This window comes from Chlorocebus sabaeus, chromosome 16 (assembly GCF_047675955.1).
Source record: "Chlorocebus sabaeus isolate Y175 chromosome 16, mChlSab1.0.hap1, whole genome shotgun sequence".
In the NCBI taxonomy this organism is placed as follows: Eukaryota; Metazoa; Chordata; class Mammalia; order Primates; family Cercopithecidae; genus Chlorocebus; species Chlorocebus sabaeus.
Genome location: NC_132919.1, coordinates 47,726,842 through 47,830,555, shown reverse-complemented (window position 1 = coordinate 47,830,555; position 103,714 = coordinate 47,726,842). Strand labels below are relative to the sequence as shown.

General features: G+C 49.1%; 3 protein-coding genes across 11 annotated transcripts in view; 2 read left to right on the top strand and 1 right to left on the bottom strand.

The window, feature by feature from the left end:
* The first annotated feature begins 6,745 nt into the window (after window positions 1–6,745).
* ABCC3 (ATP binding cassette subfamily C member 3) lies at window positions 6,746–63,865 on the top strand. Of its 3 annotated transcripts, XM_008011502.3 has the most exons (31): window positions 6,746–7,106; window positions 28,075–28,251; window positions 28,947–29,072; window positions 29,291–29,428; window positions 30,323–30,448; window positions 30,681–30,742; window positions 31,482–31,613; window positions 33,486–33,677; window positions 36,234–36,411; window positions 36,504–36,665; window positions 37,709–37,801; window positions 40,097–40,300; window positions 40,406–40,552; window positions 40,973–41,060; window positions 41,401–41,467; window positions 41,688–41,814; window positions 41,900–42,076; window positions 45,560–45,727; window positions 46,054–46,240; window positions 47,803–47,917; window positions 48,072–48,216; window positions 48,324–48,531; window positions 48,719–49,029; window positions 50,324–50,523; window positions 50,673–50,799; window positions 52,306–52,407; window positions 56,155–56,301; window positions 56,494–56,652; window positions 57,246–57,412; window positions 60,093–60,287; window positions 63,263–63,865. In XM_008011502.3, exons 1-31 carry the CDS (start codon window positions 7,062–7,064, stop codon window positions 63,369–63,371), a joined length of 4,581 nt encoding a protein of 1,526 aa, XP_008009693.3. In that variant the 5' UTR covers window positions 6,746–7,061; the 3' UTR covers window positions 63,372–63,865. The 3 variants fall into 3 exon arrangements, 2 of the variants coding, with proteins under 2 accessions (XP_008009693.3, XP_008009692.3); XM_008011501.3 differs by lacking the exon at window positions 28,075–28,251 and having other exon boundaries at window positions 6,954–7,106; XR_005238739.2 differs by lacking the exons at window positions 56,494–56,652; window positions 57,246–57,412; window positions 60,093–60,287; window positions 63,263–63,865 and adding an exon at window positions 54,553–54,759 and having other exon boundaries at window positions 6,954–7,106; window positions 56,155–56,259.
* Window positions 63,866–65,359: 1,494 nt separating this feature from the next.
* On the bottom strand, window positions 65,360–80,422 carry ANKRD40 (ankyrin repeat domain 40). The gene is made up of 5 exons (XM_008011474.3): window positions 80,029–80,422; window positions 72,714–72,862; window positions 71,539–72,024; window positions 69,102–69,283; window positions 65,360–68,283 (listed from the first exon to the last, which is right to left on the bottom strand). Exons 1-5 carry the CDS (start codon window positions 80,160–80,162, stop codon window positions 68,137–68,139), a joined length of 1,098 nt encoding a protein of 365 aa, XP_008009665.1. The 5' UTR covers window positions 80,163–80,422; the 3' UTR covers window positions 65,360–68,136.
* A 10,636-nt stretch (window positions 80,423–91,058) lies between these two features.
* Window positions 91,059–103,714, top strand: part of LUC7L3 (LUC7 like 3 pre-mRNA splicing factor) — a 30,881-nt gene continuing 18,225 nt past the window's right edge. For all 7 annotated transcript variants that reach the window (XM_008011466.3, XM_073004943.1, XM_008011470.3 and 4 more), the window contains exon 1: window positions 91,059–91,315. In XM_008011466.3, the coding sequence (XP_008009657.1) occupies window positions 91,217–91,315 (99 nt within the window). In that variant the 5' untranslated portion in view covers window positions 91,059–91,216. The remainder of the gene's footprint in view (window positions 91,316–103,714) is intronic.

Genomic DNA, 103,714 nt, shown 5'->3' with positions numbered 1-103,714 from the left:
CATTGAAAGCTGGAAATTGGCATAATGAAGCTGTTTTGGTTTAATGGGGCCGACTGAGGCTGGGGGAGGTTGCCTCAGAGGCTGCAGATCTGGATCTGTGGGTTGGTGGGGGAGGGGGGAAGTGTTTCTGGGTTTTCCTTCCTGAAGCTTCAGCACAGATTTGCCACACTTCTGGCTGGATGCGTGACCTGAGCTTTCTGGACTTCAGCCTCCTGCCCTTGGGGGTGGGCTTAGCTGACTGGCATTACAGGCACTGCCCGATGGGGACCTCGTCCACCTGCCCGCGATGGAATTAAGCTATATAAACGGACTGGGCTGCCCTTCCTGAGGATGAGGGTCCAGGGCTGGGCGTCCAGAGGCAACCTCCTGGTGGAGGTGGTAGGGTCGGAGGCCAGGCTGCAGGCTGCTGAGTGGGGAGCTGGCCCCCTGGGCGGTGATGAGGGAGTGCTCAAGATGTTTACATGTGCTGCTGCTGCTGCCTGCCCAGGGGGAGCCAGTGGAGAAGGGAGGTTTGAAGGTGGTCAGGGACAGACAGGCAGGAAGAGGGGGAGTGGCGTGGCCCAGGCCACCTGTCTGGTGCTACTGCAGACAATATTCTCTTGTCTGAAATCTTGGTGCCAAGAGGTGGCGACCATGGGTCCAGGCAGCCTGTCACCTAGCCACTCCCAAACATCTGTCCCAACCCCACTCCCTTGAACAGCCCTATCCCCTTGCCCCCAAGGCCTTCAAACCCCAGGAGTGGATTGGGTTCTTGAAACCTCACTGGCAATGCTCGTTCACGCACTGTCTGACCTGGTCAGCTGGGAACTGGGAGCACCAGGCTGCCGGGCGAGCGGACCTGGAGGCGTTGTCCAGCCTTGTGTTTTCTAAGCTGGGTGAGAGCTTTCCTCATTGCTCTTTTGGACAGAACTGATACCAGTCCTTGAAGCCAATGCCTGGTTTTATCCTTTTAGGGTGTGCAATAATGTCAGACTTTTTCCTCTGGCCTCTTTGGGTGGGGAGAGGGAGCGCTTGTAGGAGCTGCCATTTAAGATTTAAAAAAAAAAAGCAAAGCTATACAAAATTCCTAGAGTTCTGTCACCTGGATCTGCAGACTAAGCTTTTATATTTTTGTAGAATTCTGTAGCTGTCTATTCCCTAATGAGGTTGGAGGATATGGGCAGGGGGTTCTGGGATCTTTTATTCTTCTAGTGGTTAGAGGATTCTGGGTCAAGGTGAAGCCAGAGAGCTGGACTCCTACCCACCCCCACCCTTCCAGCACCCCCCACCCACCACCACCACCACTTGCACACCCCAGCAGCACTGGAGTACTGGAGAGTTGCTTAGGTTGAGTCTTAGCATGCCTGTTTCTTTCTGGGTTCCCCCTTCCCTGGCTTCCTCTTCCCAGCAGGGACCGAGGAATTTGGGGTGAACTTACTATGCTTTTGGGTTGCTTTGTAGAGATCTGCAGGGACCAGCCTGGTGAAAACAAAAAGACTCACCTACTCCCTCGCCAGCAGCCCTCTCTGTGGCCTGGAGGGTTTCTCTGGAAGAGGGCAGTGCCTGGAGGGGGGCCTCTGGATAGCGATGTGGAAATATTAATAGCAGAGTCAAATTGGGTATTTTGGGGGAGTCGGGGAGAGAACTGTGACCTCTCCCCCCAACGATGTAAAATCTTTATCAATGATGGAAACTGTTGTGTCTCATTAAAAGGGTTTTGAGGTGGAAAAGCAGCTGCCGCTGGATCTTAATAATAATATCAAGACTGCTAACCTCATGCTGCTTGTCTGGGTGGTTATTTGATGCTGCTCTGGGATACGTAGCGGGTAGGGGTAGAAGGTAGAGAAACTGAAGGAGGCTGGGGTGGGGAGTGGCTGGTGGGGGCAGCAGGCCTTGGATGAGGACTCCAGGGGCAGAATGGAACTGGTTAGGGGCTTCAGGCTTTTAGAAGTAGGAACATCTACCCTGGCGCCTTTGTCCTCAGCCTTCCCCTTTGGGGTTCAGAAGAAATTGTGTCAGCGGCTGTAGGCCCCCACCTCAAGCTTGGCTGCTTCTGCTTCCTCCACCCCCAAGACTCCAGGAAAAGGTCTGTGTGGGGGTGGGGACTGGGAAGAGGAGTGAGCTGAGCTGGGGGTAAAAACAAATCTGAGGCTCATATGCAGTCTCTCACTCCTCAAAACACCCTAGCACGGAAGTTTGATTGCTATTTCTCCATGAGGCAGCGGGGTTCAGAGAGGTTAAGTGAATTGCCCATGGTCACACAGCCAGGAAATGGCAGAGCTGGGATTTGACCCTAGGTCTGGCCAACCTCCAGCCCACACTACTCCTGTCTCTACTCAGTGTAGAGGAAATGGGGCACAATGGGAAGAATCCTGCTCAAAAATGACTTGCTGGGGGGCGCTTTTCCAAAGTAGTCACAATTCATATTCATACAAATAGGCACACGTGTTCCCCGCATGGCAAACTCAGAGGCTTAGAGAGGCCCCCAGCCTCCCACCTGGTGGGCCACCAGCCTTTGGCCATAGGGAATGGTGGCGAGAGGGGTTCAGTCACTGGAGAAGGCATCCCTCAGCTCCAGACGCTTGTCCAAGAGCCGGCCAAGGGTAGCTCTGCAATCACTCTGGGTTCCCAGGCACCACCCTTCCACGTCATAACGCTGCCCTTGAACCCCATGGTACCTGTTCTCTTCCCCATCCCGCCCTCTTCTCTATTCCTCTCCTCTAGCCCTGCCCTACCTACCTAAACCTCGCCCACTTTCCAAACAGCTTTCACTCCTATCTCCACCCTAGTCCCCACCTGCCACAGCCTGGTGCGCCTTGGCCTATTTTCTCTTTTCTTGGGCCAGTTGAGCAGCCTGTGGAGCGGGACTGGCAACAGCAGTGCAATGAGGGCGTCAGACACCAGGTGGCGGCACAGGGCACCCTCACCTGGTGCACCTGGTGCCCCTCCTACAGAGGGACCAAGCCAGGGAGAGGGCACCAACACTGATGGACACCTTCTAGGGACAGGTGTTCTGTATAACCTCAGAAGAAGGAAGCAGGCTTGCAGGGTCCATTGAAGGACTTTGTGTATGGAGAAGCCCAAACAGGAATCCCCGCCACCTGAGTGCTGAGCCCACGGTGTTCAATGACTCCTGCCTAAATCTAGGAGACCCAGGGCTAATCCAGGACCATGGTTGCCAGGAAGGAAAGGAACTCTCAAAGCAAGTTGAGTTGTGGCCTGGAGTCCCACTCCAGGGCACAGCAAGGCAGGTCAAGGAGGCAGCTGCTCCAGCTAAGCCCCAAGAGGGGATTCTGCTAAGAACTTTAAAACTGCGTGTCTTAGCCTTGGTTCCAGGTGTGGGATCTGCTGACTGTGGCCCACAGAGCTAATTAATTCTTCTTGCTTTGAAAACTCCAGAATCGGGCACAGCAGCCAGCACTCTCCCCTGCATGCCAAATCAGATCAAGTGCAGGTTGGTGGCAGAGGGGCAGCCTCACTGAGGGCCGTGGGTGGGGCCAGTGGGGTCACCACCAGGCTGGGGTCTGGAGGAAGCAGACCCCACTTCAGGGGAGAGGACAAGGGGCAGGCTGGGGCGTGGGAGCTACAGCCTGGTTTGGGGGTGCTCCAGGCCTCCAAGGAGCCACAAGGGGCTAAAAGGAATCAGGCAGTGCTTGGAGGGGAAGCTTTGCTATTCCACACCCTGCCCCTCTGTCTTGTGAGTTCCAACCTCCCTCTTCCCCCTTCGAAGCATTTCCTGTGCCTGGGTCTCCCCGTCCCCCACTGTTCTGCTTTCTTCTCTCTGCTGTCATGCCTGCTCTGAGCTGTACCTTGCAATTATTTTATCTTTCCATCTCCTTGCCAGGAAATCCCTGATGCCGGGTTCCCCTGGGACACTCACTGCGGGGGAGGCACCGCACACGCTCCATCCGTCCTGCCTGGAGCAGCAGTCGGCTGGGGAGGGAGGATGGGGCTTGGGCCATGAAGGCTGGGAGAGGTTTAGTCCATTTCTCTGCTGCAGCCCAACCCACAAGGCCATTATTGCTTCTCTCGGGAGCCCTTCCAGCAAGAACCATCTTGGTTCTGAACACTCGAAAGCAAAGTGGGCAGCGCCTACTGCTGGGACTGTACCTAATGTCGCAGTGGCCTTGTTGCCTATGACTCCTTCTTAGGAAATGAGGTGTTTGCTTAATCGGTCAACAACACTTCCTGAGGACCAGCTTCTCCAGGCACTGTCCTGGGTGCTGAGGATACAGTTATAAACAAACCTCAGTCCCTATCCTCAAGGTGTCCACAGTCCTCCGGGCAAGCTAAGCAAGACAGTGATTACAAGCGGAGGAAGCCTCCTAGCCCAGGACTAGGTTGGGGAGGTCCAAGGAAGGCTTTGAAGGGGTGGGGGACTTGAATGAACTCTTGAAGAAGTTTGCCGCTAGCAGAAAGGGAGGTAGGGTGTAGGTAGGAGAGTGCACCAAGCAGCCTTGAAGACAGATACAGGAAGTGCATCCCGCTCAAGGAGACTGCGCAGAAACAGCCTCCTCGGCAGGCAGACGTGGGGCACCTCCTGCCTGTGCCGGGATAAGCTCTGTGGCCCTGGGCAGGCTGTAGGGTGTCTCAGGGCCTCAGATTTCTTGCTCTGGTGAGAACAACCAAAACAATAACATCCTAGAAATATTGTGGTTATTATTCAAGGAGTCTGTGAAAGGGGACACACTTCCTGAGTGGCCCGGAGGGGTGAAGCCCCAATGCCTCAAAAGAGATGGGGGAAGGTGAGGGTCACCAAGGGCCCCCACCCCACCCTCAGAGTCCCCAACCCAGTGCTGTAGCCTTGGGAAGGCAATAGCAATAGAAAAGCCAGGGGCTACAAGGGATGGTGCCTCAGCTCTGATGCTGAAGCCAGAACCCAAGGGTCCTGGCCCAAAACTAGAGCTCTAGCCAGTGGACTGCCTGGCCATCTGCAGGGCTGGAAAGTCCCGGATGGAAGCTCAGGCTAGTTCTGGGCTCTCCATCTCAGAAAGGGGGTCTGCCTGGGGAGCTCACCTCCCAGAGGGCCCTAAAGGAAAGTCCCCAGGTCTCCTCAAGCCCAGAGCGATCTGGTGCCTATGACCCCACAAGCCCTAGAAAAGGAATGAGAGAGGAGGGAGAGTTGGAGGAAGCCGGTGGGTAGACAAGGTCAAAACACAGGGGTGGTGGGTGCTGATGAAGCCACCTGATGAAGGGTGCTGATGAAGGGTCATGGAAGGGGTAGGGGAAGATTCCCAGCTGCCTAGGCCGTAGAAGCCTGGCCCACCAGGGCTGGAAGAGAGCTTAGATATCACCTTGTCCACGTTTCTCAAGAAATGAAGTCCCAGAGACATCAAGGAGTTTATTGAGATCACACAGTGTATAAAAGGTACAGAGGGGGATTGGAGGGGACTGAGTTAGTCCCTGCCCTTGGGGACCTCTCAGACTAGCAGGGAAGACAGACTCTTCATAACTAAATATAACCCAAGGCACACTGTAACAAGGTGTAAAGCTCTGTAAAGTCTTTTGCCCAGAGAGGAAGGTCGGAGGACAGGAGAGGGAGGATGTGTGTGGATGAGTGGAAGGGAAGAGGGCAGACAAAGAAGGGGTGGAAAGAACTTGCCCAGTGGAGGGGTAGGAGTCCCCGGTCTCACTGCCTGGGAAGGGGGAGTCTTCCCCACTCCCACGCTTATCCCATGCCCAGCCAGATCTTGGTTCTGATAGCCTATAGCCAAGGAGACTTCCCTTCTAGTGACCTCCTGCCTGCCCAGAGAGATAGGAAGTGGTTTGTCGCTTCTGCACTCTTACTGGCTCCCACCCACACCTGCCGCTGAGCAGCCAAGGAAGGAAACACCTTCTCTTGAGAACAAGGATCAGAAAAGGGGTCACCAGGGTGAAACTGGACAGACCTGTGTGCAAAGGCAGGGAAGAGAAGGGCCAGGGAAAGATCTGCCCAGGAGAATTCCTTCTGAGTCCCAACAAGGGATGCTGAGTTGGCTTCTGGGATTGTGTTAAGGAAGACAGGGCAACAGCGGGATTGAGAGATGGAGGCATCCCCACATCTGAGGGGATACGGGGAGAAGGAGAGCTGAGGCAAGCAGGGGAAGGAGAGCACTGACAAGCCCATTTTACAGATTGGGAATGTAGAGTTTCAGCCTTAGGAGGGGGACAAGGACACTCACGTGGGGCTCCTCCTGGGGCTTCGCCTGTCCTTCCCCCCACCCTGATCAGGCTGAAGCAGAGGGAATTCACACATGTTGGGTGCCCCACTAAGTGTGCCAGGCGATACACTTTGCATACCTTTTCCATTCAATCCTCAGAGAACCCTGGGAGGAAGATTCTTCTATGATTGTCTCTATTTTACAGATGTGAAAGTAGAGGCCCAGAGAGGTGCTGAAGTGATGTGGCAAGGTCAGGGGGCCACAGAGCCTAAAAGGGCAGCAGTTTAAGAGGACATAGGAGGCCCCCTGGAGGATGCTGCGGCCCCCACCCCCGCCTCACGGGTACACACCCGCGCAGTACACCCCGGTTCCCAGAGCGTGGCGCCTGCCAGTGGTCTCTGGAACCTGACGAGGAAGAGGTCAGCTTCCGGATTGAGCACAGAAGCCCTTCCCATTCTACAGATGAGGAAACCGCCCTCCGGAGAGGAACCTGACCTTCTCAAAAATTCCTTTTTTCCTAGGAAGGATTGTTAAATCCCTCTCCCAATGTCCCCTACTCAGTGACTCATCGGCCCCACGGAGTTGTTCGGGGGTGGGAGCGCCTGTGTATCCCAGTTCCCCCTTGGAAATAGACTCTACTCCAGGATTGTCAGCCTCGGTATTCAGAGGGACATCCCGCTGGCATGGCCCAGGGACCGCTCGCAGGAGCTGTCGCCGTGCCAAGGCCCCCCCACCTCTGCCCCAAAGTCCCTCCCAGGGAGGCGCTGTCGCAACCCGCGGGACGGGGGCAGGGAGACTGGACCCAGAGGCACTGGGGTAGGGCTCTGCTGGGCGGGCCCGGGCGGAGCGCGGGGTGCGGAGGGCGGAGGCGGCTCCGGCGCCCGCTCTGCCCGCCGCTGGGTCGGACCGCGCTCGCCTTCCTCGCTGCCGCGCCTTGGCCCCATGGACACCCTGTGCGGTTCCGGTGAGCTCGGCTCCAAGTTCTGGGTAAGGCGCGGGGCTCCGGGGTCACCGCGCGGGGGTCGGGGTTGGCCGGCTTCGCCCGGTCCTCGCCGCCTGCCTTCCCGCGAGGCCGGCAGGTATCCCGGGACGGAGCCCCTGAGACGCCCTGGGCGCCCGGGAGGGGGCGGTGGGCGCGGGAGGGAGGTTGGCGGCGCCGCCCGGAGCTGGGTCCCACGCAGGGTCCGGGACCTGCCCTGCTCTTCCCTTCCCGGCTGCAGCACTGAGGAGCCCGGGAAAGTGAGGCACAGTGAGTGGCTGGGTGAGTCGGCTCCACCCCAGCCCCTCTGTCGGGTGAGGAACGGGCGTTTCGCAATCAGCCGCGCGTTCGTGGTGGAGGGTCCTCCCTCAGCATCTGCCCCAGACTAGGACTCGGTTGCCCACCTGGATGCCCCAGGGCATCCAGAGCACCTGCTCAACCAGATGTTTTGGGAGGCTGGTTGTGCAGTGTCCCACCCTTCTTAGGAAAGTTTCCTGCCACTTTATTTTCTCTGGGTAAGGCTGAGGTCTGAGAGCAGGCCATCCTCACCACCCCGGACTCAGAAGGGAGAAGCAGACCCTGGTCTGGAGACAGGTACAGGGTGTCAGGATTCCTGTAGTCCAACTCCCTTCGTTTACAGATGGAGAAAGGGAGGTGCAGAGAGAGGAAGAGGCTTGCCCAAAGTTACCCAGTTCAATGAAGGCAGAGCTGGGATAGAAAAACCGGCTAGAGGCCAGGTGCAGTGGTTCACGCCTGTAATCCCACCCTTTGGGAGGCAGAGGTGGGAGGATCACTTGAGCCCAGGAGTTTTACATTACAGTGAGCTATGATCACACCACTGCACTGTGGCCTGGGCGAAAGAGCGAGACCCTGTCTGTAAAAAAATAAATAAATAAGAAAAGAAAAGAAAATCAGGCCTTTTGTGACTCTCCAAATCCCTTTCTAAGACAGGCTGCTTTTCAGCCTGCTGACTCCAGCCTCCAGCACAGTTCAGGTGAGCTAAGCCCAGGAGCTTTCTTACCAGCTTTCAAACCTACTTGCCTCTATGAGGCAAGTGATCATGTGGTCTCCATTTTACAGAGGGAGCTCAGATTAAAGGGGCTTCTCTGTGGTCATTCAAGGGGTGTCCAGGGCCTGTGAATCCCAATCTCTAAGTCTTTTTCCTATTTTAAGTATTTGTACATATGTGCCCTGTGTGTGTGTACGCACACACACAGGCACGTGGGGTGTTACCCAAGAGTTCGTGCTGTGCTCGTGTGTGCATAGGTGTATAAATCTGGACCCATGCTCTTGGGCTGTGTTTAGGATGGGCTGAAGGCGTTATATGGATTTTTTGAAACTTGGGGCAATGGAGGTTAAAAAAAATAACTGTAAAAAGGCGTTTTTGGGATTCTCTCTTTCTCTGTGGGTGACCCAAATGTTAATCTGAGATGGTGCAACTTCTCTGTCACTGCCCTTCTTTCCCAGTCCCACAGGAACTTCATCTATTATTCAGCATTGACAGGCCACTTGCCGCCAAGGTCCAGAGGTTGTGCCTTTGCCTCACGTGCACACTGCCTTTCACTGCCCATGGGGCCAGGCTGATATGGCCATGGCAGGTTTGTGGCGCCTGGAATGCCAAGCGGAAAATCAAGAGGGTAGTTGTGCCCAAACTTCAGGTGCAAGGGCTCATTGTTCCTGGGTCACCACCTGAACCCTGAGAGCTTAGGACTCCACAGAGACATGTCTCCTGGAACCCGGAGTTGGGAAATTCAGGACTCCCTTTTTGTCCCATGTTCAGACATCCTCTGGCTCTACCTTAACATGGGATTGTGGAATCCAAGAAAGTGGGAGCTTGTGAGTTTGAAGCAGTGAGTCCAATCCCTCAGGGTAGAGCTGGGGAAACTGAGGCCAAGGGAGTGAAGATCCCAGGACAATCAAAGACAGAGTGCAGGGCTGGGAAACAGGACCCCGGGGCTGTGGTTACAGCCCTGCCATTGCCTGGCTGTGCGCCTTTGAGCCTCTGGGCTCTCTGGCCCCTGCACTTCTCCTTGATGCTCGTGAGCTATACACACCTCCTCTGAGGATGCAGGCTCCGTGGGAGTCAGCTCATCTACATTGTGAAGCCCTCGTGAGATCTCTGCTTGGATACCTTAAATGGCAAACTGACCACCCCCCTTCCCACCCCAATCTCTAAACATCTTTCACATTCTCTTCTGGCTCCTGAAACCTGTTCTAGGCCATACACCCAGTATGGCTGGTGACTGGGGGAGGAGTGTGGAGAGAGAAGGGAGGCTCCCAGCTCTACCTCTGAGGGAATGACAGGGTTTGCACAGCTGAAAGGAGAGAGAGTCCACGCTGGAAGCTGGAACCTCTGCCACAGTCCAGTTTCAAAAAAGGCCTGGAGTTCGGGGCTGTTCATTTGTGATGTGCTGTGTTGCATCTCATTTGCATGGCACATTGTTCCGGCATAACTCCCTCTGAACCTTTACCTTAGGGGCCCGTAGGTGACCCACTTTGTAAGAAGTGATTCAGGGCAGCCCGGAAGTACTTGAACCAGCAGTGAAAATGCAAGGAGGGGGTGGGGTGTTCAGGCCCCTCTGGGCCACTCGTTTAATCTACCAGATGCTCAGTAGCTTATCCTTATAGCCTCAGCCTCTCCACCAGTGGAATGGGAATTAACCCACCCCTACCCACCTCACAAGACTTTTCTGATCAAATGAGATAGGGAATGTGGAATGATTTTAAGAACTAAGAAGCTTTCTATGGGTGGCAAGTCCTGACATTCCCCAGAAGAGGGAGGGAGGAGAAAGAAAAATGGGGTTAGAAAGGAGTGTCAGACATGGGAAGACCTGCAGGGAAAGAGCTGGCAGGGCTGTTGGGCCAGTGGCTCCCATTTCAGCTGTTTGCTGGGGAGCTGAGGGCTGTTCCTGGCCCAATCTGAGGGTAGGAGGCTGGAGAGGACCATGCCCTTGGGACATATGTATACACATCTGTGTACTCACACACCAGCTGCCAGGTGAATGATTTGTATGAATCCCTCTCTTTCTCACCTATATCGACTTTGAAGCAGGTTACCAACTTCCCTGAATGTGCCTTGGGAGTTTCTGTGGAAATAAATTCCAAAAGAGTGAACTGTGTAATTAAACTACCTCACTACTCAGGAGGCCAGAGGTGCCTCAGAACAAGGGAGGAGATGGGGTCCCTTTGCTGTGCTGTGCTGGCTTCTGCCTGCAGGATTCCTCTCTGTTCTGAATCACAGAGGTTGGGGAGCACCTGGGTGGTGAAGGGAGTATATGGAGGAAGGGCCTGGAGCTATTACCCCCCAGGTAAACAGGCAGAATTAGCCTTGATCTGACAGCCCCAGGAAGCTTAGAAAACTGAAGATCCTGACCATGAAAGTCATCCAAAGATGGCACGGACTGCCTGAGAAGTAGTGAGCTCCCCGTCACTGGGGAGTATGTAAGGACATGGTTAGCGACTACTTGGTGGGATGCTGGAGAGAGGATTCAAGCCAGGAAAGAAGGTGGGGTCCTGAGATTCTGTGGCTGGGAAGAGAGAAGATGTGGCCAGTGGGGATTCATTGGTTCCTCCTCTGAGATTTCTGGACTCCTCCTTCCCTAACTCTCTTCCTGCTCTCCATATGGAGTTTACTTAGAAGCAGCACTTGGTAGAGGCCTATGGGTCTCCCCTTGTTCAGGCCCACATGGGGAAGGTGACCTCATTGTTCCCTTAACTGTTTACCCATCCTAGGGAGGGGCAGATCCCTGGTCCCTTGGAGGCTCAGCTCCCTGTGTCTCCTGCTCTGTTTTAGCTAGTCCCAATTCTGCTATTCACCAGCTGTGTGACTTTGGGCAAATGACTCACCTTCTCTGGGCTCCAGCAGAACTGAGGTGGGCTCTGGGGCCTACTTCAGGTCTGGAGTTGCCCAATTTTGGAAGGATGAGCCTTGGGCTTGGGGGCCAAGGCCATGCATGATTAAGGCCCTTCAAAGTTTAGAGCTCCTGGGTATCAGGGTCTCCTCTGCCTTCTAGTAGGCAGCCACAAATGTATGAGTAATGGGCAAGGCTCCTATGCCAATGTATTTTGACTCTCAAATGAAGACAGTGACCTGCACATCCATGGGGAAGCTGAGTGGGAGGTAGATACTCCTCCACTGAGCAGACACCATAGCTCACCCTCCCCTCAGGAACCCAGTCCTCCCTGCAAGGCCAGGGCTCCCGGGCTGCTTTCCGCCATCTTAGCTGCTACAAGCGAACCCCATGCTGGGTGACTTCGACCTCCGAGCTCTTGGCTTCTGGCTACGGTGTTTCATTGCTTGTGACCCCAGGCCGGCTTCTCCTCAATCCTGCTGTTCCCCCACGTCACCTGGGCCTGGGTCTCTAAGGGCCAGAGATATGGGGAAGGAAGTGAGTCAGGGAAATGGCATTCAAGAGGGAGCTTTGCCAAGCCTGCCTGTGGCCCCCCAGACAGGGAAATGGTCCCGAAACACTGGGCAAGCTTCCAGGGAGGAAGGTCCTGGCAGGGACGACCAGCTGAGCCACCCTGGAGGTAGGGCCAGAGCACCCAGACTGTATTCAGTCCTCCACACTGGGGCAGGATCCCTGGGCAGTTGAGGGTGAAATGAGACCTAGTGTGCCATTGCTAGGGTGGCTGGGCCCCTCCCCTCCCTGATCTGAAGTTGTTTCTGTTTCTGGCACTGGGGTGCAGTGGGTGGGGCTGGCAGGGAGCAGGATGGGACAGCAAATGAGAGCCTAACTCTAGGCTTGGATTTCTCCTTTTTTTTTTAAGATGGAGTCTCGCTCTGTCGCCCAGGCTGGAGTGCAGTAGCACAATCAGCCTTGGTAGAGGCCTATGGGTCTCCCCTTGGTCAGGCCCACAATCAGTAGCACAATCAGATGGAGTGCAGTAGCAACCTCCACCTCCCGGGTTCAAGCAATTCTCCTGCCTCAGCCTCCCAAGTACCTGGGATTACAGGTGCACACCACCATGCCCGGCTAATTTTTCTATTTTTAGTAGAGACAGGGTTTCACCATGATGGCCAGGCTGGTTTCGAACTCCTAACCTCAAGTCATCTGCCCACCTCAACTTCCTAAATTGCTGGGATTACAGGCGTGAGCCACCGCGCCCAGACAGATTTCTCCTAACTGGATATTCTGGTTTCTAGCCAGGGTCTCCCAGAACCCCATCTAGGCCACTACCCACGTGTTAGCCACTCTGCCCCCTCAGCTCTGTGAGAAGAATTGCGCAAAGCAGGTGATAGGAGAATGGGCTGCGTGACTGAAAGGTGATCTGGGTGCAAGTGTTCTATCCCCAGGGTGGGATACCATGCTGGAATCCTACCAGGCGTACAGGAAAGACTGTAATCCCGTGTGAAGGAGCTGGGACCTGGAACGAGACTTCCTGGGTCTAATCCCAGCATCAGCCCTGGATGTCAGCTGCCATGAGCGTGAAATGATCATCCTGGCCCACAGCAGGAGCTCAGTGAAACAAAGCCCCTTCCAGAAGCAGATTGGCCAGTTGAGCCTGTGAGCCATCCCTGCGTGGGGGCCAGCAGGCGCAGCACAACCAGTTTTTGTTTGTTTGTTTTGTTGTGTTTTGTTTTTGAAAAGGAGTCTTGCTCTGTCACCCTGGCTGGAGTACCGTGGCATGATCTCAGCTCACTGCAACATCCCCCTCCCAGGTTCAAGCAATTATCCTGCCTCAGTCTCCTGAGTAGCTGGAATTACAGGCATGGGCCACCACGCCCAGATAATCTTTTTATATTTTTACTAGAGACAGGGTTTCACCATGTTGGCCAGGCTGGCCTCAAACTCCTGACCTCAGGGGACCCATCCACTTCGGCCTCCCAAAGTGCTGGGATTACAGCACAGGCAGTTTTTGGCCCCTGCCCCCAGGCCTTCCAAAGGCTGAGTGAGAGTGAGTGGGGATCAGAGCGTGTCCTTGCTCTCTCCATGCCTTCATTGCTGCTGAGTCAATGGTCTTGTCCGTCCATCTGTTCCCTATCTGGGACTTCAGGAGCAGTCCTGCAGTGGTGGCTTCCCCCTCTACTACCACACAGGAACAAGGAAGTAATGACTCTTCTCATGACAGAGGCTGTCAACAGGCCTGGGGCCCCCAGGGTTTGGGAAGTCCCTGGCAAAGCTGGGGCAGAGGGCTCCAGTGTCCCCACCCCCACCTACCGCCTGTATGAGTCTGCAGTGATTTCAGTTTCAATGACCATGAAGTCTGCCATGAGGGAGGCCTCTGCCACGTGGTCCATTCTGGATGCCGGACCTTTCCCCTTATCAGCCCCATCCAGCTGTTTAATCGCATTATTAAGGAAGCTGTTGTTGCTGTGGAAACTGTGTGGGTGATGGCGGGGGAGGGGGCTGTGGGCTCAGCTCTCATTTCCCAGTAGTGCTCTTCAGAGTGGGAATGAGAGGAGAGCCTTCAGAAGGGATCATCCATCCTGCCCTGCAGGGATTCAGGGAGTGTGATGCGGTCCAGGGAATAACCTTCACTGGCCCTGTCCTCGCCTTCATTTTACACATAACTTTGAGTTGGAGACCCTCCTGGGTGCCAAAAACTGTGGCGCTGGTACCAGGGAGAGAACACGCTGTGTTCCTGGGCATGAAGCTGCAGAGGCTGGGGCTGGAGTTGGCTCCCTCCATTTATCTATTCATTTGTTTATTTATTCTTTTGTTCAATAGATGGTTATTGAGTACCCTCTCTGTGCCAGGCACTGCTCTAAACAGCAGGAAATACCATCAACTGCAGAGTACTGAGCTAAAGAATCTGTCTTCGTGGAGCATATACTCTAGTGGGAAGAGGCAGTAAAACAATAAATGTCATAAAGGCCAGGTGTGGTGGCTCATGCCTGTAATCCCAGCACTTTGGGAGGCCGAGGCAGGAGGATCACTTAACCCCAGGAGTCCCAGACCAACCTGGGCGACAGAGTGAGACCCCATCTCTACAAAACAAATTCAAAAATTATAAAATAAGTGACTCACATCTATAGTATGGTAGAAGGTGGCTAAGGGCTATGGGAAAATAGAACAGACTAAGAGGAATGGGGAGCAGGGACAGGTCGGGAGTTGGGTAGTAAGTTATAGTTTTGATTAGTAAAGTCAAGGTGGACCTCCAGGAGAAGGTGAGATCTGTGCAAAAACTCACAGGTGATGAGGGCATGAGGCATGTGGATATCCAGGGATAGGGCTGCTGCCCCTGGCAGGAGTAGGCCTGGAGGGTTTGAGAACCAGCCTGGCAGCCACTGGGGCTGGCGCAGCCAGAGAGGAGAGGTGGGGAGATGCGGTCGATTCTGGGTCTATCAGGGTGCACAAGGTGAAGGCCAAGTGCGGTGGCTTATGCCTATAATCCCAGCACTTTGGGAGGCCGAAGCAGGAGGATCACTTGAACCCAAAAGTTCGAGACCAGTCTGGGCAACATAGTGGGACCCCATCTCTACAAAAAATACAAAATTAGCTGTGCGTGGTGGCACATGCCTGTAGTCCCAGCTACTCAAGAGGCTAAGGCAGGAGGATCGCTTCAGCCAAAGAGGTCAAGGCTACAGTGGGGAAAAAAAAAAAAAAAAAAAAAAAAAAAACAGTTGAATGTGGCACTGTCATGTCATTCAACCTGTAATTAGAAGGTAGAGTGGACAGGGTTTGCTGAGAGGCTGGATGTGGGATGTGAGAGAAAGAGAAGAATCAGGGGCAACTGCAAGGATTCTGGCCTGGGAAGGGAGATGGGAGGAAGAAGCCGCCATCCCCGGGCCAGGCAAGCTAGAGAGGCGAGGATGGCCAAGAGTTCAGTTCTGGATGTGTTGTGTATGACATGTCCCATAGATGTCCTGGCTCGGGGTCTGGAGTGAACCAAATAGGGAATCCGGGGCGAGGGCCTTGTGGGCAGGTGCCTCCGCCTCCTGGGGAGGGCTCTGCCCAGCCGGGACATGCTTATCTCAAGGAAGGGAGCCCAGACTGGATGCTCTTGAGGGTCAAAGCAGCCAACCAGTTCTCACAGCCCCAAGATCCCCTGGTTGTTGCCACAGAGCAGGTGTCTGTGAAACTGAAACATGGGCCAGACGGCTGGAGGCTCCATCCCCCGCTTCCCTGAGTGTTGTCTCGTTGCTATCGAGGTGCTTTGCTGTTCATTCTCCCCACCTTCTCCCCACTGTGGGGAGGTGACCGGATGCTGTCATTACTCCCATTACTCACGGGTGGAGACTGAGGTTCAAGGACACGAAGGCGCTCACCAACTGTTGCACGGCTCAAAAGTGACAGAAGTCATCCTGGATCCTCCGCGTCGGGGTTGGGTTCTTCCTGTGGCCACTCCCCACCTGCCTTACAGAGCCATGCCACCGGCCTGCAAGCACACACAGTGATTCCCACCATGTCCCCACGCCTGGGCTCCTGTCCTCAACATGCACACTCCCTTGTGAGTCAATGGCCCTGTGTGGCATCACAAAGCCTGGGTGCCTGTCCCAGCCACACACTGTCGGGTATCCTTGAACTTTGTCACCAAAGTGGGTGTAGTTTCTCTTTTGTACACTGGGCCTAACAGTGCCCCTCCTATATGCCTGTGGAAGTTATTCTGAGACAATATCCAGATAACAACTAGGTAAGTGCAGTAATAAAATGCCAGAGAAACATTAAGGGTCTTTATTTTCCTCACTTAACTGGCTGTCAGGGAAAAGCAAGCAAAGGTCAGAGGCTGGGGTGCCCCAGAGAGGCCCTGTGTAGGTGAGGCTCCGGCTGGGCCCAGAGAAATGGGATGTACACTCCAGGCCCAGAGACCTGAAGATCTGGGTTCAGGGCAGCTTTGGGACAGGCTATCTGGATGGCAACTAACTGGGGTACCTGACCAGGCCTAGAGGTGTATCCTGTGACCCAGATTCCAGCCCTGGGCCAGCATGTCAGAGACTCAGCAAGAGTAGGTGGGTCCTTGGCTCACACTGTTTGAGCAACCACTGAATACTAAATAGGACTCTAGAATACAAGATGTACGTGGTACACCTTCTGCCCACCTGGGCCTTCAGTGAAATGCCCCCAGGCAGCATGTCCCTGACTACATGCTCCACAGAGCTGGAATAGGTCTGCCCAATGTGCCACTGTATCCACAGAACCCAGCCCACTGCCTGACTCACCAAGGCCCTCAGCAAGCATCGGCAAGAGTGATGCTCCAGGGAAGGGGATCTCTCTAGAAGGAAGGGTGCTCAAGATGAAGAAGGTGGGTTTTTAGCCAGGCCCGCCACCCCTCCCTGGAGTGGTTAGGTTAGAATTTTGACAAGTGGTAAAAAGAGGGACTAGGTTGAGCAAAGGGGTAGGAGCAAGAATCTCAGAGCAGATTTAGGATGAAGTGAGTTGGCTGTGGGGGAAGGGAGCAATGGGAAAGGAGGTGGGAGGAGATGCCATGAGGGGGTCTTGAGGGCCAGGTTGGGTGCTAGGATGTGACTTCATGAGCAGCAGGAGTCATTGCAGGTTTGTGGGCATGAGGCAAGGGGCACAAAGCAGTATTTTGGGAAGAGCCATCTCACAGGTGGGCAGGGGCACTGGAGGGCAGAGGTCTGCCCCAGATGGGATTAAGAAGGGAAGGTGGGCCAGGCACAGTGGCTCACGCCTGTAATCCCAGCAGTTTGGGAGTCTGAGGTAGGCAGATCACAAGGTCAGGAGTTCGAGACTAGCCTGACCAACATGGTTAAACCCCGTCTCACTAAAAATACAAAAATTAGCCAGACGTGGTGATGCACGCCTGTAATCCCAGCTACTCAGCAGGCTGAGGCAGGAGAATCACTTGAACCCAGGAGGCGGAGGTTGCAGTGAGCTGAAATGGCACCACTGAACTCCAGCCTAGGCAACAGAGCGAGACTCTGTTTCCAAAAAAAAAAAAAAAAAAAGGGGGAAGGCAGGTTGGGAAAGGAAGCAGGGTGTGCAGATCACTACCCTTCCATGAGTTGTTTTCTTAAGATGCTAGAACTTGGCCAGGCATGGTGGCTCACCCCTGTAATCCTAGCACTTTGGGAGGCTGAGGCTGGTGGATCACTTGAGGTCAGGAGTTCCAGACCAGCTTGGCCAACATGGTGAAACCCTGTCTCTACTAATAATATAAAATTTAGCTGGGTGTGGTAGCGTGCACCTGTGGTCCCAGCTACCTGGAAGGCTGAGGCAGGAGAATTGCTTGAACCCCAGAGGTGGAGGTTGCAGAGAGCCGAGATCATGCCACTACACTCCAGCCGGGGTGACGGAGTGAGACTCCATCTCAAAAACAAAACTAAACAAAAACAAAAACAAAAAATTAGCCTGGCGTAGTGGCGCGTGCCTGTAATTCCAGCTACCCAGGAGGCTGAGGTGGGAGAATCACTTGAACCCTGGAGGCGAGGTTGCAGTGAGCCAAGGTTGCACCACTGCACTCCAGCCTGGGTGACAGAGTGAGACTCGGCCTCAAAACAAAAACAAAAACAAAAACAAAAGTTAACCAGGCGTGGTGGTACATGCCTGTAATCCCAGCTACTCAGGAGGCTGAGGCACAAGAATCACTTGAACATGGGAGGCGGAGGTTGCAGTGAGCTGAGATTGTGCCACTGCACTCCAGCCTGGGCAACAGAGCAAGACTCCATCAAAAAAAAAAAAAAAAAATTGATGGGGGAACTCAGAACTCAAGGATACAGATGATTCAACAGTTCGCATAGCCAGATATTTCAAGGCCAGCTGTGGACTTTGAATGCCGTAGTAAAATGTTTGAACTTTGCCTTCTAGGCAGTAAGCAGCTACTGAAAATTTAGAGGGATGTAATAATACTATTATTCTTTCTTTCATTCATTTATTCAATAAACGTGTGTGTGTGTGTATATATATACATATATATATATTTTTTTTTTTAAGAGTCCAGGTCTTGCTCTGTTGCTCAGGCTGGAGTACAGTGGCATAATCATGGCTCACTGCAGCCTCAAACTCCTGGGCTCAAGAAATCCTCCCGCCTCAGCCTCCTCGTAACTGGGACTACCGGTGCCTGTCACCAGACCAGGCTAATTTTTTAAATTGTTGTAGAGATGGGGTCTTGCTATGTTGCCCAGGCTGGTCTCAAACTCCTGGCCTCAAGTGATGCTCCTGCTTTGGCCTCTCAAAGCACTGGGCAATATACCTGGTCTAGGATACATAGATAAATAAAATAAAGGTTCTTCCCTTCAAAGAGCTTACATGTCAGCAAATAAAGGAAAAGATGAGAGAAAATATAATAAATTAGTAAATTATATATCATGTCAAAAGGTGATAGGTGCTATAGAGAAAAGAAAAAGCGGAGAAGGGTGGGAGAATTGGGAATACAGGGGTGGGACACAGGTGGCAGTATTAAACAGGATGGTCAGGGTAGGCTTCGTTGAGAAAGAAAGACCTAAGGATGTCTGGGGGAGGAGTGTTCCAGGGAGAGAGAAAAGCAAGTGCAGAGGCCCTGAGACAGGAGCAGCAAGTGCGTTCAGAAACAGCAAGGAGGCCAGTGGCTGGAGTGAAGCAGGAAAGGCAGGGAGAGGATCATGGGTTGGGGGAAGGGACACTGTGCAGGTCCTTGCAGGCTATTGTAGGGTGTATGGAGTGAAGATGTCAAGTCAGCAGTTAGATATGGAGCTGGAGATTTGGGGAGCAATGAACTGGATAGACTTGAAAGTCATTGGCATATAGATGGTATATCATATGAGACTGCGTGGGATTGCCAAGAGGGTGAGTGCAGATAAGAAGGAGGCAGAGAAGAGGAAAGGACTGAGTTCCAGGACCCTCTCACACCAGGCAGGGGAATCAGCAAAGAGACTGTGATGGCATGGCCAGAAAGGAAGGGGAAGACCGCATAGGATCTAGGCCCCCAGGGAATCTGAAGGGAAGAGATCAGAAGTCCATGGCAATTGCTCATGAAGAGGTGAGGATCTGGCCAAGGGGCCAGGTGGGAGGAACCAAGTAAGAGATATTATCATCCCGATGTTACCCTTAAAGAAACCAAGGCCCAGAGAGGCGAGAGGTTAAGTACCTTGACCAAGATCACATAGCTTAGGTGTGACTTCTTCTTTTTTTTTTTTTTTTTTTGAGACGAGTCTCCCTCTGTCACCAGGCTGGAGTGCAGTGGCACGATCTTGGTTCACTGCAACCTCCGCCTCCTGGGTTCAAACGATTCTCCTGCCTCAGCCTCCCGAGTAGCTGGGATTACAGGTGCCTGCCACCATGCCCAGCTAATTCTTGTGTTTTTAGTAGAGATAGAGTTTCACCATATTGGCCAGGCTGGTCTCGAACTCCTGACCTCGTGATCTGCCCACCTCAGCCTCCCAAAGTGCTGGGATTACAGATGTGAGCCACTGCGCCCAGCCAAGCGTAAGTTCTTTTAAGCTATGTGACCTTGGTCAAGGTGCTTAACCTTTCCCTGCCAAGTCTCAAACACCTCTTTGTCCAGCTACTATGCTTCCATCAAGAATCAAGAGGACCTAGGTCCCCACAGGTGTCAGGGTAGCTGGGAGAATGGTGATGCCCTTGGCAGAGGCAGGCAAGGCCAAAGGAAGGGCTGGTCCTGGCAGGGAGTGAAGGATCTTAGTTTGAGAGGTATCGAATATGAGGTGGCTGCAGACAGACGGTGATGCCATCTGAGAGGCAGCAGGAAGTAGGGGCCGAGGCTCAGAAGGTGATTTGAGCTGTTGATCTGGATTTGTGACTCCTCAGGATAGTCTGTGAACAATGATGAGAGAGAGCACCGAGGACCAAGGTCAGAACTTGGGGACTAGGGCCCATGTCCGCAGGGTGAACTAGAAGGAAGATAAGGAGACAGCAAGGAATGCTTGCCAACAAACCAGGAGACCGGGAAAGAGTAGTTTCCAAGAGATGGGGGAAGCCCACACTGTTGCAGGGAGGTCCTGCATAAAGTCTGAAACGGGTCTATTTAATTCGCCCTTGAAGGCTGGGCACGGTGTCTCACGCCTGTAATCCTAGCACTTTGGGAGGCCAAGGCGGGTGGATCACCTGAGGTCAAGAGTTTGAGAACTAGCCTGGCCAACATGGCAAAACCCCGTCTCTACTAAAAATACAAAAATTGGCCGGGCGTGGTGGCGGGAGCCTGTAATCCCAGCTACTTGGGAGGTTGAGGCAGGAAAATCACCTGAACCCCAGAGGCGGAGGTTGCAGTGAGGCGAGATCACACCACTGCACTCCAACCTGGGAGACAGAGCAAGACTCTGCCTAAAAGAAAAAAAAAAATTGTAGTTGGAGGGAGTTCTGGTTCTATAGGGTGGATTGAACACAAGATTTTATCTCCAGTCCTTCCTGATTTTCCCTCAAAATGACAGTAAGGAATTAAAAATGTAAACCTACAAGGACAAAGAGAAGAGGAGACAACAGGAGGCAAGATATTAACACCTTTTTGGAAAGTGAGAAACAGGTCAAGGAGTGATCACTGACACAGCAGAGAACAACTGAAACCAAAGGCCATTTGGAGTCTGTAAAAGCTCGGGGATTGGAGGGCTGAAGGAGGCAAGGGGAAGAGCAGGGCTGAAAGCAGGGGCTGCTAGGAGAATGCGTAAGGAGAGATGAAACACCTGAGTTACTTACCCATCCCCTCTTAAAGCCAGGCAAATTCCAGCCACCTCACAGAAGACCAGCAGTTTATTCTGTGGAATTAAGTAAAAGTCTGCATACTGAAGGATAGAACCCCCAGCCCTCATTCCTAAATTGGCCCCGGAGAAAAGACCTCCAGATTCTTCCAGTTGTTGGGGGAGTCTTCCCTAAAGGACCAGGTTCCTACTTGATCACTCTGCAGTGAAGCCCCGCAGCCAGTAAGCTTGGTCCTCGGTACTCTGTCTTCAGTAGCGCTTTCTTGGTCCTTGGTTCTTGGTACTCTCACTCATCATTGTTCACAGATCATCCTGAGGAGTCACAGATCCAGTCCCAAATCCACCTGCCCCCAACAAACAGAGCAGCCAACTCTTTAGTGTCTTACTCCAAAGTATTGAGACAGCCAAGCTGCAAGTCACCACAGGCCAGGCGTAGTGACTCACGCCTGTAATCCCAGCACTTTGGGAGGCCGAGGCAGGTGGATCACTTGAGGTCAGGAGTTCGAGACCAGCCTGGCCAACATGGCAAAACCCCATCTCTACTAAAAATACAAAAATTAGCTGGGCATCGTGGCACATGCCTGTAATCCCAGCTACTCAGGAGGCTGAGGCAGGAGAATTGCTTGAGCCTTGGAGGCAGAGGTTGCAGTGAGCTGAGATCGCACCACCGCACCCCAGCCTGGGCAACAGAGTGAGACTCCATCTCAAAAAAAAAAAAAAAAGTCACCACACATTTGAGGAAAATTTGTTAAAATTTAAAAACTTTAGACAAATTAAATTTAGCAGAGTTTATTTGAGCAAAGAGCAATTCATGATTCAGCCAGCATCCTGAACCAGTAGAGGTTCATAGAGTTTTACCACCCAGCAATATGGGCAGGCCGTATTAGTAGACAGAAAAAGGAATTGATGTATAGAAACAGCGTGATTGGTTACAGATCATACTTTGCCTTATTTGGGCATGGTGCAGTGAGGGATTTGCCTTATGTGGACATGTTCTGATCAACTGGCAGCTTGTGATTGGCTGAAAATTCTGCTATATTTGACTGAGGCTTGGTTGCTTATTGTAAGAATATACTCTCAAGTTACGTTGCAGTTTATTTACATATTGAATTAGGCTACAGTCCACTATGTATGGAGTCAGGTTTATGCCTGGGTGACAGAGTGAGACTTTGTCAAAAAAAGAAAGGAGAGGAGAGGAGAAAGATGAGGGGAAGGGAGGGGAGTGGAGGGGAGGGAAGGAAAGGAGAAAGAAAGGAGGAAGGAAGGGAGGGAGGGAGGGAGGGAAGGAAGGAAGGAAGGAAGGAAGGAAGGAAGGAAGGAAGGAAGGAAGGAGGGAGGGAGGGAAGGACGGACACACAGCACATAAAATAAATTTTTTTAACAGGATTACAGGTCACTGTGAACAATAACCATTCATTAAAAGACTTTGGAGGCATCCACAAAAAGTTACGTAGTTGTAGAAAAAGCTTAGCTCTTTTAATAGTGAGTTCTCAGTTTTCTTAAGTGATCAAAAACCTAACAAAGACAGCATGAAGCACAGGAAATTATCTGGGTAGAACACAGAATCTTTGTTTTCTAGGCCAATTACCTAAAGAGAAAGAAAACCCTTTTATAATTTCCTATTTTGATGAGACCGATAATCTAAGAACACCGTGTTGTTTTAATGGAGAGAACCAAATTCTAGTTTTGCATCACTGTAATTTTGATATTAATACTAGCTCTTATCGCCCAGTCTGGAGAGCAATGGTGCGATCTCCACTCACTGCAACCTCCACCTCCAGGGTTCAAGCGATTCTCCTGTCTCAGCCTCTCAAGTAGCTGGGATTACAGGCACACACACCACGCCCAGCTTATTTTTTGTATTTTTAGTAGAGATGGGGTTTCACCATGTTGACCAGGCTGGTCTCGAACTCCTGACCTCAAGTGATCCACCCGCCTCCGCCTCTCAAAGTGCTGGGATTACAGGCGTGAGCCACTGCACCCGGTTGCTAACTTTTATTCTTAAACAACTTATAAATAATTACCTCCTAATCTTAGCCAGCTTGGTCACACATAAAATTTCTTTCACAAGAGTCATCTGCCACAAACCTCCTACAACTCTCGTATCCATTCACTTTTTGTTCTATACTTTTCCTCTTCTCATTTTCGAAAAATCAGTCATTTCACTTTAGGATAAAATTTATTCTCTTTTTCCCTTATCAGAACAAAACATCCTCACATCTTATAGCCTTTCCTTAGCTTCCTTTGTATATTTCTTTTCTATATATTTCTTTTTCTTAGCTTCCTTGTATATTTTCATATCGAGTTTCCCCCTTATTGTTTCTAGTAATTGTAGGTACATATATTAGATGTAGTAAGTACATATATTATGTAATATACATACATATATTAGAATTCTTAAACCTGGCCAGGCGCAGTGGCTCACGCCTGTAATCCCAGCACTTTGGGAGTCCGAAGTAGACAGATCACTTGAGGGCAGAAGTTTGAGACGAGCCTGGCTGACATGGTGAAACCCTGTCTCTACTAAAAATACAAAAATCAGCTGGGTGTGGTGGCAGGCACCTGTAATCCCAGCTACTGGGGAGGCTGAGGCAGGAGAATCGCCTGAACCCAGGAGGTGGAGATTGCAGTGAGTTGAGATTGCGCCACTGCACTCCAGCCTGGGTGACAGTGCGAGACTCCGTCTCAAAAAAAAAAAAAAGAATTCTTAACCCTTAGTGACCTTAATTTCCATGGAAATTAGAAAGTAAGCCTTTGTGAATTGTGTGTCACACCAGCAATCTGTAGATTGGTAAATCTATGAACCATAATTTCTGGAAGCATGAGCTTTCTCATAGTACAATTTGTCAGTGTAGAATATGTTTATCAATGATCCAAAATGTCTTTAGTCGCCCTGTAATAATAAACTGTAAAGGAGGCAAAATATCATTTATATCCCTTTAGGTTTTTTGTTTTGCGAGGCCTGAAAACTAAATTGTTGTTTGTACAGATTTCCCTCCTCCTCAACTTTCTATTCTTGATGCTAAGAGTGTTAAAACTGTCTGGTGACTGAGTATGGTACCTCATGCCTGTAATCCTAGCACTTTGGGAGGCTGAGGCAGGTGGAACACTTGACCTCAGGATTTCAAGACCACCCTGGGCAACATGGTGAAACCCCTCTCTACAAAAAGTACAAAAATTTGCTGGGTGTGATAGCTTGCGCCTGTAGTCCCAGATACTTGGCGGGGCTGAGGCAGGAGGATTGCTTGAGCCCAGGAGGCAGAGGTTGCAATGAGCCGAGATCTTGCCACTTGCACTCCAGAGTAGGCGATAGAGACCCTGTTTAAAAAAGTAATAATAAAATCTTCTGGTATAGGAAGGACATCTTTTACCTGGGAATTTTATCTTACTTACTTTCATTTAATTCACTTATTTTCAACACTTATGCTTGGATTGCCTATAAAGATGAGATAATTAACAACTAGTCATCATTTTGTTTTTCTTGCTGACAAATTTTATAATAAAAAGACAACATAAGCTTGTTTTACCAGTAAACCTAGATAGGAAATCATGCATCTGTACAATATTTAATCCCAAAAACTATGAAAACATGTCTGTTTTAATCAAACCAACAATATTCTTATTTGCCAAAGATTACCCAAGTCAGGTGAGCTGCAAAAGTATTTGAGGTAGTTCTTAATTTTCCGAAAGAATACTTCATTTGTATAAGCACTTATTTTTCTTAAAGTCAACAAAATAGAGCTCTTTTATAATTTAATTTTGAAGCATTACAAGGAGATAGAAACTAAGATACCTATATCATACATACAGACATATATAAATGTAAACAGCAACGGATCTTATAGCTTTCATTTAGATTTCTTAGCCATGTTCCGGGTACAATAATATAAAACTCCTGAATTTATTAAAGAATATCTGGATCCAGGCCGGGCGCCGTGGCTCACGCCTGTAATCCCAGCACTTTGGGAGGCCGAGGCGGGCGGATCACAAGGTCAGGAGATCGAGACCATGGTGAAACCCCGTCTCTACTAAAAAATAGAAAAAAATTAGCCGGGCGCAGTGGCGGGCGCCTGTAGTCCCAGCTACTCGGGAGGCTGAGGCAGGAGAATGGCGTGAACCCGGGAGGCGGAGCTTGCAGTGAGCCGAGATTGCGCCACTGCACTCCAGCCTGGGCGACAGAGCGAGACTCCGTCTCAAAAAAAAAAAAAAAAGAATATCTGGATCCAAATTGTTCTTCTGGCCAATGGAACAAGATTTCTTGCCCAGATGGCTAAAGCTTTTGAATAAGATTTGTAAAGGGACTTTTAAGATTTTTTTTCATTTGATTTCTGTAAGGAACCTTATAAAGAGGCAATTTTTTATTCATTTAATCTTTTAGATGCCTCTGTGTACCAATTAAAGAATGCATCCCATTGCTTTTGTGGCATTTTTGAACCTTTCTTTTCTAATGCACCTTGCAAGTGAACAGTTTTATCTAGGTCAAAATTTTCCCTCTGTGGCCACTGTAACTCTTAAGTTGTCCTCAGCAAAGTTAACCCATTTTTCCAAAAATACACATGTTCCTCATAATTATTGCTCATAAAGTTAGCCACTGTCCCAGAAAGTGGTGTCTCAGACTCCTGGAGTCCCAGACTCCTTAGATTTGGAGGAGCTCACTTTCAAAAGGCACCTACCTGAGGCTTTTAACTGGATCCATCTCAGTTAATTATCAGATCTGATTTGCTCCTGGACCCTGTCCTGTCTAAGAATTGTTCAAATAAACTTGGAGAACTCAAAACACAAATTCCTGAAGCTTGGAATCTGAGATAGAACTCACCCATGACCTCCAATTGCTACAAGAGAAAAACTGGCACAGTGAGCCCTGTCAGGTACCCTTACTTGGTCACTCAATGCTCCTGACGGTCACCGGATTTCTACTTCAGATCCCACTTCTGACACCAATCTGTTAAAAGGAAAGCTTTAGGCCAGGTGTGGTGGCTCACGCCTGTAATTCCAGCACTTTGGGAGGCCAAGGTGGATGAATCACCTGAGGTCAGGAGTTCAAGACCAGCCTGGCCAACATGGTGAAACCCCGTCTCTACTAAGAATACAAAAATTAGCCAGGCATGGTGGCAGGCACCTGTGGTCCCAGCTACTCAGGAGGCTGAGGCAGGAGAATTGCTTGAAGCTGGGAGGTGGTGGTTGCAGTGAGCCGAGATCTCACCATTGCACTCCGGCCTGGGGGCCAAGGGCGAGATTCCATCTCAAAAAAAAGAAAAAGAAAAAAGAAAAGCTTTAGACAAATTTAGCAGAGTTCATTTGAAAAAATAAGCAAATCATGAATTGAGCAGCATCCTAAACTAGTAAAGACTCGGCTGGGCATTGTGGCTCACACCTGTAATCCCAGCACTTTGGGAGGCTGAGGCAGGCAGATCACCTGAGGTCAGGAGTTCAAGACCAGCCTGGCTAACATGGTGAAACTCCATTTCTACTAAAAATATAAAATATTAGCTGGGCATGGTGGCACACACCTGTAATCCCAGCTACTCAGGAGGCTAAGGCAGGAGAATGGCTTGAACCCGGGAGGCGGAGGTTGCAGTGGGCCAAGATTACACCATTGCATTCCATCTTGGGCAACAAGAGTGAAACTCCATCTCAAAAAAAAAAAAAAAAAAAAAAAAAAAAAAACCTAAACCAGTAAAGGCTCGAAGAACTCCACCTGACTATGTGGTCAAATAGTACTTACAGACAGAAAAAAAGTAACATATAGAAATAGCCTATTCACAACTTGAAATTTGCCTCATCTGGACAGGTCTAAGCAGTCTGTAGTCTGCGATTGGCTGAAAGCTCAGTTGCAGTGATTGGCTGAGACTCAGCTACTTGTTACAAGAAATTCTCATGTCAGGTTTGTTTACATATTAAGCTGGGTGTGAGTTCACTATGTATGGAGGCAGCTTTAAGCCAAATTTAATCTAATTTAACACCTCCAGCTTGAAAGACAAAACTAAACCAAATCAACAAAGAAACAGAAAAAAGAAAATTCAATGATTTATGTGCATGCATAACTTTGATAAAAATAAAAATGATAATTATTTAAATTGGCAATTAGAAAATAGATAGCTATATCCTCAGGTAACAGATGTCTCTAGGTGGATGAGATTGTGGGTGGTTTTTCTTGTTGTTGATATTTTCTGTGCATCTCTAAAAAACATCTAATGCTTTGCAAAGAGCATAAGAAACAGATTAGTACATTGGTGGCCTTGGAGGAAACAATCTCAATAAAACATGTGTTTATTAATGAATGTATTCCCCCATCCCTTTCCAAAAAAGTTCATAGGTGTAGTTATAGTAAAAAGTAACAGGCAGTCTTGTCAGAGCCAGTAAAGTAACCCACCATCCTGGTTTGCCCAACACCAGGCAGTTTCCCAAGACGCTGGACTTTCAGTGCTAAAACCAGAGACGTCCCATCCATACTGGAAAAGTTGATCACTCTAGTCTGTGTAATTTGCAAAGACTCTCCATATCCCTTGGTTCCTATGAATCTCAAATCCACCCGGTGAGGTCCAGGTGGGTCAGTGGATGGTCACCTCCATTTCAGAAGAGAGGCAGCTAAGGCTCAGGGAAGCTCCCTATCCCTGACCCAGAAAAAGCCTTAAGAGAAAGTGATCTTTTAAACTATGTGCATATATCACTTTGATAAAATTAAAAATTAGTTTTAAAAAAGAGTGAGGGCTGGGCGCGGTGGCTCACCCCTATAATCCCAGCACTTTGGGAGGCCAAGGCCGGCAGATCATGAGATCAAGAGATCGAGACCATGCTGGCCAACATGGTGAAACCCCGTCTCTGCTAAAAATACAAAAAGTAGCTGGGCGTGGTGGTGCGCGCCTGTAGTCCCAGCTACTAGGGAGGCTGAGGCAGGAGAATCGCTTGAACCTGGGAGGTGAAAGTTGCAGTGAGCCAAGATGATACCACTGCACTCCAGCCTGGGCAACAGAGTGAAACTCTATCTCAAAAAAAAAAAAAAAAAAAAAAAAAAAGAGTGGGAATCCAGAATAATAGAAAGAAAATCAGCCTGGGAGGGATGAACTGCAAATCATCCTGGGAGGGATGAACTCCAAAGGACCATGAGGTAACATGGGAGCAGTTTTGCAGGTGTATACAACTGCCAAAACTCACTGATTGTACACTTTAAATGGGCGCAAGTTTTTGTTGCTCTTAAATTATGCCTCAATTAGAGAGAGAGAGAGAGAATATAAGGAAATGGGAGCAGTCATGGCATCCTTGGAGAACTCACACCTGGGATGACAACTTCTCATTTGTGTGTTTGGTCTCTCACCTCCTCACCTGTCTTCCACTCCACCCGTGTCTCTGATGGAACGTCTCTCTAGCTAAGCCATCTTCCTCAAGAGACCCCAATTCTCTGTGGGGCTGCCACAGCACTAAACTGTTCTCTCTGTCCCCAGGACTCCAACCTGTCTGTGCACACAGACAACCCGGACCTCACTCCCTGCTTCCAGAACTCCCTGCTGGCCTGGGTGCCCTGCATCTACCTGTGGGTCGCCCTGCCCTGCTACCTGCTCTACCTGCGGTACCATGGTCGTGGCTACATCATCCTCTCCCACCTGTCCAGGCTCAAGACGGTCAGTGGCCCAGGGATCTCCTACCAATGGGGCTGGGCCCCGGAGATTCTGTTTTTATTTTTTAATTAAATTTAATTAATTAATTAATTAATTAATTTAGAGACAGTCTCACTCTGTAGCCCAGGCTGGAGTGCAGTGGCATGATCTTGGCTCACTACAACCTCTGCCTCCTGGGTTCAAGCGATTCTCCTTCCTCAGCCTCCTGAGTAGCTGGGATTACAGGCATGTGCCACCACACCCAGCTAATTTTTGTATTTTTAGTAGAGATGGGGTTTTGCTGTGTTGGCCAGGCTGGTCTCCAACTCCTGACCTCAGGTGATCTGCCTCCCAAAGTGCTGGGATTGCAGATGTGAGCCACCGTGCCCAGCCAGGGTTCTGCTTTTAATGAGGCCCTTTCCCACCTCCTTGGCTGGACTAGGTTACCCAGTCTCACCTGACCTGCTTGGGGCCATGGGAATGTGACAACTGAGAATATATACAGCCGCTGACATATTCCTCACTTGGGAAAGTTTAAGCAAGTTCAGCAACGCTCTCCCCACCCCAAACAAGCTTCTGGCCAGCTCCATTCCCGGACCTCAGTGCCAGTCCCAGGCAGGTCTGGTAGATTCTGGCAGCTTCAAGTACAAAGACCCCTTCCCAGTGAGGACTGTCCTTGCCTCTGGGGATGAAGATTCCAATCTGTGCTCTCTTCACAGGTCCTGGGCGTCCTGCTGTGGTGCGTCTCCTGGGCGGACCTTTTTTACTCCTTCCATGGCCTGGTCCACGGCCGGGCCCCTGCCCCTGTTTTCTTCATCACCCCCCTGGTGGTGGGGATCACCATGGTCAGTGTGGGGCCCTGGGAAAGTGGATAGGGGAGGTCTCCAGTGGGTTGTGGACTGTGATAAGGAAACTGTGGGCTCTGAAGAGAGGGCTGGACATGTTGGGAGTGGGAAGAAGAAGGGGGTGGCCCCAGAAACTTCTGGTCATGTGGGATGGGGAGAAATGGAGGCAGGTCCAGATGTGTGTGTTCTGCCCGGGCCTCCCTGCCCTCCCTGCACAGCTGCTGGCCACCCTGCTGATACAGTATGAGCGGCTGCAGGGCGTACAGTCTTCAGGGGTCCTCATTATCTTCTGGTTCCTGTGTGTGGTCTGTGACATCATCCCCTTCCGCTCCAAGATCCTTTCAGCCAAGGCAGAGGTAAGGTCGGGGAGAGGGGAACCTGCCAGGTTTAGCCCTGATAGGAGGGTGACCTCAGCGTTCAAAGTCACTGCTGGATCCCAGGTCCCTCCCTGAGGCTTCAAGTACAAACACAATTGTGTTGTTCTCCACTTGCCGCATTTCTACCTGGAAGCAGGCTGAGGAGGGGCATCAGTGTAACACAGGAATGAGCAAAGATGCCACCACTGTTGGACCGTCATGTGAGGGTAGGGGGCTGTTCCACAGCACCCACCCAGCAAGTGCAATGTCTGACGTGGGTGTCAGTCAGTGTCCCTGTAATGAACACATGTGTGCAGACATGTGTGAAGAGTTCTGGTTTACCTAGAGGTCCCATTAGCACGTTCCCTTCCTTTCTTCCTGCCTCCTTCAGTTCCTGGCCTTCCTCTTGATCTTCAGTGGCTGTGATGTTGGGCTGGTGGGATGGAACACTGCAGGCCAACTAGTGCCTCCCATTTCTCCATCTCAGCGGGAAGCAGGCAAGGAGAGTAGCTAAGAACATAGGCCCTGAACAACCCAATTGCTCCCCGTGTGGACTCGGGCGGGTCGCTGAAACCTTTGGAGCCTCATTTCCTTAACTGCAGAAAGGGCATCATGGGCTGTCCTGCCTATAGGCTGGTGTCCCAGTTAGACAAGGTCATGTAGGTAAGGTGCTGGCACCACACCTGGCACAGGTGACACACCTGGTCCTCGCTGAACCAGAGCCCCCTTGTGATCCTTCCCCATCTCTCAGAGTCCTCTGAGTGGGGACCTGGAGGCCCCCAGGTACCGCCTTCTGCCCCAGAGGAGCCTGATGCCCCAAGGGACTCTGCAGGGCAGGGGCTGCAGGCCCAGGCTTTTCCAATGCTTCTGACACCGCTCCACTCTCCCACCCAGGGCGAGATCTCAGACCCCTTCCGCTTCACCACTTTCTACATCCACTTTGCCCTGGTACTGTGTGCCCTCATCTTGGCCTGCTTCAGGGAGAAACCTCCATTTTTCTCCACAAAGAATGTCGACCCTGTGAGTTTGCCATGGAGGGTGCGGGGGCTCCACAGCTCAGTCTTCAGCCCAGCTCTGACCAGCAGCCCCAAACCCCTCTAAGCTCCTTTCAAAGTGGGAGAGAGGTCATCTCCACCATCTGTAAACTGGGGCTTGGAGCAGGAAGGAACAAGGGTCCCCTCCATTTCCCTACTCTGCTTTGAGAGGGCGGTGGGCACTCCTGATTCCCCCATCCTATTCTCTCGCCTTCTAGAACCCCTACCCCGAGACCAGCGCTGGCTTTCTCTCCCGCCTGTTTTTCTGGTGGTTCACAAAGTGAGTTGGCTCTTCCACCAGCCTGGGCCAGAGGGAGGGGAGGGATGGAAGGTGAGATGGAAGAAGGGAGCAGGCCAGCAGTTTAGGGACCTGGCTGGCCACCTACCCCACCCCCCACTGCAGTGGGCACAGGTCACATGAGGTTGGGGAAGTGGTCTGGGAGGGCGGCCGAATGCAGAGGCCTGGCCTGGCCCAGCACCACCCCCAGGCTACAGGCCAGCTCTGCATCTGGCAGGCTGCGGGGACAGGCCCAGGAGGCTAGAAGAAGACTATCATTAGTTCTGAGCTCTTCTGTTTGTGATAAACTTGCAGCCTGTCATCTCCTTGGCTGCCCCTCAGAGCGGCTTGAGCAGGATAATTGTGTCTGTGACCTGGGTGACTGCTCATTAACCCCACAGCACTGAGGAAGCACCCGAGGCTGGGGCCGAATCTCCCAGGCCTTGTCCTCACCCAGGGCCCCAGCCAGAGTGGATTCCATCACCAGGGCCTGCGGTGGAGAAGAGATTGGGCACCTGGGGAGGAGGAGGAGAAGGGGGTAGTGGTAGGAACTTAGGAGGGACAGCCAGTGACCTCCAGCCTGTTCACTGAGGAAATGAAGGAGACACCTTTCATGGTCACAGTGCCCGAGGGGGACCCTCCTTTCTGGAGACCCTGGGGCCCTGGAGACACTGACCCTTGGCTCCAGGCTGCTAAACCCTGACCCTCTGCGGGGCTGCCTGCGGGCTTCACCTCTCCGCAGAATGGCCATCTATGGCTACCGGCATCCCCTGGAGGAGAAGGACCTCTGGTCCCTGAAGGAGGAGGACAGATCCCAGATGGTGGTGCAGCAGCTGCTGGAGGCATGGAGGAAGCAGGAAAAGCAGACGGCACGGTGAGGCCCTCCCCCTGCCCGCAGCCCCACCACCCAGCCCCTTCGCTTACCCCAGGTCTCCTGCAGATGACGCTGGTAGACCTGGGAGGGTGGCATTCCTGGGGTGGGGAGCAGAGCAGGACCAGGTGATTTCTTGACAGCCTCAGGACCATTCTATGGGAAGCTTAGGCCTGGAAGGGGCTAGTTCTCCCAGCTCTGGTGGGGGCAGGAGAATGGCTGGCAGTTTGGAGCACCTACTCCATCCCAGATCCCATCCTAAGCATATAAATGAACTCACTTAATTTTTCTTTTTTTTTTTTTTTTTTTTTTTTGAGACGGAGTCTTGCTCTGTCGCCCAGGCTGGAGTGCAGTGGCCGGATCTCAGCTCACTGCAAGCTCCGCCTCCCAAGTTCATGCCATTTTCCTGCCTCAGCCTCCCGAGTAGCTGGGACTACAGGCGCCCGCCACCTCGCCCGGCTAGTTTTTTGTATTTTTTAGTAGAGACGGGGTTTCACCGTGTTAGCCAGGATGGTCTCGATCTTCTGACCTCGTGATCCGCCCGTCTCGGCCTCCCAAAGTGCTGGGATTACAGGCTTGAGCCACCGCGCCCGGCCTTTAATTTTTCAACAGCCCTAAAAGGTAGGTTCTAGTGTCGCTGTGTTACAGATGGGGGCAATGGGGCTGGGCATGATGGCCCACACCTGTAATCCCAACACTTTGGGATGCCAAGGCAGGAGGATTGCTTGAGTCCAGGAGTTCAAGATGAGCCTGGGCAATATAGTGAGACCTGGTCTCTACAAAAAGTAAACAAAATGAGCCGGGCATGGTGGCATGCACCTGTAATCCCAGCGACTTGAGAGGCTGAGGTGGGAGGATCATTTGAGCCTGAGAGGTCAAGGCTGCAGTGAGCTGAGATTGTGCCACTGTACTCCAGTCTGGGCAATAGAGTGAGACCTTATCTCAACAACAACAGAAACAGATGGAGACACCGAAGCACAGAAATGTAACAGAGGACCTCCCAGGGTCCCCAAGTTGGTGGTGACAGAACTGGAATCCACATGGACCTGGTTGGCCCCAGAGGTCCTCCTCATGTCACTGCACTACCTTGACTGACTGAAAGGGCTGATTCCAGGGTCAGGAGCCAGCATACCCCTGCTGAATTCTGCCTCCTGCTGTCTGGAGGCAGGGGCTGAATGAGATGATCTTCCCCTGAGGGGTCTTCCCACCGGCAGCCTCCCATCAAGGACCACAAACCTGTCTCTGGCCAACTGCCTCGTCAAGAGAGCTGGGGCTCAGCATCATCCTTCCCCACCCAATTCTGACCCCAGGATTGAACCCTCCCTCCTCCCATCCACAATCCAGGCCTAGGAGTTCAATGTTTGCTCAGCCTGGAGCTTCTGGTTGTCACCAGCTGTTGGAGGAAACTGGGCCTGGGCGTGGTTAGCAGTATCCTGACTTTCATAGCCTGGAGCCTCCAGGAAGACCTACGGGCCCCCAGGCTGCCTGCTGCACCCCCTCTCAGTCCCTCCATGCCACTCCACCCACTTCCTGTTCAGCTGCCCAGTGGCTGTGCCACCAGCCATCCTCGATCTTATCTCCCCTTCCCTCTTGGCATTCTCCCTGGAGCCAGCACTGGGGAGGCAGGGAGAGGGCCAGACGCAGGAGGATAGCTGGGTTTTAGAGCCTTGTGGTAGCCACCCCTTCAGATGCCCTCTGGCAGCTGAGGACAGAGTCACTTGTGCAATTCTTATGCTGTCTCTCCCCCTCCCAGCTCTGAGAGCCAAGAAAACAGCTCCCTCCTCCTCCTCACTCCTAGCCAACCCAGCCTAGCCCTTGGCTTCCTGGAGCCCCCGTCCCCATTCCTAACCCACTGCTTCTTCCTCCCCGGACCAGACACAAGGCTGCAGCAGCACCTGGGAAAAACGCCTCCAGCGAGGACGAGGTGCTGCTGGGTGCCCGGCCCAGGCCCCGGAAACCCTCTTTCCTGCGGGCCCTGCTGGCCACCTTCGGCTCCAGCTTCCTCATCAGCGCCTGCTTCAAGCTGATCCAGGACCTCCTGTCCTTCATTAATCCGCAGCTGCTCAGGTCTGTCCACCCTCCGGCTCACTACAGCCCTACCCTGGGCAGCAGGGCTGGCTGGCTGGCCCAGAGGAAGGAACAACGTACAGTGAAAAGAACCCCAGACCAGGAACCAGGGAGGCTAGCTCCACTTTCCATATGACCCTTGGCAAGAGGCATTGCCTGACTTGTTTCCTCACTCACATTCAACTTAGAATTGCTGTGCATATCCTATGTGCCAGGCACCCTGGTGCGTACGTTAACAAGCATTGGGTCTTTAAACCTTCCCAACAATCCTATGCGAAATTGCCCCATTCCCATGTCACAAATGAGAAAGCAGGAACTCAGAAAGGTGAACTGACTTGGCCAAGGGCACACAGCAAAGAAGGAATCGGGTCTGAGTCTAGGACTCTGAGCTCCGACTGCGGTGCTCTGTCCTCACCATTAGGCTTTAACATCTGTCTCCGGAGTGGCTTGGACTAGAATGAGCTCTCGAATGAGAGGGTGGGAAGGATAGCTGCAGGGAGCTGAGTCCCCACCTCCTTGCCCCTCTGTGCATGCATTAATTTGTTCGGCAAACACTTATTGAACCTCCAGGGTACCAGAATGGTGCTTGATGCTAGGGATCTGAGGTCAGTAAGACAGGGTCCTGAGGTCTTATGGGAGAAACCAGCGGGTAAATCAATTAGAATTCAGTGGGGGACGGAAGTGTTCTCAGGTGTCTGGAAAACCCCCGGAGGGGCAAAGAAGCCAGCCTGGGATGGAGCAGGGAGCGCCCACTGGCTCGGGAGATCAAAAAAATTTGGAGAGACAAGTAGGTGAAGAAATAGGAGAAAGTTCAGCCTCAGCTTAGTCACAAAGCCCTGAAACAGCATGACTCAGGTGTTTCTGAGTGGCAGAGGAAATGGCAACGAGAGGGAGGGGCAGGAAAACAGAGAGAGGGAGAGCTAAGGATATCCTTGAAAGATCTGAGCCAGGGAGGGGCATCTGGCTTCAAGGATCTCCTGCCAGGAGTGTGGGGGATGTAGGGCAGGGTGGCTGGATGGAAGCGGGCCAACCCGGTCAGATGGAGTCCAGGCCAGGAATGAGACAAGCATCCAGGAGCTATTCGGGAGATGGGCGTGTGTGCCAGAGAGACAGAGGAGTGCCAGGCAACCTGGGTGCTGGCCGGGGTAACTGGAGGATGATGGATCTTCTGCTGAGATGATGGGCTCAGTGAGAGGAGGAAGCTGGGCGTGGGGCAAGGTGGTGGATGGAGTCTGGTCACGTTGGGCCAGCTAGCTGGAAGTCAGACTCTTGAGTCCAAGAGTTTGAGACCGGCCTGAGCAACATAGCAAGACCCTGTCTTTACAAAAAACAAAAAGTTAAAATATTAGCCAGGCCTGGTGGCATACGCCTAGAGTCAGTTCTAGCTACTCAAGAGGCTGAGGTGGGAAGACTGCTTGAGCCTGAGAGGTTGAGGCTGCCATGAGCTGTGATGGCGCCACTGTACTCGAGTCTAGGTGACAGAGAGAGACCCTGTCTTAAAAAAAAAAAAGAGAGAGAGAGAGAGAGAAAGAGAGACACCAGTCACTGGGCACTGGTCTGGGGCCACGGGGGCCCACCCTACTCCAATATGACCTCCTCACCAAATGAGGCCACCTTCACAGATACCAGGGGTTGGGAGCTGAACATATCTTTTTGGAAGACACAACTCAAGCTATCACAGAAGGGGAGGCCTGGCTATAATTATGGCTGGAGGGCTCCATGGGGTCGACAGAAGAGTGTCCCAACGATGAAGAGACTCGGTCATGTCAATAGGTGAAGGTGTAGAGCTTCCAGCAGAGGTGGCCAAGATGAAGCTCAGTGGCAGAGGGGGCAACAGCACAGCAAGTTCCTGAGGAGGCAGAGGAAGGCCAGGGCTCGAGGGCAGGGACATCCTCCGACAGCCTGAGCACCAGAAAAAGGAGAACAAGCCACAGGAGGGCAGTTCGTGGGTGGCAAGGAGTTTGTGAGTGGCAGGGAGTCCTCAATGGATGGCTAAGCAAGAAGGCAGGTAGCTGCTGAGAGGGGTGGGAGGCTGGGACAGGCCTGAAGGGAAAAGAAGAGAGGTGAAGAAGGCCCCAAGATCGGGGGCAGATTAGGGACCCAGAGAAGGTCCCTAGGCAGTGCTGGGGGCCACTGAGGTTGGAAAGGTGGATTTGTGCGGTGAGAGTCTTTGTGGTCATATGGCAGAATCTAGAGCCCCCAGCAGCCTAGGAGAAGGAGCAGGGAAGTCCAATCAAGGGAAACGTGGCATTTCTTCCCGCCATATGTCAGGAGGTAAGAAGGCAGGCAGGTGAGGCTGGTGGTGAGAGCGTGATAGGTAGGGTGTGCAGCAGAGTCCGTGGTGCATAGAGAAGGAGGCGAAGGCAGAGTGGAGCTAGGACGTCATGGTCTTGAGGCAGTACTGGGTTGGCCCTCCCTGGCCCAAGGGGTTGGAGGGGGTGGAGGTTTCAGAGGCCGGGGGTGCAGTGGAGACTGTGGGTAAGAGCAAAGGGCAGCAGAGGAGGGAGCAGCCATGGGGAGAGCACTGCTCACCTCACCCCTCTCTCCTCCCCACAGCGTCCTGATCAGGTTTATCTCCAACCCCACGGCCCCCTCCTGGTGGGGCTTCCTGGTGGCTGGGCTGATGTTCCTGTGTTCCATGATGCAGTCGCTGATCTTACAACAGTATTACCACTGCATCTTCGTGACTGGGCTGAAGTTTCGTACTGGGATCATAGGTGTCATCTATAGGAAGGTCAGCTGGAGCAGGACCCAGGGGAGAGGCTGGCCCTGGGCAGCTTGCAAGAGGCTCGCAACCAAGTCTACCCATCTACTGTCTACCTGCAGGCTCTGGTTATCACCAATTCAGTCAAACGTGCGTCCACTGTGGGGGAAATTGTCAACCTCATGTCAGTGGATGCCCAGCGCTTCATGGACCTTGCCCCCTTCCTCAACCTGCTGTGGTCAGCACCCCTGCAGATCATCCTGGCGATCTACTTCCTCTGGCAGGTAACTCTCCAACCCTGACCTCTGCCCCCTCCTCTGACCTTGCTGCAGAAGTGGCAAGAGAGGATTATTCTGGAACTGGGCACGTGGCACATGCTTGTAGGCCCAGCTACTCAGACGGCTGAGGCAGGAGGATCACTTGAGCCCAAGAGTTCTGGCTGCAGTGCGCCACGATTGTGCCTGCGAATAGCCACCGCACTCCAGCCTAGGCAACACAGCAAGACCTTGTATCTAAAAAGAAAGAAAAAAAACGGAAAAAAAAAACAAAAAAAGAAAGAAAGAGGGTTATTCTGGGTTAGCAGAGGGGATATAGAATTGACACAAGAGCTGGCCAGGCACGGTGGCTCATGCCTGTAATCCCAGCATTTTGGGAGGCCAAGACAGGTGGATCACAAGGTCAGGAGTTTAAGACCAGCCTGGCCAGGATGGTGAAACCCTGTCTCTACTAAAAATACAAAAATTAGCCAGATGCGGTGGTGGGTGCCTGTAGTCACAGCTACTCAGGAGGCTGAGGCAGGATAGTCGCTTGAACCCGGGAGGCAGAGGTTGCAGTGAGCTGAGATCGTGCCACTGCACTCTAGCCTGGGTGACAGAGCAAGACTCTGTCTCAAAAAAAAAAAAAAAAAGAATTGACACAAGAGCTTCCCTAGGCATTGGTGGGGATGGAAGAATAGGATTTCGAGGATGCTGATGTCTGCAACGGGATCTTCCCAACATCTGTTACTATCCTTCCCGCAGAAGCCAGGGAGGAAAGAAAGACTTGGAGGGAGGTGGGTGTAACTCTGGCTGTCATCGTCTATATTTGCCTTCTGTATGTCTGGACACCCTTCTATGTCTACTGTCTATCCCTGTCGTCGTTCTCTAATGGCTGGCTGCTTCTACAAATGTTGTGGTCATTCTGAATTTCTGTTTGGCCAACCGCCATCTTTTGCTTCCTGCCCATCTACACATTTCAAGTCAACAGGCCTCTGTGTGTCTGTTGGGTTCTCTCTGTAGACTTTGGTAATCTGTCCCTATGTGTCATCTATCCACCGGTGTCTCCTCAGAACCTAGGTCCCTCTGTCCTGGCTGGAGTTGCTCTCATGGTCTTACTGATTCCACTCAACGGAGCTGTGGCTGTGAAGATGCGTGCCTTCCAGGTAGGTGCTGTCCGGGGTGCATCCTCCTGCCTGGGGCACCTGGCTGGCTGCCTGGGGGAAGGTGTCCACTAACCTTGGGGCCTCCCAGCTACCTTGCTTCCTGAGTATGGATGGCTACTAGCCACTTGCAGAAACCATAGCTTGCTCTTCCCTCACAACTCTCAGAGGGTTTTACTGACATTCTCATTTTGTAGCAGAAGAACCAATGCTTAGAGAAATAATGGCAGTCCAGAATCAGGCAGGGCTGGGACTTGAACCTGAGTATCCTGGTCTAATGATGAGTTTTCCCACTGCACTGTGCTAAACATGAATAGCCAGTCACTCAGTCCACTATTTGCAAACATTTATTAAAGTATATTTTGTCTTTTTTTTTGAGACAGAGTCTCTCTTGGTCACCCAGGCTGGAATGCAGTGGCATGATCTTGGCTCACTGCAACCTCTGCCTCCTGGGTTCAAGTGATCCTCCCGCCTCAGCCTCCCTAGTAGCTGGGACTACAGGCACATGCCACCCGGCTCATTTTTTTTTTTTTCAGTAGAGATGGGGTTTCACCATGTTGGCCAGGCTGCTCTCAAACTCCTGACCTCAGGTGATCCATTAATCTTAACCTCCCAAAGTGCTGGGATTACAGGTATGAGCCATCATACCTGGCCTATTGAAGTCTAGTAGCTTCCCACTGCCCATAGGAAAAATGACAAACTCCCTAAGAATACTCAGCAGGCTTCTGCTTAACCTTGCAAGTCCTCACCCCCTGGGGAATGGCCAAGTTCCAGCCTGTCTGGCCTTCTTTCTTTTCTCCATAGCACCAAGCTCAGGGTACCTCTAGGGGCCACCACGTATACTGTTCCCTCTGCCTGGAATGCTTGTCATCCCCCTCCTTGCCTGCCTAACTCCTTTCCTTCCCTTACCTTTCGTCATTAAAGTCACTTCCTCGGCTGGGCACGGTGACTCATGCCTGTAATCCCAGAGCTTTGGGAGGCCGAGGCAGGTGGATCACCTGAGGTTGGCAGATTGAGACCAGCCAGACCAACATGGAGAAATCCTGTTTCTACTAAAAATACAAAATTAGCCGGGTGTGGTGGCACATGCCTGTAATCCCAGCTACTCTGGAGTCTGAGGCAGGAGAATCCCTTGAACCCGGGAGGCGGAGGTTGCAGTGAGCCTAGATTGTGCCATTGCACTCCAGCCTGGGCAACGAGAGCGAACCTCCATCTCAAAAAAAAAAAAAAAAAAAGTAGCTTCCTCCAGAGGCCCACCCTGACTGCCCAGTCTCAGTCTAAGGTAGTTTCCCTGCCACCACCTCATTACTTTCTTACAGGATCCTGTGATTTCCCATCAGAACACACATAATGATCAATAATTAAGCATTTATTCAGACCATTGCTTATTGTATGCCTCCCCCATCAGACCATCAGCTGTATGATGGCAGGGACCTTGTCTGAATTCACTGTGACAAATTCCACATGTAGCCCATAGCCTGGCACATAGTAGGCACTCCATAAATGGGGGTTGAATGAATACATTAATCTGGTGTGCCACACCTTGGGCTAAGGTCTCGGAGAACAAAGAGAAATAAACAGCCCATCCCCTCAGGAAGTTCACAGTCTGATTAGAGAAACATATGTAAAGGAATGGTTATGGAACAAAAGGAAAGTGCAATGTGCTTTAGAAACCCAGGGAAGGGGACCAGGTGTGGTGGCTCACACCTGTAATCCCAGCACTTGGGGAGGCCAAGGTGGGAGGATCACATGAGGCCAGAAGTTTGAAACCAGCATGGACAACATAGTGAGACCTTGTCTCTACAAAAAAATTTAAAAATTAGCTGGGCATGGTGGTTCATGCCTGTAGTTCCAGCTACTCAGGAAGCTGAGACAGGAGGATCAAAGGAGCCCAGGAGTTTGAGGCTGCAGTGAGCTATGATAGTACCGCTGCAGTCCAGCCTGGGCAACACAGTGAGACGCCATCTCTAAAATAAACAGTTATAGCAATAAGAAGAAGAAGAAAAAGAAGAAGTAGGAGAAGAAACCCAGGGCAGGGGACAGAGGATGCTGCCTGGGGAGGCCAGTGCAGTGGCACTGAGGGTGGAGCTGGATCTCGTCAGGCAGAGGACACGGGGAGGCAGTGGCCATGCATTCCAGGCCAAGGCACAGCACAGGCCCAGCAAGGAGGTGTGAGAAGGAATAGTGGGCAGCGTGGAATGGCTGCAATGAATAAGATTGGACGGAAGGTAGGACCCTGTGGGCAGGAGGTCAGGGGAGGGAGCAGGTGTGCCACTGCCACTCTTTCTGCCCGCACAGGTAAAGCAAATGAAATTGAAGGACTCACGCATCAAGCTGATGAGTGAGATCCTGAATGGCATCAAGGTGCTGAAGCTGTACGCCTGGGAACCCAGCTTCCTGAAGCAGGTGGAGGGCATCAGGCAGGGTGAGCTCCAGCTACTGCGCACTGCGGCCTACCTCCACGCCATATCCACCTTCACCTGGATGTGCACCCCCTTCCTGGTGAGGCTCGGCACTGGGCTGGGCCCCTGCCTCCAGGGTTCTAGGTGCCCAGGCATGGCCGGGGCTCACTGGACTCCACCCTGACACCACCCCCGTGCTGCTCAGGTGACCCTAATCACCCTCTGGGTGTATGTGTATGTGGACCCAAACAATGTGCTGGACGCCGAGAAGGCCTTCGTGTCTGTGTCCTTGTTTGATATCTTAAGACTTCCCCTCAACATGCTGCCCCAGTTAATCAGCAACCTGACTCAGGTAACCCTGGGGAGGGCTGGGGGCTCTTCTGGAGTTGGAACAGGTTGTTGGGGTCAGGGAAGGGTCATTTAGGGCAAGGGATAATCACGGGGAGTTACTGGATTCAGGGAAGGTCGTTAGCATTATGAAGAGCTTTTCAAGGTTGAATGAGGTCATTAAGGTCAGGGGTCAATTGGAGTCACAGGTGGTCAGGTCAGGTCTCTAGAAACCCGAGTTCTGTAGATAGCCTCCTGTTACCAGCCTGGACTTTCTCTTTGGGCAGTGGGAACCATGGAAGACTCAGTTGTGGGAGGGACACCAGTGCTAGCGTCTGGGCCCTCAGGGGGTCCTGCCTAGCCCAGGACGCTGGGGACAGGGTGCGGGTAGGGGTTGGGGGTTGCGAAAGTACAATCTCTAGGGCTGACTCACATCCTCCTGCAGGCCAGTGTGTCTCTGAAACGGATCCAGCAATTCCTGACTCAAGATGAACTGGACCCCCAGTGTGTGGAAAGAAAGACCATCTCCCCAGGTCTAGAGAGCCCCTGCCTGGGCTGCCTGCCTCAGTCCTAACCCCAGAAAAACCTCTGTTTCAAGCTTTTCCATTGTTCTCTCCTGACCCCTTTTCTTCTTCCTCTCTTCACATCTGCTTTGACTCTGTGACCTCCTTCTCCCTTTTCTGGGTTCTCTGCTCTCCTCTGCCCTTCCCCACAGGGCTCCCCACATCCCTTTCTTCCTCCCTTCTCCCGAGGATCCCTTCCCCATGGCCCAGGCTCATCCCCTGTCCTCCTTTCCCCTGCCCCCCAGCCTCCCTGCCGGCTACCCCATCCCTTGGGCTCCCTCCCTGATCCTGCCCACTTTGGTCCTCTCAGGCTATGCCATCACCATACACAGTGGCACCTTCACCTGGGCCCAGGACTTGCCCCCCACCCTGCACAGGTACCAGCTTCTCCCACTACCTTCCCAGCTGCCCACAGTGGGCCGGAAGTTCAGATCAATAGCAGCACCCTGCAAAGCCTTTGACCAAGAATGCAGGAAGAGCTTCAGCTTGCCAGGGTGGTGTCTGGAAGGGAGGAGGGCTTGGTTCTCCAGGTGGAGGGTTGGAGACCAAAATCCTGATCCCTGTCTCTAACTGGCCTCCTGGGGTCCTTGCCCCCAGCCTAGACATCCAGGTCCCGAAAGGGGCACTGGTGGCCGTGGTGGGGCCTGTGGGCTGTGGGAAGTCCTCCCTGGTGTCTGCCCTGCTGGGAGAGATGGAGAAGCTAGAAGGCAAAGTGCACATGAAGGTGAGAGAGGCAGGGGCTCCTGGGCAGGGTGTGAGGCTCAGCCAGGCCTTGGGCAAGCCCCGAGGTAAATTTCTTCTGTGGCCAGGGCTCTGTGGCCTACGTGCCCCAGCAGGCATGGATCCAGAACTGCACTCTTCAGGAAAACGTGCTTTTCGGCCAAGCCCTGAACCCCAAGCGCTACCAGCAGGCTCTGGAGGCCTGTGCCTTGCTAGCTGACCTGGAGATGCTGCCTGGTGGGGACCAGACAGAGATTGGAGAGAAGGTACGGAGTCTTCTTCTATCCCTAAGGGGCTAGTCCACAGAGCTGCCTGCCTCAACCTAGCCCAGGTCCATATATTCATCCCTTCGTTCACACACTGGTGTAACGTTATACCCAACTCTGTGCCAGGCACTGAGGAAACAGATCTATTAGCAAATCTGTTTAGTGAACAAGTAGGGGCTACTGAATATTCTAGGAGCCAGGCTGAAGGCCTGTGCAGGGTACAGGGAGGGCGCAGCAGGGAGCCTACATAAGGAAGAGCATCACCTTTTTTTTTCCTTTCTGAGATAAGGCCTCACTCTGTTACCTAGGATGGAGTGCTGTGGTGAGATCATGGCACGCTGCAGCTTGGAACTCCTGGGCTCCAGTGATCCTTTAGCCTCAGCCTCCCGAGTAGCTGGGACCACAGGCACATGCCACCATACTCAGCTAAACTTTAATTTTTTTTTTTTTTTAGAGATAGCATCTTGCCATGTCGCCCAGGCTGGCCTTGAACTCCTGGGCTCAGGAGATCCTTCCACCTTGTCCTGCCAGAGTACTGGGATTACAGGCATAAGCTGCTGCACCTGGCTGAGCATCACTTTTTTTTTTCTGGACAGAGCCTTGCTCTGTCACCCAGGCTGGAGTGCAGTGGTGTGATCATGGCTCACTGCAACCTCCACCTCCCGGGTTCAAGCAATTCTCATGTCTCAGCCACCCGAGTAGCTGGGATTACAGGTGTGCACCCCCACACTTGGCTAATTTTTGTATTTTTAGTAGAGACGGGGTTTTGCCATGGTGGCCAGTCTGGTCTTGAACTCCTGGCTTCAAGTGATTCCCCTGCCTCAGCCTCTCAAAGTACTGGAATTACAGGTATGAACACCACGCCCAGCCTTGAGCATCACTTTTGAGCTCAGTTTTAACAACTGAGGATGAGTTGCTTATCATTTATCTATTCATTCATTCACCATATATTTATTAAGCACCCACTCTATTCTGGGAAATAGTATACAGTAGTGAATACTAAAATACCAGGCTAAAATCTCTACCTTCATATAGCTCACATTCTTGTGGCAGGAAGAGATAATAAGAAAGATAAACAAGTACAATATATAATATGTTAGATAAATGCTCAGTGGGACAAATAAAGCAGGGAAGGAATACAGGAATGCCCGCAGGGTTAAATTATTGAGGTAGCTTGGGAAATCCTCACTGAGAATCAGAGAACTCAACAAAGAGACCAAGTGAGCCTCGTCAGGAGCCAGGAAGCTCTGTCTGGGGCCACGGAACCCTATGTGGGATCTTGGGAGTTCTCTGGCATGACTGGGGGTTGGGAAATGGAGGGAAAAGATAAGGAGAGGCAGAACCCTGATTACCTTGGTTAAGATTTTGGCCTTTACGCTAAAAAACGTGGAACATTGGGGAAAGTTTGGGGCTTTGCTTTTTAATTATTTTTAACTGTGGTAAAACACACATAACATAAACTATATCATCTTGCCAGGCATGGTGGCTCCCAGTACTCTGGGAGGCTGAGGCGGGTGTATCATTTGAGGTCAAGAGTTCAAGGCCAGCCTGGCTAACATGATAAAACCCTATCTCTACTAGAAATACAAAAAAATTAGCCAAGTGTGATGGCATGTGCCTGTAGTCCCAGCTACTCAGGAGGCTGAGGCAGGAGAATTGCGTAAGCCCAGGAGGCAGAGGTTGCAGTGAACTGAGATTGATTGTATCACTGCATTCCAGCCAGGGTGACAGAGAGAGACTCTGTCTCAAAAAAAAAAAAAAACTTAATCATTTTTCAGCGTACAGTTCAACAGTGTTAAGTACATTTACATTGCTGTGCAACCAATCTCCAGAACCCTTTCATCTTGCAAAACTAAAACTGCGCCTACTAAGCAACTCCTTATTCCCCACTGCCTCTAGCCCCAGTAACCACCATTCTATTTTCTGTTCCTAGGAATTTGACTACTTAGTATCTTAGTCCATTTTCTATTGCTTATAAGAGAATGCCTGAAACTAGGTAATTTATAAAGAAAAGAAATGTATTTTGTGCAGTTATGGAGACTGAGGAGTCCACAGTCCAGGGGCTGCCTCTGGAGACGGCCTCCTTGTTAGCGGGGAGTCTGCAGAGTCCCAAGGCCACACAGGGCATCCCATGGCAAGGGGACCAAGCATGCTAGCTCAGGTCTCTCTTCCTTTCTTTCTTTTTTTTTTTTTTTTTTGAGACAAGGCCTCACTCTGTTGCCCAGACTGTAGACTGGAGTGCAGCAGCGTGATCTTGGCTCACTGGACCCTCCGCCTCCCGGGTTCAAACGATTCTCCTGCGTCAGCCCCCCGAATAGCTGGGATTACAGGCGCGTGCAACTACAGCCCGATTCATTTTTGTATTTTTAGTAGAGACGGGTTTCACCATGTTGTCCATGCTGGTCTCGCACTCCTGACTTCAAATGATCCACCCACCTCAGCCTCCCAAATTGCTGGGATTACAGGCATAAGCCACCACGCTCGGCCTCAGGTTTCTCTTCCTTTCTTATAAAGCCACCCGTCCCATTCCCCCAGTAACCCATTCACACATCAACCTATTAATCCATAATGGATCAACCATTCATGAGGGCTCTGTTTTCATGACCTAATCACCTGGTAAACGCCTCCCCTCAATCCTGCCACACTGGGGGGGGTAAGTTTCAACATGAACTTTGGAAGGAACAAATATTTCAACCATATCACCTAGGTACTTCACGTAAGTGGAATCATCCAGCATTTGTCTTTTGGTGACGGGCTTATTTCACTTAGCATAATGTCCTCAAGGCATAGACATGTTGTAGCATGTGTCAGAGTTTCTCTCCAAGTAAGACTGAATGATATTTCATTATATATATATATGTGTGTGTGTATACACACACACACACACACACACACACATTTGTGTGTCCATTCATCCATAGATGGGTTGGGCAGAACACCAAGCTGGTCAGGATGGTGACCAATGGAGCAGAATGGCCTCACCTACCCCAGGAGGACTTACCCTTTACCTCTGTCCCTCACACATTGCAGGGACAGACTAGGCCCCATGTGAAATACAGATTCGGAAGTCTGCTGTTCTGGCCAGGCACAGTGGCTCACACCTGTAATCCCAGCACTTTACTTTGGGAGGCTGAGGTGGGCCGATTGCTTGAGCTCAGGAGCTCGAGGCTAGCCTGAGCAACATACGGAGATTCTGTCTCTATAAAAAATAAAACATTTTAGTCAGTAGCCAGGCATGGTGGTCCTGCAATCAATCCTAGCTACTCGGGAGGCTGAGGCGTAAGAATTGCTCAAACTCAAGAGGCAGAGGTTGCAGTGAGCCGAGATCACACCACTGCACTCCACCCTGGGCAACAGAGTGAGACTCCATCTCAGAAAACAAACAACAAACAAAAAAATCTGCCATCCCAAATAATAGTGCACAAGCCATTGTCTCCCTGTGCCTGTCTGACCCCATTTTTCCCACCCCCCGCCTCCCTCCAGGGCATTAACCTGTCTGGGGGCCAGCGGCAGCGGGTCAGTCTGGCTCGAGCTGTGTACAGTGATGCCGATATTTTCTTGCTGGATGACCCACTGTCCGCGGTGGACTCTCATGTGGCCAAGCACATCTTTGACCACGTCATCGGGCCAGAAGGTGTGCTGGCAGGCAAGGTGAGGCCTGCTGGAGGCTAAGGGGACTAAGGTGAGATCTGAGGCCCGAAGAGAGAGCTGGTGAGACGCTGAGGGGTTTGGATGCGACCTGGAGGTGTCGGGGGGAGGTGCGAGAAGTGGGCATGTGGGTTGGGCATCAGAAGAAACCTGTGGGGACAACTCCCCCACTTGCGAGGTTCTCAGCAGCCTGTGGCGAGCACAGGGTGAGTCACCCATGTGCTTGTCCAAGCTCCCTGGCACATGGGCACACCTCACACTCACTCCGTGCCTGTGCTGGGGGTGTGTGCGAGGGTGGTAGGGGTGACAGCCTGCTGCCTTCTCCCCAGACGCGAGTGCTGGTGACGCACGGCATTAGCTTCCTGCCCCAGACAGACTTCATCATCGTGCTAGCCGATGGACAGGTGTCTGAGATGGGCCCCTACCCAGCCCTGCTGCAGCGCAATGGCTCCTTTGCCAACTTTCTCCACAACTACGCCCCTGATGAGGACCAGCACCTGGAGGACAGCTGGATCGGTATCTGCTGTCCTGGGCTCTCTGATTCCTGTGCCTTCCCAGCATCCCTTCTGTCTGGGGTCTCTGAGTGTGTCTAGACTGGCCTAGTGTCGTGCCAGGCAGGTTCTGGGAAACTTGGGCCATGTGTGTGACAGTCACCAGAGGGAAAGTAGACTAGACATAGTCGAGTCCCACTGCCTCCTCCACCCTAACTGTGGGAACTTGGATCCTCAGTCCTGGTCTCAGAGCCTGTTTTCTTTCTTTCTTTTTCTTTTTCGTTTTTTTTTTTTTTTTTTTTGAGACGGAGTCTCACTCTGTCGCCCAGGCTGAAGTGCAATGGCACGATCTCGGCTCACTGCAACCTCTGCCTCCCAGGTTCAAGTGATTCTCCTGCCTCAGGCTCCCGAGTAGCTGGGACTACAGGCATGCGCCACCACACCTGGCTAATTTTTGTATTTTTAATAAAGGCAGGGTTTCACCATGTTGGCCAGGATGGTCTTGATTTCTTGACCTCGTGATCTGCCCGCCTTGGCCTCTCAAAGTGCTGGGATTACAGGTGTGAGCCACCTTGCCCGATCTCAGAGCCTGTTTTCCATCTGTTGAAAGCATAGGAGGGCCCAGGCCCAGCTTGTATAGCAAGGCTGCTTCATGGATAAATAGTTTGGCAAGTATGCAAGTGCTTGGCACAGCCATTTATTTATCAACCAAAATTTATTGGACAATCACTATATCCAGGCACTGTTCCAGACACTAAGATATAGCAGTGAGCTAACAAAAAAAATTACAGTCCTCATGGAGCTTGTTGAAGTCTCTAGCTCACACCATGCCCCTGGCTCCTTGTTGCCCAGACCTAGCTCCGCAGCCCCCAATTCTGGATTGGCTCACAGACCTTTCCTGGGCTTTCTTGCACATGGGTATATGTACAGCCAACGTGCCTTGAGCATTTACCAAGTGCTGTGCCTCTTGCTCACACACTAGACACATTTTCTTTTAAGCCTACAGCCTACAGTCATGCAGATTTTTTTCTGTTTTTCCTTTTTTTTTTTTTTTCCCACTCTGTTGCCCAGGCTGGAGTGCAGTGGTGCTATCTTGGTTTACTGCAACCTTCACCTCCTGGGTTCACGCCATTCTCCTGCCTCAGCTTCCTAAGTAGTTGGGATTACAGGCACCCGCCACCACACCCGGCTAATTTTTGTAATTTTAGTAGAGACGCGGTTTCACCATGTTGGCCAGGCTGGTCTCAATCTCCTGACCTCGTGAGCTGCCTGCCTCAGCCTCCCCAAGTGCTGGGATTAGAGGCGTGAACCACTACACCCAGCCAAGGACGTGGGTTTTAAGCTCAGCCAGTCTGACTCCAGAGCCCAAATTCCTAACCCTTGTATTTGAGTCCCTTCCTCCATAATTTGTGAAGAAAAGTTTTTCTTGTTGCCTAACCCAAGTCTTTCTTGTTGCCCTTTCAATCCCCCTCATTTTATTTTCATGCTTGTCCATTGAGCCCCTTTCATTAGAGTGGGGAATGGGAGATGCCAGGGGCTTGCAGGGAGAACTAGCTGAACTCTCTCCTTCCTCCAACCCCACTGCAGCGCTGGAAGGTGCAGAGGATAATGAGGCACTGCTGATTGAAGACACACTCAGCAACCACACGGATCTGACAGACAGTGATCCAGTCACCTATGCGGTCCAGAAGCAGTTTATGAGGTGAGCTCCTGAGAGCCCCCAGCCCTCCAGGAGGCTGTATCAGGGCTCCCCAAGCCCTGCCAGGTGGGGTACAGGTTTCTCCCTGACACTCCCAGCCTCTGTCCTGGGGGGTGCCTGAGGCCCCCTCCCTGGGCCTGACCAGCTGCCTCCACAGACAGCTGAGTGCCCTGTCATCGGATGGGGAGGGACAGGGTCAGCCTGCACCCCGGAGGCGCCTGGGTCCATCAGAGAAGGTGCGGGTGACAGAGGCGAAGGCAGATGGGGTACTGACCCAGAAGGAGAAAGCAGAGATTGGCACTGTGAGTCGGTGGGGCAAGAGGGGCTGGAGGGGATGGACAGGCAGGCCCCAGCAGCCCCAGGGTTTATGGAGTCTCCTGTCCCTGACTGCCATGGCTGCTCCCTATAGGTGGAGCTGAGTGTGTTCCGGGATTATGCCAAGGCTGTGGGGCTCTGTACCACACTGGCCATTTGTTTCCTGTATGTGGGCCAAAGTGCGGCTGCCATTGGAGCCAATGTGTGGCTCAGTGCCTGGACGAATGATGCCACGGTGGACAATAGACAGAACAACACTTCCCTGAGGCTGGGTGTCTATGCCGCCTTAGGAATTCTGCAAGGTGAGCCTGCGGGGGTGTCCAGAAGGGGCTCCAATATCCCTTCTTCTCCGGGCTGCCAGGTGCCCCAAACCATGCCCTTGCATCCAAGCCCCCCTAACCCACTCTGGTCAACCCATGTCTCTGATTCTACCCCTTCGTGCCCGCTCAATAGTCCAGGTGAGCCAGTGCCCTCTGCCTTCTCCAACAGGGCTCCTAGTGATGCTGTCAGCCATGGCCATGGCAGCGGGTGGCATCCAGGCTGCCCGTGTGTTGCACCAGGCACTGCTGCACAACAAGATACGCTCGCCACAGTCCTTCTTTGACACCACACCCTCAGGCCGCATCCTGAACCGCTTCTCCAAGGACATCTACATCATTGATGAACTTCTGGCCCCTGTCATCCTCATGCTGCTCAATTCCTTCTTCAATGCCATCTCCACTCTTGTGGTCATCGTGGCCAGCACGCCGCTCTTTACTGTGGTCATCCTGCCCTTGGCTGTGCTCTACACTTTGGTGCAGGTGTGGGGTGGGCGTGATTCCAGTGTGGGTGTGGTGCTGGTGTGGGGCGGGGCATCCACATGGGCGGGGGCAACAGGGTTGGGACGCTTCAGGCCACCAGCATTACAGGGTTTTGTTAGGGGCAGTCATTGCTTAACATTTATGTTAGGGGAGCCATTACTTAACCTCTTTGAAACTCATTTGCCTCACCTGTAAAATAGAATGACTCATAGACCTTCCTCATGGAGTCGGTAAGAGAATAAAATGAAATAGTTATACATTGTAGCTGGCACTAGGACTTTCCTGTTGGCCTTTTTTTTTTTTTTTTTTTTTTGAGACGGAGTCTCACTCTGTCGCCCAGGCTGGAGTGCAGTGGCCGGATCTCAGCTCACTGCAAGCTCCGCCTCCCGGGTTCACACCATTCTCCTGCCTCAGCCTCCGGAGTAGCTGGGACTACAGGCGCCTGCCACCTCGCCCGGCTAGTTTTTTGTATTTTTTAGTAGAGACGGGGTTTCACCGTGTTAGCCAGGATGGTCTTGATCTCCTGACCTCGTGATCCACCCATTTCGGCCTCCCAAAGTGCTGGGATTACAGGCTTGAGCCACCGCGCCCGGCCCCAAATTTTTGTAGTTTTAGTAGAGATGGAGTTTTTTTATGTTGGCCAGGCTAGTCTTGAACTCCTGACCTCAAGTGAATCCGCCTGCCTCAGCCTCGTGAAGTGTTGGGATTACAGGTGGGAGCCACCACGCCTGGCCTTCCTGTTGGCTGTTTTTTTTGATGAAACATTGTCAACAGTTTGGGACACGTTATCCTTTCCTTCCTTTTACACATATCTAAACATACGTGTATGCATGTGTTTAACATAGATGAGGTGATACAGCTACTGTAAAAGGCCTTTGCAGACACCGAACTCCTGTTCTGTAATGAATTAGTCAGTTCCCGGGGACAGATGCTCAACACCTGGGTACAGTGACCATGCTGTAGGCTGTGCTCTGTGCTGGGCTAGGGGAGCATCAGATAGACATCCTGTATAGTCCTGGATATACAGGACTATAGGCCACGGAGGACAGGATGGAAACTGGAGGCAGAGCAGTGTTGTTGTGGGGTTGAAGCAGAGACGGTCAGAGGGAAGGAGTGAATGACACATCAAGGCTGCAAGTCTTGGGTCCTTGGAAGTGGGGGAAGACAGTGATGTCTCGTGGTGGGTATGAGGCTGGCTGGGAGGACTCATCTGAAAATGGATGAGTTCAGAGACAGGCAGGACTGAGTTGGGGATTCCATGGCCCTGACCCCAGACTCCTTCTCCCTCCATCAGCGCTTCTATGTAGCCACATCACGGCAACTGAAGCGGCTGGAATCAGTCAGCCGCTCACCTATCTACTCCCACTTTTCGGAGACAGTGACTGGTGCCAGTGTCATCCGGGCCTACAACCGCAGCCGGGACTTTGAGGCCATCAGTGATACTAAGGTGGATGCCAACCAGAAAAGCTGCTACCCCTACATCATCTCCAACCGGTCAGAAGCCGCCTCCCTCACTCCCTGCTCCTCCAGGAATTCCCAGCAGGCTCTCTGGTGTTCAGCGTCCTTCTCCCTCCTTTCCTCTAAGCAGAAAACTGGCCCCTCCCTGCCCGTACCCCATTTCCTCTTCATCTGATCCCTCACAGGTGGCTGAGCGTCGGAGTGGAGTTTGTGGGGAACTGTGTGGTGCTCTTTGCTGCACTATTTGCTGTCATTGGGAGGAGCAGCCTGAACCCCGGGCTGGTGGGCCTTTCCGTGTCCTACTCCTTGCAGGTATGAATGACCTGGACCCCATGGCAGGGCCACCAGTGGGACAGATACCACACAGGTGTTCCAGGCATCTCCCGAGTGCCCCTCCCTGCTCAGTATGGGCACCAGCCACAGGGTCTGCTCTCAGGGACTGTGTGAGAAAAAAAAAAAGAAGAAAGAAAAAAAATCACTGAGTTGACAAGTTTATAACCACACACAACAGCTGGATGTTCCTACTTTCCTTCCCCAAGAAGCCCATGTTCTCACATTCAGAAATAATTCTTTTGAATAATCTGTGTCCTCAAACCCCACATCTCCCTCCTGCTCAGCCGTCGACCTTGCCTGACACCTCATACTCCAGCTGGAGAGACCCCCATCAGCAGGCCATTGTGCTTCAGGCTAAGCAGGTCTTTGTGGCTGGAGAAACAAAATGTTTTAAAAGCCCAGAACGGGTACTGGCCGCAGTGACTCACACCTGTAATCCCAGCATTTTGGGAGGCTGAGATGGGTGGATCACCTGAGGCCAGGAGTTCCAGACCAGCCTGGCCAACATGGTGAAACCTCATCTTTACCTAAATACAAAAATTAGCCAGCCATGGTGGTAGGCATCTGTAATCCTAGCGACTCGGTAGGCTGAGGCAGGAGAATCGCTTGAACCTGGGAGGCAGAGGTTGCAGTAAGCCAAGATTATGCCACTGTACTCCAGCCTGGGTGACAGAGCGAGACTCTATTTCAAGAGAAAAAACAAAAAAAAGTGCAGAGGAGTTTTCCTGCTTTGGGGTGTTGTAGAAATGATCTTGGAGCTTAGCCCCAAAGGACAAACAGAATTTGTCTTGTCTCTGGGCAAGTTGTAGGCTCATGTGACAGATCAGGACAGTGTAGGGCTGGCATACCCCTCACATTCACATGCTTGCAGAGAAAGTACACAGACGAGGTGACTGAAGCCTGGGTTGCAGGTCAGGCAGGTCATCCTGATGCCAGCTTGTACTGTCAAAGAGTCACCTAAATGCAAATGGAATTTTTGCAAAGCAGATCACATTGTTAATACCTCAGGTGGCTCAAATCTTGAATGCGCTGGCAAACAAAAAGCAATCCAGAAAGGTCAGTTTTCACAAGCGTCAGTGTGCATATGAATCAACTTGTTAAAATGTACATTTTGATTCAGTAGACCTAGGATGGGGCTCAGGACTCTGCATTTTGATCAAGACTCCTTGGTACGCAAAGTGTGGCCCATGGGCCAGTTGCATCAGCGTTCTCTGGGAGCTTGTTAGAAATGAAGAATCTCAGGTCCCAAGTCCCACCTCAGACTACGGAATCCGGCGTTGCATTTTAACAAGATTCTCTGGGAAGTCTTATACATATTAAAGTTTGAGAAACAGCAGACGAGGCGGTCCTTGGTTAATTCTGCACTGTCATCCATGGGCTAGGATCCCATTGATGGGCACATGATCCAGGAGTCTGAACTCCTCCCAAAGCCATTGTGGTGGGGAGGGAAGATCGCCACACCTATAACCCGGTCCCTTTGGCCAGGTGACATTTGCTCTGAATTGGATGATACGAATGATGTCAGATTTGGAGTCTAACATCGTGGCTGTGGAGAGGGTCAAGGAGTACTCCAAGACAGAGACAGAGGTGGGTACTGGGATGAGCCTGGGACAGGGGGAATTGAAGTAGCTGGGGAAGAAAGCTTGGTGGCCCTCCCTCCCTAAACCTCAGGGCCAGCTGTGTATGCGGCTCTTCATTCATTTATCCATTCACTCCTTACTGAGCATCAACCACCGCTCTATGCTAGGAGGTGCAGAGAGATCAGAGTTGAGCAAGACGGTGTTTGCCCTCAGGTGATTCTGATTTGGTGGGAGGGGTAAGACCTATTGCAGGGCTTTGCAATGGATGACCAGAGTTCTGGTATGGTGCACCCGGAGTGGGCAGATGAGGGAGATCCTTCAGCTGGGGTGACCAGGACAGATGAGCTTAGATGAAAAGGATGGACATGACTTGATAGACTAGGTAAGATGGTGGGGTGGGCAGTGGGAAGGTGAGCATTCCAGCCAAAGAGACCAGCCTGAGCAAAGTGGAGGTGGGGCAGCATGCCCTTTGTTGGGGAAAAGGAGTTGTCCCTTACTAGGGGTTCTAGACTTTTCTCCACTGCCCCCTCTCATGGTCACACCTCACACGTCTTCATGCCCAGAAGCTGCAGCATCAGTGTCAAGTATCCCAACTTTGGCCCATGCTCCTATCCCTCCTTGTTCTCATGTTCCAAGTCCCCCTCTGTCACAGCAGTCTGCCTTCACTGGGATCCCCAATCCCATGACCCCCCTTTGTGTCTCTGTCCATCAGCTTCTCTGCCTTCACCTCCCTCCCCGGCCAGCCTAGAGTCTATGCTCCACCAACACAAACGCTCTCACCTGCCTCACCCTTCTCTCTCAGTTATACTCACCTCCAAAACCCCACCCCCGCTGAGCCCACCAATCTGCCTTCTTCATGCCTGCACCGAGCACTTAAAACCTTGCAGGAGACCAGGTGCAGTGGCTCATGCCTGTAATCCCAGCACTTGGGGAGGCCAAGGCGCATGGATCATTTGAGGTCAGGAGGTCAAAACCAGACTGGCCAACATGGTGAAACCCCATCTCTACTAAAAATACAAAAAAATAGCCAGACGTGGTGGTGCATGCCTGTATTCCCAGCTACTTGGGAGTCTGAGGCAGGAGAATCACTTGAACCCAGGCGGTGGAGGTTGCAGTGAGCCAAGATTGCGCCACTATACCCCAGCCTGGATGACAAGAGTGAGACTCTGTCTAAACAAAAAAAAAACAACAACAAACCTTGCAGGAGAAAAATCACTGAGTTGACAAGTGTATAACCACACGCCACAGCTGCACGTTCCTACTTTGCTTCCCCAAGCCCGTGTTCTCACGTTCAGAAAGACATCTTTTGAATAATCTCTGTCCTCAAACCCCACATCTCCTTCCTGCTCAGCCGTCGACCTTTCCTGACACCTCCATGAAAAAGTAGGTTCTAAGATGTAAACTCCCTCAACCTTCCTGCCGCTCGGTCTTTAAACCCGCCTGTGTCTCCTTCACTGTCGTCGTCTTTTCACTTTTAGCAGGAATCATCCCTTTCTGTTTCAAAGTCCAGCCCCTCCATTTCTTCCCATGGCTGCTTAAGGACCTGGCTTCCTCAGTCCCACCCTCCATCTCCCGTCATTCTTGCTCCCTCTGTTGGACGCTTCCCATCCACATACAAAAATATTCCATCGCATCTTCCATTCCAGGCACACACACAAACCCTCCCCCCTGCACTCCACTGCCCCATTTCTCTGTTCTCCTCTGTCGTGAAGCATGGTTTAAAGTATGGTCTCCACAAGCTCCATCCACTTCCTCATCAGCCTTGATCTCATCTACCTCCTGCAGTCCTCTTTCTGGCCCTCGCTCCACAGAGACAGCTCCTCCAGTGACCTTCCTGGTTCCAAATCCAGGGAACGCTTTTCTGTTCTCATCTAATTCAACCTCTTAGCAACGTCCCAATAAAATGACCTCTCCCTTCTTCTTGGAGTCCTTGTGGATTCTGTGGCCTGCATTGCACCTGCCAGTCCGCCTGCCTGACCCCAGCCTGGCTTCCCCAGGCGTCACCCTCCAGCCCTTCACCCCTCACTCTCTGGGAGCTTCCAGTTCCCCCGCTTCATGTCTAGCAGCCCCGTTACTGCGTGGATACCCGTGCTCCTGTCTCTGTATCCTATACATGTCTGCCCTCCACCCCATGGTCCATTCTCTTCTCCAGTGCCTTCTCGCGAGACCAGTCTGCGCCTGCTGCTCTGCTTTTTCACCTCTGCCACGAGGAGAACCTGCCTCGAAGCAGGGCTGGCTCCACGGGAACATAGCCTGAGCAGTCGCAGGGTCTCCACTCCCAGAAGAGCTGCGTGTTTAGAGTAATGCTCTGCCGTCAGCGCCTTGACATTCTCCATCATTCTTCAACAAGAAGCCTCAGGTTTTCATTTTGCACTGGGCCTCCCAAGTTATGTAGCCAGTCCTATCTCAAAGCCACCATCATCTTATGCCCTGCTAGTCTATTCTGCTTGTAGCAGCCAAGAGATTTAAAAAAAAAAAAAAAAAAAAAAAAATCAGATCACGTCATTCTCTGTGTACAGCCCTCTAATGGCTTTGCATCTTAATCAGAGTTAAAAAAAAAAAAAAAAAAAAAAAGAAACATAGTGCTTACAATGGCCTGCAAGGCCCTACATGATGGGGCCACCACTGCCTCAGCCTCTTACCTCTCACCTTTGCTGCTGTGCTCCAGAACACACCTAGAGCCATTTATGCCTGCTGTTTCCTCTGCCCGGCATGCCCTCCCTCCTGATATCCACTTGGCTTCTTCCCTCACCTCCTTCAGGTCTTTACTAAAGTCTTTGCCTCCTCCAGGAAGCCTTCCCTGACCACCTTGGATAAAGCAGCAACACTAAGCACTTCTTGACCCCTAGCACTCATCACTTCTTACATTGTATAGATTTGCTTATCTGTTTATTGATTTATATGCCTCCCTCTACTAGAACGTAAGTCTCATGAGGGTGAGGACTCTTTCAATGGGGATACCATTGTATCCCCACTGCCTGGCACTGGGCTGCCACCCAGTAACAATGAATGGGTAAAGGTAATAAGACGGGGAGTTAGGGCAGGCAGGGAGGGCACTTCAAGGAATATAAGGTGTGGCACAGTGGCTCACACCTGTATTCCCAGGACTTTGGGAATCCTCCTAGGCAAGAGGATCCCTGGAGGCTAGGAGTTCGAGACCAGTCTGGTCAACACAGCAAGACGCAGTCTCTTCAGCGTTTCTCTTTAAAACATTAGCCAGGTATGCTGACACAGGCCTGTAGTCCTAGCTACTCAGGAGGCTGAGGCAGGAGGATGGCTTGAGCCCAGGAAGTCAAGGTTGCAGTGAGCTGTGATCGCACCACTGCACTCCAGCCTGAGTGACAGAATAAGGACTTGTCACAGAACAAAACCAGTTAGCCAGGCATGGTGGCATGTGCCTGTTGTAGTCCTAGCTACTAGGGAGGCTGAGGGAGGAGAATCACTGGAACCCAGGAGTTCAAGGCTGCAATGAACCATGATTGAGACCCTGTCTCTCAAAAATTAAAAAAGGAACACAGGCAAGCAGGGAGACTGGGAGGGGAAGGACAGGGGAGTGTTGGAGTAGATTTGTGGAGAATAAAGTTAGAGGGATAAAGGGGTCATTGAACACAAGGCTGAGCTATAGGGGTGCCAAGGACCCTCCCAGGGACCATAGTGGGGGAGGATTGAGGGGTCTTGGGGGAGAGAGACTGAAAGGTGAGAGAGGGCTGCACTGGGCAGGAGCTAATGCAACCCCATCTGCCCCTCCTGCCAGGCACCCTGGGTGGTGGAAGGCAGCCGCCCTCCCAAAGGTTGGCCCCCACGTGGGGAGGTGGAGTTCCGGAATTATTCTGTGCGCTACCGGCCGGGCCTAGATCTGGTGCTGAGAGACCTGAGTCTGCATGTGCACGGTGGCGAGAAGGTACGCGTGTGATGGGTGGACCTGCACGTGTGTTCATGCCTGTGGACACGGCCACAGCCCTTGTGGGGAGCTTGGGTCTTTTGAGAGAGCAAGTGCTCCAGTCAGATGTTTGTTCGACCTCCAGGGGAGTCCTGGAGATGCGCCTGTGACCTCTCAGCTTCCCCCTGAGAGCCCTTTTCCTTCCCCGTCCAGGTGGGGATTGTGGGCCGCACTGGGGCTGGCAAGTCCTCCATGACCCTCTGCCTGTTCCGAATCCTGGAGGCGGCAAAGGGTGAAATCCTCATCGACGGCCTCAATGTGGCAGACATCGGCCTCCATGACCTGCGCTCTCAGCTGACCATCATCCCGCAGGTAGGAGTCTGGCATGGACTGGCCACACTCACCAACGGCCCTGGAGGCAGGCCCCACCCTGTTCTGTAGCTTGAGGATGGAGACTGGGACCCCAGTATCAGAGGCTTCAGCAGGTGGGGAGGGACAGACAGCACAGAGCAGAGCCACCAGTGAGCCACCCCCAGATCTGGAAAGCTCAGAGTTGCTCTGCCCAGTCAGGCCCTGTCCTTTGACCTCCTGGGCCAGCACATGGGGAAGGACCCCTCCAAGAACCCCATCCCCTGAGACTCTGTCCCGGTCTCTTTACCAGGTCTAATTACATTTCACTTTGTCTGTCTCCTCTGGGGTATATTTTTTATGCCGAGTGGACACTCTGGAGTCAGATTAGTGGCTCTGGTTCCCGCCTCAGCAGAGGTCTTCGTGACTGGCAAAGCTGAGGTTTATCACTCCCCCACAGGCAATGTTCTATCTCTTTGGCCATTGTCTCCTCTGGGGAGCTGGGGACAGAGTAGGAGTGCTGCCACCTTAATCCTTCTCTTCCTCCCTGGACCTGGGGCCCATGGCTCCTTATAGTGCCTAAGCTGCCTGCCTCTGAGGCCACGTTGTATCCCCAGGACCCCATCCTGTTCTCGGGGACCCTGCGCATGAACCTGGACCCCTTTGGCAGATACTCAGAGGAAGACATTTGGCAGGCCTTGGAGCTGTCCCACCTGCACACGTTTGTGAGCTCCCAGCCGGCGGGCCTGGACTTCCAGTGCTCTGAGGGCGGGGAGAATCTCAGGTAAACGCTGGCAGTGGAGAGGTCAGGAACTGCAGCCCTCCCCGGGGAACCCTGGCGGGTGCTGGGAAACCTGACACCAATGACACAGAGATGAGGCCAGCCAGGATGTGCACAGGGCTGTCCTTTTGTATTGAGCATATTCTGTGTGCCCGGCACGGTGTATTGTCCCGCCGACTCCTCACACAAGCCCCAGCGGTGGTCCGTGATCCCACTTCACCGATCAGGAAGCTGAGGCTCAGAGATGGTAAACCTAAGTTGCACAGCTGGGAGAAGGCAGGTCTGGGATTTGAACCAGCTCTGAGAGAACCAGCTCAGTGAGGTTGTCGAGGCTGTGCTTGGGCTGGGGAGCATGGTTCTGGATGGAACCCATGGAGCAGGTGAGAGGAAGCCCTTTTCCCTCCAGAGCTTTCTTACAGCCCCAGATTTTATGTCCTCAGCCACTGGGCTATGCATTGGAGGGGCCAGTAGTCACCTCTTACTGAGTCTAAAGGTTGGAGATACCTATACCTGTGCTAGCTGTGTGATTTGAGGCAAGTTGCTTAACCTCTCTGTGCCTGCTTTTCTTTCACTCTAAAAGGCAGCTAATAACAGTCCATACCTCTGCATTATGCTGCCCAATAAAAACAATGCAAGCCATGCATACGTAACTAATGTTTTTTTCTCATAGCCACACTTTTTAAAAAGGACAAACAAGTGAAATAAACTATAATACTATATTTTATTTAGCCCAGTATATCTAAAATATTATTTCAATACATTATTAATATAAAAGTATTAGAAATATTTTGCGTTTTTTTCGTACAAGTTTGAAATCCAGTGTGTATTTCACATTTACAGAATGTCTCAGTTTGGACTAGTCACATTTCAAGTGCTAATAGCCACATGGGGCCAGTGGCTACCATCTGGACAGAGCAGTGTTAGGGTCAGTGCGATGACAGGAAAAGCGCTTCGCTTGGATGCGCTCCTGTGAAATGTCAGCTCTTCCCCTCCTCCCTTCCCTCCCTCTTCTCCTCCTCCTCCTCCCTATTTTCATTTTTATATTCAGTCCATACTCATGCAGCCTTCCTAGACCTCAAAAACTAAAACAAGGCCGGGCACGGTGGCTCATGCCTCTAATCCCAGCACTGTGGGAGGCCAAGGCCAGCGGATCACTTGAGGACAGGGGTTCAAGACCAGCCTGGCCAACATGGTGAAACCCTGTCTCTACTAAACACACAGAAATTAGCTAGGTGTGGTGGTGGGCACCAGCTATTTGAGACGCCGAGGCAGGAGAATCGCTTGAACCTTGGAGGCAAAGGTTGCAGTGAGCCAAGATCTTGCCACTGCACTCTAGTCTAGGCGACTGAGCAAGACTTGGTCTCAAGAAAAAAATAAACAAAACTTTACATTTGCCCAGCACTTAACAATATTGAAAGCACTCTGGCCTCCATTTTCTCCTTTAATATTTACCGTGGTCCTGTGGGCCAGAAACGAGGCTCCACAGTTTGAAATTATTTCCCCGCAGCAGCTCAGCTGGTAAAAGGCAGAGCGGGGACTCTGGCTCTGTCCCAAACCTTTCCTTGCTGTATCAGTCACCTCCCTCACCTGGACAACTGGTGGGACTCCCTTGCCACCCAGGCAGCCCTTAAGACTAAATGTGCATCGTAACTCACTCTCACTTACATAACCACGTGGGGGTGGCTGGTGGGCAAACATGGTCTCTCCAGACCCTGTGCCCTATGACTGTCTCTTGCTTGATCCATCCTTCTCACCTGCTTGCTCTTAACACTTCCCCCAGAGCATGCCCCACCCTGACACATGCCAGGATCAGAGACAGAAAGCAGCTCCCCTCCTCCCTCACTGAGCTTGTAGCCGCTTTAAGTATAACCTGTGTCCTGTGCCAGTTCCACCATAAATCAGCCCTGAGTTCTATCCGGCGGCTCATTCTGCTGCCAAAACCTTCATTAGTTGCGGGAATGGGCCAGGGAAAGAGCCTGGACTTTACTCCGGCTGTGGTGACTCACGCCTTTGGGAAGGGCTGAGGTATTTGTCCTTGGATGTGGGGATGCTGCGGCCTCTGTGGTTGGGAACACAGCCTCATTTTGTCTGCTGGCTCTGGCTTCCAGGGCAGGAGGCTGAAGGCGTGTGTCCTGCCCCTCCTTTACCTCCTCAGTGACCAGACACAAAGAGTCCCCGGGTCTTCTGCCCTGCCCTTTTCTTGTCCCTGAAGCAGAGCCCTGGTCTGTATCCCCTATGGGGTGGGAGGTGACTGCCTGAATTGTGTGATATTAGGCTCAGCAAGATGGCATTGTGTGGCCTATTTGCAAATATCCGAGAAGAGCCATGCAAGCATCTTCTTACTAAGGTGTAAATGACTGATAGAGTGAAGCAGAGAAACATCACGACACTAGTTGAAAAGCAAGGATGGGGAAGAAAGCACCGAGAGAGGAGGCCAAGGGTACCAAGAGCAGACCAGGGATTTCACAATGCCTTTTAGCACTGGCTCGTTCCGCAAGCCCCTCATTATCCCAATGGTGTCCAGACCTCTGCTCCGTTCCAGAGGGCTGGGCTGTGGCAGAAATGGGAAAAGTCAGACAGAAAACCAGTCCTGGGCTGCTGAGGAGTGAAACAGGTCTGGGAATGAGGCCCGGAGGCAGGTGGGAGGCCCCTAGCTGGAAATGCCTACCTTCTCCACTCCCAGCGTGGGCCAGAGGCAGCTCGTGTGCCTGGCCCGAGCCCTGCTCCGCAAGAGCCGCATCCTGGTTTTAGACGAGGCCACAGCCGCCATCGACCTCGAGACTGACAACCTCATCCAGGCTACCATCCGCACCCAGTTTGATACCTGCACTATCTTGACCATCGCACACCGGCTTAACACTATCATGGACTACACCAGGTGGGACATGGAAACCCGAGCAATGGGGAACTGGTGGGGTCACCTGGGGCGTCAGGAGGGGGCAGGGCAGATTAGGATTATCGAACAAGGGAATGTTCCTGGGATTGCTAGGGCATGGTGGGCAGAGCAGAGTTTCCCGAGGTCTAGATAAGGGGCAGACCAGAGTGGGGTGGCCTGGGCTCAGGGATGGGGTATACAATGACATTTTCATTTATTTTTCTTCTTCTTTTTTTTTTTGAGACAGAGTTTTGCTCTATTGCCTAGGCTGGAGTGCAGTGGCTCACTGCAACCTCAGGCATGCACCACCACAGCTGGCTAATTTTTGTATGTTTAGTAGAGATGGTTTCACCATGTTGGCCAGGCTGGTCTCGAACTGCTGACCGCAAGTGATCCACTTGCCAAAGTGTCGGGATTACAGGTGTGAGTCACCATGCCCAGCACCAACAATAACATTTTCTAACACACGGGGAAGGGCACACTGGGCTCCACAGGCACTGCATTTGTGCGCAGGCCACTTGCATCCTGCCTCCTACGTGAGGCGATGTAAAGGGAACTGGAGGCTTCATGCTGAGTCTCATCACTTCCTGAGAAACCTGCTGGCAGAGTGCCTGCATGTCCCTCACCTCACTGGTGTCTCACAGCCACTCTGGTTGCAGATAAGCAGCAGCTCAGGTAGCAGCTGGACCCTGACAGCACCATGAGGAGCTGAGCCTTGTGGGAGAGCACTGTGTCTGAGCCAGAGGGTTTAGAGTCTCAGGCTGCTGTGTGACCCTGGGCAATTTGCAAAACCTTTCTGAGCCTGTTTCAAATGAAAATGATACTTCATGGGATTGTCGTAGTCAATGAAGTCTGGGCACAGTGGCTCACATCTGTAAACCCAGCACTTTGGGAGGCCGAGGCAGGCGGATCATTTGCGGTCATAAGTTCGAGACCAGCCAGGTCAACATGGTGAAACCCCATCTCTACTAAAACTACAAACATTAGCCTCACATCGTGGCAGGGACCTGTAGTCCCAGCTGCTCAGGAGGCTGAGGCAGGAGAATCACTTGAACCCAGGAGGCAGAGGTTACGCCACTGCACTCTAGCCTGGGTGCAGAGCCAGACTCTGTCTCAAAAAAACCAAAAGTCAATGAAAGGTATTTAAACTGCAGGTGATCCTGAGAAATGACAGTGTCCTCCCCAGCCCCTTGCTCTAATTCTTGCACTAGGCCCTCCAAGGATGAGGGAAGAGGCCATGCCCTCAGAAGCTTGTGGCTTCCTTGGAGAGGCAGACCACTCCCTCACTGTGTCAGATGTCAAGGTGTGGTGCTGGAGGTTGAGGAGAGAGGGCTGGGTGACTCAGAAGCCTCGTGGGAGTGAACTGGCCCTGGCCTGGCAGGCTGCGCTCCCTAGAAACTAGAAGGGAAGAGGAGGCAGGAGGCTCAGAGAAGTTTCTTTTGAAGGAGTATAGTGGGAATAACCCAATAGGCCTTCATTTACTTAAGAAACACTTGCAGGATGGTGGGGTGGGGAGGGCGCCATGGACAGGGCAATGGGTCAGATCTTGTCTGTCTTGGAAGTGCCCCCATGTAGCCAGCAGTGTCTTGGGAGCCAAGCTGAGAATGCCTGATGCTACCCTCTGTCTGTTCCATCCCTCTCCTACCCTTACCCGCTACCCCCATTTAGGACCCCACTGGAAGAAGGGAGGGTAGGCAGCAAGTGCTGAGCCCTGGGTTTGGAGGAGGGACAGGGCTGGGCTCAGAGGACCTGTTCCCAGGCCTAACCAAAACTGTTTCATTCACCAGCAGCCCTAGGGTGGGGAGCTTGGATCGACCTTGGAGGTTGGGAGTTCATTCATTTTAGTGGAACAAGCGGAAATTAATCAAATAATGACATGTAAATAGGACCCACAGGAAGGAAGCAAAGGCCTGTGTGTGCAGGCCAGAAAAAGGCTATCCACACAGGGTGGCCAGTGCACTTTCTCCTCTAAGGAAGGGATGCACCAGCCAAGCCTGAAAGAATGAGTTGGAGGATGGAGGTGGGGCAACAAGGTAGGGAGCGAGCTGAAAATTGCAGGCAAAGGATACAACACATGCCCCAAGGCAGGAGGGTCCGGGAGGCTGGAGTGCGTGGGAGGGAGGCAGTAGAACCAAGATGGGGGTGGAGAACAGGCCGCACTGTGCTTTGTGCACTTTGAGGACCATGGAAGAGCATTCGGTCCTTACCCAAGAGCAATCAAAAGCCACTGAAGACCTTGATTTTGGATTGGGGTTGGGATTGGGGGGCAGTGGCCAGTGACGTCACAGACACAGTCCTTCTCAGGACACATGTGGGAGAGCCCAGTAGGCTGAGAATCAGAATGCAGTCAGCCCCCTCCCATGGAGGAGCACTTCTCCAGGCTGGAGAGAGCCCTTTCCCCTCCCGCCAGCCCACTGGCCTTGTACCAGGTGCACCCGGTGAGTGGTTGGTGGGAGATTCTAACCCCGGGCCCAGGCCTGGCTATTTGTGTGTGAGCTGGAGACCCACCGAGCAGCAGCAGCAGCCGCCGCTGCCACCGCCAGATTTGCAGCCCAAGGCCCAGATTCCAGTGTCAGCCTCGCTGCAGCTGGTTTCCTGCTGTGTGCTTTTCTGAGCTGACACAAAGCAGATGGATGTGCACAGAGCCCAGCGCACAGGCCCGTGGCTCCCTGCGCACAGCCTGCTGAAGTCCTGTGACCCCGGCAAGGGGAAGGGCTCATTAGGGAAGGTTTTCAGAGCCCCAACTAGCAGAGATGAATAGGACCTGGTGTTTGATCCCAGAAACCGCTTCACTTGCCAGAACTAACAGAATGGCTAAAATAACCAGCCTTGCAAGCGTGCACATGCGGTGCGGCGGCTGTGCTGGGTGGGTTGGCATGTCACTGTGGGCCTGAGCAAGTACCCAGAAGAGCAGGATTAGACGATGTGACCAGGTCAGGGCTGATGGAAACCTGACCACTTCTCTCTTTTTTGACTAGGGTCCTGGTCCTGGACAAAGGAGTAGTAGCTGAATTTGATTCTCCAGTCAACCTCATTGCAGCTAGAGGCATCTTCTACGGGATGGCCAGAGATGCTGGACTTGCCTAAAATATATTCCTGGGATTTCCTCCTGGCCTTTCCTGGTTTTCATCAGGAAGGAAATGACACCAAGTATGTCCACAGAATGGACTTGATGGCAAACATTGGGGGCACCTTAAGATTTTACACCTGTAAAGCCTCACAGAGTAACTGTGCTGAATGCTTTAGATGACGAAACGAGCCCTAAGAGGTAAATGACATGCCTAAGGTCACAGCTAGTTTGAGACAGACTAGTCCCCAGTCTCCTGATTCCCAACCGAGTATTATTTGCACACTATACTGTTTTCAAATAACTATTTCATGAAATGACCTCTGTTCTCCCTCTGATTTTTCATATTTTCTAAAGTTTAGTTTCTGTTTTTTAATAAAAAGCTTTTTCCTCCTGGAATAGAAGACTGCAGTTGGGCCAGGCCATCCCTAGGAATTCCGTCCTGTCCTCTGGGGTGCTGCCTGAACCCATTAAAAATGGAGTACTGATGAATAAAACGACATGGGCAACAATATATACACACTAGTCTTTTTGTGCTTGTTCACAAGGTTTGGGAATTAGGACCTTTGCAGGAGGCCAAGAGGAAGATTTTCTACACATGTACATGGTTGTAGTTACCTGAACTTCAGACCCAAGAGCTCTTGGCTGCAAATATTGCCTTCACAGCCAAAATTCCCTGGGTAATTGCCAGTAGTTCCTGCTCTGCTGTGCAGATATTGTAGAAGGTGAGAAAGGCCCTGAAATCTGACCTGGGGCCTCTTGGGAAAGCTGCTCTGAACACCTCCACGTTCATGTCATCCCTCAGCCCTCTACGCCTGTTTCTCTAGGGACTAAGAAGTGCATGATGCTTTACTTCCTTGCTTATTTTGAAGTCTGTTCCAGACAGTTCCTATAACCGGTGAGTCCTCCAAGTCATTCATTTTCCTCAGTCCAGCCAAAGCTGAATGTGTGAGCACAAAGAAGCTGAGAGGCCGCCTCCTGCCCAGAGAGAAGCCACCCACAGTCCCAGGTTGGCAGACAAGATGTGAGGGGTGAATTACATTTGTTTTCTTGAGCAAGCCAACAAAGAGTTCCTTTTCTGCAGGTCAGAGTCTGCCTGGCACAGGCCTTCTATTTGGAATGGATCTCTTCTCCTTGTTCCTAAGTGTTCTGGTCTCCTGTCTCGCTCTCATTTCCTCTAACTTTGTCTTGGTAGGATGTGAGTGGGTGTGGGTGATGGTGGTTTTCTCCCCAACCCTAAATGGTTTGCAGTAGATACAGATGGAGGTGGATCCTCTGATTGGTTTTTTCTATATGCTCTGGGTCAGCTTGTACTGCAGGACCATTTGTTAAAGGTTAATCGCATTTTTTTGGCAGGCTGTTTCTGCCCAGGATGTTTATGAGTATATGGAAGATGACTTCTATCCCTGTGATAAAGCAAGTATGAAAGTACAAATGCCCAAATTATTCTGCCTCTCCATGGTGCTAAGAAAAGGTCTCTGCTATGCTCTCTGATTTATTAGGCCAATTTGGCTTGACGTCTGCTTTGTGAGGTGCTAGCTGGCCTGAACCAACAGAAAAGCAGACTCATTCAGCATCATTCTCAGCTAAAGATCTGGAAGTGTAAGGCTGTGTTTCCTCTCCTGTCTTGGGATTTGCTTCTGAGCTCATTGAGGCCCTGACAGGTGCTGACAACCCAAAGGAGAGAGGCTCAGTTGGGTAAAGTAAATAGGATAATCAAAAAATGTGGTTAATAGGGGATGACCTCCATCTAACTGGCTCAGCTACTCCAGGGAAATGAAGCCGACTGCTGTGAACTGGAAGGAAAGACACCGCACAAAATATCCGTCCCCAGGTGCTACTGACAGGGTATGAGCGGGATGTATGAGCGGGATGTGGAGGAGGCTCAGGTGGAGAGAGGGCCCTTCTAATCTTCCTCCAGAGCGCCTGGTCTCTGGGACTGTCTAACAATTTGAACCCCCTATGATTAGAACTATAGTGCTGTTTAGGAAGCCAAAACGAAGGCATATAGGTCGGTCAGTTAATATTTAATTTTAATAATACTTGTTATGTTTGAACAGTCAGCAATGCACAAAGAAAAAATCTTCAGTGAATGTTTACACACTGTGAACACATGCTTTAAATATGCAGTGGAGGAGGAGGGGTGAATTCACAGTTAACAAAGCTAAAAAAAAAATCCTTGTTATAAATTACACAAAGCATATAAAAATATTTCTCTGAATGCATAGATTAAGACTTTAAACTCACCTACCAGCAACTGTGCAGTCTTATTCTACTGCGATACGCAGGAGTCAGTTGACCACAGAGGATTTTATAAAGGAGAAGAGAGACCAGCATAGGGCAGAGACACATCAAACCCACCTCTCACCGGAGACACCAGTCCCTTGCTTGCCTCTGTTGCTAAGCCTAGAACATGCCCTGCAGCTGCTCCTCTGGAGGCCATCTCCCAGCCAGGGGCCTTCACTGCTCCACTTTAATTAATCTGGGTGGCTGAAAGTGTTTTAACCCAAGTAACTTAGACATGAATTAATATTGAATTTATTTCATCTAGGATAGAACCAGACTTAACTTTATCAGTAAACTGTAACTTTTTTAGAAGCAAAGGAAAAAAAGGTTACTACATCTAGTTAAATTCACTTCCGATTGGTTGAAACACAAGGGAGGGGCTGGGTGCCCTGGCTCACACCTGTAATCAGAGCACTTTGGGAGGCCAAGGCAGGTGGATCACTTGAGGCCAGGAGTTCGAGACTGGCCTGGCCAACATGGTGAAACCTTGTCTCTACTAAAATACAGAAATTAGCCAGGCATGGTGGCACATGCTTGCAATCCCAGCTACTTGGGAGGCTCAGGCAGGAGAATCGCTTGAACCCGGGAGGCGGAGGTTTTAATGAGCTGAGATTATGCCACTGCACTTCAGCCTGGGCAACAAAGCGAGATTCCGTCTCAAAAAAACAAAAAACAAAAAACAAAAAAAACACACACAAGGAAGGTTTCTTCTTTAAAGCACTGAAGAGAAAGAGGGTAATAAGTAAACTTCACTCTGCTATGCAAACACTGTACAAGGGTGAGTAAGTCACCAGCAGTAACTGGTGGGATACAATTAAGTCACTAAACAGAGTGATTCCGTGAAGTTAGCCTTGAAAAACATCTCAACCTCATTTCAGCATTTAGGCAGCAGCAGGAGGCCATTATCTTAGCACAACATTCTCTTCCGTTGACATCTTCTGCACGTTCTCACTCAACTGTAGTGTTCTAATAAAATTAAGTTAACACAGTTAGGAAGTTGAGTTTCTTTGGAAACTATAGGCACTATGGGGAAAAAGCTTAAGACAGCAGGGATGCTCTTCCACAGCTGGCTTCAAACCCCTGCTCTCCTGTTTGTCTAAGTGTGCTAGTTCTTATTTCTGAAGTTTAGCTGTTTGTTTCAACAAAACAGTGGCTGCTCTTTTAACATTAATGACACTGAAGGAAAGGAAAAGAATCCTTGAATGCATTCTTTTAAAAAATTCCTATGCCATACTCAAGAGTTTAATCAGGTGTTTTGTTTCTGTTTTTCAGAACAAAGTCTGGTCAACTCATAACTGACTTTGTGAAGTGAATTGGTGGTAGTAGTAAGGGGATCACTAAGATCAAACAATTTGTTTACAAAAGCAACAGATTTCAGAATTGTGTAAAAATCCTAATAGTTTCAAAATAACCTTTATCTTTGATACAAAAATAAAGATGCTAACTCCTTTAGCTCAGTTTCCCACAATAACCTTTAAAATAGCAACAGATTCAGTCTCAAAAATTGCTTTTCATTTGCAGTGGAAAATGAAAGTGGAGAACATGGAACAGCAATATTTGTGCTCTTCTCATAGGATGCGGTTACACACACAGATGACTGGAATCACTTCAGAGTAAAAAAAGTGGGCTGGGTGCAGTGGCTCACACCTGTAATCCCAGCACTTTGGGAGGCCAAGGACGGGAGGATCACTTGAGGCCAGAAGTTTGAGACCAGCCTGGGCCACATAGTGAGACCCTGTCTCTATGGGAGGGGTGGGGATGGGGGGCATTGTAAAAAAGCAGTTGCTCTTTTAGAAGGCATCAGAGAGCCCTCTAGTGACCACGAAGGGGAGTTAATGCAGAGATGACTCGAGAAACAGAGAAGCAGTCATGAGTGTTTACAAAGGAAAAAGTGAGGGAGGGAAAGCTCTTTTGGTTAACAGCATATTTACAATTAGGTAACTGTATTCTTAAATACTTTTAACCTGAGTAACATTTATAAATATGTTATAGGAAACCTCACAGTCACAAGTCACACTAGAATCCATCTGTCCAGTATCTGTGCTTTCCCCAGTCTTCCTCCCTCATAAGTTCCCAATGTCAGGAGAGTTGTGAGCATGCAACACCAAGAAAAACACATCCTGGCCCTTCAGGTGCACTGTCAACAGGAGTGGCTAGAAATAGGCTCCGCTCTCTCTCAGCTTCTGCTTAGACAACTCTCTTACGTTCTGAACATAAAACACACTGGATATAGAACCTTCAGCTTCTGCCTCTCCAGACCACTTCTCAGCTGTTCAAAGCTTTAAGCAATAGGTTTATTGTGCACCAAGAGGCTTGGAAGAGTGGCACCGCTGCTTGGGGGTCAGGGGCTTCCTACCTTGGCAGAATGATGTTAGTATATACTACGCAGTGGCACCAGAGGCCCTCCCGGGCATCCGAGGCATTTAGATCAATGGCTTGTCCTTGGCCCAGAGGTGACACACACTGTCATAATACTCAGTGATAAAAGTCCCTGCTGCATTAGTAAGTCAGTTTTGAAGCTCTCCTGTTATAACAAGGCCTTTCAGTCAGTGTGGATGCAGCATTTCTGAACAGAAAATTATTTTCACTTATCATCAGAACTAGTTCCAGCTCCTGGAAATCTTGGAGTCGAGCAACATCCTTGTCCTAAAACAAAAATACATTAAACAGATTAACAGGAGCCACTTGTCTCCATATGTTTGGTGCACTATATTGATACCAGTATCTTGTCTCATTTCAAAACTTGGAAGAAAAAAAAAAATCCCTGTGGCAGGCTAAGTCAGTGATAGTGCAACTAAGGCCCCAGGCTGATTGGGTTGCAAAGTGGAAGCCCTTAAAAACAGCTCAGCAGCTGCAACAGCATGAGCACACACTGCGAAGGGAGAGGCTATGCAAAGGGAGAGGCAACGCACAGATCAGTTTCCCGGGTGCCCTGAGAAGCCAGAAACCTGATGTTCAAAAACCCAGAGATGTATGAAGGACCACACATGCATCTATGTGGATTTGCTCTGTAACTGAACTTGGTTCTTCACTTGTAAAACAGAAGGCACATCTAGTAGTGTACTAAGTTAATCCTTACAGATCACTAAAGAAACCGAAAATAAGAACACATGAATGATAATTCAGAAAATTATCCCTGGTATCAACTTCCAAAAATGGCACTGTTGGCTGATCTGAATGCGATGGTGTTTCCAACTAGTTTGTAAGAATGTAACTGGCCAAACACCAGTTACAGATGTCTTTGTTCCTTCTCCACTCCACTGTTTCACTTGACTTGCCAAAAAAAAAAAAAAGCCAGCGTCTCTATAGACTTAGTAGAAGGAAATGATTACATTTGGAAAATCATTCTTTGCTCCTTTTCTATTCTCTGTTTATTTCCTCAACTAACTCATATAACCAAGGAGGGAGCTAGGTATTTTCCAAATGCAAAAAGCAGCCATTCATGCTTAACAGACTTTTCTTACCTTTCTTAACAGAGTGTTGGGTAACTTTCTGATCTTCTCCACTTGATCTGGATTAACACCCAGCTCACAGCAACACACTCTGAGCAACTCTTGGTAGGTGAGCTCCTGTCGGTCCAGTTCAATTTCAATGAAATCATTTTCTCGAAGAGATGGGTTCTGAATTCTCACCTTGAGTACCAGCTCTAGAAAAAAAAGGAGAAATGTTAATGAATAGTTCTGGCACAGCACAGCCCGTTATTTAAGATATTTTCCAGAAGATGGTTACACTTAATCATGCCAAAGGTCTGTGCATGATTAACAGACCTGTTTGATGGGAAAACCAAGTGTAACAAGCAGGGTTTGCTCAGGCCCAGTTCTGGCTCTGCTGGAGCAGTTTCCTGCATTGTTGTCCATACTTTTAGGCTGTGGTTCACAAAGTAAGAGCAAGGCAGGGGCAGCCATTCCAGCTGTGTAGAAGGATAATTTACTTCTGCCACTGGAGCTAAGGAGGCAAAGTCTTAAGAACAGGTTTGGGTATCAAACTATACATGAACAGGGGAAGGGGGAAGAAGGTTGGAAAGAAGGCATGGGCAGGATGTGAGTTACCCTAAAAAGATTGAACAATTATGGACCTAAAGGTATTTGTAAAATATGAAACTCCTTGCAAAAAAGACAGTAAAAGAGCCAAATGACAAGCGACTAATAAAAGCTAAAGTATAACTTGATGTGAATGTGGCACCTTCATGAGGAAGGGGTCTTATTATTCACAGGTCTTGGAACTAAGCAATCTGCTCCTTTATTCTGAACCTGGCTGCCAAGACAGCCCAAGTCAAGCACCCTGGACATTTGGCAGTTCTGCTTTGTTCCCTGTATATGAATCCCTTGTGGCACCCCAGGTCACTGTTAGCACCTATAGTAGTAACTCCTCAAAAACAGGAAGTGAGAGAGTTACTTCTAGGAAAAAAGGAAAAGTAAGACTAGCTGTACCCTATGGTATTTGACTGGATTTGGAAGAATCAGGATGAACTTGTGGTTTTTAATATTCTCAAAAAGATATACACTGATAGAGAAATATGGATATCTTTCCTGGCTATGTCCTCTCAGCAGGCCTAGAAGAAATGATATACCTGTAGCAATGAGGACACCTAGTGCCCACATCCTGGTGTCTAAATACCATTCTTGGTGGGCCCAAGTGGGAGGCAAATTTGCTGTGTGTCCTAAATACCATTCTCCACCAAAAAGAACCAGGGCTTCTTGGAGAAATGACTGACTCCAGGGTGGGAGGAGGAAAAGTTATGCTATGAGCCTGGAACATCTTGCTGCACCAGAAAGTAAGGCAGTGCTCCAAGAACAATGAAGACACCTGCAAGGGACATAAGAACCAGCTTGAAGGGGCTCCCACTGGCCAAATCTGGGATAACATGAATAATTGAAAATTGATAGTAACAGATTATAACCCACTGAATAAATACAGATATATGTGTCAATACTGATATTAATGAAGGAAAAGGGAAAGCCCTTCTTTACAGTAAAATACCAACTAATAAGTAGAGAAAGAATGATTGAAAATCATATCCCACAAAAATAATTGGCCTGGACTCTTCAAAAAGATCAAGATCAAAAATGATAAAGGGTAAAGATTCCAGATTAAAGGAAACTAAAACGACATGATAACTACAGGCAACGTACGATCCTGGGCAGGGCGCAGGGGGCAGAGGAGTACAGAGAGTCCAGATAGATATCAATAGTACAGATAGTACTATTTCTGTAATAGTACAGACAGTATGTATAATAGATGACGGAATACAAAAGGCATTGGTTGAGACAATTGACAAAATTTAAACATGGACTATGGATTACAGAACAGCATTACCTCAAGATTACATTTCTCAAATTTGGTCATTTGTACTGTAATTACATAAGAGAATACCTGGCTGGGTGCGGTGATTCACACCTATAATCACAGCACTTTGGGAGGCTGAGGGAGGCGGATCACTTAAGGTCAGGAGTTTGAGACCAGCCTGGCCAACATGGTGAAACCCCATCTCTACTAAAAAAAAAAAAAATATTAGCCAGGTGTAGTGGTATGCTCCCATAATCCCAGCTACTTGGTAGGCTGAGGCAGAAGAATTGCTTGAACCTGGGAGGTGGAGGTTGCAGTGAGCCAAGATCACACCACTGCACTCCAGCCTGGGTGACAGGGTGAAACTACGTCTCAAAAATAAATAAATAAATAAAAGAGAATATCCTTGTTCTTAGGAAAGATATAATGGAAAGAATACTGAAGGGTATCAGGGTAAAAGGGCAAAAGGTAAACAATTTGTGAATTTGAGTAAAGGGAGTTCCTTATACTAGTCATGTAACATTTCTGTAATTATACCCAAAATACCTCATTAAATCCCACCTCTCGGGACACCAACTCCCCTGTTGCAGAGGCTGTTTGCTGATGAGGGGTTACCTTGCATATTAAATGGAAATGCTCCAGTGAAGAAAAATGGCTGGAATGCTGGCGCTGGTCCTGCATATGCCCCATTTTGAGGCTCCAGAGACACTGGTGGCTTGGACGGGACAGAAGAAAACAGGGAGCGGCTCTGACTCACTGGTGGCTGACAAACAGGACCTGGTTTTGTGCTTTCTGCTGTTCTGAGTATGGCAGAGGGGGCCGACACATCACCATTCTGAACTAGTGCCAAAGAGGTGTGGTCCCGGGGAAAGGCCCCTAACAGGGGAGGTTCCCCAGGGGGAAGCAATGGAGGTGAGCCATCTGCAGGGGGTGATGCAGGGGGTGTGGAGGGACCCCCATTCTGCATCGGGGCTGAATCCTCTGCTGTGGGTGTGTAGATAAAAGGGAAGGCTGGGTTGGCCAAATAGTTGGGAACAAAGGGCAGTTCTGACTCCTTCTTCAGCTGGGGGAGGTTGTCATCGTCATCATCTTCTTCTTCCACTTAAAAAGAAGAAAACAGAACATTTACACAGTCCTTTCAAAATTACCAAAAAAAGGTGTCTTTTGGAAGTGGTGTCTTTTGGTATGTGACATTGTTCAGTGCTTACTGCCTCTGCAGGTCAGAAGAAAAAAGAATATTTCATTAGGTTTATGATTACCATGTTCACCATTATCTTAAATTTTACAAATAAAAAAATAAAACCTTACAATGCTGACCTCCCCAGAAACAACCTGGAATTACTACCTTGGCATAGTAATTTGCTTTTAGAAATAGAACAGTTGCTGGGAGCAGTGTCTCACACCTGCAATCCCAGCACTTTGGGAGGCCGAGGTGGGCGGATCACCTGAGGTCGGGAGTTCGAGATCAGCCTGACCAACATGGTGAAACCCCGTCTCTAATAAAAATACAAAATTAGCTGGATGTGATGGCACATGCCTGTAATCCTAGCTACTCGGGAGGCTGACGCAGGAGAATCGCTTGAACCTGGGAGGCAGAGGTTGTGGTGAGCCGACATCATGCCACTGCACTCTAGCCTGGGCAACAAGAGCTAAACTCTGTCTCAAAAAAAAAAAGAAGAAAGAAAAAAAATAGAACAGTTGTTTGACCAGCATTAAGAATGTAGCCAATAATACCACAAGTCTTCAATGAGTCTAACGAAATCAAAAGTTCCCCCCAAACACAGACTCACCTCCCATAATCTTCCTGATTTCTCTCCTTGATGTTAACTGGACTGGCATTTCTCCTTTTGTGGTAAGAATTTCTTTGTCAGCTCCTGATTTTAACAGGTAAGAGACCACCTGACCATGGTTTCGTTTACATGCCCAGTGTAAACAAGTCCTGTTCCAAAGAAAAGAATGATTGAAAAAGAGGAGAGGTGATTTGGGATTTCAGATTCTAAACATTAGTAAATAATGTATATACAAGCCTGTTAGAGTTCAGCTAGAACCAGGTAACCGGGCTGGTAATCTCAACTTTTCACAAAGAAGATGATCAAAATATTTAATATGCTTAAATTTTGTTTTTAAATCTCATTTCTGGTTCCTGAGAAAAACTAACTTAACCTAGGAGTTTTAATTTCAATAGCCTCCAGGAGGGAAGCTCACTGGCTGGCTAACTCCAATGGTAACGTGGAGTATACTCTATGAGTATCGTTCATTAGATCATCTCAGTCTCTGAAACATATTTTTATATTGCTATATTCCTTTTCAGGGACTATGGAAACTCACTTCATATGCCACCTGAAGATTCAATATTATCAGGCTAATAACCATCTCCTATCAGCAGCTTGCTCTGTCACTTAAATTATTATTATGACAGCAGATATTCTTGTCTGAATCCCAGTTGCTCACTTTCTTTTTCCTTCTTACTTTTCTTTCCTTAACACACACACAAAGGATTTCCAAATTTCCATTTTTAAAAAGTTAGCTTCTTTAGTTCTCTCCAGAAGGCTACAAACATATCCTCATCTGCGTAAACATAAGGCATTGCACATATACTTTAATTCCTGAGGTACTTAAAAAAATATATATCAACAACCAAAATTCTTCAAGAACAGGCTCTTCTAACATATCAGACTCATTTAAGTAAAACTAATCACTCAATATTGTACACAGAGGAAGCAATTCTGTACACTCTGAAGGGCTACTATTTTCATACTATACAGAAACATATTTAGCATGCAGGCGAAACTCCATCTTAACAGAAATGAAAGATTCAGAGCAACTAAATCCATCCCTAGGTGCCAAAGCTGAATGTATATTATGGAAGGAAAATACTTCTCGCTCCTGTGTTTTGAAATGTCTTCTTTCGGCCGGGCGCCGGTGGCTCACGCCTGTAATCCCTGCACTTTGGGAGGCCGAGGCGGGCGGATCACGAGGTCAGGAGATCGAGACCATCCTGGCTAACACGGTGAAACCCCGTCTCTACTAAAATACAAAAAATTAGCTGGGCACGGTGGCGGGCGCCTGTAGTCCCAGCTACTCGGGAGGCCGAGGCAGGAGAATGGCACGAACCCGGGAGCGGAACTTGCAGTGAGCCGAGATGGTGCCACTGCACTCCAGCCTGGGCGACAGAGTGAAGACTCTGCCTCAAAAAAAAAAAAAAAAAAAAAAAAAAAAGAAATGTCTTCTTTCACTAACTCTCTAATTGAACTGAGATAAATATCTTCAGAGCTCTTATAGCCAAATACAGAAATGAAGCTTGGAACAAATGTTCAATAGTGAAGGTTAGTTCACTAACCTGGGAAGTATAATTATCTGGAAAGTTTATGTGGTTCTAGGAAAAAGCTGATTTGCCCTGGGCTTAGCATTAGTAACTCACAGAAAGTTAGCATGTCTGGCTGGCTGGGAGCAATTCCACTGATGTCTCAGAGTGACATTCTACATTATGGTTCATTAGAATTAGATTATCCAGGTTCCTTTAAGGTGTATTTCATGATGCAATGACAAAATTATTACTAATTTGGGAAAAGTAAGAGTCTTGTTAAGTTTGGGAGAAAAGAGTCTTGATCAAGCTCCCTGAAGGCAAGGAAGTATTTGCTTGGCACATATACATCTTAGTTAATATTTACTGAATGGGCCAGGCACAGTGGCTCACACCTGTAATCTCAGCACTTAGGGAGGCCAAGGCAGGCAGATCACTTGAGGTCAGGAGTTTGACACCAGCCTGCCCAACAGGGTGAAACCCCGTCTCTACTAAAAATCCAAAAATTAGCGTGACGGTGCACGTCTGTAATCCCAGCTACTGGGGAGGCTGAGGCAGGAGAATTGCTTGAACCCAGGAGGCAGAGACTGCAGTGAGCCAAGATTGCGCCACTGCACTCCAGCCTGGGCAACACAGCAAGACTCTGTCTCAAAAAAAAAAAAAAAAAATGTACCGAATGAGTAAACTAAGGATAGGGTGGACCTTGCTTGAAGTAGAAGGATCTAATCTATCCTTGATTCTGGGCAAACTGCAGCCTTGAGTGTGTTTGTGTGTGGACGTCTGTGGCATAGGCTTAAAAAGTGAGCAATTATAATGGTAAGTGAGCCCTCAAAAATGAATGAAGCATGATGAGAAAAAGATGCTCCCTTTTGGAAATAAAATGCTCACTTGCTAGTAGTAGATCACTTGTTCATGGCAAGCTTGAGCGTAAAGGAGGTAATTTACTACCAGTGGGTCTGAGAGACTCTGGGACAAACCAACTTGCTAAACTACCACCCATGTAAAGCAGTGTTAAGTCAACATAGCATGGCCCCCACAGCCCTGTGCCTTAGTCATCATCATTTACAGTCCAGAGCTGTGTGGCTCTGGGCAGCCATAACTCAGAGTCCCTGCAGCCAGGTAATATTTTCAAGTTCTTCATGAAGCATTATCCTTGGTCCTTAAAACCAAGGGGTATGCATGACACTTGAATTACAACTGATGTGGGGGAATGACTAGTGATCAATCTAATTGATAGATTACTCTATCTTTGAACTTCAACTCCTTAAGCTTTATATTTGCAGTCAGAATATCTTATTAGTGTCAGAAACTATTTCAGACCTGAGGTATTGGGTGTCATTCATCAACCGGGCATCACTCACTGGTGCTGAAATTGTGGTTACTGATCAACTAAGAATTGAAAGCAGTCACCATTCTGCTTGGCAATGCAAGAGAGTACGTTTTTTGAGGGTAACCTTATTTTCCATTACCCAGCACATTGCTTCATAATAAGAAAATAACAACAATAGCTAACACAGGTATAACACTTCACATGTTGGACATTGTTCTAAAGGCATTACATGTATTAACTTATTTAATCCTCTAAACCCATGAGGTAATACTATTGTCAATATTCCCCCCATTTTACAGAAGAGGAAACAGACATCAGCAAATAAATAAGCAAAGCATGTAGTACGCTAGGTGGTGATGAAGTGTGACAGCAATAGTAAAGCAGGGAAAGGCATTAGGGAATGCCAGAGGTTGTGCAACTTTAAATTGAGGGCCCAGGAAAAGCCTTGCCAAGAAGGTGACATCTAAACTAAAATCTGAAGGCGGTGAGGAAGCAAATCATGTGATATCTAGAGGGAAAGCATTTAAGAGAGTGGGACGACAAAAAAACGCAAAGATCTTGAATCAGGACTTCTGGTATTCCAGGGAAAGCAAGGAGGCCAGGGGAAAAAGGTAAGCAGAAGGGCAAATCCCATGAGATTAGCACAGAGGTAAGGAGGGAAGATGTGGGAACAGGCAGTAGAAATTGTAGGACCCTGTAGGCTTTTACTGAGTGAGATAGGAGCCATTTTTGAGAAGAGTGAAATGATCTGACTTATGTTTTAAGTTAGGATCCCTCTGACCACTGTGTTAGTTAAGAAGACTGTTTAATATAAGCTGAGGAGCAAGGACACTAGCTAGGAAGCTACCGCAATAATCCAGGCGAGAGAAACAATGGTGTACCAGAGGCGTAGTAGTAGGGTTAGTGAGAAGTAGTCAGATTCTGACTGTATCTGAAGGTGAAGCTCATAGAATTGGCTGACCGGATGTCAGCTGTGAAAGACAGGAGGCAAGCAGGAGGCAAGCAGGGTGCCAAGCGTTCTGGCCTGAGCACCCCTGAGAGGCTGAGGACTCAGAGGAGCAGGCTTGAGGTGGAAGAGGGATGAGGTGAGACTTGGAATTCAATCTTGGATATGTTGAATTTGACAGGCCTATTAGACAATTCCTCCAATTAAATCTACAAGAGGACGGGCGCCGTGGCTCACACCTATAATCCCAGCACTTTGGGAAGCCAAGGCGGGCGGATCACCTGAGGTCAGGAGTTCGAGACCAGCTTGGCTAACATGGTGAAACCCCATTTCCACTAAAAATACAAAAAATTAGCCAGGCGTGGTGGCACACACCTGTAATCCCAGTTACTCGGGAGGATGAGGCAGGAGAATCACTTGAACCCGGGAGGCGGAGGGTGCAGTGAGCCAAAATCACGCATTGCAGTCCAGCCTGGGGGAGAAGAGTGAAACTCCATCTCAAAAAAAAAAAAACACAAAACCTATAAGAAGCCTCTTCAGGCTACCTCAGCTTCACTTTACTGAACACATACTATGGGGCAGACATTGTGTTTAGGAGGGTAGGTCTGGAATCAGATACCAGGTTCGTTTTCTGGCTCCATTAGTTACTGTCAATCCCATGACCTTGGGAAGGGGCACTGTGCAAAGTGAGGAAATGACTTACTCTTTCTGGGCCTCAGTTTCTTCATCTGTAAATGGAGAGAACAGTAACTATGTCCCCAGGTAGTGGTGAACAAGCTAACGCACGTAAAACACTTAGAACCCCATCTGTGCTGGCCAGGCGCAGGGGCTCACGCCTGTAATCCCAGCACTTTGGCAGGCTGAGGCGGGCTGATCACAAGGTCAGCAGATGGAGAACATCCTGGCTAACCGGGTGAAAACCCATCTCTACTAAAAATACAAAAAATTAGCAGGGCGTGGTGGCAGATGCCTGTAGTCCCAGCTACTTGGGAGGCTAAGGCAGGAGAATGGCATGAACCCAGGAGGTGGAGCTTGCAGTGAGCCGAGATGGCGCCACTGCACTCCAGCCTGGGTGAGAGTGCAAGACTCCGTCTCCCAAAAAAAAAAAAAAAAAAAAAAAGGACCCTATCTGTGCTACAAAGCAAGTTCAACAAATGTTATCTATTTATTTTATGCTTCATCTCATTAAGGGCTCACAATACTCTTCTGGAACAAGTAGAAAATGAAGCAATGGGCAAAGTCCCGTCTAGGCAGGAATGGAGAAGACCCTGCAGGAAAGACCAGGCTTCTTCTACACAACACCGCCTCCCAGTGCTAAAACGATAATTCACAGCTTTGAACCAGAGCAATGCTCAGAAAAGATACATACACAACAGCAAGTTTGCAAACACCTGTAAACAAAACAGAACAAAAACGTAGTATCCTCTGTTTCCTGGCTTTCTGGTCAGCTATCCAGGCTGCTTTCTTTAGGGAAATTAGGTAGACAATTTTTTTTTTTGAGACTGGGGTCTCGCTATGTTGCCCAGGCTGGTCTCAAACTTATGGGCTCCAGTGATCCTCCTGCCTTGGCCTCCCAAAGTGCTGGGATTATAGGCATGAGCCACCAGGTCCCGCCAGGTAGACAGACTTTTTTTTTTTTTTTTTTGAGACAAAGTCTCGTTCTGTAGCCAGGCTGGAGTGCAGTGGTGTGATCTTGGCTCACTGCAACCTCCCACTCCCTGGTTCAAGTGATTCTCCTGCCGCAGCATCCCAAGCAGCTGGGATTACAGGCACGTGCCACCACCTCCAGATAATTTTTGTAGTTTTAGTAGAGACGGGGTTTCACCATGTTGGCCAGAATGGTCTCGAACTCCTGACCTTGTGATCTGCCCACCTCGGCCTCCCAAAGTGCTGGGATTACAGGCGTGAGCCACCACGCCAGGCCCAGGTAGATAGACTTTTGAGACAGTCTGGAAACCATGGTTCTGATACTATCACATTAACAGTTATGTGGCCTAGGGCAAGTTATTCTCTGGGGTTGATCCTCTCTCCATTGCCCCTTTCAGTTCCAAGATGGATGATTCCACTTAAAAAAAAAAATGTAAATTCACTTTTTTTTGTTGTTGTTGAGATGGAGTCTTACTCTGTTGCCCAGGCTGGAGTGCAATGGTGCAATCTCAGCTCACTGCAACCTCCATCTCCCAGGTTCAAGTGATTCTCCTGCCTCAGCCTCCCAAGTAGCTGAGACTACAGGTGCGCACCACCACGCCCAGCTAATTTCTGTACTTTAGTAGAGACAGGGTTTCACCATGTTGGCCATGATGGTCTCGGTCTCCTGACCTCCTCATCCGCCCACCTCAGCCTCCCAAAGTGCAACTCACTTCAACTCTAAGCTAGCAAAATAGTCTGGCTAAGCATTACTGAATCAAAATTTTAAATTTTAAATACAGAGGGTGGAATAATGCCACATTCAGTAACTTAAGTTTTGACCACCAGCAACATCTTAAGATAAGACTCCTTATTTAATTGGGAAGAATTCAATCTGCAGGCAGACATCTAAAGTCTTGGATGACATTCTGTATTTGAAATTGTAATAAGAAAACAGGCCGGGTACGGTAGGCTCACATCTGTAATCCCAGCACTTTGGGAGGCCGAGGCAGGTGGATCACTTGAGGCCTGGAGTTTGAGACCAACCTGGCCCCATCTCTACTAAAAATACCACACACACACAAAAAAATTTGCTGGGTGTGGTGGCGCCCGCCTGTATTCCCAGCTGTTTGGGAGGCTGTGGCAGGAGTGTCACCTGAGCAGGGGAGGTAGAAGTTGCAGTGAGCCGAGACTGTGCCCTTGCACTCCAACTTGGGCGACAGGGCAAGTCCTGTCTCAAAAAAAAAAAAAAAAAAAAAAAAAAGAAAAGAAAAAAAGAAAAAGAAAAAGAAAGAAAACATTGGACAGGATAAACAAATGAGTCTTCCCTCAAACAGGCAACTGTAGGCAGCAGCCGCAATTCGGTTGCAGTGAAACAAAAGAGAAGCAGAATGGTGATGCAAATGTGTGTTGTTGTTGTTGTTGTTGTTTTTCCTGGTCTTGGCTAAGGAAATCGTGCTAGTTTATAAAATTCGTATTTGATCAGTTGCTTATGCTTTTAGCTCTGCAAGATGTGTTCTCCAGAAGCACCTACGGCAAATTAACTCAACACTCGAATTGGGGTGAGCTCCAACGCTTAGTCGCTGAGAATCACAGCCTCCAGCACCGCTCTGACCAAGTGAGCCGGGGGCGCGGGGGAAGGGTGTAGGGCACCAGAGTCCCAGCGGGCGCTGCCCCGAGTGGACCACGTGGGCCTGGATTTGGGCAGGACGCGCTCCTGACCGCACGAGGCATGGGGGCCAGGGCTGGCCTCAAGAGGGCACAATCTCGGAGGCCCGAGGTGGCAGGCCTCGCCGTAGCCCCGGCGTCCGGGGACAGCGCTGGGCCCAGGTCACGACTGACTGCCCCACGCCTCGGACCGGCTGCCCTGACCCTAGGCCTCCCCCGCTCCCCACTTACCAGCCGTTGACCTCATTTTGGGAGTTCACATCCACCCCGCTCTCCACCAGTTTCTGCACCTCCCGAATGTCCCCTAAGGCCGCGGCCTCCCGCAGCCTCTCCTGCTGCTCCTTCTGCTCTAGGAGGGCGTTCATCTTCCCCTCAGCCCCAGGCCCCCGCCCAGGCCCGCCTGCCCCGCCCCGCCCGGGGCCTGTCAGCGCCGCCGCCGTCGCCGCGGCCCGCTCCCGGCCATGGGGAGGGAGCGTGGAGCTCGCCCACCCTGTTTGCGCCGCTGCCCGCGCCCGTCCCGGGACTTCCGCTCCCTCCCGCAGGCCGCCCCAGCAGCTCCGGGCCCGCAGGCCCAGGCCTCCTCCCCGGCCGCGCCTCCCGAAGGCCGGCTCCGGGGGACCCTATTCAGTGTGACAACCCTGACCCAGATATTTTCCGTTCCGACCCAGGGCTCCGGCGCCCAGGCTGGCTGTTTATGTAACTACTGCACAATATTATCTGCCATGATTCATTGACTATTTTTAGACCTCCCCACCCCGCAGTTTCAAGGGAGGAGGACAAGGCACATGAAAAGAGAAAAAAGCATAGTTGAGAGCCAGAAAAGCCTTATCCTCTGGTGCAGGCTGTTTACCAGGCATCCAAAATAATTGGTGGGTTCTTTTTGTTGGGATTTGGGGGTTTTTTGTTGTTTATTTTCTCCCTGTTTGGTTGGCTCCTTTTCCGTATCTTGCCCAGCAGGATGGGGAAATGGGCTGAAAACGATCCTACTATAATACGCGCATTATTACAGAGATAGATTACACTCTTCTTTTTGACAGTGCTTGGGGACAATTCAGTTAGAATATTTAATACAACTGTTGTTGTTTTACATCTCATTTTAGACAGGATTTCTTCTAACCTGGCTTTCAGGAAAAATATTTATATTGTGCTCACAGTTTATGAACTGTAATTACTGCTTACAGATTGTAATTAGTTACTCTTCATGAAGGCCGTATAAGGAGAAAAGAAAGGAAAAACATTAAAGAGGCTTTGGAGGTGTCCTGGTCCTGATTCCAAGTGCTCTGGGAAGAGCTGTGGTGTACATGTAAACAGCATTTTGCTTGACATCTTGCCCGCTCTATCTAATGAGGCTCAGAGCCTCAGTTGGCACTGTTTTATACCCAGTGGGAGAAAAAGGAAATATTGTTTTGCTGAGCCCAGGTGCCCCAAAGAGATCCTCTGATGTGGCACAGGATGGAACTTTGCAGATGGGGTCAGGATTAAGGAAATAGCCCTGGGGAGGAAGGGAGGAAGGCCTGAACAGGGAGAGATGAAATAGGAAGGGATAAATTTAGGCACGGAGTTTTCATTTCCGTCTCTTGGGACTGCTAGGATCTGCACAGCAAGCATTTTTCCTGCTACAGTTTAAGAAAAACCAATGTCTGTTTGTTTAGTATGATACAGTAATTTACACAGTATGCAGTGCACGCCAGGTGGTGCTGAATATAAACTGCACACTGAAATTGACCCCCACGGCAAATTGTAACCCTGCTTGAGCTTACATTTTCATTTGTTCCCCCAACTTAAATTTTAATTCTCACATCCAGCATGATACTCCATCTGAAAGTGATGTGTATGGCACTGGAATGGAGTCCTCAACACAATTTGAGTGACATGGAAGTAGGTAGTGGTGTGTTGTTTTTGTTTGTTTGTTTGTTTCTGAGACAGAGTCTCACTCTGTTGCCCAGGCTGGAGTGCAGTGGCGCGATCTCGGCTCACTGCAACCTCTACGTCCAGGTTCAGGCGATTCTCCTGCCTCAGACTCCCGAGCAGCTGGGATTACAGGCCTTTGCTACCATGCTCGGCTAATTTTTGTATTTTTAATAGAGATGGGGTTTCACCATGTTGGCCAGACTGGTCTCGAGCTCCTGACCTCATGTGATCCATCAGCCTCAGCCTCCCAAAATGCCGCAATTACAGGTATGAGCCACCGCGCCTGGCCGGTTTTTTTTTTTTTTTTTTTTTTTTTTTTTGGTGGTGGTTGTTTTTTCTTATTAATGCAGTTTAAAAATTTGTTCGTGACTACACCCCAAAGACTATGAGTTCTCTTTATGAGAGTTTGTCAAATGTCCCTTCCTTAAAAGGATTATAGCATGTACCCTACACAACTGCTGTATCCATGAATATTAGTAGATCTTCTTAAACGCAACCTCTACTTACTCTGAGTTCAGTCTTCTGTTTATTATCTTCAGATAAAAAAAATTTTTTTTTTATCCACAAACAAAACTTCTGATTCTGGATATAACTGAATGTAACCTGCTGGCTGTTCTATTACTACGTCCATTTATCTCTACTCTGTCTTGTCTCTAGGGAACTACCTAATTCACTGAACTGTATTAAGCATGTACTGTTTGCCAGGCACTGTTCTAGTCACTGAGGATGCTGCTGCAAATGAATCAGAGTCCTTGACTTCGAAGAAAAGTTTATCAGGGGAGACAAGGCCAACAATAGAATGTGCTATGCATTACAATAGAAACAACGTAGCATAATGGTAGTGAGCATGGAGATAGACGCCAGACTGCCTGGGTTTGTATGCCAGCTTTGCCACTCATGTAATCTTGGATGAGTTACTCAACTTTCCCGTGCCTCAAATTCTGCACCTGCGAAATAGGAATAATAGTAGCACCCACCTTGCAGGATTGTTGTATGAATTGAATGGATGGATATGTGCAAAGCCTAGACATCTTAAACATTCATTGGATCATAGGTGGGTTACAACAAGATTTACGTTAGGGAAACTTAACCTGGCAGAGTGGGAGGGCAGTGGTGGTCAGGAAACAAGGATAATGTTCGGGTTTCTGGCTGATTAGATGGTGGTGTGATTTATTGAGATTTGAGACAAAGGATGTTGAGAAGGTTTGAGGTTTGGTCATGAATTCACTTTTGCATCTGTTGACTTGAGCTTTCCGAGGACCTTTTAATTACTACTACTCTTTACTATCTGCTACTATCAACTCATTGCCAGGCACTGCAGGAACTGCTGTACGTGGATTATCTCATTTAATCCTCACAACAACCCCTCTGTAAAACAGGACCATCATTATTATCTGAGGCTCAGCGAGGTAATTAACTTGCCCCAATGCTGGCCAGGCGCAGTGGCTCACACCTGTAATCATAGCATTTTGGGAGGCTGAGGCGGGCAGATCACCTGAGGTCAGGAGTTTGAGACCAGCGTGGCCAACATGGCAATATCCCGTCTCTACTAAAAACACAAAAATTAGCTGGGCCTGGTGGCAGGTGCCTGTAATCTCAGCTACTCAGGAGGCTGAGGCAGGGAAATCGCTTGAACCCAGGAGGCGGAGGTTTCAGTGAGCCGAGATCATGCCATTGCACTCCAGCCTGGGCAACAGAGTGAGACTCCTTCTCAAAAACAAACAAACAAACTTGCCCAATGCTATACATGGTAGTTTGTGATGGAGCAAGGCTTTGAACTCAAGTTCAACTTCTGAGCCTGTGCTTTCTCTTCTGATTTTCATTTAAATGTTCAGTAAACCAGTAAACAGTTATGTGAATGGGTATTGCATTTAGGAAGGAGATCTGGGCTGGTGGTTTGTATTTTGGCAGTCAGCAAAGGGTGCTAACTGAAGTCACGGAAATAGAAGAGATAGCCCCAAGGGAGTCTGTGTGAGTGCTGAGAGAAGACTGCTGCTGGGCGTGGTGGCTCACACCTATAATCCCAGCACTTTGGGAGGTGGAGGAGGGTGGATCATCTGAGGTCAGGAGTTCAAGACCAGTCTGGCCAACACAGCAAAACCCTGTCTCTACTGAAAATACAAAAAGCCGGGTGTGGTGGTGCATGCCTGTATTCCCAGCTACTCAGGAGGCTGAGGCAGGAGAATCACTTGAATCTGGGAGGTGGAGGTTGCAGTGAGGTGAGATCGTGCCACTGCACTCCAGTCTAGGCAACAGAGTAAGACTGTCTCAAAAAAAAAAAAGACTGCTGAAGACAGCCAGGAATGGTGGTTTGTTCCTGTTATCCCAGCTACTCAGGATGCTGAGACAGGAGGATCCCTTGAGTCCAGGAGTTCCAGACTAGCCTGGACAACACAGTGAAACCCTGACAGTGAGATCCTGTCTTAAAATAAGTAAGTAAATAAATAATTTTTAAAAAGAAGACAGCCAAAGACGGAAGAATACAGATGGTTCCCAACTTATGATGGTTGCAGTTAGGATTCTTTTACTTTACAACAGTGCAAAAGTGATACACAAAAGTGCAAAAGTATGTAGAAACCTTACTTCGTGTAACCAATTATTCTGTTTTTCATTTTCAGTACAGTATTTAATAAATTACATGAGATATTCAACACATTATTATAAAATAGGTTTTGTGTTAGATGATTTTGCCCAACTGTAGGCTAATGTAAGTGTTCTCAGCACACTTAAGGCTAGGCTAAGTTATGATGTTTGGTAGGTACAGTAGTCTGTTTTCACACTGCTATCAAGAACTACCTAAGGCCGAGCACAGTGGCTCATGCCTATAATCCCAGCAGTTTGGGAAGCCAAGGCAGGTGGATCACTTGAGGCCAGAAGTTCGAGACCAGCCTGGCCAACATGGAGAAACCCTGTCTCTACTAAAAAATACAAAAATTAGGCACATGTGGTGGCGCAAGCCCATAATCCCAGCTACTCAGGAGGCTGAGGCACAAGAATCACTTGAACCTGGGAGGCAGAGGTTGTAGTGAGCCTAGATTGTGCCACTGCACTCCCACCTGGGTGACAGAGCAAGACTTTGTTTAAAAAAAAAAAAAAGAACTACCCGAGACTGGGTAATTTATAAAGTGAGGAGGTTTAATTGGCTTACAGTTCCACATGGCTGGGGAGGCCTCAGGAAACTTACAATTATGGCACAAGGTGCCATACACCTTCACAAGGTGGCAGGAGAGAAAGCGACAGAGCGAAGGGGAAGTGCCACGCTTTTAAACCATCAGATGTCCTGAGAACGAACTCACTATCACGAGAACAGCATGGGGGAGCTGCCCCCATTATCCAATCACCTCCTATCAGGTTCCTCCCTGGACACATAGAGATTACAATTTGAGATGAGATTTGGGTGGAGACACAGAGCCAAACTGTATCTGTAGGCTAGGTGCATTAAATGCATTTTCAACCTATGATGGACATACTGGGATCTAACCCCTTTGTAAAATGAGCAGCATCTATAGTCAACATTTTAATGATGGACAGAAGAGAAGAAATTCTGAAATGAGACTAAAGAGGAGCAGCTATTAATAGACTAGCAGGAGGAAAAGCAAAGTAGTGGGAGGGTTTGGAGACAAGGGAGTGATCCACAGGGTCAAATGCTGCAGAAAGGGCAAGAAAGAAAGGGCTGAAACGTATAAAATGGGTTTAACCATCACAATCTTGCTGATGCCATTGAAGAGGAAAGGTGCAGTGAAGTGATACAGGTAGCCACCAGACTTTCTTAGTCCATTTGGGGTGCTATAACAGAATACCACAACCTGGTGACTTATAAGCAACCGAAAATTTTTTCTCACAATTCTGGAAGCTGAAATTCCAAGATCATGGTACCAGCATGGTCAGGTTCTGTCGAGGGCCCTCTTCTGGGTTGCAGACTGCCAGTTTCTCATTTTTTCCTCACATGGCATAGCAGAAGGGGCAAAGGAGCTCTCTCGGACCTCATTTATGAATGACACTAATCCCATTCCTGAGGTCTCTGCCTTCATGACCTAATCACACCTGAAAGGTCCTGCCTCTTTTTTTTTTTTTTTTGAGACAGGGTCTTGTTCTGTCACCCAGGCTGGCACCTGACCTAAAAAACAAATACAAACAAACAACAACAACAACACCTTTCATTCTAAGGGAAGAAATTGATATTTGCAATATTGTGTGACAAACCCAAAAATGTGCAAAGATGCTTCAAGTAAAATGATGGCACAAAGAAGAAAGTGATCAGTGTGTAGCAGGTGGAGGGCCAGGGTCCAGGGTGGCATTGTGGAGCTGCTGAAACTGGGGCTGTGAGCTGAAAGATGAGTAAGGGCTCATATCTGTAACCCTGGCTGCTCAGGAGGCTGAGGCAGGAGTGAGACCCTGTCTCTGAAAGAAAGATAAGTAGGTGTTGCTTGCTGCTGGAGTGGAAGAGCTTTCCATGCCTGGAGCAACGTAGATAGTGAAATGCAGGAAGCAAGGGTCTTCCAAGTACTGGAGGCAGTAGCAGATGAAGTTGGAGAAGCAGGTCAGAGCATGGACCACCTTGTGGTGGTTGAACCTTAGAGTGGAGATGATGGGGAGTCATCGCCTCCAAGGTTGGAGGCATTTTTGTTTTGTTTTGCTTTGAGACAGGGTCTCACACTGTCACCCAGGCTGGAATGCAGTGGTTCCATCTTGGCTCACTGCAGCCTCTGCCTCCTGGGACTCCAGCAATCCTCCCACCTCAGCCTCCTGAGTAGCTGGGACTAGAGGCGCGTGCCACCACGCCCAGCTAATTTTTGTATTTTCAGTAGAGATGGGGTTTCGCCACGTCACCCAGGCTAGTCTCAAGCTCTTGAGCTCAAGCAATCTATCAGCCTTGGCCTCCCAAAGTGCTAAGGTGTGAGCCGCTGTACCTGGCCTGTTGGAGGCTTTTGAGCAGGGGTGAGACACAACTAGATTTACATTTGGAAAGGTGACTGATGGCCGGGCGTGGTGTCTCATGCCTGCAATCCCTGCACTTTGGGAGGCCGAGGTGGGTGGATTGCCTGACCTCAGGAGTTCGAGAGCAGCCTGGGCAACATGGCGAAACAGCTGAGCATGGCAGTGTGAGCCTGTAGTCCCAGCTACTCGGGAGGGTGAGGCAGGAGAATTGCTTTAACCTGGAAGGCAGAGGTTGCTGTGAGCTGAGATCGTGCCACTGTACTCCTGCCTGGGCAACAGAGCGAGACTCTGTCTCAAAAAAAGAAGAAAGGTAACTGGGGCAGCAAGATAGATGGAGGATGGGGTCAAGGGGCCCACACTGGAGGCTGGGAGGCTGGGAAGCAGTCAGAAGACCTGTAGTAACTGCAGCTTCCTTTCTATATTAGCTTATAGGGCTATCATAACAAAAATACCACAGACTAGATGCTTAAACAAAAGAAATTTTTATTTTCTGAAGGCTATGAGTTTACAATCTGGGTGTTGGCAGGTTTGGTTTATTTGGAAGCCTCTGTCTTTGGCTTGTAAATGACCACCTTCTTACCATGTCCTCACATAGCTTTTTTTCTGTGCAAGTGTATCCCTGGTGCCTCTGTGTGTGTCCACATTTCCTCGTATAAGGACACCAGTCTGATAGGATTATGGCCCAACCTAACAGCCTTGTTTTAACTTAATTGTCATCTTCAAATGCATGATCTCCCAATACAGTCACATTCTGAGGTTCCAGGAATTAGGCCTCAACATATGAGTTTGGAGGTGACAGGAACACAATTTAGCCCATAACATTTTCTTTTTCTTTTTTTTTGAGATGGAGTCTCACTCTGTCACCCAGGCTGGAGTGCAATGGTGTGGTCTCAGCTCACTGCAACCTCCGCCTCTCAGGTTCAAGCAATTCTCCCGCCTCAGCCCCCCAAATAGCTGGGAGAATAGGCACCTGCCATCACACCCGGCTAATTTTTTGTATATTGAGTAGAGATGGGTTTCACTATGTTGACCAGGCTGGTCTCAAACTCCTGATCCACCTGCCTCGGCCTCCCAAAGTGGTGGATTACAGGCGTGAGCCACCGTGCCCGAAGCCCATAACATTTTCTATTGGTAACAGGTATGGAATCGGGTCTGGACACCACTGGCTGATAAGATTAAGTCATTTCCCATTCCATCATTCGGAAATAGCCAACTCCTGTAGTTCATCAAAATTATCTGTAAAATGGGCTTTGTGACCTGTTAATAAAGACTACTTTTACCTCTGGATCCTGAGACACAGCAGAGAATCTGATACAGATCACACTAGGGCTCACTGCATTAATGGAGGATGAATGAAGGAATTCATTATCTGTAGTGGTAACGCACACTGAAATGTGGCTTGTCCTCAGACTCTATGAAAAAGAGAGTTGTAGAGTAAGACTTACCTGGTGTATGACAGGGCCAGGAGCTCTCACCTCTGTGATTCAAAGGCATTTAATACTTTCTTTTTGAGACAGGGTGTCACTCCATTGCCCAGGCTGGAGTGCAGTGGTACAACCACGCCTCACTGCAACCTCGACTTCCTGTGCTCAAGTGATCCTCTCACTGCAGCCTCGTGAGTAACTGGGACTACAGGCATGCACCACCACACCCAGCTAATTTTTTGTATTTTTTGCAGAGGCAGGATTTCATTATGTTGCCCAGGCTGGTCTCAAACTCCTGGGCTCAAGCAATCCGCCTGCCTCGGCCTCCCGAAGAGCTGAGATTACAGGTGTGAGCCACCATGGCTGACCCAAGTAGTTTCATTTCAAGACCAAATTGTAGTTGTGATGTTTTTGTCTCCCATAGGTCAGGAGCTCCCGGAGAACCCAGTGTTATACATCCGTCTTTGTATTCCCAGCCAGTAACCCAGGTTCAGAACAGAACACATGCACCATTATAGTTTGTGGAAAGAATGAGATAATTAGATTAAGAACTTGTGATGGGCAGGAGCTGTAATTTTGCAATCTGGTTGTGTGTTTGTGGTTCATGATGTGTGCAGTCCTGTTTGTTTGTGGTTCACTTTTTTTTTTGGGGGGGACGGAGTCTCACTCTGTCACCCAGGCTGGACTGCAGTGGTGCAATCTTGGCTCACTGCAAGCTCCGCCTCCCAGGTTCATGCCATTCTCCTGCCTCAGCCTCTTGAGTAGCTGGGACTATAGGCCTGGCTAATTTGTTGCCCAGCTAATTTGTTGCCCAGCTAATTTGTTGTATTTTTAGTAGAGACGGGGTTTCACCGTGTTAGCCAGGATGGCCTTGATCTCCTGACCTTGTGATCCGCCTGCCTCTGCCTCCCAAAGTGCTGGGATTACAGTTGTGAGCCAGTAAGCCTGGCCTTTTTTTTTTTTTTTTTTTTTTTTGGTGGTAGTAACAGTGGAGAGCCATCAATAAATGCTTCACTGGGAAAACTGAAACCAACAGCTCAGAACTGCCTTATCTCACTGCTAAATCTGTAAATTTTCTTCTTTCTTGTTTCAGTGGAGAAGATACTTTCTCCTATCAAAGGCCAGAGGTTTCAAATATGCCCTGGAGCCTAACCCATTACCTTTTTAAGATTTTAAGTCATTAACTATCCCTTCTTTTATTTTCTACCGCTCTACTGGAATATCCCCAACATTAAACATACTCTATATTCCTATGTTTGGTTGGTTTTTTTTTTGGTCTTTTTTTCCCCCCCTTTTTGTGGAGAATGGGGTCTTGTTATGTTGCCCAGTCATGTCTCAAACTCCTGGGCTCAAGCTATCTCCCTGTCTCTGCCTCCCTAAAGTACTGCGATTATGGCGTGAGTCACCATGTCTAACCTCTAATTTCCTATCTTAAAAAAGGCTCCGACCCCATGTGGTGGCTCACGCCTGTAATCCCAGCACTTTGGGAGGCCGAGGCAGGTGGATAACCTGAGGTCAGGAGTTCGAGATCAGCCTGGCCAACATGGTGAAACTCCGTCTCTACTAAAAGTACAAAAATTAGCTGGGCGTGGTGGCAGGTGCCTGTAATCCCAGCTACTCAGGAGGCTGAGGCAGGAGAAACTGTAGTTCCAGCTACTGGGGAGGTTGAGGTGAGAGGGTCGCCTGAGCCCAGGAGGTCGAGACTGCAGTGAGCTGAGATCGTGCCATTGCACTCCAGCATGGGGGACAGAGCCAGACCCAGTCCAAAAAAAAAAAAAAAAAGTGTTGGACTTGTTGTTATCAATGTGTAGTGCCTTACATTGTATCAACTCATTTAATCTTCACAATAGCATGGTGGCTGGGGGCCCGGGGAGGACTATTGTAAACCCCATTTTAAAGAAAAGGAAACACAGGCATAGAGCAGCAGAGCTGGGATTACGAACCCAGGCAATTTGGCTTTAGAGACCATACCCTTAACTGTGCTAGAGCATTATCCCAATTTATGTTGATATATTTGTGACTTTATTTCTTCAGCGATTATCTCCCTCGCCAATGCACAGGTCTGCGGGAGCATGGACTGTCTGAAAGGTTCTGAGTTTAGCTTCAAGCACAGTGCCTGGCACATACCATTTGTTGAATAAATGGATCTATCTATATATGTGTGTGTGTGTGTGTATATATATATATTTTATTTTATTTTTTTTGAGATGGAGTTTTGCTCTTGTTGCCCAGGCTGGAGTGCAATGGTGCGATCTCGGCTCACTGCAACCTCCGCCTCCCGGATTCAAGCGATTCTCCTGCCTCAGCCTCCTGAGTAGTTGGGATTACAGGCATGCGCCACCACGCCAAGCTAATTTTGTATTTTTAGTAGAGACGGGGTTTCTCCATGTTGATCAGGCTGATCTTGAACTCCCGACCTCAGGTGATCCGCCCGCTTCGGCCTCCCAAAGTGCTGGGATTACAGGCGTGAGCCACCGCACCTGGCCTACTGGATCAATATCTTTTTAACAAATTCCGCACGGGGAGGAATTTGATGTAGGACTGAATCCCCATATTTTAGAAGCCGCCTTGTCTCTTCTCGCCTCGATTTCCCATCCTGTTAATCAGGAGACTCAGGGTGGGAGGACAAAGCCAGGTGCAAGAGGCGCGAGCGCAGCGACTAGCAAAACGGAGTCGGAAGCTGGAATCTTCAGTTTCCCCCGCTGCATGAGGCACCATGTGCACCACGTGGACTAAAGGAGACACTGTCTTCCCCATTTTGAAGCGGTGTCCAGGCTTCAAGACCCAGATTCCAATTTCTCACTGTGAAGAAGCTCGGGAAAACTGGAAACTGGGGGAAGTGCGCGGGCAGGGATTACCTGGCCCCACGGCCTCTAGGCAGGGGCGGAGTCCGGACCCGGCCGCCGCGGGCCCCGCCCCCAGACGGCGGAAGCCGAGCCCGCCCCCTCCGCCCGGGCCTGGGCGTGTCCCGCAGGCGCACGGCATGCTGGGAAGGCGTCCGCGCGGCGGCCATTTTGTCTTGTCGGCTCCTGTGTATAGGAGGGTTTTCGGCCTGAGAGTGGGCAGAGGAGATTGGCGACGGTGTCGCCCGTGTTTTCGTTGGCGGGTGCCTGGGCTGGTGGGAACAGCCGCCCGAAGGAAGCACCATGATTTCGGCCGCGCAGTTGTTGGATGAGTTAATGGGCCGGGACCGAAACCTAGCCCCAGACGAGAAGCGCAGCAACGTGCGGTGGGACCACGAGAGCGTAAGTCCCGCGGGCCTTGGGCCTGAGGCCGGGCTCCGTGGGGGAGGGGAGCGGGCGCGGGCTGTGGCCCGCCGGGCCGCGGCGCAATGTGGGGCCAGGGCCGCACCGGGGTCGAGCGTCTGATCCGGTGCCCAGGGAGCTAGGAGGGAGGATGGCCCAGGAGGGAGGATGGTGTCCGGACCCGGGGATGGGGGTGATTTGGTTTTGTTGTTCTAGTATCAAGGGGGTCCAGGAGAACCCTTGGCAGAATTGTAAAGCGCCTTGATGAGGCGGGGAAACGCGGGAAAGAAGTATAGCAGCATCTTATTAAATCTAGCGGCTCCGAGGTTTCACCTCATTGTGAAATAGGGAGAAGGGCACATTTTTCTGTAGCTTGGGTTGAACGTATTTAGACTGAAATTTCTGGCTAGGATTCATGGTAAAAATCGTGGCGGTATTTTATTTCAGTAATTACAGCAAGATGCTTATACGGGGAGATAGAAATGTAAAATAAGTAGTTTACTTGTTAGGGGTTACCATGATGATTTACAAATATTGTTCGTTAACAGTATTCTAATAAGTCCCTTATAGAGGCAGCTGTCAAGGTTTTTTCTAAAATATCAAACTCATTTGATGCCCTTAGCCCTGTGAGTAAAGGTAAATATAACCCCAGTTTCACTGGTGAGACTTAAAAGGCTCACCCAAAGTCTTGGCAACTGAGGAAACTAATCTTTGTAGTTAGCTTTCCACAATCCTATGAAACTATTTCTCTGCACATACTGTAACATTTTAAGTATTTTGATCTAGTTTTGAACATGCAGTGTAATGTTTACTTTAGGTCTTACCTGGAGAATAGATACAGAATTTAATTTTACTTTGCGGTTATAATCTAACGTGCTAATTTTAAAACAATTGCTAATCAAAGTATGAAGGAATCGTTCAGGTAATGCATGCTTCTTTAGAAAACTATTTTTTAACTCTTTAAACGTAGGCTTTGGTGAAGGTAAAATTTCTTTTTTGCAGTGTAGGAAAGCACGTTGGTGCTAGATGACTTCTTTTAGTACCTTAAGAAAGAGTAAGTTTGGCTTAAGTTGTGTTGGGGTGCTACCTGATTCCAAAGTAGTATGAAACATTCTTAGAGTAGAATTTATTGTTTTTAAGAGGTAGGTTTTTTGTTTTTGTTTTTAACATGTAGGCTCCCCACACCACTCCCCCCATTTGTCACAGTAGGAGACTAAGGAACTGCTTATCTTGACCATCTTTTGTAGGCATCTTTGTTACAGCGAAGTAACTTAAAAAAAATTTTTTTTAACTACCTACCTCTAACCTTTCAGTCTAAACTTTGCAAAGGTGTTAGGAATAACGCTCAAAATCCTAGGGAAGGTAAAAAACAAACCAAAACATTATGGCGATTCAGCTGATATGCAATAGGATATTTGTGCATTTTGAATTCAAGAGAAAAATGTTTTCCATTGCACTGCTTATCAGTTGGAGCAGCCTTGTATCTCTGCGCCCTTGGCTTTGAACACGTTTTAGAGAAACTGTTTTCTTTCCCGGGGTAATTTGTTGCCAGATTACATTGTATGCGATGGGTTAATGACTCTGCAATGATGAGGCCCTCAGAATAGCAATTTAGGTTTTATGTCATCTCAGCCATAATCTGCTTTGCTTTCAGTTTTAGTACTTTTCACTAATTTTAACTTTCAGTGTTTGTTACTAAATTATTTAATGCCTTAATGACAAATTGCACTTCATTCTAGATTGAAGGATTTCAAATCAGTTACTGGCATTTCAGATTCATATCTGCAGGGAAAATGTTGGTAGTGTTGACCAAAAACAAAGCACGTGGTCTCATCTGAATAAGTGGAATTATTGTGTAATAAAGCTGGGGAAGCTCTTGATATCGTTTCCGGGTCATCTGCGTATTCTTGTACTGTTGGCTGTTAGTACTAAACCTGCAGGGATGGGCAAACACATTATATGCTGAAAAGGATTCACTATCACTATAGTCTGATATTTTAACATATTTTTGCATTCCTATTACATCTGGAAATTTTTCTTGGCCATACTTGCATTAAATGGAAGAAGCCATTTCAGCTGTATTGGGTCCTTGTTTTTTCTTTGGAATAGAGATGAATACCAAAATAAGGAAAGGAAGCAACCATTTATTAAAACGACAGTTGCCGAGGCTTCTGTAGGTATTTAACAGTCAAAATGGTGACTTTACCTTAGTGTTAAAAGTAGTCCCTAGATAGCTGTATTTGACCTGTGGAATTTGTTTTAAATGCAGATTTCTGTACTTCAACGCCTTGAACTCCCCTTCCCAGGGAGTCTGATTCAACAGTCTTGGGGAAGGGTCCCAGTATCTGCATTTTTTTAAATGGCTCCTCTTAGGCATTCTAAAGTTTGTGACCTACTGTTTCCTGACCCATCCTGATTAGTCCTGGGCTTTTAATTGTGCGTATCTGCACAATTAAATCATAATTGGTATTAATTTGGTAGTAGATTCTACTACTGTACTTTTTTCTCCTTTTCATGATGAGTGATATGTGAACCAGCAGCACTTGCGAAGCTCAGTTTCAAGTGAAGGATGCATGTGTGATGCAAAATCATCGACCATTTATTTGTAATGGTGTGTATGTAACCTTCACCAAGGTGTTTTACTAGGGCTAGTGCTTTTACAGGCATTTCCAACTTTGTAGATTGCTACCTCTGGATCTGAGAAACTTTTCAGCTAAAGTCAAATCGAGTTTGATACTGTTTCATGGATTCATTGGTACACCCTCCCACCGTGTGTGTTTGTATTTTGCAATTGTTTGAGATTATTGTTTTGGTGTTTTGCACTAAGCAGTTGCTTGGTTAATCCTAAACAACTACAGTGATGAGGAAAGCATGTGATTGTAACTGACTCCCTAGGGGGAGTACCTTTCAGTGAGGGTTTAATTTCAGTGTTTGCCAGAGAAGGCACTAGTAGCCATATTATCAGAAGATTGTAAGTAAATTGTAAAGTCTGATCTGGAGCTTTTGTTATTTTTTATGTAGCAAGACAGAAATTTTGTAGTTCAAATTGAGGTTTTTATATTCTAGATCTCGACTTGAAAATGAAATTACTTAATTTTGTTAACACTGATTCTAATATCTGAAATGAGTTTTCTTCCATTTATCAAACTCAAGCCTACCCTCCCTTCCATGAAGGTTTGACATGAAGGTTTAATAATTTATGAAGGAAATTGAACTTAATGTTCTTTTCTGAAATCTTTGGAATGTTAGCAGATACTGTCATTGACACTGAAAAATTGTTTAGAAAAGGGAAAACAGCTAAGGCTTCTGTCCACATTTTTTACTTGTAAACTTCTTTTTGCTTTAAAAATGTTCAGAATTTGGGAGTGAAAATCGAAAGCAAAAAAATAGTAATTGTAATGCATGATGGCATCTATTAATATGTATTTTACTAGTTTTCATTCAGAGTCACCAAAATGTTCATAGTAACTTTACTATGTTACAATGGAGTAAGATAGAAAAGTAAGCGTTTTCTACCCCACCCCACCCCACCCCTGCTTTTTTTTTTTTGAGACAGAGTCTCTCTCTGTCGCCCAGGCTGAAGTGTAGTGGCATGATCTTGGCTCACTACAACCGCCATCCCTGGCCTCAGCGTGCGAGTAACTGGGATTGCAGGCGTGCGCCACCACACATGGCTAATTTTTGTATTCTTAGTAGACAGGGTTTCACCATGTTGGCCAGACTGGTCTCAAACTCCTGACCTTAAGTGATCTGCCTACCTCAGTCTCCCAAAGTTGCTGAGGTTACAGGCATGAGCCACTGTGCCCGCCTGGCATTTCCTACCTTACTCCATAGTAACATAGTAAATGTTGGCTTCTCAGAATTGCCAGCAGTCCATGTGTTATATGTGTATGTAATTGCTGTTTGCTTTTCTTCCCAAAACATACAGAATTAGAGTGAATAGTATAATATAATGAACTCCCCATGTACCCATACCCAATTCAGTAATATTAGCACATGGTCAATATTATTTCCTCTGCATCCCTTCCATTATTTTGAAGCAATTCTGTATTTCAGCCTTAAATCCATCATTGTTTATCTGTAAAATAAAGGACTTTTAAAAAAACATAGCCGACCAGGCATGGTGGCTCTCACACCTGTAATCTCAACATTGGGAGGCCAACGCAGGCGGATCGCTTGAGGTCAGGAGTTTGAGACTAGCCTGGCCAACATGGTGAAACCCCGTCTCTACTAAAAAATAAAAAAAAATTAGCTGAGCGAAGTGGTGCATGCCTGTAATCCCAGCTACTCCGGAGGTTGAGGGGGGAGGATCCTTTCAACCCAGGAGGCAGAGGTTGCAGTGAGCTGAGATGGTGCCACCACAGTCCAGCCTGGGCAACAGAGTGACACTCTGTCTCAAAAAAGAAATAGAATAAAATAACCACAATACCATAGTCACACTGAAAATAATAGTAAGGTATTTACTAAATCTTTGGTTGCTTTAGGAAAATGTGTTTGTGTGTCTGTCATTATGTATGTTATTAGACTTGATTTCCTCACAAAAGGAGAAGGTAGCTGAAGTTTGTAACATTGACCTTTTCCTAATACAGTTCTTCATTTTATGAAATATTTTCTCCTCTTCCCTCCCCTCCCCCTGGGATGGAGTCTTGCTCTGTTGCCCAGGCTGGAGTGCAGTGGTGTGATCTCAGCTCTCGGGTTCAAGCGATTCTCCTGCCTCAGCCTCCAGAGTAGGTGGAATTACAGGTGCATGCCACCGTGCCTGGCTAATTTTTGTATTGTGGTAGAGATGGGGTTTCACCATGTTTACCGGGCTGGTCTTGAACTCCTGACAACAAGTGATCCTCCCTAGGCCTCCCAAAGTGCTGGGATTACAGGCGTGAGCCACCGTGCCCAGTCCTTCTCTTCATTTCTTACTAGCAGGTTAGGAACATTGTTGTATTCATTTGTCCAACGAAAAAGTATTGCTCTGCCAGGCGCAGTGGCTCACGTCTGTAATCCTAGCACTTTGCGAGGCTGAGGCGGGTGCATCACCTGAGGTCAGGAGTTTGAGACCAGCCTGGCCAACATGGTGAAACCCCGTCTCTACTAAAAATACAAAAATTAGCCAGGCATGGTGGCGCACGCCTGTAATCCCAGCTACTTGGGAGGCCGAGAAAGGAGAATAGCTTGAACCTGGGAGGTGGAGGTTGCAGTGAGCCGAGATTGTGCCACTGCACTCCAGCCTGTGTGACAGGAGTGAGACTCCATTTAAAAAAAAAAAATGGGCCGGGCGCAGTGGCTCAAGCCTGTAATCCCAGCACTTTGGGAGGCCGAGACGGGCGGATCACGAGGTCAGGAGATCAAGACCATCCTGGCTAACCCGGTGAAACCCCGTCTCTACTAAAAAAATACAAAAATCTAGCCGGGCGAGGTGGCGGGCGCCTGTAGTCCCAGCTACTCGGGAGTCTTGAGGCAGGAGAATGGCGTGAACCCGGGAGGCGGAGCTTGCAGTGAGCTGAGATCTGGCCACTGCACTCCAGCCTGGGCGACAGAGCGAGACTCAGCCTCAAAAAAAAAAAAAAAAAAAAAAAAAAATGTTTTGCCCTTAGGTAGATAACAGCAGGATAGTACAGTTATAGCATTTGGTCCTGAAAGAGCCATCAGGTATTGGTGACAGGAAGGAGTAAATGCACTTTTTTTTTCCCCAGTAGGGATTATTCCAATTGAATGTAAATGCATTTCCATAACAGAATATGATAAATGCCACCATTGGGAAAAGTAAAATTGACCCTTGAACAACACGGGTTTGAGTTGAGTGTGTTCGCTTTGTACGTGGATTTTTTTCAATAAATATATTGGAAAATTTTTGGAGATTTGCAACAATTTGAAAGAACTTGAAGACAAATCACATAGCCTAGAAATATTTTTTAAATTTAAGAAAAGTGCATCACAAATACATAAAATAGATGTATATACTGGTTTATCATTTTCCTACCAGAAAATACATACTAATCATAAAAAGTTAAACTTTATGAAAACTTAAGCACACGGCACATGGTGCCACTAGCCGTCGAGAGAAAGTAAAGATTAATAACTGCACAAAATTAACTATAGTACATACTGTAATACTGTAATAATTTCATAGCCACCTGTTGCTATTACAGTGAGCTCAAGTGTTGCTAGGATCCACTTAAAATGCCCTATGACCTGTGACTCTCAATCTCTGCATGAGCAGTTGGTGTCTATAGTAAATTGCCTATCACAGTAAAAAATGATCCCTTGGTTCTTGTGTATTTTCATTATGTTTATTGCAATACCATATAAACTTCTGGTGTTTTGTTTTTTGTTGTTGTTTGTGAGACAGTCTTGCTTTTGTCACCCAGGCTGGGGTGCAGTGGTGCCATCTCGGCTCACTGCAACCTTTGCTTCTCAGGTTCAAGCAATTCTCATGCCTCAGCCTCCCAAGTAGCTGAGATTACAGGTCTGTACCACCATGTCTGGCTAAGTTTTGTATTTTTAGTAGAGATGGGGTTTTGTCATGTTGGCCAGGCTGGGCTCGAACTCCAGGCCTTAAGTGATCCACCCACGTGCTGGGATTAGAGATGTGAGCCACAGCACCTGGCCTATGTACCATACCATAAACTTTGAATAATGCCCTGAGACCCATACGAGTGCAGCTCCTTTTGGAAGTGCTCCCAAGAAGCAGAAAAGTCATGACAATACAAGAAGTTAAATTGCTTTATATGTACGTAGACTGAGATCTGCACCTGGGGTTGCTGGCATTTTAGGCAATTCATCTTTTGTATACAGATGACCTAAACTTAGGGTATTGATAAACGTAGCACTGTAAATGTGTTTTCACATTTTTTTCTCTAGCTTACTTATAGTTATTTTTTTCCCTAAACATTCTACAATGCACATCTCTAACTTACTTTATTGTAGGAATACAGTATATAGCCAGGCGCGGTGGCTTACGTCTGTAATCCCAGCACTTTGGGAGGCCGAGGTGGGCGGATCACTTGAGGTCAGGAGTTGGAGACCAGCCTGGCCAACATGGTGAAACCCTGTCTCTACTAAAAATAAAAAATTAGCCAGGTGTTGTGGCTGGTGCCTGTAATCCCAACTATTCTGGAGGCTGAGGCAGGAGAATTGCTTGAACCCGGGAGGTGGAGGTTGTAGTGAGCTGAGATCACGTCACTGCGCTCCAGCCTGGTTGACAGAGCGAGACTTTGTCTCAAAAAAAAGAAAAAGAATACAGTATATAGTACATAATTTACAACATATGTGTTAACCAACTGTTAATTTTATAACGCTTCCAGTCAGTTGTAGGCTATTAGTTAAGTTTTGGGGGAGTTAGGGTCAGTAACTCTCTCAGTTGTTATAAAGGAATACCTGAGGCTGGATAATTTATAAAGAAAAGAGGTTTATTTAGTTCAGTTCCACAGGCTGTACAAGAAGCATGATAGCTGGTACCTGTCTGGTGAGGGCCCCAGACTGCTTCCACTCATGGCAGAAGGGGAGCCAGTATGTGCAAAGATGGCATGGCTAGGAGTGCCAGACTCTGTTCAACAACCAATTTTCCAGTCAACTAAGAATGGGAATTCACTGCCACAAGAATGTTTTTTTGGGACCAAACAAAGCATATCCAAACCATAGCAGTGCCCCTAGCTCCCTGAGTTCAAAAGTCAACTGTACAGTGCACACAGGAAAGGAGTGCATAACCCAGACTGGGATGGATACTCAGGAAAGGCCTCTCAGACAAAGTGGTCTTTAAATACAGTTACCTAAAAGATTGGTAGGAATTAGCCTGAGGGAGAGGAGAGAGAAGACACCTTACCAGCCTGAAGGAAGAGCTGGAGAAAAATCAGTGAATTTGGCAAATTTTAAATAGTATTGTAGTGTGTTTGTTTTTGTTGGGTGGGGGAGTGTAGATAGGTAGGCAGGAACTTGGTTTTAAGTAGTTTTTATAAGCCTTGTTAAAAGTTTAGACTTTATTACATTGGGATATAACTGAAGGCTTCTAAGCAGAAGAGAGTTGATGACTAACTGGCTGCTGTGGAAGATTGATTGAAATTTTACTAGAAGTTTGTGTAGGCAATAAATAGTGAATCATGCCTGCAAAGGTACATGTAATAAAATTAAAGGCATGGAAATGAATGTGTGGTCGTGGTATAGCTGAAACATAAAACTATATGTTATCAGGGACATGATTTTTGTTATAAATTCTTTTATTAAAAATTATCTCTTTGGGGGTTTATCTTTAATATAATGAATTGAACTCTTTTAGCTAGAAAGAAAATATGTACTTATAGAATTAAACTGTTAATATTAAGGCAGAAGTGACAAAAGACTACAGCGTGAAAGGTTGTTTTTTTGAAACAGAGCCTTGCTCTGTTGTCTAGGCCGGAGTGCAGAGGCGCGATACCAGCTCACTGCGATCCTCTACCTCCCAGGTTCAAGCGATTCTTGTGCCTCAGTCTCCTGAGTAGCTGGAATTACAGGCGTGTGCCACTATGCTTGGCTAATTTTTTTTTTTTTTTTTTTTTTTTTTTTTTTGAGACGGAGTCTTGCTCTGTCGCCCAGGCTGGAGTGCAGTGGCCGGATCTCGGCTCACTGCAAGTTCCGCCTCCCAGGTTTACGCCATTCTCCTGCCTCAGCCTCCCGAGTAGCTGGGACTACAGGTGCCCGCCACCTCGCCCGGCTAGTTTTTTTGTATTTTTTTAGTAGAGACGGGGTTTCACCGTGTTAGCCAGGATGGTCTCGATCTCCTGACCTCGTGATCCACCTGTCTCAGCCTCCCAAAGTGCTGGGATTAGAGGCTTGAGCCACCGCGCCTGGCCGCTTGGCTAATTTTTGTATTTTTAGTAGAGATGGCATTTTGCCATTTTGGCCAGGTTGGTCTTGAACTCCTGGCTTCAAGTGATCTGCCTGCCTTGGCCTCCCAGAGTGCTAGGATTGCAGGCATGAGCCACTGCACCTGGCTCGTGTTCCTTTTTTTAGCTAATAAAATTTCCAGGTATTCCTGGATTTTAAATTAGTCAATATTTGTGTATATGTGACATTTGAAGTATTCCAGTAATATGTCTATTCCAGTAATAATTCTGTTTCAGAATACAGTAAGTCTTCATTTAATGTTGTTAATGGCTTCTTGGAAACTGTGACTTCAGTTGAAATTACATATAACAAAAGTTTTACCGTATATTAGTTAATATAAAGAAGAGTTAGGTTTCTATGGCACATTTCTGGTTACAAAAACATAACTAAAAAGACCCAAAACATTTCTGACATCAAACATTGAGATAAATTTGAGTTATACATACATTTAAGAAAGATGAATAAAAGTGAGATAATTACCCAGTTTTTGGTGAATCAGTGAGTGATGGCAGTTGTGGTGGTGGATTAAGTCAAGGAATAAATGTTTACAACTTGAACATTGTCAGAAGCACCTCCTACTTCCATTCAGTTACAGCACAATAATAAATTCGGTAAACTCACCAACCACTTTTGGACTACGCTGTTTATTGCATGCATTTGTGTAATTATCATATGCTTTACAAACTGTTATTTGACAATAATTTGTATTCATTCCTTTCCAGCCTCCTTATTCCAGTTCAGGGTGGCGGGTGGCCAGAGCTGATCCCGCTGCCCAGGATGCAAGGCAGGAACTAACCCTGGACAAGCTGCCCTCCCGAACTCACACACCCACACTCACCTACACTGGGACTTAGCCATGCCATGTCACTTACTGTGCACAGCTTTGGGATGTGGAAGGAAACCAGAGTACTGGGAGAAAACCCATACAGACATGGGGAGAACTTGCAGACTCCTACACAGTTAGCCCTAACTGGGAATCTTTTTTTTTTTTTTTTTTTGGCCTCATCACATTATTCAAGGACTTACTGTATATAGTAATTAGGACTGGCTATTTAGATTTTTAAAATTTAAGTCCCTGTCAGTTTTACTGTTTCCAACATGAGTTGTGTTGCCAGTATTTAGATAATCAAAGTATATAGTGAATATAAATACATTATATATATATATATTTTTGGGGGGGAGGACGGGGAGACAGTGTCTGGCTGTGTCACCGAGGCTGGAGCGCAGTGGCACGATCTCGGCTCACTGCAACCTCAACCTCCTGGGCTCGAGCAGTCCTGCCACCCCAGCCTCCCGAGTAGTTGGGACTGTAGGCCCGCAACACCCCTGGCTCATTTTTTTGTATTAGTGGAGATGGGGTCTTGCCATGTTGCCTGGGCTGGTTTCGAACTCTTGAGCTTAAGCCATCCACCTGCCTCAGCCTCCCAAAGTTCTGAGATTACAGGTGTGAGCCACCACTTCCAGTCTATTATCTTTATGATAAGCAGTTTAACAAAAATAGTGCAGACAGGCCAGGAGTTCGAGATCAACCATGGTAAAATCCCATATCTACTAAAAATACAAAAATTAGCCAGGCATGATGGCAGTTGCCCATAATCCCAGCTTGGGAGGCTGAGGCACGAGAATTGCTTGAGCCTGGGAGGTAGAGGTGGTGAGCTGAAATCGAACCACTGCACTCCAGCCTGGGCGACAGTAAGACTCTGTCTCCAAAAAAAAAAAAAGACGTAAAAATAGTACAGAGGGCATTGAAAATATTTGATTAGCTCAAGGGGGAATTGTATTGCTTAGTGTTGGATCTAAGTAGATACAGAAAGACAAAAATCATTAAGATGTCCTTAATGGGCCTGGTGCTGTGGCTCATGCCTGTAATCCCAGCACTTTAGGAGGCTGAGGTGGGCGAATCATTTGAGGTCAGGAGTTCGAGACCAGCCTGGCCAACATGGCTTAACCCCATCTACTAAAAATACAAAAATTAGCCGGGTGTTGTGGTATGCTCCTGTAATCCTAGCTCCTCAGGAGGCTGAGGCAGGAGAATTGCTTGAACCTGGGAGGCGGAGGTTGCATTGAGCCAAGATCGCGCCACTGCACTCCAGCCTGGGCAAGAGAGAGGCTCTGTCTCAAAAAAATAAAAATAAAACTGTTAATGAGATTGAACACTTGTTGTCACTAGTGTTGCCTTAAATTTGTTAAGAGGATAAGTCACGATTATGTAGGTATTTAGAGAGTTTGCGTGGGTATTAATCTGTAATAAGCATTTGTGTCTTTTAGGGATTACTATTAAATGAAGAATGCTAGTATTCCAAAACTTGAGCAGTTGTCATGATTATATCCAAAAGTAAGATAAAAATTCTCTGGGTTTATTCTTTTTTTGAGACAGACTGTCTCTATAGTGGTGCGATCTCAGCTCGCTGCAACCTCTCCCTCCTGGGTTCAAGCAATTCTCCCACTTCAGCCTCCCAAGTAGCTGGGATTACAGGCACTCACCATCATGCCTGGCCAATTTTTCTATTTTTGCAGAGACCAGGTTTCACCGTGTTGGCCAGTCTGGTCTTGAACTCCTGACCTCAGGTGATCCACCCGCCTCCACCTCCCAAAGTGCTGGGATTACAGGCCTGAGCCACCACACCTGGCCTCTCTGGGTTTATTCTTACTATCATTGTTGATGACTTTATTTGAAGCACCCAAATATGTTCTTCCCGTTTTTTCAGATCCCTTGTTAATATTTTTAGTTAAAATCAGACTCTGGAGAGTTGAAAGAAGCAGTCCAGGTAGCTAGTTTATTGCATAGAGTAACAAATAATTTTGATGTACCATTAAATGGTAAAGCAGGAGAGTTGAAGTGGAAGGAACACTCAGAACTGAATTGGGGAAATAGATTCTAGTTTGGATTCTGTAGATACAGCTGGATGCTATCAGGGCAAGTCATGTGGTCTCTAATGGAGTGATTGGACTTGATTAGGTAGCTCCTGGTTAGCCTACAGACAGGCATGTGTTATTTGTTCTACACAGTGCCGAAAAACATGTAAAATAATAATCTGCAGTGGACAGGTCTATGGTAGGTCTACGGAAACCTACCCCCAAAGTCTGAGAGGCTGAAGAAAGAGGCTGACAAATCCAGTTTCTTGGAGACATGTAATAGGAACCTACGAACAGAAGTCAGGTCTGTCTCGGGCAGCTGCTGGTGACAAGACAAGATGACATCTCCCCAGACCCAGGGCTCATGTACCATAGGGAAAGGGTATCTGTGCTTCAGAAGGCATGTGTAGGATAATTACTTATGGGCAAGTTTTATGTTAAGTACACAATCGTCAAAATTGTTTTGACCTAAGGGCAGAATTTACAGTAAGTACGTGTTCTTAACACAGGGAGCAGTAGATAAAATAGAAATCTTAGGGGCATTCCTGGAATTGGAGTTAATCGGAAGTCAGCCTGGCAGTTTAACACCCAAGATGGAGTTGTTTTAGCTTTTACATAAGCCAATACTTTTTTCTTTCAGTTTAGCAAATGTATACAGTTTGATCTTTACAATCCCACTATAAGAAATTT

What these genes read in the sequence shown, in the direction of transcription:
- ABCC3 (XM_008011502.3), top strand. Translation starts at nt 7,062, where the DNA reads ATGGACACCCTGTGCGGTTCCGGTGAGCTCGGCTCCAAGTTCTGG. An exon ending in CGATCTACTTCCTCTGGCAG is followed by an intron (nt 36,666 to 37,708) that starts GTAACTCTCCAA and finishes GTGTCTCCTCAG; the next exon opens with AACCTAGGTCCCTCTGTCCT. An exon ending in AAGGCAAAGTGCACATGAAG is followed by an intron (nt 41,815 to 41,899) that starts GTGAGAGAGGCA and finishes TTCTGTGGCCAG; the next exon opens with GGCTCTGTGGCCTACGTGCC.
- ANKRD40 (XM_008011474.3), bottom strand. Translation starts at nt 80,162, where the DNA reads ATGAACGCCCTCCTAGAGCAGAAGGAGCAGCAGGAGAGGCTGCGGGAG. An exon ending in CAAAATGAGGTCAACGGCTG is followed by an intron (nt 72,863 to 80,028) that starts GTAAGTGGGGAG and finishes TCTTTGGAACAG; the next exon opens with GACTTGTTTACACTGGGCAT. An exon ending in CCAACACTCTGTTAAGAAAG is followed by an intron (nt 68,284 to 69,101) that starts GTAAGAAAAGTC and finishes TTTTTGTTTTAG; the next exon opens with GACAAGGATGTTGCTCGACT.